Raw genomic sequence first — 112641 nt, forward strand, 5'->3', positions numbered from 1 at the left:
AGGCCAATACCATCAATTTGTGTCAGCACTACCCCAACTTCGACCCAGCAAGGTCGATTTTAGCGCTACTTCCCTCGTCAGGAGGAGTACAGAAGTCAATTTTAAGAGCCCTTTAGGTCAACGGAATGGGGTTGGTTGTGTGGACGCAGTCATTTTTAAGTTGACCTAACGCAGCTAAATTCGACCTAACCCCATAGTGTAGACTAGGCCTTAGACAGTTAGAGTACAGGGATGCTGCACAGCTTCTCAGCTATACATTAGTTTTTCTTCCCTGGTCAGTCTAGTCCCTGTATTCTGATTGGCCTTGCTGTCACATCTGCATAAGCACTGTGGAGTTATTTCTCAGTGACATAGTTTGTAACTACCTGTCCTCTGCAACAGGCTGACAGCCATTACTAGTCAAGAATTCGCATAAACTTCACAATTCTTTCCAGCACTATTATGAATATGCAAATCACTTAACTCATTGGTTACTATAATCCTTCTGCTCCAGAACTCAGCATTTCCAAACTGTTAAAATGAGATACTTAAACATCTTTTTTATGTAGCTAAAACTGGGGGGGGACCCCAACATTTACTTGAAAAGTGCAGGAGGGACACAGGGAAGGCCCAGAAATATGGGACTGCAAAATGTAGGAAAGGAAAAACTAGTCTCTCTTTCTCTTCTTCAGGTACAGTCCTGCTCACTTTAAGGTCAATGGGTATTTTTGCCAGTGACTTGAATGGAAGCTGGATTTAGCCTTCTGTAATCCCTTTCTCTCCCCCTCCCTTTGCAGGGCTCTGAGAAACTTGTTACTTGGTTTGTAGGGGGAAAGAGGCAGTTATTAGTTATCTAATAAAACTGGGAGTTAGCCCCTCTCAGTTTTGTTTGGAAACATAACCTAAACAAGAAGTAGGGTCAAATCTGGCTCTCTATTCATGGGAGTTGCCCCCTATTGATTATAACAAGACTATTTGCATAATAAGTCAACCATACAATCTGGCCTGTGAATTGCAGCTGTTATGGGAGAAAAAGCATTGCTGTCCTGGGGGGGGAAGAAATGAAAAGATAGAAATGAAGAGGAAGAGGAGGGAGAGAAAAGAGTAGGGAAAAACAGGGTCAATAGATTTTTAAATTCTTCAGCATGGAAATTTGAATAAATAAACATTGAAGCATAGCAGAGACTTGAAGCTGTTTACCTGGAACTATCATGTCCCGGGCTAATAAACTTGAGATCTTTGGCTTCAGAAAATTGCTACAAACACCTCCTCTTCCTCCTCAGAATTTATTCAACCACCCGGGTTATTTCTGGATTAAGCACCCTCAGATTATAATAATGTGCTCCATCATTTTTTAAAAAAGGTTCTGCTGACACCCCACTCGCACCCCCTCCAAAACCTGTTCCCCTTCCCACATCTAATGATTTTAGGATCTAATCTGTAACGTGTGCTAATTTAAGAGTAATTCCTTCCTGTGGTTTTATTTAAGTTTTTGTTTCACATTTTCTAAATGTATTACATAAAGTTCTAATACATTAATCACCATCTCATGTCATAGCAATTTTATTAAAAGCTTATACTTACAAATATGCATTCTGAAGGGATTTCAGGAATTTTTGCAATTTTCTCTGAACCAGGCTTGTTGAACCAATGGCAACAATGCTTGAGCTGTGTAGAGCAGCTTCCAGCAACAAAGTATATCTACACAATATATCTTGTCAACTCAGGCATGGATTCTTCTTGTGTTTAGTCCCAAAGAGTTATAAACAAGTTAGTTTTATCACAATATGTTGTGATAAAATACTTAACACAGCCCTGTAAGTTACTGTACCTGATACCATTCCAATTCCAGAAGAAATTCCAAGAGATAATTCCCCTTACATGAAGTACTGGAAAATCTGTTAGCTATTTTGCAGTTAGTGTTTGCTTATTAATATGGTATCATCTTGCTGAAATCCAAGACTTGGTACCATGAGGTATTTTTCCACATAAAATTGCTAATGCCAACAAGATTGTCCAAATGGGATCATCATTATTAAAAATATTAGGCAGTAAGGAATGTAATTACTACAGTGATTGAATATGACAACTGCTAATCACAAGTAGAATCCTGGTACAAATCTCATTTCCAGTATACAAGAAAGGACACAAAACCTTTTTAACATAATTTATATACATTTATGGCTTTATACAACAGTAAAGGATTGTTCTTGTGTCTGTAGGTACATCAGGCACTTCTCTGAAAATATCCAAATATGAACTTTAATTCTGCGATGTTACTGAATAAGAGCAGTGGAACACAGAAGTGTTGTTACACCACCCATGAGTAAAATTAGCCATATTTACAAGCCATTCTCTGGTGATATTGCTGGTTTGTGGAACAACCCTCAAAAAGGAGGCAAGTTTTAATGCCAAGGTTTTTTGTTTGTTTGCATAAACCACACTGCATTTTTACGTAATGATTACAAAAAACATGACAACATCTTATCTAAAATCAGTTATAAATTAAGAATCCTAGCAATTTCATAATGAAAATATGAACTTCAAATCAGTAAAAAAATAAAAAAGTACTAACATACATCCAGTGGTTTAACAAGTGCAAATTTTATACTATTTTATAATTGGTCCAATTTTAAGTTCTCTCCTCTTCTTAGGGATGCTCTGTTGACTTAAGCCAATAATAAGCAGTACAACTTTTGCTTATACATGTAGGCAATTTGTCAGTTTATCAAAGCAGAGCTTTCCAATTAATGCATCTACTATCTAAACATATATCATATAGCTATATTATGGAAACAATACATCTTTATATTTAAAATATCTGAACAGCTCTATAATACAATATACTTTTAATAACAGTACAAACCAGAGAAAAGTCAAAACCAAAGCTGCATAGGTAAGATCATCTGCACAATTCACAAAGCAATCATTTACAATAATTCTGACAAACTAATTTACTCCAACAGTTTGGTACTTTTACTGAAAAGAATTTATTACTAGAGGTCACATAATGTTTGCTTTCATGACAGACAACCTACCCTTCATTAGATTTCACAGTATCCCACAGTTACAAGCAAAAATATTAGAACTTTGACACACAAACGAAATAAAAAGAAAATGCAGAACCAAAATTCCCACCATCTATAAGTATCTATTCTGATAATGATCAAACAGGACTTCCTGCAGCCTATTTTAATTAATGAACTGTTGCATTCAAGCTCATCATAGCTATAAAAGAAAGAATATATTTGTAAGTTATACAGTAGCAATAAAATTATAAGAGGTAAACTGTTAAATGTAGAATTTTCAGCTCCTGCACCAGAGGGTCAAATTTCAAAGGTCTCTCTTTTGGCACATAGAGGTCAAATAATTGTATGACTCAGTACTTCACTTACTCTAGTCAATTGCCATTGGAGAGCAAAAATTTTGCACATGCACCAAAAAGGAGGCTCTTTGGAAACTGGTCCCAGAGTCTTCTGCTCGTGCCATGGCCAAGAGCTGTGATCACATTTCAGATATCATTAATTTAATAGGGAAGTTATTAGACAAATGCAGGCTGTTTTAGTGATATGCCAGCACTGAGCACACACTGTAATTAATATCAAGAACTTTTTTATGTTGTGTTTGTTAATCTTCACTCTCCTGGCACATCCCACAAATGATCTGGAGAATGACGATGGAGAAGATGGGAGCTAAATTGGGATTATAATCACTTTCCAGTTATGGATCACTTGAAAATAGTACAGCAGAAAAATTCATTTCCATCCCTGGGCCTATTGTAAAAATTGCAAATATTGTAAGTGCAGAATAAAAATCCTCAGTTTTTTGGTTGGTTTTTGTTTTTTTAATAAACAATGTGCAGTAATCAGTGGCAGGCAGGCAGGTTTACCTCCCCTTTCATCCCTCAAAACACAATTTAACTATGCAAATACAGCAAATATTTACCAAGTAAAGGCCCAATCCTGTAAACCCTGCAATGGGCCCAAATCGCCTAAAAGTAAAGGTTTGCAGGACCAAAGCCTTAGTAACTAAAGCTATCCCTTCTCCCTAAAACTCTTGTGTTTATGTAACTTTGCTATTTCACTAATCTTCCCCACCCCCAGAAATGGAGAACAAGTATGTCCTTGCCCTGAAATGTTATATAATGCAAGTTTTATCCCCCATGTAGTTTTATAGTAGCACTTTCAAACCCCCTAAAATAGGGTGCGATAATAAAAATGCTGACAGACCCTAAAACTAATGCTAAATACAAATGGAAATTCTGTCATTAACTTTATTAAAATATGAACATTCTTAAAACAAAGATCCTGGTTTTGAGTCCACAAACATTATGAGACCTCCATGAAATAAATACAACATGAAGCATTGTACAAGCATCTAACAATGAATACTTAACACTTCGTGGTAGTCAGAGTTAAAATGGTAATAGAAGCTGATGAAGTTTCTAAAAATGCATATATAAAACCGATTAAATATTTCCTAAACATGAAACGGAAAGTGTCTGTCTATACACATCACTCTTCTGCCAAAAAATATGGGACAGAAATGTTTTGAATGCAAGGTACTCAGTAAGCTTTTTTCTTTCTTTAGTAGCACTCTAAGGTGCTAAGCAAATATATAAAAATGTTCACTTCATCCAGTTAAAATACTGTATAAATGAAGGTTATGAATGCTGCCAGATTTTAGATTCTGTAAATTTTTTTTAGGTAGGCTATATAACAAAGTAAACTTTAATTATAAGAACAAAACAGCTTTATAACTATTCCAAATATTCTCTCAAGTCTAACAATACCATTCATTAATCTGGAAATCAGACCCACAAATATTTTTGCATAAATTTACATAATAAAAAGATCGGTAACATACCAATTGGTATATAATCTATTGTTTGTTTTGAACATTGACTATTCAATGACCTTATCTGGAACTTATTTACCAGGCCTCTGTTTTCTCATATGGAATGTGTATCAATTTTAACAAATACAAGGCAGTTCATACAGCTGCAAAACAATGTCCACAGTTGTCTCAATTCATCAGTTCAACAGAACACGGGTAACTTCAATAAAAGTTAAACTTACTCAGGGCATGAGACCACCACAGTATTACAAGAAGTTTATAGGTTTTTTTTGGACCAAACAGATATTTTTTTAAAAAATAATTCTCCATCTACAGCTCATACTGTACAAAAACTGAAAGCACAACATGATGCAAAAGTATTTTCTGTGATTATATGGTGTAGTGAATTTGGCACTTCAGAATAATGAAATTTCCAATGGCACAGTTCTTATCTACAGCAGCACATAACCTGCAAACACTGGGCAAACATCCTGTACAGGAAAAGTCTGTTTGCTGCCAATTTTGACAAAAGGAAAAAATGAGAACAGTTTTATCAAGAAAACTAAAAGAGGGGCGAAGGACATCTTTGGACTACTTTTCTCGGTTCCTGTTGTCAGACAAGTCTGAAGAGCTTTAAACTGTAGCCTAGGGGAAAAAAACAGAAAAAACACAATGAAACAAAATACAAAATTAATGTTCACAAAAAAGCAAAAGAGATAGAATACGTGCTCCAAATAGCTCTAAGTCAGACAAGAATGAAAACTTCCACTTTATTGTTATTTTTATTTATTTATTTATATTTATATTTATATTTATATTTATTTATTTTAATACTACTGGCTAGATGTCCAAAACTACTACTCTACCTGTCCAAATAAATGCTAGAAGTCTGTATTAGGTATCCTCATTGCATATACGTAAGTGTAAAGTAATTTACAACCCATTAAAAAAGCTAGCAAGTTAGACAACAGTTAGATGGTAGATGCAGGCACATGATACTGCAAACCATTAAAGCTTTAAGCAATTCCAAATCTGTTAAAGCCTGTACTTTTCCTTTAAACTCATTTTCAGATTTTTTTTTTTTTTTAAAATAGTATGAGAATTTACCTTGCACTAACTCCTAGCCCGACACCCAGCTATGTGTGGTGGTCTTCACGCTGTGTGGAAAACTTTGGTTAGGCAACACACTGTCAAAGTTAAAATCTAATGTTTCTCCATCCATAAGGTCATTACGAATAATTGACTCCATGTCACAGTCCAACCGTTCAATTAACATGTCATCTAAGTCACTGGGAAGCTTCTCCTGATGGAGAGAAACAATTCCCACTCTTCCATAGCCATTGCAACTGTTAACAGCAGCATAAGGGTTCATTGTATTCATATGCATTGGGTGACTCATAGGCACTTGTAATGAAGTTTTCACCGTGGACAAACGATTTAAACCTGAAGTATGTGACATGGCATTCACTGTGTGTGACAAGGCACGACCATTAACTGCAACTGTTGGCTGATTACGTCCTTGGTGTGGGTGGGCATTGGGAGTCATCATCTTGTTGTGGGATGGTTGATTACCATATGTTGACATCACTGAATCTGAGACCATCAGCACATTTTGGCCCAATACTCTACCACTAGGTTGAGAAACACCAGTATCTACTGATGCCAAGATATCATTGTGCGGAGGAGAATCAGAAGTTAGTAACTCTTTCAGGAGTCCTGCAGGACAGTTATATTGGCTGATCGTTCCATAGCTTGATTTACTGTCTTGAAGAGTTTGCATAGGCATCTGGGGCAAAGAGTTCATGCCAGCTTGAGCATATGTAAATTTTCGGTAGTCTGGATTTGGTGAACCTATACTTGTGGTTGGTGATGCAAATGAATAACCTGGTGTTTGCTGCATCATTGTCGCTGGAGAAGACTGGGTCGATACGGTCAGTGATGTACTAGGTGACAACAGGTTGAGATTATCCAAAAGATTCTCCATATTTTCAGAATTGCTCATCTCTGAAAGGCTGGGTAGAGTAGAAGCCATTTTGGTTGCTGATGAAGGATATACCATAGAGTGCACATCCCCATCTCCAAGGTCATCTTGTTCTGGCAAGATTGGAGAAAGTCTTCCACTAATTGTACTAGCATTAGAGCTAGTTCTAGGTCTAAAGGTACTCCAGTTATCAAAGTCATCATTACTGTGAGAGTTGGGGCTTGCAGGCCACTTTGAAAACTGTGATCCTGGGCTGTCTCCATTTCCTTCTTGGCCTGACTGAAGGGCTGCCTTTTTCTTGGCAGCTCTTCCTCTGCTTTTCGCAAACTTGCTGTTGTTGTCCATGGATGCTGCTCTTCTCCTAGGTGACTTTCCACTTTTTCCTCCTTCAGGGTTGAGCATCCACCAAGAACTTTTTCCTGTTCCCTCATTCTGCACCCTGATAAACTTGCTGTGCAGCGACAGGTTATGACGAATTGAATTCTGAAAGATAAAATATGGGATAAGAAAAGGGCCAGTTCTCTTTATCTCAACATGTAACATTTAAATGAGCAAGCCATTCTGATGCTACTTGTGTGAAAGATGCTATAAAAATAACTATGACTGAATTACTGTACAAAACACCAAAAACTTAACTGCTGTACCCAGTATCTTTTTTGGAAAAGGAATATTTTGCTTAATACCATTAATGTAACCTATCTTTCAAATTGTGCATCAAACCTCATCTGATAAACACAACCAGGGGGCACTACTAGCAGGTTCTGCTAGAAATCCTTATTTACATGATTTTAACTCCTTCACTGGAGAAACGAAAAATCCCTTCAATTTTTCATTTAGTTTGAAAACTTAAGTGTAACGGTAAAGCTTGGAAGGGTGCTAATTTAGAAAGATATGTATTGGTTCAAAACTGGCTTGAACAAGTTAGCCATGCTTTGTCATATAATTTATCATATGGTTTAATTGCATTTGACATGATAAAAAGAAGAAATTGGCATGTGCCAGAGGCATCAATTTGAAACATGGTAAGAGGACACCAAAACCAGAAAAATTTACTGAAGAACTGGTTCTCAACTTGATTGTATGAGTCCCTGCTAAAGTGTAGCCTGCATTTAAGCAATTTTATTAAACAAATGGATTTTTTAACCCAGTACATGAGGAACTGTTTCATTTCTATCTCTCTCTCATCACACATGCTACCCTGCAGTAATATCACAGCTTCAGGAGGGTTACTTCTAAACAAAGAAGATTTGAATAATTATACTTTTGTGACAAAATATTTATTAACACGACAAACGGTTTATTCACCAGTTCAAAAATTTACCCTTTATAAAAACTCCTAAATGCAGGCCTCATACGAGACTGGATTCATTACAATCAAGTTGTAAAAACCTATTTTTCTGTAATATTTCTGTTTTATTTTAAATAAAACTCAAAAATTATGCTAAAACATGGGATTGCTGTAAGACAGCAACTACAAGAAAATCCAGAGTTTATTAATATTAATGTTGTTGATAGCACTTTAAAGCTAAAGCATGACCCAGCCTCAAGAATACAATCACGTAAGCCCCAACCTGCAAACACACACAAGTAGTCCCCGTTGAACTCTCTGAGCCTATTCACATGCATAAGTAATTTCAGGATCAGGTCCCAAGTTAAACAGATAAAAATTGCAATTGCTAAACAATGAGGAAAGAGCGAAGACAAACAGCAGAGAGGACATGTGACTCATGGAGAGTTAAACTTCATCCTTAAAACCATCTTTTTCTCCTTGAACATTTTAGTATGTGAAATTAACCATTCTAATACCCAAAGGCACAAGAGTTAAAGGATGACTGTACCTCTGCAAAGAGAAGACACTGCTCATATCTTCACCAGAGCCACTGGAGCTTCTAGCCACCTTCTGAGACATGAATGGCTTCAGAAAAACCACTGACCCCAGGAGATCCACAGCCAGCCAGAGAACACTCTGAAATCTCATGCTATTGATAAGCAATTTTGCATAGCCTAGCCCAAGGCCCCCATTCCTGCTGAAGGCAAGAAAGGGGCAGCATGTCTGCCTAAATGTTCCTGGTATTATTCCTCAAGTACATGAGCCAAGATCAAAGGGGACCGAACCATCAGGCAGGAACCCAATAACTGAGGATCCCACATGAGTAATAGGGGACAGCATCCCCAAAAGACCGTCCTCATGCTAAGGCCATCTGACAACTGGACACTGGTCGGTGGAGGACAGACAAGTCTCCAGATGCACTTTCTCCAGTTCTGACCAACCCAGGGAGCTTTTTCCCCCTCCATATGCTGCTGCAGGGCCACAGCCCTGTTGTTACAATTGTGGTCTACCCCCAGTTGTGAGTTCAATGGTCAGAAACTGGGTGAAAGCTCAAAATGTTATACTACCTACAACAGTGAGTATTGACAGAAAGGGTATGAAGAGATGCAGGAAGACTGGATTAGTGCAAATTAGTGGGCCTATCAATCAGACCCAAGAACTGTCATGACTTTCAAACAGGAGAATGGAACTGGAAAATGATGGATCAAAATTGGTGTGCTGGAAATTAGGCCTAACTGGTGGGCAAAATAAGATCTGAGAAGATGGCTTATTCCACCCATCACCCCCTTTTGAGGTACTTAAAGAGAGACTTTAGGGATTAAAATGGCAAAATGGACTCCTTGTGGATTCCTCAGGAAAGGCTGGCAGGCCTCTGCTTCACTCAAGAGACTGTGCCCGTCTCTGGTGAGCCGCAAGGGTCATTTTGACACTCAGACCTCAGGACACGAGTTGGAACACCTGACCACCACTGCTGGACCAGCGAGAACTATGGATTGATATATATGAGATTCTGCTCTGTCCTTCCTTCCCTTGTGTGTTCCTTTCTGTCCTCCTATCCTCTCTCTCCCTCAGCTTTTCAACTGCACCAGCATAATGGAATAAGACGGCCCATCCAGTCCTTCCCAGTCTGAGGAGGACTGGTGAAAGAGGAACCTGACCGGGGCAGCCAGCAGGGAAGCAAGCAAGCAAGCAAGCCAGGGTCTAGAGCAAGAGCAGTCATGAGTGGCCTGACAGCTCAAAGCATCTACCCATGACTGACCAGCCACCTCAAGTCATAAGAACATCAACAAAAAGCCACAGTCCTCCACCATTACTATCTCTTCTTTCCCCCTTGTTTCTGGTTTGTCAAACGCAGGAAAAGTAACCACCAGCCACAGGGTCAACTCAGCATTTTACAGCAGAACTAACCCTTTCTTCCCCACAAAGGATTATTTCACAAAATAAGAGACTAACCAGTATCTTTTCTCTGAAAAAGGAACTTTTAATCACAATGAATCTCACTGAGTTATGCCAAACAACTTCATTTCCAAAATGCTTTATGTTTCATTTTTGATTCTCTCTGTCTCTCTCATGTATTCTAATCAATATAGTTCTAAATCCTGGTGTGACATTTCTAATGTGTTTGCCACAGGACTAACCAGGCTGAGGTCTCTGCACTCAAAACCCTGAGACATTTAAAAGTGCTTAGTGTTATACACTGACAGGGCCATGTTAACACCTTTGCCTCTTTGGGCCCACTTGTTCCTCTGAAATTAATACAACCACCCTTTCCTCAAAGCTACCATCACTCAACTAATGAGTACATCTCACTGCCTGTACCAACACCCAGATGGAAGAGGTTAGCTTGCTGACTTGGTTGAGACCAGAGAAGGCAACTAGAGTATTGTCTCTCAACCATCTGAAGTCTCTAGCTGCTATGGGACCTGTCAGAGGATTCTCTTCGTGAGGAGGGGCTCTGCCACATGTGGAGATGAGCAGATATTGATGTCCCAGCTCTGCGACACCAATCTCTTTTTAGTCCAGCTCCTGGGGCCACAGAAAACAGTTTAAGGAGGGTGGCCTGTTCTTCTGTTCTGTCTAAAGGAGAAAGGGTAGCAATACCTTCCTGACAATGGCTCTAGCAACTTGGGGCATCTCAAGGGGCACACTGTCCCTCTTTTTCCATGCAATGGTGGCAGAGGCAGATCTATACCCAGATGGAGGTACAAAATGCAGCCAGCAAGTCAGCAGTGGCAGGCTCCTCTCCCACGCTAGCTACTGAAGATGCTTTCAGGGTCAGGTACACTGAAGATCTTCAAGACTACAAAAACAAAGCTAAGAGTATCTGCCAAAGGCTCTGCTGCAAATGTGAGCTGCCTCACTGCTGCAGGGAATCTAGAAGAATTTTAGAAACAAAAAAAGTTTAAAATTGTCTTTTTAAAAGGTAAAAAGTAATACCATTAAAAAAATACATATCAATATTAAGGCCAGAATTTCCACCCTCCATTGTGAAGGGGATGTTTTTGTTTGAAACAGGCTCTCTAATATGAAATAGTTAGAATGGGGATATGCCCTTCTTTGGCATACTACATCTTTCATCTCTGATCCGAGGATACATACTCTAGTTAGAACAGTGGGGATCACCATTTTTTATTCTCATATAAGGGCCTGACTCTGTTAGGTGATAATACTGCCCGTTGATGCTGTGTACCTCTTAACCACCATCATATTTGCTGGGAGTTTAGGGCTCTCAGTACCTTGCTGTACCCAGATCAAATGCCCTTCTCTTCACCACACCTGGCATCTTAGCTATTGGCTACAAGCCAATGAGGGCCAAAACACAACTCCTGTGGAGGACCAAATGTCACTCTTTGGTCAACCATGAAGTTCACTGTTGCCCCTTCTACAGGCTGAACTCACTCCATCTGAAGCACTCTTGAGTGGCAACAACTCAATGTTAAAAGAAAATTATTCTGCAAGGCTGTTGATTAAAAGCCTCCTGCACTAGTTAATTTTTATTGTATTTTGTAAACATACTCCACCTTGGCACAGATTTAGTGTTTACTATTAAAAAAAAAGTAACACACACACAAAACATTAGGCCATACAAATGCAGCAACATTTAACTCCTCCTTCCCTTAAAAAAAAAAGTGTTAAATATTTAAGAAATTACTGCAATTCCTTAGTCATCAAAAGTGTTATAAACGGGTATTAGTGTACTGAGGACATTTGAGGTCACTCTTTGAGTAACAAAGCTGTCTCCTAACTTTGCCAACAATAAAAAAAAATTTTCCTAACAGGAAAAAGTTTGCAGCACAGAGCTTGTTACATAAATTCCTGTTTTTCACACAGCCAGCAGGACATTAAAGAAGCTATGATTTACTAACTTGGAAAAAGTGTTGAAGAGGTAAATCTTGTGAAAATATGCATGGCTGTTAAAGTGATGTTGTGTCTACAGACCTTTGCCAGACACAAACATGACTGATAAAAAGTGTAGTTTCAGCAATGGAACTTGGCAGCATGATGAGCAAGTGTGGTTGCAAGATTCAGAGGCATTCGTTTCCGAACCACCAGCCAAGCGCCAACGTGTAGCTTTTTTTGCTGCGGATCACTTAAAAACTGTTCTTTAAAATTTAATTTGAAGTCAACCCTTTAAACTGGATTTGAAAGCCATGAAATGCAAATTGTATTTAAACTGATTTTAATGTGCACAAGCAAAGCATGTCAGTTAAATTTCAAAGCATGCAAGCTGGAATTTTATCAAAAGCTAATTATGAATATGGTAGGACTGCTGCCACCTGTGGGGTGGTCCTTGGGATTGATTCTATATCTTTGATCCTAAAAGAAAGTTAATGAAGTCTCCAGTTCTATTTGACCTTTGAAAAAAAAACTGGCTCTGCTGTATTTCAGTATAGACTATGGTTTATGACTGCTTGCTATTATTTACTTATCTGAGAGTCAGAATGTACCACTGTAATTAACAAATACAGTACTGACTTTGTAATTAGCAAATAATAGATAATCAAATTTAGGAGGACCCGTGGAAGCTATTTGTTTCTGTCAATGCACAAATTTTTCAGCTATAAATTTACTTCAACTAACTTTAAAATGAGGTAAAAATCTCTCAATCCCCACCACCCCTTTTCCCTGTGACACAGTGACTTCAGCTGCTAATATACTGAATTTAAGGCAAGGATATAAATGTATTAAAAAAACAAGCAATCCAAAATTAATTGGCAGATGTCTGAAAACTATAGCTTTCTTCATTTTCCAGACTTCTCTAAAGGGAGAATACCTTTTTTTTTTTTTTTTTTGGGGGGGGGGGAGGGTAGATTTCACACTGTTTACAAAGTAAATTGTTCTCTGAAGTCATATTTTTGGTTAACTGTGTGGAGCAAGGGACATTTGAGGAAACATCTCCACTGCAGTATATCCAGATTAATAAATATGGACAAGAGAAATATGTACAATTAGGTTGGTTTTATTTTCTTCATACCGAAAGATGATGCAAACATGGGACTGAGAAGCAGGAAAGACAGGTAACTTACCCTACAATAACTATGGTTCTTCAAGATGTCGTCAATGTGCACCCCACTATAGCCACGCATGCACCTCGTGCATCAGACCGAGGTGTTTTGAATAGCACTGCCCGTTAGAGCTGTGCATGCACCCTCTGCCTCCTCGTGATATCTTACAAGTCCATAACTGGTAGGGCAGCCACAATCCTTCCTCAGTTCCCTCACAACTGTCAGTGGCCTGGCCTGGCCTGGCCAAGAATGTCGCTGGGGAGAGTGTTCTCTTCCTGTTCCTAGAGTGTCCTGGAGATCGGCTGCTAGAAGAATGTGAAGGGCAAACCCCAATACATCCTGTAGGGCCCCAGCAACATGCCATAAGGATGTGGCAGACTTGTTAGATATTAGATAGTCAACACCATTCCTGATGGGGCAGCAGCAGGCCCCTGAGGGAGAGCCCGCTGGCCTTTCAGTGGTGTCTCCTATGGATCTCAGATGAGAGGATTCTTTGCTCAGAAGGATGTGAGTACATATACCCTGGTGATGGAGGGAAAGAGTAGATTTCCTCTTGAGGTGGCACTAAGGTATATGGTGCTCTCAGTACCAGGATCTTCACTGGTACCAGTAAGTGCCTCTGTATCAAAACACAATCCTGGTTCTTGTAGGGGCACATCAAGTAGCTGTGGTTCAGGTGTAAGTGTGGATGCTGCATCCTTGGATCACTGGTACTGGGGTTGGTGTTGGAGGCATTTTTCCTGTCCTGCAGACCACTATGTATCAGCAGCTCTCCATGCCACCTGGGGCTTAGTGGTTCTCTCTCGTGAGGCCTTAAGAAGATTGACCATGCGTGAAGGCACTGAGCGACACCTGGATTCTTTGCCTCTGTGTTCACAGTCTTCTCTCTTGGTGCTGGACTTCAGTAGTGGAGCGGTCAGCATCTGCTTTGGTGCTGGTGTCAGTGCTAATGCTGGTCTTCGGTGTCATGTCTGCCAGGTTGGAAGCTGGACAAAGCTGGTTTGTCCAGTACCAGGCCTCTGGTGACTCTCTCTTCTCCATGTGAAGAAACCTCACAAATTGTTCCAGGAGATGAAGCTTTTGGTGGCATTGGAACAGTTTTTATAGTGATTGTGCTGAGAGCCATTGAACCAAATTGTAAACCCTGCATATGATGGAAACCACTTCAAGTCAGGGGGTGCTGCCGCCATCACCCCTAGTTCCAGCAACCTTGTATCAACCTCACATCTTGCGACTTACACGTTCTCACTGTGAACACCAGGCATACTGAGCATCTACTCATTATATGGGACTCTCCTAGACAAAAAAAGGCATCTGCTGAGCTCATTTTGCATTGGGATTAATCTGTCACAGGAAGGCAGGGCTTGGAGCCCACATGCTTACGATTTGCCAGGTTGAGGTGTCTTACACAGAAAGTCTTATGGAAGCGTGGGGGAGCCTGACAACCTAATTTTTAGTCCAGACAGATCAAATTCATTCGCAGCAGTTCTTCACAGATGAAACGAAAGAGTTTTGAAGGAGTTTGGGAAGATGTAGTTAGGCTACAGACTAGCAAGTTGCACACTTGCTGGCCTATGTGTCGCTGCCGTGGTTAGTACGAAGGAACTGAGGGTCACAGCTGCCCTGCCCATTAGGCCCTCCTACAGAAGCAAAAGGAGGCAGAGAGCGCATGAACCCCCAATAGGCATTGCTCTTCAAAAGACTGATCTCGCACGCACATACACCTACAGCGGGATCCACATCGACACTCTACAAAGAGCTTCAGATGTCTATTTCCACATCTGCCACTAACTCACTGGGGGGCATTGGGCAGGTAACATAGAAACCTCTTTATCTCCGTTTTCCAATTTGTAAAACTGGGTTGATAACATTTTCCTATTTGCCTCACAGGGGGTGAGGAAAGGATCAAAGCAAACACTCTAGAACTGTAAAACGTTATATAAGCGTTAAGTATAACAGTAATGATATAGAATGTACACACATGCAAATACAGAGAAAGGAATAGTAATGCACTCATTCCAAACTCATGCTGATATAACCCTGCTATCGCGTCACACTTACGTATTTCTATTTCTAATCGGGACAAAGCCACTCGCAATGTATGTAGATCATCTAAATAAGTGCAAATTAAACCTTTATAACTATTCTTTGTATAAAAAGGATTCACAGCTTCATGCTTGAGTGTAATAAGAATATATTGTGCACTATGTACATAATACTTGCTAATATATCATTTTACTTTTAATGGGAATAAGTTTGTGCTGGAGGAAATGTAACATAGGACAATCAGAATTATTTGCAGTGAAAAGCACAGTAACGATCACCAGAGACATTTGTGAGATATAGAAAGGCAGTCCCTCCATTAAAAAATTCAGCCTACATTAAGATTTAAAATTAAATTTTGTGCAGCTACCATAAACACAACTACGTGGGGAAAATACCAACAAATACTACAGTGTGGTAACTGTTGAAGATTCAGTTAAAGAAAATTAATCTGTGATTGGATGCAGTATCTGAACTGGATACTTTATATAAACAATAGACTTTGCTTAGAATTGAGAGTCAAAATACTGAACTAGGATATAAATAAAAACAGACTACAAAAGATTCTGAGATTTGCAGACTAGCTGTGAAGGATGACACTATATATTAATAAAGTAACAGAATAATGATCCAGTGCCAGAATCCCTAGAAATCATTTAAAAATATTATTCCACAACTATAATGGGTGTGGCTTTTTTGTTTTGTTTTTCCAGACAGCAGGAATGATTACAATCACTCAGACAAAAATGTTAATACTAATTTCCTGTTTAACAGACAGCCTATTTCACCTTTGCCACACTCTCCAGTTACACCCAAGTCATCACAAATAGACAGTGTGGCACGGTTTACAGAAAAATTTTTTTTAAAGGTAGCTTAACTGAAGTGTTTTAGCTCTAATTAACATGCAGAAGTTCTCATGTGAACTAAATATATCAATTCTATTTGACAACAGAGGACTCTTAAAATACTATAAACACCCTCCCACCCAGAAGATGCAAGAGAGTGGGAGTCTAGTCTTAATGTATGCCCATAAAATGAGAAATGTATTGACATCTGAAAATAAAATGTAATTACCTTGTCTTTATTATGTTAGGCTAAGTTAACACTGGGAGGGCTTTCAGGGAAGGAAAATCATAGAGATTAAAAAATATTCCATCACATTAGGGCTTTGGGAATAAACTGCTAGAAAAATACAAAGTCTTTGTTTGGGCACCCATATTAGGTGAAAGGTAACTACCCAAGATAAAGACTGATGTAGTAGCTTGTCATCTCTCTCTCTGTAGAGATAAAGCCTGTCCCCAGTTGGGGGTCTTCCTTAGGCTGCTTTGGCTGGAAGTCAAACATTTTGTTTTGAAGTCAATGAAGACTGACCTGAAAATTCTCCTTTATTGGAGAATCTGGCACTCCTGAGCCTTGTACCATCTGCCTCTGTGGAACTGGTTATCCCTTCTGCTGTACCTTGTGGAGAAAGAGCTATGAAAAGACTCTTCGATCTTATAAAGCAGCTGGTGCTCCCTCTTGTGCTGCCTAGAGGATTGGAGTGTCTTTTTATTCTTGTTGGAGGACTCGGTCATTATCTTGTCCATTGACTCACCAAGCAACTTTCTTGTTTTCCTGCATGTGTATTTTCCTGCATGTCATAGTTCCATTTATGGAGCCATATACACCTACAAGATACCATGTGGTACCCTACCACTCTAGACAAAAAGCAAGGAGTCTCTATGGATGCATCTGATGTATGAGACACCAAATAATTGCCTGAGTGGGTCTCAGTTGGTGGGTGGTCTTAGCTTATAGAAACAATCCATCCAGTAGCACCCATCTCTGCCAAGCATATGGATGCCGATGATGCTCTTGGGGACGCTAATGTGGACTCAGTTTCCTCTCAGGAATAAGTCCCCCCTATCCTACCTGTGGAGTCCTTCGGAAGGAAATCTCCTTCATTAGGAATTGTTGTTTCCTTTACTAAGGATAAGGTTCCTTAGGTAGGGTGACCACATGTGAATTACATTGGTGAACACTGCAGATCCTTTTGTAGCATATCTACTGCAGCATTCAGGTTACTGGTTCCCACTGTGATCAGATGACATCCTCCAGAGCCAAGTGGACAGGACAATAAAAGTCCTAGTTTGATAAAGCATTTCCTCATTTTGTGCCTGCCTTGTCTCCAGAGCCAGGTCTCCAAGTGACCTGGGGTAGAAGAGAACCAGAGGCACAAGAGAAGATGTGCAGGATAAACCGAGTCAGACAATTAGCCCTCTTCCCACACAGTCTTTCAGTTAAGAGGTTTTGGGGGGGAAGGTGTTATATGTGGGGACTTCAGTGCTTGGAATTGGTGGAATTTGCACATTAGGAAAATGGATTCATTGGGTTTTTTTCTATTAAGCCCAGATTGGGGTGGCCTACAAATCTTCTTTGGAGGCTTATGCGTTTTTCCCCATAGAACATGGCACTTTACTTTCATAGGATCATAGACTCTCTGGGCTGGAAGGGACCTCAGGAGGTCATCTAGTCCAAACCGCTGCTCAAAGCAGGACGAATCCCCAATTTTTGCCCCAGATCCCTAAATGGCCCCCTCAAGGATTGAACTCACAACCCTGGGTTTAGCAGGCCAATGCTCAAACCACTGAGCTATCCCTCCCCCACACTTTGGGCCCACTGTGGACCTGTTGAAGAGGAGAAGGGAACAGATCTAAGATGCACCCAATCATCTGTGAGGGGACCCCTCCATGTCTCAGACTTGGCCATTTCTTCCTTTCTGGGGCTTCTTTCAGCACAGTCTCTCTGGACAGTATCTGGTCCTGGGAGAGAATGGGCCGTCTCCCCTGTGGTCAGACATATGGAAGCAGCAGTCCCTGAAAGGATTAGACTCCATATTTAGAAAACTGCCTGATTGGTGGGAAAGCTGAAGTCCGAAAGATGAAACGTCCAGGGGAAAAAAAAACACAGATGGGCCAAACCAGGGTACGTGTGTTGGGTGCCTCCTGGTCTCATCACAGCTTTGTTAGGGTGGGACTGATGCTAGGATCTGGCAGACCTGCAGTCTACAGCAGTGGCTGGCTGACCACGCCATCTCTGTTGGCTTCACAAGGTCCTTCAATCCTTTGTCCATCTTCAGAGCACTGTCTTCCCTACACCAAGTCAGCCACGTTCCGCTGTTGTCTGTGAACTCCCTTGTTGAAAGGGACTATGTTCACTGTGCCTTGGCCAGAATCGCAGAAGCACAAATATCCACTGTATTACTGGCGAAGTGCAGTAAGAGCTAGATTTTTTTCCCTTGAGGAAGTTAGCTAAGCATACATACAGGTGAGAAGCCAGATTACACTACCAGTATTCTGGGCAACAATAAGGTATGCTGATGCAATTGTAGTTTGGATTGTCAGAGTCGTATACTTGTTTTAAGTGGACACAGAACTGATGGTTGATAGCTATGCATCTTAATATTACTGCCATCATCTTTGAAACTGCCTTTGAGATGTGTTTAGCTTGCAGTTCTTCTGTGTGAGAAACATTAATATCCGTCACTGGTTGTTTTTATGACATCTGTTTGTATAACATTGTGATGCTCTGTAAGGCTTGTGGAAAAAAGTGTTTATATCACTGACTCTAAACAATGTTACTCTAAAGCACGTTTATAAGGGTTCAATGGACATTATTCAGAGAAGGCAGAATATTATTGGTCAAAGCTAGCCTTGGCAAGCAAGCAGAGGGCAGAAAAACTAGAAAATAATGTTTCTTCTCCCTATTTTGGAGAAGGTGGAATCTCATGACTCCATTAATGTGGGTTATACAGCACACAGTAAACGGGAGACAAATTTACTGGTTTAATTCAAATTACACATTAACACAGAAGTGCCTCTGCAAGCAAAGATCACTTAACTTTAGTTTTTGCTTTTACTTTCCCTCCTTCCCCCACAACCCTTCACAAAAACAAAACAAAAACAAACAAAAACCCCACCTTTTAGTTTAAAAAATTACTACTATGAGAATTTAAACACAAAATGTCAGGACGCTCAAGGATCTCACAAAGTTAATTAAAATGCAACTTAACTGATAAAAGTATTAATAATTGCAAACGGTAACATAAAATACTATGTGCGCTCAAGCTGGACAAAGCTAATGTGGCCTGGGTTCCTTTCCTTGTGCACTTCTTGAATGTGTGCACACAAGTACAGGAGAACAGTGTACACATGCACATGCCACACACACAGATATCACTTCACCCACCTCCGGAATGAAATGCAACTACAGAAGCTGTTGAACAGCCGATAGCAACACTAGGCCTACCAAAAAAATCTTGACAATCGTGTGCTGTGACCACTGCTTTTCATGCTGACCAGTATTGTCTCGTTATTTCCTTGTGCTCCCCTTGTCCAGTTATTGTATCCATCTATTGTCTTTTATCTTGTACTTAGACTGTCATCTCCTCAGTGCAGACACTGTGTTTATGTTGCATTTGTACAGTGCCTAGCACAGTGGGGCCCTGGTCTAAGACTGGGTATCCTAGGCACTATTGACCACGACCACCACCACTACCACCTCCTCACTCTAAGTCAGGAAGAGAACACTGCTTTATGCAACTGAATCTGCAAGAGGAAATAGACTGAACAGAAACAGGTATATAACCAGGACACGGGCCAACACCCTATTCTTGCAAAAACCACCATAGCATGTTTAATATCCGGAGGTAGTCAGGATATCAGTCTTCAGCTTCATATAAAAGAAAGTACCTCCAACACTGCAGAATCCAACACCCAACTGGAGCAGCGATTCAAAGCAATAACGATATTTATTCAAATAACGAGACAATACTGGTCAGCATGAAAAGCAGTGGTCACAGCACACGATTGTCAAGATTTTTTTGGTAGGCCTAGTGTTGCTATCGGCTGTTCAACAGCTGCTGTAGTTGCATTTCATTCCGGAGGTGGGCGAAGTGATATCTGTGTGTGTGGCATGTGCATGTTTACACTGTTCTCCTGTACTTGTGTGCACACATTCAAGAAGTGCACAAGGAAAGGAACCCAGAACCTTACCCAAAACACCAACACTGCAACCTGCAGCTTTGTGTATTTCTCCTGAAGGTCTCCCATAAAGTTATTGACTGGGCCTAATCTCAAGGTGGTATGGATACAAACCATGGACATTCTTTAAGACCAAAGTACCCAGCTGTTAAATCTATGCCTTTTTCTGTTTACTTATTTAAAACTTATACATGACAACAGTCTAACTTTTAAAACAAATTGTGAGCTTTGCTGTAAGATTCATATTCCAACTGCCATGTTTGAGCCTTGAGCAAAATATTTTTCCCCTTACCATTTAAGCCAGCATATTATACATTTCTGAAACAGTTTTAATGAAAATACTAACAAACAGTTAAAAGGCATCTTAACAACCCAAAAAACTAGGTTTTTTTGTTTTGTTTTGTTTTTTAAATATAAAGGCACACGTGTCAAGGCCTTACAACTTCATCCCCTTCTGGTAGCTATTTCTTTTACGGATTCCAATTTTGTTTTTCTCTTTTGTATATTTAAACTAGATATTTAATACAGAGTTTTAAAGATAGCCAAATGGTGACACAAGATCTCTTCAAAGAGACAATTCATACATTGATTTGTTTGGAATGCAATACACTCGCTTTTAAAATTTAGAACCTTAGATTATCAGAATGTTATCTATAAGAACTGCCATTTGCAACAGCTTCCAAGATACTGGAGGATATTTAAGGCCTAGTTGAATCTCTTAAAAATAAACTTGAAAGAAAAAAAGGAATGCAAGTTTTCTGTAGCTTTAGTTTTTAATATTACTTATACAATCACATCTAAAGGTAAACTACTGTTTATAGAGTTACTGTAGCAATTTTCCACTACTGTATCATTAGTTTACCCGTGCACAATGTTTACGAACAAGTTCATAACCAAGCATTCATTGAACAGCTGGAAGAAAAAGGGCCATAGATTAAGGTCCATGATTTGCTTATTTTATTATTTTTAATTTAAAAGATTTGGGGAACGTTTCCAAATTTGTCTTGCTTTAAAAATAAAAAATAAGAAGTTCCCCCCAGGAATGCAGAGTGTTTTCAAACATTTTGTTGGTTGATCATTCATACATTCATAAATTATTTGCAGTATTTGGCAGGCCATACCTCTTCTGTTTTAAAATGTTTATTTTTGTTCCTTTAGGTTATTGTTTAGGCCTGGTCATACATCTCTCAGGTTGTTGTGAACAGCAAAAAAGGAAATAAACGGTATCTGAATGTTTTTACAGTGGGATATAACCTAGTGGCTAAGCAGCAATACAATGCCTATTCAATAGGAACAAGGGTGAAGATAGTAATATTAACTAGAAAGTGTCAGTTTGTAACACTAAGAAAGCAGAGTTCTAAGAAATATTTGAATACATAGTACACACAGAATATATGTATGCATGCACCTACACGTACTGCACATGTACCTTTAACAATGTTCAAGCTGGTAAAATCACTGTCTTAATGCAATGCTGCTTTGCAGACATGTCTCCACTACACTTCCCACTACCTTCTTTTGCAACAACTAAACACCGTTTAAAGCCATTTATTTTTCATTACTTGGCTCCCAAAGATGGTATTATAACAGGCACTTTTTATTAACACTGGAGAACAAAATAATTATGTACTCTAGATCTATTTTAAAAAAAAATCAAAGTACAAAAAAGCAACTGGATATAGCTGAGTAGAGTAAACTGTGCTTTGGTATCACTGGAAATAAAATGTCTTCTTATGGGTCAAGTTGGAACTGATAGGTATGCCTACCGGTATTCTACCCCTAAAGTTACAGTGTTCACACCCAGTGCTGCTAAATTCTTGTTCATACCACAGAAAATCTGTAGGTCAGTTTTAGGGAAAAAATATCAATTGCATATGGGTTTCATGTGGATTTGCAGAGTAAAGAGCTTTCCCAATTTAGTTACTATTTTCAAGGATAAACACTCAAATCGGGTTGTTTAAAGGAAGGAGACAGAGTTTTCCAGCTTTTTCTGTCGTTTGATTATGAAACAAGAGGAACATAAAGATTGGCAAATCACCTATAAAGAGAGGGATAACCTTCCAGTCATCAGAATACAAAATAATGGGGAAGACCCCTCCAACTTCATTAAATGCTTTGCTTTAGTCAGTTTTGAGGGAAGCAAGATTTCTCCAAAACTCTCAGGAATCAGTTCCAAAATAATAATAAAAAATACATATCACTTAAGAGGCCACACAGCAAGAAGGCAAGACACTAGTTTCATCTAAGGTACACAAACCTGCTTTTGTTGGTTAAGAGAACGGGAGGTGAAGATCCTGATTTAAAAACCAAACAAACAATCCTTATGTTTGGATCATCTCAATTTGAGCCTCAAAAAACACATTTGCTGGGAAGAAACAGGTTTTTCTGCTATTTCATTTGACAACCATTTGACTCCCCAAATTGAAGGACTCTATAGCCTGCCAAAATGAACTTTTTCTGGAAATCTACTGATTAAATCACAGCAGAGAATGGATATCCAAAAATACCCTTCTTTTGGAACTGGAACACATTCAACTAGCTTGCTCAATTCATCTGCCTAATACTTTTGGCACAGCAGACAGCATAAAAGCTTGTTATAAAGCATGCAAGAAGTTAGCTAGATAAAACAATGGAAAACCTTTGTGAGGGAGCAAGCCCTTGCATATAGGGCGATATAATAAATATATATAATATAATAAATCTTTTCCATCTCTAAATTTTATGATGTTATATAACCTCTAATAACTAGTGATCAGAGATTTGACTGGGTCAAATTATTAGCAACAGGGGAATAAGTTTTCCTATGGATATTGTCACCTGCATCTATTCATGAGGGTTTTTGGGGCTACATAGGGTAGTTCTAACATCCATCTTTGCCTCCGCTCCACCCCAATTTTCTAGGCATATTAAACTGGAGAGAGCAACATTAGAAGAATCTTTGGAACATAGCAATTAACACGCCAGATCATACCAATGTCCAACTAGATCAAGTATCCTGTGTCTGACACAGCCAGTACCAGATGCTTTAAAAGGGTACTAAAAACACCATGGTGGATACTCTATGGAGTAATCTTTTGTCCACAGAAAAAGTATTATTCCTAATTTTCATTAGTTAGTGGTTGTCTTATGCTCTGAAGCATGAAACTTTATATCCTGTTTAAAAAAAATACTTAAATCAAGGAAAAACTATGACAATAACAATCTTGTGAGATGGGTCCTGTAGAAGAGCTATTTTTAAAGATTCAGTCTTTTTCAAAAGGCTGTGAGAAGGCTGATTTAAATGAGAATGACGTGGAATCTGCTAGCCAAAGCCTTAGCCATTCTGTACTACGAGTTACCACAAAAGAAGCCATGCTGCCTTTTAAAGTGTAAAAATGCCAAATGATAATGTAACCCACACACCTCCTGGGTGTGGTGTTCTGTCCCATCTAGTGGCACAGAGACCACATAGAGAGATTAATGAGTTTGCTCTACAGCCTTAGCTATCAGCCAGCTGGCTTTTACCTCATGCGGTAGAGGCTCATGCACTAAGCTCCAGAGGTCCCAGGTTCGATCCTGCCCACCGATGAGTTGGATCTTTCAGCATTACATACAACACTTGAGTGTTGTGCCAAAGGATACAGCAGCATTCAAATCTAACTCTAAGTTTATTGTTGCACTTGGCTTACATTGTTTCTTGTGTTTGGCTTACATTTTTACACAGTAGATTCACTGTGCACAGATACCTTCAGGGTGGGGGAGACTAAATTTACACCTCTGTCTTGCCTTCTTCTTTGCCAGCCTCCCCATCCTCTGCCTCAAATGAGGCACTTAGAATGGAGGAGCTTAGCTCCCCGGCACGCTTCTCTCCAATTATTGCTCCTGTACCATCAAATCCAGAATCCCACGTATCCATATTGCCAATCCTAAGCATTCAAAAATCATATTTTAAAAAATAGAATGGGGGGTACTTGCATTCTGTTTTTTGAGCTTTTATGAATTGTTTACACTAACTTTTCTCTGCAACCACCAGGTCTAGAAATTTACTTTATTACAATGGAAGCAAGATTCTCATGTAGTCAAATGATTTCAGGAGCTGGGGCTTTAGGAAAAACACCTAACAAAACATTGTTAGGCTCACACTAACATCATGGAAGCTGGCAACATTGCTTAGGGCTTCCCCAGGAAGGCAGACGACAGTGAGAGGAGGGCATGAAAGGCCCCTGTATAGCTGGTTTGAGGGAGGGGAAAGGCAGCATTAAACTTAATGCCAGTACATCATATAAGGAGGTCTTGAGATATCAGGGTCAAAGTTTCTTAAAAACCTTGTTCCAGAAGGACATGTGAATGATTTTCTAAGAAGAATTTTAGCATCCCTACATTTACTCTGCTGACTAAGACTACAGAAGGCTGATCTATCAGTAGCAATCCCTAGGGCTTATTTTGAAAAGACATAAGGTAATATCTTTTATTGGACCAGCTTCCAATGGTGAGCTTCACTCAGGTCTCTTCTTCAGGTCTGAAACTCAAAAGCATGTCTCTTTCACGAGGAGCAGCTGGTCCAATAAGAGACATTACTTCACCCACCTTGTCTCTCTCAGATCCTGGGACACACATGGCTACAACAACACTGCAAACAGTGGAAGATATCTTATTTCAAAAACATATTTTAAACTAAAAGCTAGAAACATCAGCATCTCTCACCCATTTTAGTCACTTTTGCTAACTTCTTTGAATTGGAGAATCCTTCAAGGAGCATTTAAAAGAAAGCACATGATTAAAAAAAAACTTTTAAGGCTACACATTCAGCCTTTGGGAGAGTTTTGGAGAAACGTTTAATCTCAGTTTCAATATTGTTCCAGTTAAATCAATTTCTGTATGGTTTGGCTGACTAATGTGGACGATGCGAAGCCATGTTTAAACCATATTTAGATTCCTTTCACCTTATAAACAAACTTCTCAGAGACCCAGTTACAATATGCCCGTCTCCTAGCATAATTAAAGGTATAATTCAACCTTGTAATGCAGCTGAAACCTAATTTTTAAATGGCCCCTCAACCTGTGTTACTGCCTAGGTTTATCCAACTTTGAGACAATTTGGGGATATCATTAGGTACTACGAAAAAAGGATTTTAAACATGCACGTGAACTATCATGTTTTAATTAGGCCCCCGACAATGGTTTTTAAATCAGTACAGACATCCCTTTAGCATCTCTCTAGCTTACAGGCTACAGAATGGTTTTAACCATTTGACTTCATCCACATTTTTTCTTCTTTACACTAGAAGCCAGTACAGTAAGAACCATGTTTACACTATGTTTGAACACTGTTTCCAAACTTTGCTAAAGGGTCAGTGTGGGAAAATAAGCTTAAACCAGATTTATTTCAGTGAGCATTGCTGCGTTAAGATGTCAATGTAGTGGTGAGTTGCCTATCAACAGATACTTGAAAACTGTTACGGAGTATGTCAAAAAATAAAGCAAAGAAGTTAAGAGTCTAGCACTACAAAAGGTACACCAGAAGCGTGCAAATGTGCATTTGAGAACTGTGCTTTTGAGGACTTTTGACTTTCAGTAAAAGCTGTACGTTTGTCAGGAGTTTCACAAAAAAATGTGAAAGGGACCGTTTGCAATGAAAAACAGAATAGTTTTACTAAAAATTTGAACACAAACTTTCCAGCTTCTGAATTTTTGTCTGTTTACTGCACACACACAGAGGAAAGTGTGGGAGATGCAGTGACTGCGCTTGCTGAGGAATGGACAAGAGTTCTGGAGATAGGTGGGAAATGGAGCACTGGCTGCGACCCGCAGACTTGGCTTAAGAGAAAAGGAACCCAACTCTCCTCATATAAAAACATTATTTTCTTAGATCGGAAGAGAGCAAAAACCTGTTCCCTTTCTCCCAAATTCTTGTAGTTTCTTGTTCCTCTCTTCCTAGTGCTGTTCTCTGTGATCTAGTCTGCAGGACAGGGTCCTTGTTACAGTTGCCTCAAAAGGATGAAACCATTCAAAAATTGAGAATTTAAATTTAGAAAGGGACAGCTTAGAGAACATAGTAACAACTAGCAAACAATACTGCTTTTGCAGGGTCAAGGCACATAAAGGGCACAGACCCATTCTCCTAAATGCCTCTCCCTCTTCTCACTTCTGATAGGCTTCATTCCCACTCAGGGCAGGCAAATCTATGACTAGAGCTGTTTCTGTAGAGACGCTTGATAGACTTTAAAGTCTGAGACACTATAAAGCAGTGGTTTCAGAGTAGCAGCTGTGTTAGTCTGTATTCGCAAAAAGAAAAGGAGTACTTGTGGCACCTTAGAGACTAACAAATGCATCCGATGAAGTGAGCTGTAGCTCACGAAAGCTTATGCTCAAATAAATTTGTTAGTCTCTAAGGTGCCACAAGTACTCCTTTTCTTTTTGTAAAGCAGTGGTCACCTCCCAGTCAATCGCAATCTTCGGAGGCGTAGAGTGGCTGCCACTAAGAGGCTCCCTGCCTGCCCTAGCCCCATGCTGTTCCCAGAAGCAGCCAGCACAGCCCCAGGGTATGGGGGGCAGGGGTCTCCCTCCACACGCTGCTCCTACCTGCAAATACCACCACTGCAGCTCCCACTGGCCAGGAACGGGGAGCTGTGGCAAATGGGAGCTGCCGGGGCGGTGCTTACAGAGAGGGGCAGCACGCAGAGCCACATGCCACCTGCCCCCCAGGGGCCGCAGGGGTACATTGGCCCCTTCCAGGAGAGGCGTGGAGCCGGGGTAGGCAGGGAGCCTGCGTTAGCGGCAGCCATGCTGCACCACCAACCGGGAGCCGTCGGAGGTAAGTGCTGCCTCATGGGAGGCCACACCCCCAACACCCAGCCCTGAGCCCCCTCCTGGAGCCAACACCCCAAAACCCCTCCTGCATCCCAACCTCCAACCCCAGCCCTGACCCCCCTCCTGCACCCCAACACTCTGCCCCAGGCTCAGCCCAGAGCCCCCTCCCACACTGTGAACCCCTCAGCCCCAGCCCAGAGCCTGCACCCCCTCCCAAACCCCAACCCCCTGCCCCAGCCAGTGAAAGTGAGTGAGGGTCGGGGAGAATGAGCAATGGAGGGAGGGGGGAATGGAGGGAGTGGAGCAGGGCTTTTGGGAAGGGACGGGGTAGATCCTGGGTTGCCCTTAAATTGAAAAAGTGATCTTGGGCGTAGAAAAGGTTGGAGACCGCTGCTGTAAAGTGTCACAGCAGACAAAGGAAGATTCTAAATTAGGAAATATTCCTGACAAATTTTTATGTCTCACACTACCAAACATTCCAATTATTTATAAGGGAAAGATGCATGTGATAGCCATTCCGATGCCTCGCTCCCTCGTAGAGAGGAAAAGCTCATTTCCGCTACAACCTGCTCCATGGAAAAGACAGGCAACTGTGTAGGAGGTGCTTGATATAAAAGCAATGTAACAAAACAACAACAACAAGAAGGCCTTTTAATTTGTATTAACATCTGAGAACATGCCACTCAGTGCTACAGTGTGTATAACTGACTTCAGTATTCCTCCTTTGAAGCAATCTTAAAATTCACTTTTGCTACAGCCGTAGTTTTAAATAATTTTTGACTATTGATATATGTTGAATTTTTGACCAAGTAGTTATCTTTTGAGTCCAGGAATTTTTCAACATAAAGCCCAGCAACTTAACAAATGTGGGTAAATCTATTTTTCAGCTCCGTACTGAAATATTTCTAGCATCTTATAAATCATTGTTTGGTTCACATATGCATTAACATTAATATTTACGAAATTTAATGTTGCCCCATTAAATACGTCAATATGCCCTAAAAAAAGGCACCTTTTATCTAAGGGAAAAAATATATAGCTTTAATTACATGTCCAATTGTCAATACCTTTGACCTTGCTCCTGGACAAATATAGGTATTTTCATATACAAGGCCTTCACTGTCAAAGACTACATTGTCCAAAGGTAAATTTGACCTTTTAACATGCTGGCAAACTTAGTGTAAGTAATTCCAGCCAGAACAGTCTAAAGTATATAATCCTATAATATTTATATTTAACTAAAATTCAAAATGTATTCTAACAGCACTATACACTAAAGAACCTTTCATATGCTGACAGTTTAAAATTATTCAGATAATGCAGGTAGTAACGCAACTAGAGTATGCTGCACGATACTCTGTACAGTGTTACAGAAGTGGTATTATGGCTTCAGTCACACAATGCTTTCCTATTTGTGTGGTGTTTTTAATAAAAAAGGTATTACCAATAAAATATAGAAAAACAGTGATAAAATTTAAAAAGAAGTAAAAATGAGGAATGGAAAAACATGCTGAACAAATCCTTTCAACCACAGATATCATTAACTCAAAACTATTCAAAACATATATCAACAACTTACTGTATACTGTAGTTTGAAAGACGCTATTGAATAAAAGTACTTTCCAACCATTAAAAATGCATCATCACAAAATTTAGCTGCACAAAGCAGTGCTTAACAATTTAGGACAGGAAGCGACGATTAGCATATCCAATTAAATCTACAGAGAGTGTTCCAGGTAGGCTGAATTATAATAACCCACCTTCAGATTTGGCCAAGACCAGAGTTAACACTTCTATTCTTTCAAGTAGTCTCACAGAATTGGAACAGATGTGTTCTAGACCAGTGTTTCTCAACAACCAGTCCATGGACCGGCGCTGGTCCCTGATACCAAAAAGGTTGAGAAACACTGTTCTAGACTGTTAAATCGTATCAGAAGCACATTGCACACTTACGCCTTACTGTGGCATTAGTTCCATAATGATGGAAGGGAAAGAGTGCTGTCTTCTCAATCAAATACCACTTCCTAGGACATGTGGAGCTTTTCCTTGACTTACCATTCAGTTATTGACCGGGCAATAATGCTGCTTAACTTGTGAGGCAGTAAGAAGCCAGACCATTGTTCTTAAAACAAACAAACTTGTTCTACAAAAGAGCAGTAAACTAGGAATTTACACCCACTTTAGTGACTTTGACACTGAAGGGCAATTTCTTCTTGACAAAAAACGTTTGGGTTTCTCTCTATTAGGAACTTCACTGATTTGGAAATTAAGACTGGAATATTTTTAGTTATTATGTTTACTGCAGTAGAGTCTAAGGGCCACCAAAGAATTGGGCTAGGCACTGTACGAACACTGAGTAGCAGAGAGTCTCTGGCCAGAAGATCTTACAATCTAAACTGAAAAGACAGGCACGGGGTCGGGGAAGGGATATAACACAAGCAGAGTAAACAATGTTCTATGATTATTTTTTTTTGGAGGGGTGGATTTTGGTAGGAGGGGATAAGTTAAATGGAAAGAAAAGAGAAGGGAAAGAGGGTGAAGTGACAAGGCAGGGGAAAAGAGGGTAAAGGGAGCAGGTATGGAATTACAGGTGAAAAGACTGAAGGGAGAAAGTTGGAGCAAATAGTCAATCAGTACAGGGCACAGAAATTCAAGTTTTTGCCCATATTATCATCTCTCTGTAGGAAAACATACTTTCCCTACACCTGCAGTTGCAACTAACCAATTAAGTTTTCTAGCTCATTCCCCTTTTATAACGTCTCAAACCAATGTCTGATGAAATGTTATCCCAATTTACATATTTGCCAAGTTTACTTAAATGTTACTGTAATGACTGTCGATTCTACATCAACACTGAAAAGCAAATACTTTCCAGGGTAAGTAGCAGCGTAAATGAAAGCTCACACAGGCTGCTTGGTTAGTGTCAGCAGATGACAAAATAATGCTTATATAATTTTATACTAGATTCTGGGCAAAATATTGGTCACATTGAAGTCCATAGGAGTTTTATCATTTACTTGCTTATCTACGAGGTCTCAATGCACGTATGAGACAATGGTGTAGGGCGGAAGGATTTAGGTTTATTATGAATTGGGGAACCTTTTGGGAAAGGAGCAGCCAATAAAGGAAGGATTGGCTCCACCTAAACCAAAACAGAACCAGGTTGCTAGCACGTAAAATTAAAAAGGTTGTAGAGGAGTTTTTAAACTAGAGGCTGGGGGAAAGCTGACAGGTGCAGAGGAGCACATGGTACAGACAGACATATCCTATGGGGGGATTTATTAAAGGGGTTCCTCTTTCATAGGATATAGAGTAGAAGATAGACAATAAGTACAGGTAGGAACTGAAGAGGCTAACTAAAAAGAAGGAGGCTAACTAAATTGAAATTAAAAAACAGTCACAAGAATGAAACACCTGCTGCATGGAAACGTTTAAAAAATACCAAAATACTACCATTGTTCAAACTATATGTATACCTGAATTAAAAAGGAACAGTCAGAGGACTCCGCAAAAAATGCTACCATGTCTAAACAAAGAGTAAAAGAGGTGGTTAGAGACAAAGACATCCTTTAAAAATTGGAAGTCAAATCCTACTAAGGAGAATTGAAAAGGAACATAAAGACTCTGACAAGTCAAACGCACAAGTATAATTAGGAAGGCCAAAAAAATTTGAAGAGCAACTAGTAAAAGACACGAACTAACAGAAAAATGTTAAGTACATCAGAAGCAGGAAGCCCACGAAACAAACAGTCTGTGGGTCCACTAGACCAGTGGTTCTCAAAGCCGGTCTGCTGCTTGTTCAGGGAAAGCCCCTGGCGGGCCGGACCAGTTTGTTTACCTGTTGCGTCCGCAGGTTCGGCCGATAGCCACTCCCACTGGCCGCAGTTCGCCGCTCCAGGCCAATGGGGGCTGCGGGAAGTGGCGCGGGCCAAGGGACGTGCTGGCCACCTTTCCCGCAGCCCCCATTGGCCTGGAGCGGCGAACCGCGGCCAGTGGGAGCCACGATCAGCCGAACCTGCGGACGCGGCAGGTAAACAAACCGGTCCAGCCTGCCAGGGGCTTTCCTTGAATAAGAAGCGGACCGGCTTTGAGAACCACTGCACTAGACAATCAAGGTGCTAAAGCAGTGGTCACCAACTGGTCGATCACAATCGACTGGTCAATCCTAGAGGATCTTCCAGTCAATCGCTATCTCCACTGGCACAGCAGGGCTGCTGCTAAGACAGGCTCCCTGCCTGCTCCAGTCCCACACCGCTCCCAGAATCAGCCAGTGTGGTCCTGGGGGTTGGGGGAGAGGGGTCTCCCTCTGCATGCTGCTGCCTGCAAGCACCATCCTCGCAGCTCCCGTTGGCCAGGAGGGAGCTGTGACCAATGGGAGCTGCAGGGGCGGTGCTTGCAGAGAGGGGCAGCAAGTACAGCCACGTGCCGCCCACCACCCCCAGGGGCCGCAGTGGCACGTTGGCCCCTTCCAGGAGAAGTGTGTGGGCTGGGGTAGGCAGGAAGCCTGCCTTAGTGGCAGCCATGCTGCACAGCCAACCAGGAGCCACTGGAGGTAAGTGCTGCCCAGTGGGAGACTGCACCCCAACCGCCAGCCCTGAGCCCCCTCTCAGAGCCAGCACCCTGAACCCCCTCCTGCACTCCAAGCCCCAGCCCTGAGCCCCATCCCAACTCAGCTTTTGTAAGGGGCAGTCATGCCTGACCATTCTATTAGAATTCTTTGAGGGTGTCAACAAATATGTGAACAAGGTGATCCAATCAATAGAGTGTACTTGGACTTTCAGAAAGCCTCTGACAAGGTCCCTCACCAAAGCAAAATATGCAGTCATGGGGATAAGAGGGAAGGTCCTCTCATGGATTGGTAACTGGTTAAAAGATAGGCAACGAAAGTCAGGAATAAATGGTTGGTTTTCCACAATGGAGAGAGAGAGAGAGGTAAATAAAACCCAGGGTTGTGAGTTCAATCCTTGAGGGGGCCATTTAGGGATCTGGGGCAAAAACTGGGGATTGGTCCTGCTTTGAGCAGGGGGTTGGACTAGATGACCTCCTGAGGTCCCTTCCAACCCTGATATTCTATGATTCTATTATTCTAAATAGCAGGGTCCCCCAAGGATCTGTACTGAGAGCAGTGCTGTTCTACATATTCATAAATTATCAGGAAAAGAGGATAAACAGTGAGGTGACAGTTTACAGAAGATAATACATTACTCAATATAATTAAATCCAAACCTGACTGCAAAGAGGTTACAAAGAGATCTCACTAAACTGGCTGGCTGGGCAACACAATGGCAGACGATATTCAGGGTTGATAAATGCAATGTAATGCACATTGGAAAACAATCCCAACTATACATACAAAAATCAGGAGGTCTTAATTAGCAGTTACTACTCAAGAAAGATCTTGGCATCATCATGGATAGTTCTCTGAAAACATCTGTTCAAGGTGCAGCAGTAGTAAAAAAACCTAAAATGTTAGGATCCACTAGGATAGGGATAGATAAAAAACAGAAAAATCTCATAATGCCATTATATAAATTCAAACCTGGAACACTGCATGCAGTTTTGGTCAACCCATTTCAAAAAAGGTATATTCAAACTGGGAAAAGTTCCGGGAAGGGCAACAAAAATTATTAGAAGTATGGAATAGTTTCCATGTGAGTAGAGATTAAAAAGACTGGGACTGTTCAGTATAGAAAGACGACGAAGTGGAGATATGACAGAGGTCGATAAAAGCATGAATGGTTTGGAGAAAGTGAAGAAGGAAGTGTTACTTACCACTTCATATAACATAATAACCAGGGGTCACCCAATGAAATTAATAGACAGCAGGTTTAAAACAAACATAAGGAAGTGCTTCACACAACACACAGTCAACCTGTGGAACTGGTTGGCCAAGGGATGTTGTCAAGGCCAAAAGTATATATGGGTTAAAAAAAGAATTAGGCAAGTTGCTGGATGATCGATGGTTATCAGCCAAGATGGTCAGGAACAGAACCCCACGTTCTGGGTATCCCTAAAACTTCTGACTGCTAGCAGCTGGGATTGAACAACAGGGGATGGATCACTTGGTAAATGCTCAGTTCTGTTCATTCCATCTGAAGCATTTGGTGCCGGTTACTGTTGGCAGACAGCATACTGAGCTAGATGGACCACTGGTCTGATACAGTATCGCCATTCTTATGTTCTCTATGTTTAGGACACAGGATTAACACTACTAAACATATTATATGTACATGGTAAGGGCTAAGGCATTGAGTGACTATTTTTCTTTGCCAGTACCTCAATAAAACAAGCTAATAAGCTAGCATTTCTCATTTAAGAAGAATTCATCTTTATGTTAACTGTACTATGAGCATTCTGGGTGATCGAAAGGAGTACAAAACCATGCTTACATACACTCAGGTTAGAGAGCAAGAAAATACCTGGTGACCATGAAGTCTTTTATGATTAAGGCTGTGAGTCTGTCACGGAGGTCACGGATTCTGTGACTTACCGGGACCTCCATGACTTCTGCAGCAGCTGGTGCAGCTGACCCGGGGGCCGCCTGAGGAGCTCGGGCAGCCCCTGGGCCAGCCACACTGGCTGCTGCTGGAGAAGTCTCGAGCCACCACTCTCCTCAACCCCCTCAGCAGCAACAGGCATTTGGGTGCATGTGGGAGGGGAGCTTAGGGCTGTGATGCGGGAGGCGGTGAGGGCTGTGATGCGGGAGGCGGTGAGGGCTGTGGGCGGTGCGTACCTTGGGAGGCTCCCCGGAAGAGGCGACATGTCCCTCCCTCTCAGCTCCTACCTCCACACCCTGCCTCCGCCCACAGGCACCGCCCCCACAACTCCCACTGGATGCAGTGCCCGGCCAATGGGAGCTGCGGAACCAGCGCTTGGGGTGGGGGCAGTGCACAGAGCTAGGAGCTGAGAGAGTGGGACATGCCGCTGCTTCTGGGGAGCCGAGAGGAGCCAGGTAGGGAGTCTGCCAGCCCCACCCCCACCCCCTGAGCACCCACGGGCCGCCCGTCCCAAGATTTAGCCATACAGGTCATGGACAGGTCACAGGTCGTGAATTTTTGTTTACTGCCTGTGACCTGTCCATGACTTTTACTAAAAATACCTGTGAATAAAACTTAGCCTTAATTATGATGCATCATGCATAGAGGAGAGCGGACACTTAGCTGGCAAGTTTGGCAAATTCTGCATAGCGACGAAAGAATCAGAGAAAGGGAGCTTGCATCTAACTGCTAGAAGCATCTCTCCCATATCACTGCATTAAGAAATGTTGGAGGGTAGCATAGAGAAGCTTGATCTCATCTACCGCTCACTGCTAAGCACAGTGGTCTGAACTGTACCTGCTCTGTGACGTAGGGAGAAAGACGAATAGTCTGGCATCTTTGTCAAACACTAAAAATGCACCTTTTTCAGTTATGGGGGGATGGGAGGGTTGTTTCAGGATTTGCAAGCAACTTCCGCCAGCTTTAAGAAAACAATGAAATGTAGGGAGGTCTGCCCTTATAGAAAATGCACAAAAATAGGTTTAAATTAGGAAAGCAGCTGTTTCAAGCTCAGTCACCCTTTCATCAGCAACAGGACTTTAATTAGTACCCATCTGCTTCCTGTTTTATACTACAAATCTAACTTTCTCCTGTTCAGCAAAACATAAACAGCCTCCCTTACACTTTGTAAAAATAAGATTAAATTGATTAATTGTAAGAAGTTACGTTCTAGACACTGGACTTCCATGTTCTTAAGTATTAAACACTGTACAATTTTTTTAAACTAAAAGGGACAAAACCAAAATTATGGAGCTTTAATTTTTACTAACAGGCATTAATATATGTTTATAGTTATTATACCACATGATTAATAAGTATTAATGAAGCAGCACCTGAGGACCTCAAACAAGGATTAGCGCACTATTTTAGCGGGCACTACACTAAGACAGACAGACCCTGCCCAAGAATGCTCACAATCTAGGCATATAAAGCGTATTTGTTACTAACAGAAACGTATACCAAATGCAAGCAAAGGATATATGAATAAAACAATAGTAAGTCTAATAGCTATGGGGATCAAACTCACCCCACTGTTTGAAGAGAAGAAACAACACACAAAAATATTAGTTGAGGAGAAAGTAGCTTCATTTTTTAATCTCCTAGCATTTTTCCTCCCCTGCTTTTCCCCTTCAACATGTCAATTTTAAAAAAAATAAAGATAGATCAGTGAAAGTTAAGACTAGCAAAACTATGCATTGTAAATCCTTCAGAACTCTCCTGGCATTGGAGTTAAACAGGGCTTGACAATTTGCCAGACATGATATCCAGAGACTAAAACCAAGAGACTGACTGGAGGGGCACCGGTTAGGACCATGGGCAATACCTGGTGAGAAGCTCAGCTGCCGGAAAAGAGGAGGGGAAGGGGTTCCTATAGAGGTTCTCTCAGTGGAACTTACACAAGGGCTCCATATTTCATCTTAATTTCTGGATAATAAATGTGAATAGAACATCTGAAGTCCTCCCTGCCACACCTGAACACCCTCTGGCTTCTGGAAGGGGCTCTCTATACATCCCTTTGTTCTTAAGTGCTGATGATATTTTACTCAGGTTCCATGGGTTTTTTTCCAGTTCTCTCTTCTCCATTAATAATTTCAGTGGCTTTCTACTGCTGCTGTTCATAGCTTTTTCTGACATGTTAAACCGACCAAAGGCTTCTTAATTTCAGGCTGCTGCTGGAGAAAGCTGTAAGCAGTGACAGATATTGGAGCTGTCTGCAGATTCAGGGAGATGTCACTGCATAAGCTAACAGTTGGAACGTTACCTTGCAGGGTTATGAATGTTTCACTTATCTGAAAGCTTAAATTCTGCACATATTGACGGCTTCACCCTCCCTCTGCCCTCTAACTTGGGAGTGGATTTTTCAGACCCTGTCAGTTAAATAGAAGAACCAAAAGAACGGGTAAACTCCTATACTAACCAAGGAGTTTATGTTTATTTTCACCAATAGCAAACAGTTTTCCTGTCATCACTTCTGTTAGAGGGCTATCCTATTTCACGCTGTTCAGTTGGACACACACAAAAACTTAGTTTATTTTTATGCTTGCACTTTGGATTTTTATATTTTATATATCTAATTGTAAAAACATCTCAAATGATGGAGATGCACTTTCAATCCATCAAAATATGCATAAATATAAACTTTGTTTTTAAAATAAAGTATTTCTACTTCACCATAAACTAGGGTGGGATGCCTGGGTTACACTAAGAGGCTTTGGCAGAACCAAAAACTTTCAAGAAAGAAATGACTCCTCAAAACAGTTTGACCCCCAGTTTGAAAACCCCTGGAGCAGTTCACCCAATGTTCTCAAAGCAATTTACAGTTAAGCTGTAAAACCACCAACTGGACATATGTATTGTCTCTATTTTATATAGGGAAACTGAAGCAAAGACTTGTTCAATATCACACAAGTCAGTTCCAGAACTAGGTTTACAACCCATGAGTTAAGACTCAATATGCTTCTTTAAATGCAAAGGGTTATACACAAGGCAACTATATCAAGCTATATATTACAACATTATTGCCTGATAGATGCTAGACTTTTGTCACTTTTGTCCATTGTTTGAGAAGATGAAGGAGAATAAAGTCTGCCGATGGAAAAAGGCTTTCTGATCACAATGCTAACAAGAACAGAAAGCAACAAGAAAGGGTGGAGTAACTGAACACCAAATGTTTGAGTCCTGGATTACTCCCCAGAAAAAACAGATAGAACAGCCTATACCTAAGTATTCAAATTGGTGCAGCACAGTGGGTACTACAGAAATAAACTGCTTAGATTGTTTACCGCGAAGGTTAAAGACAGTGTACTTAGTTTTTTACTAGAAATACTACTTAGTGATTTTAACTAAAGATATTTCTATGACATCTCAAGCAGCATTTCAGAAAACTTCACCCAGGACTGAAATTCCAGATTGTCTCAAGAGCATATGACAAAATATTTGTATCAGAAATTCTGGCAACATATCATACAGATGGATTTCTGAAAAATAAGCATCCAAGAATAACCCACTCTCAGTTCCAAATATAAATATTTAATCCAAACTGAATGTTCATTTAACTTGGTGCTACAATCTCCCCTCGAATCCCCCCTGCACACACACAGTGCTCTTGCTAACCACAAGCCTCTGAGCTCTTAATTAAAGCTAAATTCAAGACACACAGGAAAGCAATCTAATCCAGCCACCCAACAGAAACAAAATCACAAAACAAAAGAACAAAAAGAAAGCCAACACTAAATATCAGGTAGCTATTTTATCCCCACTGTAATCTGTCAGACACCATGAGAGCCCCCCAAACTGGTCATTCCTGATCTTGACGTTTCATTCACAAGGACTATGCCACCAAATGAATTCTCAGAGTGATTTCACATTCAAACTGAAGAAAGGTGACAAAAATTGGCCACGACAGGCACCACACAGGATGTCTCCTGAGCATGTGGGTGGACAGGCTGAGCAACAGAAAGTGACAGTTTGTGCTTGTACCCATTGCACCTCTCACTTCAGGATGTCCATGCATGCGATGTTCTGTGCTAGCTCACAACCACTTTGCAGACAAGCAGCCAAAAGGTATGCATGTGCTAAGTCTAAATTTTCATAACCATAAAAGTCTTAATTTTCCCAGTTTCCTCAATCCTGCATGTTCATATGTATAATCTTTAAGTTCCATTAATGAACAGTTTTGCATCAACAGTACATTATATGAGCTGAGGCATGAAAACTGTCACAGTTCTAGGGCTGGTCACCAGAGCATGACTGAAGACTAAACACAGATGTTTAAGCAAGTTCTTGTATACTGTTTTCAGGGGACCAAGGCTAGCAGAATTATACAGAGAAGCTTTTAAAGTCTTATTTAGCAATTATAGTGGAAAGTCTTTGTATAATTCATCTAGAATTTTGCTACTTGGCTCATAGATTGGATCTGTTTTGTTTTGGTAGTTTGTTTTTTTTAAATGACTAAATTTTACATATGCAATAAGCCAACCATACCTAATCCCAATTTTTGTTTGCAAAGCTACTGAACCAACAGGATTCCAAGATATACTGAAACAATTAGCAAGAGAGCAGAAGATTGGTATGTATTTAATATGTTTTTGTTTTAAAATACAGACACTCGATATATATGAATTCTTACCTTAAGTACATCTTATGCCAGTAATAGCTGTGCTTGACAGCAGCCAACTTTTGTATACATTATTATTTGCAAAAAATAGAAACACAACACTAGAAAATATACTATAGGAAACAGACATGGATTGATCAAGGAATGGTCTACGTAACTTACAGGAGTTTTTCCATTCTAGGATTCTATGAAAAAGCTATAACCAAAAATTTCAAGCTTGGCACTTAAACCAAAATTTTCATATTCACGTCTAAATAACTTATGTTACATTTTGCATACAGACTTTTTAAAAAGAAATATGGATAAGATGGAAGGAGAAGTGAAACAAGAACTGCAGAATGAGATTTCTTGATAGGAAGAGCATTACAGTCTGAGGCACAGATGTTAACTATGTGCCATTTTTTCCTTGTAGGTTTTGTCTCGATATTGACCTGGTCAAACTTTATTTAGCCTATGAGATGACCACAGGCAGTATGCTTACAGGCTAAAGATTTGGTTGCATTCAACAGAGCCTAAGGGAAAGAAATAACAAGAACAAAAACCAAACCTGTAATACATCTACGGGTGTAACACTTTATATATTTTACCCTTACTTGGGGACTTAAAATTTGTCAAAATTAAGTCTTAGGTTTATATAAAAATTACTGATATCCATTCCTACCACAGATGCAACAACCCAAAACACCAAGGTTTCTCCAAATTTGAACCCTGCACCTGTGGAACTCGTTGCCAGGTGATGTTGTGAAGGCCAAAACTATAGCAGTGTTCAAAAAAGAACTAGTAAGTTCACGGAAGATAGATCCAACAAGGCTATTAGCCAAGATGGTCAAGGATACAACCCTATGCTTTGAGCGTCCCTAGCCTTTGACTGCCAGAAGCTGGGAGTGGACGAAAGGGGATGGTTCACTTGATTGCCTGTTCTGTTCATTCCCTCTGAAGCACCTGGAATGGGCCACTGTCAGAAGACCGGATAGCGGGTTAGATGGACCATTGGTCTGGCACAGTATGGCCATTCTTACGTTCTAAATGTATGTTGAGGACATATCATATGTTTAGTAGTGCTGTGTTAATCATATGTACGTGACAAGAGCTGCGGCATTGAGTCACTATTTTTCTTTGCCAGTACTTCAATAAAACAAGCTAATAAGCTAGCATTTCTCATTTAAGAAGAATTCATTTTTATGTTAACTGTACTATGAGCATTCTGGGTGGTTGAAAGGAGTACAAAAGCATGCTTACATACACTCTGGTTAGAGAGCAGGAAAATACCTGGTGACCATGAAGTCAATTATGATTAAGGCTGCGAGTTTGTCATGGAGGTCACGGAAGTCACTGATTCCATGACTTTCTGGGACCTCCTTGACTTCTGCAGTGACTAGTGTGGCTGGCCCAGGAGCACCGGCTGCTGCTGGGGCAATCTTGGGCCATTCTTAACTGTTTAAACTTTGTTCTGTAAAATAAACAGAGTACAAGGTCACTTCTATTTATTTAATCTCAATTTTGCCCTTGTAAAGTACACTTAGAAAAATATCACAACTAAATTTTTCTTTGTAATTCTCAACCTATTAAGAATACTTAAGAACATTAAAACAGGCATTTCTGAGCCTTCAGTGTATCAGCAGCCATGATGATGAAGAGCCATTAGTAATCTAGGAGGCCAATGACACAAATAAATCAGAACTGTATTATAACATAACATGGCGGAAAACGGTTAGTCAGAAATAACTCACGTTCAAAAGCAATATTTAAAATATTAAAGGAAAACGGTGTCTATCTGATCACTAAAGTAACATGGAATTTGGGTTATCACTAATGAAAGTCCTACGTGCGGTGGTAATGGTGACTCTTTTTGCTTTCAAATGCAAAACGTGCTTTCAAAAACAATTAAAAATATATATTTGTTTGCCAACACCATTAATCTTTTGGACACTTCAATCCTCACAAGAACATTAGAAATTTTGTGCATTTCTGCTTTAAGCTCGTGACAGGAAGCTAACAAGGTGATGGGTGCAGTGTAAGAACATCATCTGTTAGTATTTTCAGTTTGGCTTGTAATTATAGAGAGTAATCACTTTATCATATACACACGTTTGTAGATCCGGAGAGAGTGATGTTGCACATGCTGAAGTTAATACACAGGAAAAAAGCTACTATAACCTTTACTACTGCTAGATCTAGTGTTAGACTGGCAGCAGCTAGGAGCTTTGTTTTCATTTTATAAACATAATCAGATTAACAGAAGGCCTGAATACACAACAGAATTATTCCAATATATATCACAAATAATCATACTGTTTTCTCTCCTGTTGGCCTCAATATTGTTTGATGCCCCTATTGAATGCTGCACACAATTAATAAAAATAATAATTTGATCAGCCGTATTGAAATCAGGCCACCCTAGCCACTGTTCCCTTCTCAAATCAGACCCCAGTTGTAGCAATTTGCAGGGATTTTGACCACATCCTCTGGGTGAGAAAGATTGCTAAAGAGGGTTACTAGACCAAGTTCCTCCAGGCCCTTTAACACGAGCATTTGCACTCTGAAATTCAGGACCTCTGGACAAGGGAGCCATTTGCTCAGTTTCCCACCCCCCAGGTGAGAGGGCTCAAGGATTTACTATTAATTATTATTATCTGTACTACTATAGTGCCTACTAGCCCTAGCCATAGACCAGAGCCCTAGTACTTGGTGCTGTACAAACACAGAACCAACAAACCATCTTTGCCTCACCCACAGATTCTCAGATTGCAAACTAAGGCAAGAGATGGATACAAACTGTAACAAGATGGCTGATGTTAGTATGGTGGGTCCTATGCTTTTCTGGGCAGGGGGGCTAAGATGCCACTCCTTGCCCCTGCTCTTGGGGCCCCACCAGTGGCCCGGGAAGGTGGTAGAGGAGTGAAGTGGGGGAGGGGTTTGGGTTTGCTCCCCACTCTGAGCCCCAGCCCCTCTCAACCCCTGAGGGTTCTTACCCTCTTACCCCTTGGGTGGGGTACCTTCGGTCCTTAGACGCTGGGGAAGGGAGTCTCCCTCCCCTGCTGGGGCAGGGTCTCCCTGGTTTTTCTGGTTCTCTGGTTTTTCAAAACACACCTCCAAGCTCCAGTCCTCTCTCCTTTCTCCGCTTTGACTGCCTGAAGCAGGGGTTTTTATTAGGTTCCCGACAGGGCTTTAATTGACAACAGATGCTCCACTTAACCTGTAGCCACCCTCCCTAGTCTACAGGGAACCATGCCTTAATTAGCCTAGGGCTTATATATTTCCCCTCTACCACTCTCGCACTGCTCCCTGGCCCTCCTGTATCACAGAACAAATGAGGAATACAAGGAAACCATGAGACAAGACTGGTCAGCATGATAGACAGTGGTCTCAGCACACTAACAGCTTACCTGTTATCCATTTTTTTTGTAGGCATCATGGAAGAGGAGAGTTTTAAGGAAGGTTCTGCAGAAGTTTACAGAGAGCTCCACTCAAGCATGAGGAGCACCACGGGAGAAAGCACAAACGTACTTGGTTGAAAAATTAGTAAGTGGGTGATGGCGGCTGGCATCATGGGCTGATCTGAGGTGGGAGTCAGTATCTCAATAGTGAACGAGAGCTGTTAGGTAGAATGGGGACAGGAATTAAAGAGCTCTGGAAGTGAAGAGAAGTAGCTTATGTTTGAGGTGACAGAGAGGGAGAGCCAGTGGAGAAAGGCAAAGAGAGGGGTGATAGGGTCAAAGCGAAAGGCTAGCGAAATGATTTTGGCAACAACAACATTCTGCATCAATATGAGAGGGGCAAGGTTGCACTTATCAAGAGAAGGATGAAAACGCATGGGGTCTTGTGTCCTCTGATTTTTGCTAATGCAAATTTCAAATGGAAACACCTTTAAGTCTAGTCTCATGTCCTTTTCTCAGAGTGATTTTCATTTTTTAACTGAACTATGGGACATCTACCTTCATGTCCCCATCCACTGGCACTTTCCCTTCTTCCCCTTAGATGATCGGCATTACCAATTTGTCTTCTCTCCTTCAGTTTGTCGTCTGCCCCTTGGTCTCCATGAAGATCCTGATAATTCTGATAGCCAGAGTTCATCAGGAAAGAATACACTTATATCCCTATCTTAAATAACAACCTGATCTGAGCATCCTCTGTACCCCTGCTAGAATGGTCCTGGGACAGGATACTGTAGAAACTGGATTTCCTAATCACTTGGAACAAGGCTTCCAATTACTACAACAGAAATAGGACCAGGCTCCAAGATATGGCCTCTGAACAATTCCTCAAATATTGATTCACAATGGCCTTGAAAGGCTCAGGCAAAGTAATTTAGGTTCTTATGTATGCAAGGTTTGAAACTGAGCAAACAACAGATAGTTGTTGCTAGTACTGTTCTAGTACAGTTTCCAGTATTTCAACTATTGTGTGGATAAGACTTAAGTTACCTTAGAAGACCCAAACAGCTATGAACATGTATCTGAGATCCTCTCTCTCTCAGTGCCCACAGAAACTTCCACCATCTGAAAGTCGTTTGAAAGAGATTAGAGGTATGTTAATAATCAGAACATCTAGTACTTCAGTCTCCAACCTGAAAGGAATGTGCTAAGAAGAGACTGCCTGCTGAGTAATACTATTCCTATTAACCTGTGGCTGCAGGATAACTTTATGGTCCCAGGTTCTTACTCTTTGGCAAAAAAAAACTAAAACAAAACATACACAAAAAAACACAAGACTGCAACAGAAAAACATTTATATGACAGAAAAATATTGAAGTAATAGACAAATCTATTGGTTTTTCAGATATGAGAGAAGGTGCTATAAAACTGTACAGGAAGGATGCAAATATCAATATTGTTCACAAGACAGTTATTCTTGCAAACTAAAAAGCTATATGAAAACTGATAAAAATATTGCCAAAGTATTCTGACAGAAACTAAAAGCATAACAGAAATGACCACCACTGGCTAAAGACAGACATGACAATCTGATGCAAATTCTTAAAATAGCATAATCCATTCTAATGATGTCTCTGCCAAACAAAGAATAATTCAATATTTGATACTAAAAGGTAATAAGAAAGGTCTATTTTTCTCTCTTTTTTTTCCTTGATGTGTTCACATTTATTTGCTGATGCTGCTAGACAGAGGAAGTAGTACTTCCATCCCCTTCTTGAGTTCATCATTAAAAAATACTTTGGGACAAATTCTACCCTTAGAAAAATATGGAGCAATTCCCACTAGCTAGAATGGACTTTGAGGACAGAATACAGCCCACAATGAAGAAAAGGCAAGTAGCAATTATAAAAGCATCTTCCATGAACTCATTTTCTAGCAAGGAGACCTTTGAGGAAGAAAATCCATTCAACACTGAAAACAGCAACAACTCTCACTATATTTTCACTTGAGCACACAATAATCAACTGTACCCACTAAAGTTTAGAAACAAGTTGTACCATTTTGATTAGCTTCATTTCTTCATCTTTGAGGAATGTAAGTGTAGAAACTACTACTTTACATTTGAGAGAGAAAATTGTATCAGTTTTTAGAACTGCTGACACTTCGTAGCCTTTCCCCATACTTATTATGCTTTCACTTCAAATTATTATGCATAGACACTAGAATACAATCTGTGATTACAAAAAAAATAGAGAAAATAAATGTATTCAATAGACATTTTAGTTAATTATATGACTGATAATATTCCACTCAAACTGTGGATTATTCAAGTGTCATTAGTGGAAATAGGTAAGAGCAGCTCTGTGTAAACACAAAAGCTTTTCTCTCTCTCACCAACAGAAGGTGGTCCAATAATAAATATTACCTCACCTACCTTGTCTCTGATTTTATTTTATTTTTTATATGGAAGAGTGCAAGGAGTTAAGTAGTATCCTTTTGTATACCTCCTGTGTATAACTTTAGAGGTTGCTAGAAACTCAATCCACTGCCTTTCATTACAAGTTTTCATTGCTTGGTAATGGATGGTATTAGTGCTCATATAGACCAAGAATTAATATGGAACAATAAACAAACTGGGCTGGAAAAGGTGGAGTAAGGAGTAAAAAAGTTTGGCTGGAAGAACACCTGGATTTTCCTAGACATTTACCAAGAAGAAGTGGCAAACAATAAAAAGTAATCGAGATTAAAAAAAAGGTCAAGTATAGTGGAAGGCTTTTCTTCTAATTCCTCTGAAAGAAAATGTGTATTAAACCTCAATTAATTCCTTCATTGCCAAAAGTGATTTTTAAAATAATGTTTAACAATTGCTTTCCTGTAGACAACACAAATGCATAGTTAATTCTAAATCTCCTGCAAATCTATGTTTTACATCTTAGATATAAAATAATCAAATTCCTGCTGTCTCAAGTTTATCAAGTCCACAAATTTTCAAACTGCTGTTAAATAAAATCACTTCATGTACATTTTGTTCATAAGAAAAGCCAGGCAGTACCTACGTACTACTAGATGGTAAACATGACCGCCTGGTTCTTTCATAGAAGTCTTTACATTTTGTGTAACAACCAGTCTGAACATTTGTTAATCTAAAATACTTGGCATGTGGCTGAACTAACAATTAAACAACGTCCTGATAAGATGGTTATGATTTTTTTTACTATAAAATATTTATATTGCAGTAGCACCCATAGGCACTGATCAAAAGGGGGCCTTGTTATACCAGGTATTTAAGAGGCACTGAAATACACAGGGTCACTGGTGAAACAAAAAACCCACAACTCTAATGAGACAAGCAATGCATGAAGAATGGGCGGATTCTATGAAATATACAGTTTTCATATATGTATATGTTAACAAACGAAGTTTTCCCCCAACTGCTCCTTAGCCCAGCCATTAAACAGAGAGAGATTTCTTGCAAGAGATTACATCAGAAGTGAGTCTTGAGAAAGGATTTCCACACCACCTTTCTGTGCTGCCTAAGAGAACACAATTATGTTTATGGAAAGAGTTCACCAGTTTATCTTCTGTATGTCATAATTTCACGCATAAAGACACGCAGGTATAGAAAGTTATACTCTGATGGCAAGAATTTTGCCAGTGGAAATTGGCCTTTTGGGAATAAGCAGCTAAAGGAGATTATTAGCTACAGTACCCATATCAGTTCTGTTTCCTGCAAAAATTCTTCAAAAGCACAGCAAGCCATTTTCACATGCATGCCATGCAGTTGAATTTTAAACTACCATTCATAATATTTCAGACTGTTTTGCATGGAAGCTTACAGCTGAACATTATTTAGGGTGAAGCACCCAATGACATTTTTTTTTTGGCCTTATACAAACCATTTTGTTCCCAGAATACCCCGGGTACCCTTAAATGTGGAGTGAAAAGTGAATACAAGCACTAGAATTTAATGTAGCAGAAATGGCTATAGGACTGAGCACAAGATTAGGAGTGAAGTGCTCCATGACCTATTTCAACTTTTTTAAACCACATGGGTGCCATTTTACATCGTAGGACCATTGACAATTAAAGTACAATTAATAAAAGAGCAAGCAGCAACGCCACAAATTATAATACAAGAACATAAAACGTACACTGCAGATGATTAGATGAGAATGGGATGATCTTTTTTTTTTTTTATCATCCATCAAACAGCATTTCCCACCCTGAAAACTCTCCTACAATGGCTGGCCTTGACAAGGTTGGCCTACAGAGAGGCTGACCTGGGCTATTTCAGACAGGGAAGAGGAAACTAGCAGAGAAAACTAATCCAACAGTCTCTAGTCATACAGCATGAAAGAACCTCTGCAGATCTCAGGTGTAGTATAATGGAAAAGGAGGGGTGGTCTCTCAGATAGTGGCCCACCTGGCCTGGGACCTACCTGATTTACTATCTAGTCTAGGGAAAATTAGAGAACCCCTTTGCCTCAGAGTATCCATCTGTAAAATAGGACTAATTGCTTAGCTACCTCAAAGTGGTGTTTAATTTTAGCAGATGCTGCCTCACATCCTTCTTTATTCAGAGCCTTCTGTTCCTTTCACCTCATCATATGGGATGGATATATCCTCCTGCTTCATTCTAAATACAGAACAAATATCTATTGAACATTCCCACCTTTTCTGCATCACTATTTGATGTTACCATATGCATCAAACAATGGATCTCTGCCTGACTTAGGGTTCTTTTTGTTCTTAATGTTTTTAAAATGCCTTTTCATTATCTTTAACCTTATTTGCTACTGATATTTCATTGATTCCTTTAGCTTCCTCATCAGACACTTACTTTTTTTATAAATTGTAACACATTCATTGCCATTAACTTCTTTTTTCCATTCTTTATACAGTGATTTTTTTTTTTACGTTTTATTTCTGCTTTCACGTCATCTTTTAGCCAGGATGGTTTTTTGACCAGTGTAACTTTCTCCAAAAGCCACGATTCCACAAACATGAATGTCCTTAAACAAGCCCCAGATTTTTTTTAATATGTTTCACTTTAAGTTTGTTCCCAGTTAGTTATGCCAAAAATTGATTTAAGCTTGGGGAAATTGGCCCTTTTAAAGTTTTAAGTACACATGTTACTAGCAGGTGCCATATTCTGTTTGGACAAAGAAAGTGTAATAAGACCAGAACCACAGGTACTTAAGCAACTGCTAATTTTTAGTTCAGTGATTAACTCGTTGTCCATCAGAATTAGATCCAATATTGAGTTACCCTGTGTTGTGTATAAGACTTTGTGTTAAGAAAAATCAATTATTTTTAGAAATTCTAAGGAAGTTTTGCTATTGGCCACATGAGGTATCACATGGCCACGAGATATCACATGGCCACATGCTGATATCCAGCAAGTGTCCCCTAGGTTGAAATTCCTCAGGTCTGAACATTTTCAAATCAACAGGCCCAGATCAATTACACCTAAAAATCTTAAAGGAAGCAGCGGAGGAGCTCTCTGAACCACTAATGTTAATTTTTACCAAATCTTGGAAAACTGAGGTAACTCTAAAGGATATTACGACTGCCAACCTAATTTCAGTTGTTGAAAGGGGTAAAGGGATGACCCAGAACTATGTACTGGTTAGCCTGATGTCAATCCTGGGCAAAATAAGCCAACAGTTAATTTACTCTATCAACAAAAAATTAAGAAGCTAAAAATATAATTAATACCAGTCAGCATGGTTTCATGGAATGTAGGTACTGCCAAGCAAACTTGTTATCTTTTTTCAAAAAACAAGATTATGGGCAGTTGATAAAGAAACTGTACTGATATGCTAGACTTGGATTTCTCCAAGGTGTTTGACTTAGTATCATATGACATCTTGACTAAAAAACTTCCATTATATGGAATTAACTGGGAACATACTAGATGGGTTAAAAACTGCCTCACTGACATATCTCTAAATGTAGTTAAGCTATCAATGGGTGGAGCTGTTACAGGAGTCCCGCAGGGATCGATTCTTGGTACAATACTGTTCGATATTTTTTTATCAATGATCTAGATAAGTTTGCAGATGACAAAGGTTGGTGGGGTAGTAAATAATGAGGACTGAGTTACTATTAGAGTGATCTGAATTGCCTGTGTAAATGGTCATAGTCCAACAAAATGCACTTTGATACAGCCAAACGCAAGGTAATACATCTGGAAACAAAGAATGCAGACTATACCAACAAGATGTAAGACTGTCTTGGAAAGCAGTGACTAAGAAAAGGACCTAGAGGTCATTGTAGATAATTGCCTCCACATGAATTCTCAATGGAATGCTTGCACATTTACAGGGCTAATGCTATCCCTGGACATATACAAAAGTAAATAAGTAAACATAGGGAAGGGGCATTGTCTCTGTACACAGCACTGGTAAGACTACTAGAATACTGTGTCCAGTTCTGGTCTGCACACTTCAAGGAGGATGGGGGAATGTCGGAGAGAGTTCAAAGTAGGGCTACAAAAATTATCCAGGGCTAGAAAACAAGTCTGATGATGTGAGGCTTAAGGAGTTCAATCTATTCATCTTATCAAAATGAAGATTGAGATGTGACTCGATCACTGTGTATAATTACTTATACATAGAAAAAATATCTGATAGTGGGGGGGGGGGCTTTTCAACCTTGTTGACAAAAGGCATAACAAGATCCAATGGCTGGAAGTTGAAGTTAGACGAATTCAACCTTGAATTCAGTAACCTTACTGCAGTTGCCTAGCGGTAAAGGTAATTAAATATTGGAACAACTAACCAGGGGAGGTAGTCTTTAAATATGTATTTTTAAGAGAAGAAATTAGATACCTTTTTAAAAGACATGTTTTAAATCAACTTCTGCACACACAAAAATGGCCTGTGTATACAGGAGGTAAGACAAGATGATCAGAGTGGACCCTTCTGAGAGCCTCTGAATCTCTGAATGAATCTATGAAAAAGGAGTGTTACTAGGAGTTGCATAACACTCTGAAGATGTTAAATGCCTTAAAAGCACTACACATGGTTAACATTTCTTCCTTTGCAGTAACATCAAGATTCTATAGCAAACTAACTTCTCGGCATAATAATGAGTGGCTACTTTTATATTTCTCCAAGGACTTCATTTTAGCATGGTTTCAGATCACACTTTGCAAGGCCTTAAGAAACTTACTCATACAGCAGCTAGTAATCTCTAATTGGGGTTGGGATTTTTGTTTGTTTGTTTTTTAAAGAGGGTAAAGGAGGAGGTGAGGATGGTGAAATCCAGTCAAGTGACTTTCATCAATCTAAATTATTCAAACTAATTAATTCAAATTAAAACAAAATTAAAAATAGAGTCCTTAAATATATGTTTTAAGCTGCTTTTTGCATGTCACGCCTGCCATAACCTAAACATGAAGCTTTAAGTATACAGTAATCCTATGCATTTTACAATTTGTGCTCAAAAGCCAGTTTGATGATTACTTGTGAACTTTGTCCTGTTTGTGGGGGGGGGGGGGGTGTGTGCATATATTTGCACAAGCCAGCCAGTCTTCTTACACTTTTTTGATTTTAGGATTTGAGATAATGTAACAATGATCTTTTTGAATACATCACTTTAACTTGCTCAGAAATGCAAGTCATCTAAGATGCCACAAATCCTCATCACCAAATGTACTGTGCTTCAGTACACCCTGCAGAATGTGCACAAGAGCACCTCTTTCATCATTCTTCTGTTTTGAAGTTTCACAAACAGAGCATCAGTCCAGATCATCCCCTACATATTTTTTGCCCCTTTCTCCCACTCATGGAGTTCCTGTCAGTTCCCTCTAGGGGATAGGGGATTTCTCCCTCCCCTTCCACCCATGAAACTCAGGGATTTTTGACACATCCACTGGGGGGCCAGGGCTGTGTCTCAATACTGCATCCTGTCCCAACATCTATCCCAGTATCTCTATGGCAACAACTCCATAGCCAAGCTGTCACTGGCCTCTTCACTGTGACTGCTGTCACCAAATCTTCCCTTGAGATAATAGGTGCTGGAACTAGAGGTGCGGGGGATGCTACTGCACCTCCTGGCTTGAAGTGGTTTCCATTATATACAAGGTTTACAGTGTGGTTCAATGGATCTCAGCACCCCCCTACTATACAAATTGCTCCAGCGCCCCTTCTTGAGGTTGTTTTAGAGCACCCAGATGGTAGTGAGGAAAAGGAGTAAACTAATACTGACCCTAGCATCACAATCTTGTATTTCCTGCAGGTTTATCTGGGAGAGGTTGTGTCAGAGTAGCTCTGCCTCGTTAGATTCCTGGGAGGGACTGGCATGTGGAAAGGGAAGGATGATGCAGCAGAGGTTGCACCCCTGCATCAGTTTCACCAAATCTGAAACCTGCTGCTCATAGACGCAGAACAAATTTGGCCCATGGCTCTACGAGACATTAGCTATGACTTACAGCTACTCACAGTTATACAGCTGAAATTGTTCAGTAATGAGTGCAGTAAACACGATCTTTTGAAAAAGGGTTGGTTTAGATGAATCAGACCATTCAGTGGTATACTTTTAGAAAATCCTGGTTTAGAGTTCTTGCAGACTATACAGAGGCAACTTTTCCTTTCTCTCTCCTCATTTTTTTGGAGGAGTGAAAGGTAACATGGTATAGTACTGGTTGGGTGGGGAAGGAACTAGATATTCACAAATATACAGCATTCATCTGCCTACTCTGTTTTCTGTGTTTGTAACTTCACATTCTGTGTGTATTTATAACTTCTGAATATGCTAATGGAAAAAAAAATCAGTAAAAAAAACTCCACTAAAACTGATCCCTCTGATGGTGATGGAGTTTAAAATTCGTTTAAGTACCTACACAAACTAGAATAATCAAATACAAGTTGCACTCTCATAAGTTTTTCTACAGTATTTCAGTCACTGCACTCTTTCCCCCCACCCCCTTCTCTGAGTGTAATATCATGGCTCTAGAAGAGTATGTTCTCATACATTTTGATAGTTACTTTTCGATGTTTCATGGCTGACTCAGTGGGTTACTCCAACCAGTGACAGGGAGGGTGGTTTTCAATCCATCCTAGCAAAACAAATCCCTCTTTCAGAAGTTCTGGTTTGGTACCACCTTCCTGTTGACATATGTGATACAGGCCAAAGTCTCAAAGCCATAAAACCTAGCAAGATCAATTACCTGAAGTAACAGAACCCACATTTCTATACAATTTATGCAGAAGATTGCTCTTTTCACATTTGCAGTCCGATATCAACCACTGTTAAACCAATGTTGGCAGGCTGTAGGAATGCTGTAACAGCAGTGATCTCAACTCACCTAGGCAGGAGTAGAGAAAGAGAAGAAATAAGTTACACAGACTAATAGTGGACTCTATAGCTAATTAAAGAATAGTGTTACACAAGCGCACACACAAAAAAAAATCTGCTTAGTCCTCTAATGAAGTAGACAGTCGTCGTGCACTGGCCATGAAGAAGGTGGATGGCAAGGAAATAGCTATTATATGCACAGAAAGTTTTACTGAATTTAAATCTAATATTTTCCATTTAAGACCAGAATGACAACTGGCAAGGTCACCAGGAGATCTAGTTTATACTATTCAATATTCAGAGAAAGAACTGTATTTGGGTTTTTCCCTTGCACAAATCTGAGAACAAATTTAATTCTCATGAAAGTGAGAACCTGCCCCTGTGCAATCTTCCTCACACAGACACTCCTGGATCTTGCAAATACAAACTCTATCATGAAATTAAAGTGTCTATAGCAGGGGTGGCCGACCTGTGGCTCCGAAGCCACATGCAGCTCTTCAGAAGTTAATATGTGGCTCCTTGTATAGGCACCAACTCCGGGGCTAGAGCTACAGGTGCCAACTTTCCAATGTCCCCGGGGGTGCTCACTGCTCAACCCCTGGCTCTGACACAGGCCCTGCCCCCACTCCACCCCTTCCCGCCCCCTCCCTTGAGCCTGCCATGCCCTGGCTACTTCCCCTCTCCCACCCGAGAGCCTCTTGCATGACACGAAACAGCTGGTGGGGAGGGAAGGGGAGGTGCTCATTGGCGGGGCTGCTGGTGGGTGGGAGGCCGGGGGAGCTAATGGGGGCTCCTGACGTATTACTGTGGCTCTTTGGCAATGTACATTGGTAAATTCTGGCTCCTTCTCAGGGGTCAGGTTGGCCACCCCTGGTCTACAGTCTTCAGAAGTGTCAATCAATTCTTCCATCTTCAGTCTGTTTCCTGTAAGTAACTTTAACCTTTTGTTTTAAAAGTACACAGCTACATATGAATCAAACTCCATTTGTCATCCATTAACAAAATCACGTAAAGGAAAAAAAAAAAAATCTACTCAACCCAACAGCCCTTCAGCTGTGGAAGCCTGGGGACAAATCAGAGTGGGTGGCAAATTAAAAGAGATCACCTGGACCAAGCAATTTCTGGACTAGTTAGCCACATCCTCTCAGAAAAATGTGAGAATTGGAATTGCACTGTTGTTGCAGGAAGGAATAAGGAAATACTGGCAGATCTGCTCTACCTGAGAAAGCTGGTACCATATCTTTATGCACTGCATTTGGATGTAGTCAGTACGATCACGGCTTTTATTTAATTACACACGAAGGGCCCCCCAACAGAGAAAGCAACTACATTTCTTTCCGAGCGTGCCCAGAGCCACACTCAGTCGCCTTGAACGCTCTCTCATGCGGGATACTACCAAGTTCTGTCTAGCTACTTCTCCTGTTCAACGTGTTGGAGTCCATTAGGAGGCATAGACTCGAGCATGCTGGGGGCTCTGAGTAATATATCTCCATCTCTAGAAGATACCAAAATAGTAGATCAGCAGTGGTGTTTTAGCCAACAGCAACCTGGGAAGAGTGTTCTGTGACATCCTCCAATGTGGAACTCAGTCCCTTTCTCACTTCCCACACCCTGTTTCCAACAGAACCTACGTTTGCTGAACCTTGCAGATGGCCTGAAAGTCATCAGTAGCCTCAGATGGTTATTAAGAAGGTGGAAGAAGAATATATGGAGTAATTAGGCGAGAGATTGCACACTGATGCACCTTTTACATTTATCAGGCCATTGGGGGGAGGGAGGGCGAGGGAAGTGGTTTGGCCTGTCAAGTACTCATGTTCTAGGCATTTTTATCCTCAGTATGTATATTTTAAACATACTTGTATAAATACCTAAACCAACAGGACAGACACTTAAATCTGAAGAAATAAATAGAGCACCTATTATCCAGAAAGTTCCCAAAGTTCTTTACAGACTATATTTAAAAAGGGATCCAATTACTTGCCCACCACTGAAATACAGCTCTCTCCAAGATCTAAGGTAGTAGTCATTCTGCACTAATACTACATAAAGAAAAGGAGTACTTGTGGCACCTTAGAGACTAACCAATTTATTTGAGCATAAGCTTTCATGAGCTACAGCTCACTTCATCGGATGCAACTCACAATGCAGCTGTAGCTCATGAAAGCTTATGCTCAAATAAATTGGTTAGTCTCTAAGGTGCCACAAGTACTCCTTTTCTTTTTGCGAATACAGACTAACACAGCTGCTACTCTGAAACCTAATACTACATAACCGTTTATAAGAATGGAAATGAAGCTTAATTTCTCCTGTTGAAGCTACAGGGGGAATTCAAGGCAAGAAGAATGTAATTATGTAATTGGAATTAGGCCAGGATACCGGGGTTAACACTGCTGTTCTTACAAAATGTGCCAAGGGATCTTGCAGTGACTACTTGGTGCCATCTACTGAGTCATCAGTACCTCTTTCTGTAGAATCTGGGTTTTCCTTGGAGATCTCCCATTTACATACTGATCAGGCCCAACCCAGATTAGTTTAAGAACACAGCAAAAGACAGTATAGCTGGAAGTACACCTACTAGGGTCACTTTCAAGAACAGTAAAATATGTTTGGATTAAAAGGATGAAATCTTTCCATGTAATAAAAAAAGAACTGTAATGAAGGCAACTTTCTATCTACAGTAAAACCTGCAAGCAGTAATTGTACAACAAGAAGGTGGTGTTTAGGACATTCTGGCAGAAAATCTAAAGCATCCAGGTTGTAAAACGCCGTAATAAGTAGGTAATCCTAGCCTGGCGTCCAAGTTGCTGCCCTAACCTGTTCTTTATGATTATGATTTTAAAATGTCTCAGTGTCAGCAGGTTCACTGTGAGTCAGAGCTGAAATAATAAGTGGCTTATTTTCCATCCTGATGGAGGAAATACATCACGGCTCATTGTGGCTCACTTACAGAGCCTGTTTTTTTTACAGGAAAATGTAAAAATAACTAAGTCATTCTGTCTTACTGCTCTTATTTTTGATTAACAAAGCCCTTACTAAAATCAAATTAGAATAGAAAAAGCACGTTTTCAATATGGTGCACAAAAACAATACCCAAGAAAAACTGTAGAAGAGCAAATAGCATAAACAGTCAAGAATATTAAGTCTGTGATAAACACCCTCTTCTGCCAAAATGACTGAACTACTCAACCAATGTAAACAACTGACTACTTCATTTGAAGTGAAAACATAAGATCTGATCCTGCAACCCCTTACTCCAAGGAGTTGCTCTCTTTTTTTCTTTCCTAGGCCTTGATGGGATAAATACATGCTAAAAAGTTACTCAATTAAATGTTTGCAGAATCAGGATCCATGACTGCGAGTTCCTCAGGGCAAGGAATGCCTGTTGCTAGGTGTTCATGCAGTGTACAGCATAAAGTAACTCTACTCCTGACTGGAACCTTTGGGTGCTACCTGCAATGTAAATGTTCAGTAACAACTCCTTGTGCAGGAATTCCCAGAGAAATTTATAGAGTTTCTCACATATAGAAGGGAAACTGGACCAGGCACCAAAAGTTGGTCTCCAATTTACTACAGAAGCATATATAGCTAACATATATATTAGCGGTAGTAGTACAATTGTACCTATAGACTCCAATTAAAATAGAAAGGATTGTGCAAGGATCTGTATAGAGACCCGACAGTTCCTGCCCCAAAGAGTTTACAGTCTAAATAGACAAGACAGACAAAGGACAGGAGAAAGTAAGCATCATCATTTTACAGGCAAGGAACTAAGGCACAGAGATTAGTTCATTTGCTTAAGGTCACATAGGAAATCAGTGACTTAGCCGTGAGCTGAATTCAGATTTCTGAGGTTCTATCCTATGCTTTAATGACAAAAGCAAGAAGACGGTTGTTGGTTTTTTTTAGAACAAATTGATAAAATTTAAGAGTAATAAGTCACCAGGACCAGATGGGATTCACCCCAGAGTTCTGAAGGAACTCAAATATGAAACTGTAGAACTACTTAACTGTAGTATTTAACCTATCACTGCAACAAGCCTCTGTACCAGATGACAGGACTGTACATAATGTAATACCAATTTTTAAAAAGGGCTCCAGAGGCAATCCAGGCAATTACAGGCCAGTGAGCCTAACATCAGTACCAGGCAAACTGCTAGAAATTATAGTAAACAACAAAATTATCAGATACATACATAAACATGATTTGTTGGGGAAGAGCCAACATGGCTTTTGTAAAGGGAAGTCATGCCTCACCAATCTATTATAATTATTTGAGGGGGTAAACAAGCCTGTGAATAAGGGTGATCCAGCTGATACAGTGTACTTAGATTTTCAGAAAGCTTTTGACACCAAAAGGTCTTAAGCAAAGTAAGCAGTCATGGGATAAGATCAGTAATTCATTGATCAATAACTGGTTAAAAGATAGGAAACTGAAGAGTAGAAATAAATGGCCAGTTTTTACAATGGAGAGTGGTAAACAGTTGGGTCACCGAAAGATCTGTATGGAGACTTGTGCTGTTCAACATATTTGTCTGGAAAAGGAAGTAAGCAGTGAAGTGGCAAAGTTTACAGATGACAAAATTATTCAAGATACTGATGTCCAAAGCTGACCATGAAGAGCTACAGGGGGAATCTAACAAAACTGGGTGACTGGGAAACAAAATGGCAGATGAAATTCAATTTTGAAAAGTGCAAAGCAATATACATTGGAAAAAATAATCCCAACTACACATATATAACAATGGGTTCTAAATTAGCTACCACTCAATTAGTTACCACTCAAGATAGATCTTGGAGTCACTGTGGATATTTCTCTATAAACTTCAGTTCAATGCATAGCAGCAGTCAAAAAGGCTAACAGAATGTTAGGAAAGGGATAGAAAATAAGATGGAAAATATAATGTCACTATATAACTATTTTGTACCCAAACATTGAATACTGTGTCCAGTGCTGGTCATCCCATCTCAAAAACAATATAGGGGAACTGGACAAGATTCAGAGGAGGACAACAATGATGACCAAGGGTATGGAACAGCTTCCCATATGAGGAGAAACTAAAAAGATTAGAGCTGTTTAGCTTAGAAAAGAGACAACTAAGGGAGGATACGCAGAGTTCTATAAAATCATGAATAGTGCGGAAACAGTGAATAGAAGAGTTATTTACCCTTTCGCACAATACAACCACCAGATGTTACCTGACGAAATTGACAGACAGCATGTTTAATACAAACATGAGGAAGTACTTTTTCACTCAACACAAAGTTAACTTATGAAACTCATTGCCATGGGATGTTGTGATGCCCAAAAGCATAACTGAATTCTAAAAAGAAACAGATATGTTCATGGAGGACAGGTCCACCAATAGCTATTAGCCAAAGATGGGCAGGGATGCAACCCTATGTTCAGGGCAACCCTAAACCTCTGATTGCCAGAGGCTGGAAGGGGAAGAATGGGGTATATCGTTCCAACTGCCCTGTTTTGTACACTCCCTCTGAAGCTCTGGTACAAGTCACTGTGAGAGACAAGATACTGAGCTAAATGGACCATTGGTCTGATCCAGTATGGTTGTTCTTAGGTTCTTAACCACGCTCCCCTCCATATCACGAATTTTTTTAAATAGACAATCTATACTTTTTCTATGGTACAACTACCTGCAATCTAAAACTGTTTTTGTTTTGTTTTTTCACCTACAATAAACATACTAAAGTTGCTTTTATTCCATTGTGAAAATACAGCATTCATGAGAAGATACAACTATGTGTTGGCTTTATCTCAGACTGTATTTAAAATTTTTCTGGAGAATAATCTGTGTGTGGAGCTAAATAAAAAGGATCATGTAATATTTTATTTCAATAGCTAATAGAGTAGACAGTTGCTTCTCCTCAGCTTTCCCAACCCCAGTCATTGATCATAAATTGCACATTGCACATAAAAAGTATTAGCTTTAGAGAAATTAAATAATGATGAGTTTTTAAAATCTAGTCAATGAAGTCTGATGAGGGGATTTTTTTTTTTGAGGAAATAAGATTTTTTTTGTTTAAACTGGATTTTATTTTATTTTATTTTTTCTCTTTTTAAAAATAAACCTGCTTAAAATGAAATCTGAATTTAATACAAAATATTTTGTGGCCTAAACTATTATAATCTCTTAAAACATTTAAACAAGAAATAATTACGCTGAATCCATGAGCTATCAAAAACCAAGTTAAAGTCTGCTTTTCTGTATAATGAAAGAGGTTTTCCCCCACATACTAACTTTTCAGATCAAGCTTTATAAATGTGGCACAATAGGTCACATATGTATTAGGGGTTTGTTTTATTTAATAAACAAAACATGTATATGCTGTTTTGTATGTTTAATTAAATTAAATGCAGCTTGACAAATCCTGAGCAAAAAATTAAATATATTATATAAGCAATATATCATTCACCATTTTTAACATAGTAAAAATGTACACTTAAAAATCTGAAAATATTAAGCCACATACTTGCTTCAATGAAAGTATATAGTTGTAGTGTATCCTCCTAGCCAGCAAAAATACACCAAATCTAGTGTAAAGGCTCCATTTAGTTGTAAATCAATGTGTTTTAATGGTTATAACAGTTAATGAAAATGCAGCTTTCTGTAGAAAATTACCAAAGTGCAAATCGAAAAGGTGACTAAATCAATTATTTAAAATTTGAGACTTTCCACTTGATTATTTAAATCATTATTTAAATGTTTCCACCCTGGAGGATGGATTACAATTCACTAGTATGGAAGGCAATAGGAGAATCCTAAAAGAGGCTTGTCTCTATTGAGTGGACAGAATTTTGCAAGTTGGTTGGTAAACTGGAAGTTCTCAAAGGAGAGGCAGAGGCATTTAGTAGTGTACAGTAAGCATCTGTTAAATCCGGTTTCCATTAGTGACAGAATAAATAGCCCACTAATGAAACATACAGAGGATGCTTAACTGGGAGGAGTTCTGAGAATGTCAGATATACCACCACCACGAGACAGAGATTAGAAATGTGGGCAGAAAATGAAGAGACATTCATCTTTGGGGAAAAATGAGTGGGGGGAAAAAAAAATCTGTTTGAGGTGGGGAAGGTGGAGAGGGAAACAGAGAGCAACAATGACAAGTGCGATGTGATAAGCAAATATATCAGTTTGCAATAGGATGTGGCCCTATAAAAGAAGGGCCAATGGAATTTTAGGCTACGTATTTTGGGGCATCACATCCTAGAGGTATTCATCCCACTTCACGCTGCCCTAGTGTGACTGCAGCTGGAATACCAAATTTAGTCCTGGACACTTTCTCACCAAGACAAGTTTGAGGAAGTTCAGAGAAAAACAAGCAAGCAAGCAAGGGGCTGAAGGGACTGATATGAATAAAGATTAAATAGAGAGTAAGTAAAACACAACTCGCTGAAGTGACAGCTCAGGGTTGGGGCCAGTGTCTACAAAGAACAGTCCCGCAGTTTATATGAAAGCATCAATATTTTCAACAACCTCATCTTATTTCTACAGCCCTCAATTCCTCTACATGACTGTCCATACATCACTCATGTACCCTGTCTCAAAATCTGAATGTAAGTTCCTTGCTTGAGGTGGGGACATCTTTTATTTGTCAGACTTAATGCACTTCTACGGTGCATACCAAACATTTTAAGTTGAAATGTATATGAAGCGCGCATATACCAAGGAGGGAGTGTAAATATTTAGCATAGTGAAAAGAGGTACTGCATAAATACCAGCAATAATATGAAAGGTCAAAGGAAAGTAAACTCCAGGCTGAATGTAAACTCCATAACTCTGCATACTTTAAATACACTGTCCTAAACGTAAGTGTACAATATCCAACAATCCAGCACTGAATTGCCATCTCTAATATCTTTGACTTGTATAAATGTCACATCACATGACATTACATTTATAATCCTCACTGAGAAATCGCTTAGGGCTTGTCTACGCTACCGAGTCTTTGCTAATGTAACTATGTCAGCAAAGATGCAGCAAGTGTAACGTTACAAACTGCTACCATTACAATTTTCTACCAGTAGTAATTACTAACATCTGAAACCTAACATCTAGGTGTTTTTGCTGCTCTGTCATAATTAGCTGCCTCTGCCTTTCCCAATCCCCTCTGGTCCAGGAGTAGCAAATTGTGATTAACAGGGGTATGCCTGTCACAATTTGATAGCTCTCACCTTTCCCCACCTCGTGATGCAGGTGGTAATAAGTTCTGGTGGTTCGGGGGGTACTCCCATCACCATTTACTACCAGAATGTCCTGAACACCACCTATAGTAAAACCTGGTTCACTGACAAACTGGGAGGGTATTTCTAGTGGGGTCCTGCACAGCTCAGTCCTGGGTCCACTACTAGTCAATATTTTCATTAATGACTTGTATAACAGAGTAGAGAGTGTGCTTATAAAAATCTGCAGACCACACCAAGCTGGGAGGGATTACAAGCACTTTGGAGGGCACGACTAGAATTCAAATGACCTTGACAAATTGGAGGATTGGTCTGAATTCAACAAGATGAAATTCAATAGAGACAAGTGCAAAGGATTTCCTTTCCTCTGCATAACTACAAAATGGGAATAATTGTTTAGGCAGTAGTAATGAAGTAGATCTGGGGGTTATAGTGGATCACAGCTTGGAATAAGAATTAACAACATGATCCAACTGTGAAAAAAGCTAATACCACTCTGCGGTGCATTAACAGGAGTCCAGAGGATAGCAACAAAAATGATTAACAGTTTAGAAAACTTGACCTATGAGGAAAGGTTAAAAAAACTGGCTGTTTAGTCTTGAGAAAAGATGGTTAACAGGTCTCCCCTGAGCTATCTTCCAACATGTTAAGGGCTGTTATGAAGAGGACACTGATCAGTTGTTCTCCATTTTCACAGAAGGTAGGACAAGAAGTAATGGGCTTAATCTGCAGTAAGGAATATTTAGGTTAGAGATTAGGGGAAAAAAAACTAACTATAAGGGTAGTTAGTCTTTGGAATATGATTCCAACGGAGGTTGTGGAATCCCCATCATTGGAGGTTTTTAAGAACAGGTTAAATAAATACATGTCAGAGATAGTCTAGGGGGTTAGTTGGTCCTGCCTCAGCCCAGGGGACTGGACTTGATGACTTCTCAAAGTGCCTTCCAGCCATTGTGCATGTTCTTGTGATGATCAGCCCTGATGTCACAGGGCTGTCTACAGCAGATATATTTATACCATTTCCCCCTCTTGAGCTTTGATTAGGTGAGGAAACAGAGCGACCTGCCAAGTGCTGGCCTACAGTGGAAATATCCTATGCAGCTTCAGAAACAAAGACCGATCATGTCTACTAACTAACACACCATATTTATGGATGTTTCTGGGTCAGGTGAGGTGTCTGAGACACAACAACACAATGTTTCAAGTAAGTTGAAAATATTTTTTGTTGCAGCCTATCATACTGTGTCATCACACCTTTATGGATATTGCAATAATAGACTCATTAATATTACCCTCATAATGTAAGAAAGGAACACACACAACAAATGCTGTGTTTATAAGTTAAATTTTCCGGGGAGCACATACTTAGTACAAGATAAGGTTTATATCAAGTGTGGTTAGCAAACAGGTAGATGCTGTGATCAAAGAAGTATCTTTACAGTTTAAGCATCAAAAACATGGCTCAATTGATTAATTCTAATGGGACAAAAGTGCCATCACTTTATATGCATTAGCCCTGTAAAATCACAAAGGAGACAAGGCACTTTAGCGTCTCCAAAAGGCAACCAATGCAAAGGAGTAACAGGATAATTCTTCTTTAAAAAAAAAAAGAACCTTGATTTTGGTAGTACAGAACAGTAAGCTTGTCAGAATGAAGAACATGACTGAAAACTGTCATTAACAAAATACATAACATATATAAAAGGCTATTAAATTAAAATATTCAAATAGAAATATAAACAATTCCGTAGGAAAAAACATTTATGTATGCAACATCTGAAGCAACAGAAGAATAAACTCTGCACTTCAGTATTTGTAGGATGGAGAATTACTTGTAGAAATAAGGATGGTTAATATATTTTCAATTACAAAGGTATGGGGAAATAATGTTACTAGAAGTCCAGAATAGAACTGAATGGTAAAGGAATGTACAACCGTTTCAAGTATATGGATTCTTTGGGAGAGGTAACAAAAAGTATGAAGTTAGTGTGCCCTAAAGACTCAAAAACAAAATGGCAAATTAAAAGAACTGTATTTATTTATTTGTTTTAATTTCATTACTTTTAGGTTCATAGCTCACAATCTTTGAATATTTGTGGTTGTCAATCTTTACCTTTGAGAAAGATTTTATACAAGATACTATAGTACCCTAAGGGCCAGATTTTTAAAAGGAATGTAGGTGACTGGGGGGATTTTTCAAAATCATCTTGATGCTTTCAACCTTTAAAAATCTGGCCTGTAGTGACTATTTGGGAGCCAAGTTCTACACACAAGTGGTGACGTGAAAAAGGATGAGGGTGCCAGACAGAGAGGCAAAACAACAGTTGACAGAGGCAATCCCCGCTGGTGGATTATAGGAAACTGAGGTATTTTCGCCATCAACCCAGGAAAGTCAGTCAGTCTTGATGTCATATGATCCCAAAGAATAAACTTGTGCATTAAAAGAAAAATGAAAAAGCAAAAATTTAAAATTAAATACCAATGTCAGTACATTAGAAAGGCTGAAATGTGATTGCTGATGCTACCAGCGACCACGAATATTTTCAGTGATTATTGCTATAAAAAATATCAATAGCATAATGACAGCAACCTCCATATTGTTAACGAAGATAAATGAAGTGCTAAGAGTATTAAAAATAACATTTTAAAAAGTAAATAATTTAAAGGAGTGACACTCCATTTACAGTGGCTCGCAAGAAAAAGTACCCTTCAGGAAATCAGAACAGCAGATAAGACAAATCTGTGAAGTGCAATGAGGCTTTATACAGACACAAACTAATAATGGTTTGTTGACTTGTCCAAATATTGGGATGAATTGTGCCTTTAAGATCACAGCCCTGGGAAGCACATGATGAGATGAACCATCCCTCAAGGGGGGAAAGTCTCTCTGCCCCCCAACACCCCATTTTTGCAGGGACTAAAGATGGTGCATCCCATCTGGGGTAACTGTTACCCCCTCTGCTCCTCCCCATCCCAGGGATTTCCCCTCTGCTGCTATCTGGCAGAGCTTCAACCCCATTCTCAATCCCAGCTCCTACCCCACCCATCCTTGATTTGGCCCCTTCCTCCTCTTTCCCCTGTCTCCACTCTTTGAGCCTCCTGTGCATTCAGTTTGACCCCTGCAACTCCTGTGAGCAGCAGGGAGCATATTGCTATCCCCATGAAGAACCGAATCAGGGCAGCAGCTTCAACAGATGTTACTGAGCATGCTCAGTATCAGCAAAGTGAAAATTCTGACAGTCAGCAGTTTGTAACATTACACAACACTCACCTACATCAGTTAGGGATGTGACTTTTTTCACACCTCTAGCCAACAGAGCTACATCAGCAAAAGTTGGTAGTATAGAACAAGCCTTCCATTCAGACTATGATCAACTTTGCATGCAGGAGAGAGGCATGTACTCACTCCATAACCATTAAATAAGGTATTTAAGAACAATGTACAATACTGTATTCAAAATATAGATGCAAGTGTAAGATATATTCTCCTGCTTTTCTTTTGAAGTTCTGCAGCTCCTCTTGGCAAACAGCAGCTTGTAAACTGACATTTATAAAACTGCAAAAAGGCATTATTTTCAATTACTTGAATAAAGTTTCTTCAGTTCTTTAAGCATTGTTTAATAAGAGCTCAAATTTATCATGACTGTCGAAACCACAAGATCTTTTGGGTCACAGTGATCAAGACAGAGAGCCACAATTGCTGTAGGGCTGCTTTTTTCTCTCTCTCTCTCACATACAAAACCAATCCACCCACCCACCTACCTGTGCCACAGCTTGTTGACAAATCACTATGTTTTGGTTTCTATCCCCTGCTGTCTTTTAGCTGAAAAAAAATGAACAGTTCTTGTGTTCTCTATCTACCCCTGTTAAACCATGGCAACCTATTAACTCTAAAGCATCCATTCAGAAGGAAAAATGATCTTGTAGTAAAGACAGGATTTTTTTTGAGTTCTAGTCCTGGCTCTACCACAAACTCCTTATGACCTTGGGAGACTTACTTAACCTCCATGCCTCAGTTCCCCTATCTGTAAAATGGGGATAGGAGTACTTCTAATTCAGAGGGGTGTTCAGGATAAACTAATTTTTGTGAAGCACACAGAGGTCGTTTGAGACATCCAAAGTATCACCTATTCATACACTAAGTCACTATTCATACACTACATACAAGCCAAAATAAGTGACAATATTAAAGCATGACACGAATATAGAAAAGCTATCCAAATACAAAAAATTCTCATTCTGTTGAAATGAGAATCAATACACAAATTCTGTAGAACATTAGAGTGACTATGTAAAAATGGTACCTCACTCAGATCTGCTCCTTTTGTTTATTCTTCATCATAGAAATGTACTGCTCCAACAAAACAAATAAGTTCTCACTACTTCTTACTCCTGTAAGCTATAGCATTACTACATTGCTATAGGAAAGTGAGCTGCATTCATTTCTGGCTTCTGGTTCATGAAGAGATTATTTTATTTCTAAAATGAGTAAAATTTTATGTGGAAGGCGTAGACTGTAATCAAGGAATTCCAGTGCCACTTTAAAAACACCTGTCACATTAGAACCACACTTTAAAGGAGTCAAAATCAAAGAAAGATCAACAGAAAGTGAAGGAAAAATAGCCAGTGTCCATAATGGAGAGAAATTTTGAGTATGAGAATTTGCAAGCCCAGTACAGATACATGCCAATTCATTTTTTAGCCAAACATTTAGCATTTTCTGCTCCATCCTTCAAATCTCCCGTACTACACTGTATTTCAGAGTCAAGACGTGTATTTATGTTTTAGTCTGTCCCCCATTTTACAGATTTTTAATGCTGGCTGGCACAAATATAAGCAGACATATTGCAACACTACAGATGGCAAGTCTTATTTAACTTTTAAAACAAAAGCTTGCTGCTCTCCAGTTGGTTTTGAGTTCTAAATCTATTTCTGCCCCAGATGAGAGGCGAAAGTAAGGAAGTGGTTGCTGGTACACAGCTGACCGACCGATTGTGTGTGTGTGGGGGGGGGGTGCAAAAGGGGCAGCTGCCTTGGAGCCCAGCGATTTAAAAGGGCCCGGGGATCCTGGCAGCGGCTGGAGCCCTTGGCCCTTTAAATTGCCACTGGAGCCCCTGGCCGTTGCTGCTACCCCAGGGCTCCGGCAGCGATTTAAAGGGCCTGGCCTCCAGCTGCTGCCATGGTAGCTGCAGGGGTGGCTGGAGCCCCAAGCTCTTTAAATCACCAGCAGAGACCCGGGCAGGGTAGGCCAGACTGCGCTGAAGGGCTAGCTGGGGAAGTCTGGCCCCAGCCGCACCCCTTCCGCCCAAGGGCCTGCCCCTTCTAGGGGCCCAGAGCCGCCCCCTTCCCCACACCACACATACACCTTGCCCAGGACCCTGACTCCCCCGCGTACCGGTAAGTCTGTTAAATTACTTTCACCCCTGGCCCAGACGGAATACAAAATGGTAGTATGTATATTTATTTTAAAATAATTAGTACTGGAAAGGAACACTTACAGCACAGACATGTGCTTAACAAAAATTGTGTAATATAAGATTACTTTTTAATTTGGAAGTTTAATACTCACACTGTTTGACACTTGGTTCTTTCAATCTCAAAATGCATTTAAAACATACTATTGAAGCTTTTATGGTTGTAGGTAAAGGCTGTCTTCTTTAAAAAATAGTGGGAAATCCTATAGGCTGTACTCTAACAGTTTCTTTTCCAAAACTATCTTCCATTATGTAACAAATTAGATGTTTTCAAAATGTTCCTCCTGACACACACTGTTCTTCTTTACAAGAAAATTTTACTTTCTTGCTTACAATGACACAGCGTAGGGTTTTACTTAGCCAAAAGTGACCAAAAAGCCCCCAACATCATATACCTTATGTTCTGCTTGTCTATATATGCTACAACATGCCAGTCACTGTTTAGCTCAACAGATTTCAAAATCATTTCTCAGTTCCTCCACTTCATTTGCCAAGAAAAAAAAAAAATGTTAGCTTTCATTTTTAAAAGCCACACCTCCAAGTGAGGGGGGGAGGGATTTTCGCCAGTAAAATATTTTCAGATTACCAGAAGACTGCACTCTTAGTTCCTTTGTTCTAATACTTAAAATATTCAGCCTTTAGGCTTCCTAACTAGCACCAAATAATTTACAGTTAAGTACATTCCTCACATCTGTTCTGAGAGCAGGAAAAGTTGCAACTGACAGCTGTCATCACAATCTCTGGATTCAGACAAATGCCTGGTGGTTAATGTCCATACAAAGCATGCACATGTGACGACATAAGCATTTTGCAATTCTGTGACGGAGCATAAATTTTAGTGGTTTGGGTTTTTTGCTCCATTAGTCTGGTAATGGAGATACGAAATTAATCTGAGAATTGTATCAGTTTTGAGGTTATGATCATTTTAAAGTATGAATTGCTTAATCTAAAAGTTATCAGATTGTGCACACAGTCCTCCAGGAGTTGTATAGACATAACTGTTAGTCCTGCAAGCTCTGGACTACAGACCTGAAAGTGGCACTGTTATTTTGTACAGAAGTTTGATTGTTCTTCACTATTTCCTGAATCGCTGTAAGTTTAATTTATAAAACACCCAGGACTTCATGTCTATTTTCATTCCCATCCCCTCTTAACCAAGAGCCTCTCTCACCACAGCAAGAGGCATGCTGAACAGGTTGAATGATTTTCAAATACGAAAGTTAGTGAAGTAAAAGAAACTGCTTTGCTAGTTGAATCAGCAGAAGAAAAACATTATAGCAGGTCTTACACATTCTGTGTGGAAGAGGACTGGCTCACACACTAGCTCACTGTACAGTGACAAACAAGGCTGCCTGTTTTCCTCCTTTTGTGGCTTTCTAAGGTCAGAAAGAAGATTTTCAAAATCTAGCTGTACTCATGCACAAATGAATTCCATCAGCTTTACAGTGATGCTCTTTAACTGGGCTAATAATACAAGGGGGAATCCTAAGTGGCCAAGAAGTTGTCTACTTCCCTTAGCGCTACTATCCTAGTTGAACAACACTAATGCAAACTTTGTACGTGTTGGAAAAGGAGTTCCCAATCATTGAACATTAGAAAAATGTATTCCTGTTTATGTGAAAACTTCCGTTCTTTGAGTAATAAAGTTCCATTATTTGAGTAATAAAATTCACCATGGGTACTACAGCCTGTTTGCAGGATGAAAGCAGAATCAGATCGGTCAGGCACCAGCAGCAGTGGAATGCCCCACATCCTGAAGTTCCATCCAGCTGAGAACTTCCACAGCCAGGATAACTCAAATCTACTATGAGGGGGAAACTGCAACCTGCCAGCTGAGCCTCCCTACCCCCCACCCCAAAAAATGAGTCATGGGGTGGAGAGCAAAATACACAGACCCTTCTTTTTGCCTCTGGCCTCTCTCAGCCTAGCTTGCTCACTCCCAGAAGAATGCAGGGGCACCAGCCCCTAGAAATGCCTCAGAAGAAGAAGTGGAGCTGAGGAGATGATGTCCCTGGCTGGGAATCAATCATATTATTGAACGAAACTCTTAATCTAAAAATGTGAAGTGAAGTTTGGAATTTCCCTCAAAACTACTCTGAGCAAGGAGGTCTGGCTAAGTTGCCTACCACTGCGGGGATAAGGGGGGGGTGGGGAAAATATGGAGGGACCTTCAGCTGGTGGGACAAAACAGGTCTGCTTCTGCCCCCAGCTACAAACAGGCTGAAGTACCCATTGTAAAGATCTGTGGACACTATATGAAGAATGTAGTTCTCTGTCCATAATTTGGGATAAATTTAACATTAAACAAAAAATGCCAAGCCCCACAAATTATTTAAATATATTTTTCTAAAATTCCTTACCTATATTTCAGTTTAGATTACAAATGAAAATTTAAAGAACTTTCACTCTGTCTTTATTTTTAAAAAACATGCATTTCACTGAGAAGGTTTCAAAAGTCATTCACAGGTTGTTTCACTTACAGGTCGTTACACCACCACCACACTGCTGCTAAGACCGTGAAATTTTTTCAGTTTCAAGATTTATTCATAACAAATTTTGAAAAAAAAAAAAAAAAAAGGAACAGTTTCACAAAATATGCTTAATTTCACTTCCATGATAAATCCCGTATCCCTACAGTCATTTTCTTGAAGGAGCACAAATTAATTTTAATGGTCTAATTAAATTTGAGTTGTCTGACTCCTCTGTTCAAAGGGCTGAAACAGAAAAGCAAGTCATTTGCTCCCATTTACCTAAAACCAGCATGCAAGGCACTCAAAACTAAAATATCACGAATACAAAACAAAAAATGTAATGTTTTACAGAATATGAAATTAACCTGTGGAACCCAGGGCTGCAGGATAATTTGAGGCAAATTGTTTGTAATTAAAGAGCAATTTGATATTTTTATGAATAGCAGCATCTGCTGTTACACTAGTTAAAATAAAATTACAAGTGTTAATAATCCATTTGCTTCAGGGCATAAATTCATCATCAGCTACGGGAAGTAGAACTTTCCCCATGTGTCAGTTTTATCTGTAGCACAACTTTTACAAATGGACAAAATCTTAGCTTTTCATTCTTGGTAATTAAAATAGTCCTGTTTGATTGGGAGAAGAAAACACAGCTGGCAGAGTTTTATAAGCTTTGACAGAATTAATTTTTTGGGTTTTTCCAGCCCAAATATGCACTCTGTATATGGCTGTACACTCCACTAGTATGCGCTGGTGTTTAGAGTGAGGTATTAAACGATAGTTTTTAAATATGGTTTTGAGGTACAACAAACAGTGTGTAGCTAAATCTCTATTAAAAGTTCAAAATGTCAATAAAACACTAAGTGACCTTTATTAGTATTTTCACATATGTATAAAGAAAAACATTCAGTTAAGTCTATTTATAAGGCAATTAGAGCTTTGAGAAAATGAAAGTGAGGGGAAAAAGTTTAAAATATTACATAAAAATTCGCTTAGCCAGTAATTTTAAAAAGTATTTAAAGGACTGATATTATATGCAGTTTTCGCTGAGAAAACTGCTAGTGTTGTCACAAAGAACAATTACTAGAACATCCAGAGAGAAGGAAAATCCCTTCCGACTCCTCCAGGTTATGAATCCATACTTTCCAAGACATTCACTAACTTCAAGTTGCAATTTTGGTTCCACAGACTGTGTCAAACTTAGCTCTTCCAGCCATGAATAGCATCTGCAGCACTGCTAGACTGGCTGTTCATTAAAACATTCTGTGCCTGGATGTCTACCTCCTCCAAACAGCATAAAAGGTATGAGGTAACATGTCATGATACGATGTGTAGCTGTGAGAAAGAATGAACTGGCAATTAAAATTGAAAAGTCGTAAGTACTTTGCATAAGAGAGAGGCATTCTGAAGAAAATGTGCAATTTACTGGCTTTGGGGAAAGGTACGGCAGATAAAATGATAATCAATATTTAAACAACTGCATGTTTTAGCATATTAGAATAAATATACAGAACTCACTTCAGAGGTGGTTTTCCCAAACAGGTTAAAAAAAGTTCTAAGTTAGAACAAACCTACACAGACTTCCGTTTATCCTTTTGGCATACTAAACTGAACGCAACCACCAAAAGGGTTAAGGAAATGTAAAATCCCAGTCCAGAAGAATCAACACTGAAAAATACTTGTTTTAAAATATAAGCTATGTTTCATTTTAACGTGCTAGCAGAAGAGATAACGTAGGCCCAATTACATGTGAATCTCAATAGAACAATCTCAGTCTTAAATTTATCATCAAAAAAGCAATTAACCCTTAAAATTACCCCAATATCTAACATTCTGTTAAAACTCTAAATGGAGAATGTTTCTCCAAGACAGAAATATTTAAAAAACTGAGGTTTTTTTGAAGGGCTTTATTTGATTGATTGAAGTCTTAGCTTTACTTCACATAATTTTCAGTACAGCTCTGGGTATTCGTAGTATCCAGAAGAAAATTAAGCAAAAATTGGGATGGATGCACAAGAGTAACTATAGTCAAAAAATGTAATGTGTTACCCAGAACTTTCATAAACTACAATGCAGTCATTACTCATTGCCTATGAGAAATACTACCCAGATGGCATTACCTTCTTCTGTAACAGTCACTGATTAGTACTCTGTCACCAGGGCTGGCCCCCAGCTAAGTCTCTTCTAAGGAGAACCAGCCAATCCAGATCCACCTGTGCACAGTTAACTGGCTACATGGCTGAGCAGCAGTTAGTTAAGGAACACCCAGGGCCCTAAAGGGTTCTGAGGACTCAGGACCCCAGAACACAGAGGAAGCTCCCAGGGAGAGAGCTTCTCAGGCAAACTGGGTAGAAAACTACACCCAGGGACATCTACCTAGAGAGCAGAGGCTTCCAGAGAGAGGAATAGCCTCAGAACAGAGAGAGAAAGCTCAAGAGGAGACAGTCTACACAACTCCCCAGGAAGGGAGGCCTGGGAAACACCAGGAGTCAGCATGAGAGAGACAGCAAAGATCCAGGCTGCTGAGAAGCCTGGGGACTTACAGCAGAAGGAGAAGGCTTGTTTACATATGTTTGGCAGTTGATTAAATAAACTAGACCCCATGAAGGGGTATTGTTCACTGTATACAAGCCTCACTGAGCTTTCTGAAAGCCAACTAGGGGAAACTGAGGCACAGACCCAATTGTGTTTCTACACCAGGGAACTCCAGGGTGAATTCTCACCATAACATACCCATATAGCAAAGTGTTTAAAAGCAGTAGTCACCACCTGGCAGATCGCGATCGACTGGTTGATCCCGGAGCCTCTGCCTTTCGATCGTGATCTCCTGGTTGGTGACCACGGCTTTAAACACTCTACTATATGGGTATGTTATGATGGGCATTCACCCCTGCACTGCTAAAAGTCTGGCGGCGCAGTAAGGCTAAGGCAGACTCCCTGCCTGCCGTGGCCCCATGCCCCTCCTGGAAGTGGCCGGCATGCTCAAGGGAGGAGAGGCAGGGGTCTCTGTGCACTGCTCCTGCCCGCAAGCACCGCCCCCGCAGCTCCCATTGGCCAGGAACGGGGAACTGTGGCCAATGGGAACCGTGGGGGCGGTGCCCGCAGACAGGGGCAGTGCACAGAGCCACGTGTGTGTCCCCCCTGCCAGGGGCCATAGAGGTGTGATGGCCGCTTCTGAGAGTGGTGTGGGGACGGAGCAGGCAGGGAGCCTGCCTTAGCCCTGCTGCGCCGCCGACCGGGAGCCACCCAGTGGGAGCCCGCACCCTTCTTGCCTCCAGCGCCCAGACCTCCAGCGCCCTCCTGGAGCCAGCACTCGGTACTCCCTCCTGCACCTTAAACCCCCTGCCCTGAACCCCCTCCCAGAGCCAGTACCGCGAGGCTCCTCCTGCTCCCTGAACCCCCTGCCCCAGCCCTGAACCCCCTTGTGGAGCCAGCACCCCATACCCACTCCTGTATCCCAACACTCTGCCCCAGCACAGAGCCCCCTCCTGCACCCAAACTCTCTCCCAGAGCTTGCACCACCTCCTGCACCCAACCCCCTGCCCTAGGCTCAGCCAGGATCCCCCTTCCACACTCCAAACCCCTTGACCTCAGCCTAGAGCCCACACCCCCTCCCAAACCCCAACCCAGTGAAAGTGAGTGAGGAGTGAACGAAAGAGGGAGTGGGAATGGAGTGAGCAGGGCAGGGCCTCGGGGAAGAAGCAGGGCAGATCCTGGGTTGCACTTAAATTCAAAAAGTGATCTTGTGCATAAAAAGGTTGGAGACCACTGGTTTGAAGACTACTAGGCTAAATTCTGCACTCAGTTATACTTTTGTAACCCCACTAGTTTTAATGGGGTTGGATAGATGTAGCCAAGGACCAGACCAGACCCACAAAATGTAAGTTAATTTACTTCTTTAGGCACTTTAATATGAAGGGCCTTGAAGTTGGGAGCATGCCATTTTGGAGATCCTGTTAAAAAGATGATCACAGTGCAGTCTGCTGGTCACATTCAGCCATAATGTGGCCGGGAAACAATATTTTGCACTGTAGAAGACGTTTTCATATGTGCTGCCTTCTGAAAAACAGTTCAGTTGTTCTTTTAATCTCAAACACCCAGCAAATATGAAGACACCAGCTTTCATTTACTCCTATTGCCAGGATTAATATTGACAGGAGCAAAGAACAGGGACAACCAAAATATTGCACAGTGTTGCACCAAAAATTAGTAAATACTATAAGTTAGGCAAAAAGTCAAAGTGCAACACCAACTAAGACCCAGCCAATTTTGGATGGTTACAGCTAAGCCTCAGTTTCTAATGACTGTGTGGAGCACGGGCAAGAACAGCCTTCAGTCTTTTTACAGCCTCAGTTGCTAACTATAAACCTCCAAAAGTAAAAACATGAAAAAAAGCATTTGAGATACTGTACAGCTACATTATACAGGTCATCTCTAAACTGCAAGAGAAGATTAAGAAGTTGCCTTGCCGCTGTTTTACTAAGGGATACATGAGCCACCCCCACATACGCTTAGCTATTATTCCTATTCTATAATTCACCATGAGGCATGAAAGGGATGAAAGGCATGTCCCAGCTCACTATTAGTGGCACTGATGCTAGTATTTACAAGTCAGAATTCAGTTAGGGATTTTATTCTCTTAAATCCTCAGGATTGACCATTGACCAGTTACCCACAGAAAAAGATCTAGCTTGAACATCCTTAACAGATTTCTATTCAGATACCCAAGTAGTATTCTCCATTGCTTGACAATAAAATATCGATATTCTGACAAGATAATATGGAGATAACAATATTTCCAACCAGCAATATCTCCACTGCTGGTGTCATAAATATAAAGGGAAGGCTAACCACCTTTAAATCCCTCCTGGCCAGAGGAAAAACCCTTTCACCTGTAAAGGGTTAAGAAGCTAAAGATAACCTCGCTGGCACCAGACCAAAATGACCAATGAGGAGACAAGATACTTTCAAAGCTGGAGGGGACACACAAAGGGTTCTCTCTGTCTGTGTGTTGCTTTTGCCGGGACCAGAGCAGGAATGCAGGTCAGAACTCCTGTAAAAAGTCAGTAAGCAATCTAGTTAGATATGTGTTAGATTCTGTTTTGTTTGGCTGATAAAATAAGTTGTGCTGAATGGAATGTACATTCCTGTTTCTGTGTCTTTTTGCAACTTAAGGTTTTGCCTAGAGGGATTCTCTATGTTTTGAATCTGATTACCCTGTAAGGTATTTACCATCCTGATTTTACAGAGGTGATTCTTTTACTTTTTCTTCAATTAAAATTCTTCTTTTAAGAACCTGATTGCTTTTTCATTGTTCTTAAGATCCAAGGGTTTGGGTCTGTGTTCACCTATGCAAATTGGTGAGGATTTTTAATCAAGCCTTCCCCAGGAAAGGGGGTGTAGGGCTTGGGGGGATTTGGGGGGGGGGGGGGGAAGACGTTTCCAAGTGGGCTCTTTCCCTGTTATATTTGTTTGACGCTTGGTGGTGGCAGCAATAAAGTCCAGGGACAAAAAGTAAAATAGTTTGTACCTTGGGAAAGTTTTAACCTAAGCTGGTAAAAATAAGCTTGGGGGGTTTTCATGCAGGTCCCCTCATCTGTACCCTAGAGTTCAGAGTGGGGAAGGAACCTTGACAGCTGGTATGTTAAAGTGAAGTTTCAAAGTTAGAAGAAGTGAAAAAGTTGACTGTCTGCATTGTGTAACTTTAATAAACACCTTCCCCATCAAACCTACTTACTTGCCCGAATGAAAGCAGCAATAAAGTTGTGTTTTCCTGACCACAAAGGGGAAGAGTCAGTGGCTGTGGGATGTCTTCCAGAGAAATACAATACAATGTAGGAAGTTACAAATTAAGTTACAAGTTGAGCGGAATGTTGAACATTCACATACTGATCTGATGGGCTAACGCACAGTGCGTTCAACTGAAACGATATCTATATGCAATACTTTTTTCTTTGTTTTATTCTCATAGTAGTAATTGCCACACCTCAGGACATTTTCTTTAGACAAATGACTAAACCGCCAAGACACTTTGCCTCAGACTAAAAAACTCCTCCCAGAGGGTCAGTTTATGAATACCCTTAATTTTGGAAGAGAACTGTTCAGTTCTTGTAGCACAGATTCCCTGGTGGTAGAAATTTGAGGACAAGTCTATTGTAGTGTTAAATGTGGATATACGTGTTCAAGGAAAAAGGAGTGGTGGGGATGAGGGGGGGAGGTGGGTGAATGTTTAGGTTTTTAATTTCAAACTAGGGCTCAAAAGCTGTTCATTTTAGCATGCAAGTGATAAAGGAGGACACGCAGTTTTTGCAGAGTCAGATGATGTTTATTTGAAAAGTAGTAATTTATTATAACGCTGGCTTTGGCTACGCTACAACTTAAGTCAACATAAGTTATGTCCTCAGGGGTGTGAATTAGCCACCCCCTGAGTGACATAACTTTTGCCAACTTAAGTGTTGGTGTGGACAGTGCTTCTCCCAACGACATAGCTACTGCTGCTTGCAGGGGCTGGAGTATTTAAGCCGAGGGGACAGCTCGCTCCCATCTGTTTAGAGCAGCTACACTAGAGAGCTTACAGCGGTGCAGCCATAGCCATGTCCTCTGAAATAACATTTATACATCTATGACCTCGATTAGGATGGCTTCACAAAGCCATCCTAATGGATCAAAAGAAAGCAAAGTGGCCTCTAATTAGGCATCTAATTACATTTTGGGTCCCCCATCCCCCTTCAGAAAAAGGGGGGGGGGGTTTCCCCCTTCCCTGTGAACTCCTAAGATCTAGATTCAAATCAAGTTTGAATCAAAAGATCAAGTTCAATTTGATTAGGTTAAAACTAATTTGTGCTCTCACCCTAAACTTTCCTGGACATTGGTCTAGCCCAGAGGTGGGCAAACTATGGCCCACGGTACCATGCGGGGAGGCTGCCCCCCAGCCTCTCCCCACCGTCCCTCCTCCCCCGCAGCCTCAGCTCGCCATGCCGCCAGCGTTCTGGGCAGCAGGGCTGCGCGCTCCTGTCGGGCAGCCTGGTGGCGTGGCTGGCTCCAGCCGGGCAGCGCGACTGCCAGTCCTGCTGCTCTGAGCAGCATGGTAAGGAGGCGGGGAATGGGGAGGGTTGGATAAGGGGCAGGGGGTCCCAGGGGGCAGTCAGGGGACAGGGAGCAGTTGGATGGGGCAAAGGTTCTAGGGGGGTGGTCAGGGGATGGGGAACGGGGGGGTTGGATAGGCATGGGAGTCCCAGGGGGCCTGTCAGAGAGTTGGATGGGGGTGGAGTCCCGGGGGGGCGGTTAGGGGCAGGGGGTCCCGGGAGGTGGTGGTCAGGGGACAAGGAACGGGGGAGTTCTGAGGGGGGCAGTCAGATGACAGGACATAGAAGGGGGCAGATGGGGGGGAGGGGCCAGGCTCTTTGGGGAGGCACAACCTTCCCTACCTGGCCCTCCATACAGTTTCAGAACCCCAGTGTGGCCCTCAGGCCAAAAAGTTTGCCCACCCCTGGTCTAGCTAAAGCCTCCATTTTGGCACAAGGCAATCTTGGTTCAAAAGGCCCAGGTCTAGATTAACAGAGATGAGGCAAGTTGAAATAGTTGGAGACTGAGCTGTGCAGAGAACCCAGTACCTGCACCATACCTGTCTCTAGCAGATTAATCCTTCATGTTCATTAGCATAAAATGCATGCACCAACACCAAGCCAGATTTATTTATTTTTAAAAAAAGAATTCTGTTATCAGGACTGCCAACCAACTAGAGATTTCACCTTAAGGAACCTAACCAAGAATTCTCTTTCTGAATTGCTTCTTTATCATGACTCTTCCATTTTACTGCAACTATTTACTTTCCTTGCTGGTTCAATCAGAAAAAGCCAAAATGCTTTACTGGAAGAACAAACAGGGATCAACCAAAAGCACAATATTTTTAAGACTAGCCACCATAAATATTCTACTTTAATTACTCTTAACTGGTGTATATTTATCACTAGATGATTAACATACTCCCTGTAATACATAACAGGAAGTCTTATTCCTTCCTGTTACCTACGGTATATCAGTGCCAGATACACGAACTGCCAGAGTACGAAAAATTTGCAAGCTAGTCTAAGAACTAAAAGTAAGTCTTTAAGAAGACTCCAGCCAGCGTGAAATCCTGACGTAGAAGGGCTATTAGCTCATAGAATTCAAACTCTTTATGAAAAGGAATTGGTGAACTGGCCTGTTGCTATTCAATTAACTAATATTTTGATGGCCAATCTCAAGTCTCCTTAGAGTGAAAAGATTTAGGTTCACCCTGCCACAAGCATCTACCAGCTGTTTTTCCTTCTTCCAAGGTTTGAATTTGACAATGATTCAAGGGGGAATTATTGATGGTTGCTCCGGACTACACTCAACAAATCAGAGTGAGTAATGTTAGACCTGTAGCAGTCAAGCTCTGTTGATACTTCAGAGAAGAAAGAAAAAGTTCCTTCTTGCAGCTATTGATTTTAAAAAAAGAATTAAAAGTTCCTCTTAACCCAAAAATCAGATACCCTGACTGGAAATTAAAAGCACTAATTTAATAGAGACCTAGAACTACAGTAATTCCATAACACAATGATCCTAAAGCAACCCCTCTAAGAGTAGTGAAACTGGGTCCCAAGCACAAGAGAAATTTTAATATATTCATTAATTGAGTTTGCAAAGAACACACTTTATTTAAGGGATTGATTTAATCTGGCATATACAAATTGCACCCACTGTAGACAAACTAGGACTCTTCAGCCCTGGTTCATTACTGCTTTACTCCAGTTTTACTCTGAAGTAGCACCATTCAAATCAATGGAGTAACGCTGGTGCAAATCATAGCTGAATCAGGTCCCTTGATAGTATGTTTTCAGATTGTAAGTGTTCTCTTTCTCCCTTCAGCTGTTTAAAATAGGCCAAAATTTGCCTTCTGGACTAGCAGAGAAGTGATGTCTGATTCGAAAGATCCGGGCTTTGGAGCAGAGCCTGGAGGTGGAGCGCGGAGCTGCAGTTTTTTGCCTGGAGCTGGAGCAGAGCCGGAGCACAGCTCAAAAGCCATGCTAAACATACTCCAGGAGCAGCAACACTTTGCCAACTTGCAAATGAAATTTGGGGTGGCTTTAGCTCAATCACCACTTGCAGTTATCTTATTCACTTTATGAGCATAGAAAGACAGCCTTCTATAGCGTAGTGGGTAACAAATCCAATACCTTAATCTCATTACTGATAGGTATGCAACTCATAGTAATTAAAGTCACCTAATTTAATCCACTTCCCTTTAAGTAAACCTTAAACGATTCTGCTGATCTTGCAGGATGTAAGCTCATTTGCACAATAAATGCAGTCTAACAAGTCACCACATTTAGAACAAGTTGCTTCAGTCTTATCTAACTGCCTAGTTTAAATGGTGATAGGTAAGTGAAACTCCACCCACGTGATAATTTCTGGAGTCAAACCTGAAAGAATTAAAGAATTTCCTAACTTTTGTTGTAATACCGAATCACAAATTAGCACTGTCAGTGGTAATCCCCAAAATCTGATTGGACCTATGTAGTTCTATTACTTATTTGAAAAGTCGATGTAATCTGTATTTTAACTACTCCTTTAAATAACCAATGCTTGCACCTCAGCACTCCTAAGACACTCACAAAACCCAGCATGTACGACCACGGGAAAAGTTACTTTACAAGATGTTAAATAAGGACTGTCACAAGTGGTCTAGCAGTAAGGCAGGCTAAATAATAAAATCCTGCTGAATTAAATATAAAGTGAAAAGAAAAAAAAGACAAATTCTATGTAGTTTATAAAATCTATATGAATGTGATGTTAAAACAGAGACTAGGCCAGATCCAGCAGTCCAGCTGATCAGTAGAGTACAAGGTGGGAAGGATGAAAAGGTTGCTTAAAGATTATGTCGCTCTTCCCTGATCCAGCTGCCACTCTCTAAAAGAGCCTCTGTGCTGGGTTAGTGCAACATAAGGACTGAAGAACTGATCAAATTTAGACCAGCTGCATGGGGCAGAAAACACGGCTGGGAAAAAACAGGGTATAACTGCTTTTCAGGCATACCAGCTTCCCCCATACATGCTTCTATATTAGAGACAATGGGGCAACAGGGAGAGGGAGTGCCATCAGAGCCGAACATTGCCTATGTCAGCAGAGGATCAGCTTTACATTGGAGTGATCCTCCCCACACCAGTTACTTTAGGCTATGTGAAGCAAAGTAGCTGCACTGCGCCATCTGGCCCCCTTAAATAAAAGTTCTAACTTTGTGCAAAGTTATAGTTTCCATGGAGAATAAAATGGCTGCTTGCACATATAAATATTTCATTACTGTATATCTGATTTCCCCAATGCTTTCTTCATCCATTATGACAGAGCTCTGGTTGTTGTGGGAACAACAGCTTTCAATCCCCCCCCCCCTTTTTTTTTTTTTGGTGGGCAATTAAAATCTCAGTTTTTGCACTGCATTAACAGAGGTTTTTTTTTTACCTTTTAATACCTTTCAAAAGAGAAAAAAAAGGGAAGTGACAGTGGGATTTACACAGTCCTTTTACATTTCAGTGCCAGGATTGGGAAGGTCTAATACGGGAGGACTTCTGAATAATATACAGTCTTCATTTATTTCAATATCTAATCACTTAAGCAAATGCTTCTGTGTATTAAAGTGCACAGATATAACGTAGTTTCAATACTCTGCAGGAAAGGGGCCAACTTTAGCTCATAAGGCAGATTTTGGGGTGCTCAAAATATAAGTCTGGATAAGTACTCTTGTAAGGAGAATGTACTGCACGTGCACAATATACTATATTCAGTACATGCATGTGAAATTTGGAGCTTAAACTGTTTGAATTATGTGAGAACAAGACAGCCAGAATAAGCACTGAGAACATTACTCTGTGCTGTTGCAAACCAAACAGTTGAATGGATTTTCTGGCTTGCCCAAAAATTAATTTCTAGGCCAAGAACAACTATTTCAGAGACGTTTCAGCCCTAAATATGACCAGCCTTGGGCTTAGAATAAGGAGACCTTCTCAATAGGAAGCAGCAGCAGCACAGATAGGACACCCCAACCACCACTTAGCTATTCTCTTTGTAAACTGCAAGTCCAGAACCAGCACAAGTTTAAGGAGTATTGAAACATAGCCAGGTCTTCTCATTACCTCTGTTTAATCTCAGTTTTTCATCCTACATTATTCAGCAATAAGCCTTAATTGTTTTCCTCTGCACATCAAAATTCTAGGACTACTCCACTCCACCCAGCGATGCACACAGTTCCAGTAGATTTTCAGCAAACACTTTTCAAACTGAGCCTCGTCACCTGATGTATCTACAAATGGTAAAGTACCTCAAAATCTTTAGCAACTATTGCAACAGTGTTTCAAATGGAGCAAATAAACCCATCCCTTAAGCATCTCTCTGAACTTAAGCAACTTCATGACATGTAGTTTCTTCAATATTCATATACAGAACTAAAATAGGACACCAAGACTAGTGAAATCAAAAATCTGAGGCAGTCTCCAGTGCAATCATAACATTTGATTTCATTCACTATATCCTCATTTGTGACCTAATTGAAAGCTAGTGCTAGAGCAGTCATGTTACACTGCACTAGAGCTAACATATGATAGTTGCACATTACAAGTCTAAAAGACAGCTACACAGCAACTCTGCTGGATGAAAACACATGAATAAACTCAGCAAATATATTCTTTGCAGTAGGTAAAGTGCAGTAAACAATATTTAAATACAGTCCAAACTAGTGAAATTCTATATGCAGAAGCACAAATGCAGTTCTCCAATACATACATGATTGTTCCCTTGTGCATTTTAGATTTAATAAGTTGGAGCTAGTGTGGTAAAGGGCAGAATTCTTACAATACCACATCAAATTCAACTGCCTTGCATTTTAATTCACAAATAAAAATTCTACACAACTCATCAATACTCTATTGTAAACTAGCAAATGCTAAGAAAGTCACAGTTAACTGCTGCATGTATAACTTAACCTGAGGTTTCCTCCTGACTTCAAACAGATGCCTATCACCAGCTCAGAGTCTCTATTATATATAATTTCTTTTTAAAAAATTGAAAAGTGTATTTACCAGAAATATTTGGTATGTCTTTGCATGAGTTAGCTGGCAGGGTCAGTACCTGCTATATTCAGAGTTACAAAATCACTTCCATTAGAACTCCCTGTTTTCACATTTTTTCCAAAACAAAAAGGTGGCTGAAGACTGAAGCTCAGCATGGTCATAACCAGTGTTCTGTGTATTCTGCAATTCCATTGCCATGGAATTTGTCAGCAATTATGCTCTCAAAGCATTCATTTTAAAAAGGGTGTCTAGCATTCGTGGTGTCATCTTGAATCTGCAGCAGCCTGAAACAATAGTTCATAGAGGCGTGAACTGCCCAATTTATCTCAATAGTGTTGACTCAAATCTAGAAAACACTGCCAATTATTTTACTGTGGATTATTTTTTCAGAAACATCCAAATAGAAGCTTTATCCCAGTGTCTCAGATTGCCTCTTACACCATCCCGTGTGCCAAAAGCTACAGCTACCAAAATCTCCAGCTCCACTGACAACTTCTACAATGCAGTTAATACAAAAATCTGGAGCACATAAAAAAATATATCAGAAAACGACATAACCAAACTGAATGTACTATAACAGCAACCACCACAATAGCTAACACAAAGATTGCCTAATTTTATTTCACCATGAGAGGGTGACAGAAACCAGGGCTTTTACCACAAAACCTAGGTCCATCTTACCACAGAGTACTTGGGCTTGGGGATGGGGAGGAGACAACAAGTAAATTAGGAAATAAATAAAAATGTCAAAGCACTATTTTTTAAAAAAAAAATCACTTAAGAGCATGATCAATATGCATCTCTGAATTTTAATAGATTCTAATGAAATGTTCCTCTTTAGGATATGAAATGCATGTTCAAACTTCCCAGCCTTAGGAGGGGACTTGCACAGAGACATGGGCTGCTGCTGCATTAACAGTTTGTATAAGGAAGATTATAAGCATTAATGAAAAACACACTGGAAAATCCACACCAAAAACCACCTGCTTTATCAAGAAGAGAAATTGTAATCTTACTGTGGAATGCAACAAAATTGCATACAGTGTATTCTGCACATTTTAGGTTCTCATTCAAGATTTAATCGGAAACATTAACTCATGCTATCTTGGACATAAATACTATGTTCCAGTCTTGGTTTGTAATATTAAGGTATATGATTGATCAAAAAACATTCTTATTTATGGCGTAAGGGTATAATTTAAATATATAGAATTTGTAGTATGATCAAATTAACATTACTGTCTGAATTTTTAATTTTCACATTTCCTGACTTCCTGCTACTTTAATTGTGCAACCTACAGGGGCCCGATAATTTTTTTTTTTTTTAAATCATACAGAAGTGAGGGTTTTTTAAATCTACTACTGTTACAACAGGTGTAACTAAAAGATGGAAAAGATCTTTTATGTGCATTTGACAGCATTTTCTGTCCACTAATTTCACTGTTGCCCCAACATAGTTTCGTGCCCATTTGTGTGGGCCTTTAAAAATACCGTTGTCTTCTGTTGTCTGAAACAGAATAGGAGAATGAGTTTATAAAGCCACAGAAGTTGGCAAGGAGACCCCAGACGTGAAGTCAATTTTTTTTTAAACCAAACTAGCTAGCTTTCAAGTTGCCAGAATCATTTTAATATTACATTAAACTAACCTGTGCATCTGAGATACATACACAGCCCTTTAAAACAAGTATGCTATTTGCCACAAGTACTGATTCCCAAAACTGGCTTTATTTTCCTGATCATAGTATCTCAGAACGTAAATAAGAATGCAGGCACTCTTCTATACAGAGCCGCTCACTGGAGTCACTGGTTTGAATCTTGCCTATTAAAGACAGCAACTGAAAGTTACTACTGAGAGCTATTTAGTGGCTTGTATGAAATGAGGTGGCAGTGGACAGACATTTACGGCTCTGAAAGATTTATTCTGACATCAGAACAAATATGTTTTAAGTTGGCAGAGTCCCTCTAACTGAAAGTTAAAGATATAGCGCAATGTATGATGTTATCAGTCCATGAATCAGTTAGGAAAGTATCAACTTCTATTACAAAGGCACAAAGGTAGATACCTATACTTCTTGTATCATGACTGATTGAGCATATAGCAATTCTGCAGAGTAAATTCAGTGTCTATCAACTAGTATCCTATCACCTTCCATATTAAAAAAAAACCCTACCTGTTCGATAAAACTTATTTTAAATACTTCAGCATGGAATGTATTTTTGTTATTTCAGGTATTCAGATACCAAAGTAAGGTTTTTCAAATTTTTGTAAAGTGCTCTGTATTCTATTTGCAAAAGGCTTCTGAATTATTTAAGATCATGTTATGTGGCTTTTGAATCAATATCACACCCTAGAATCATCTTTGTACAGACCCTTATTCAATTATGAGTTAGTCATGACCACTACAACAATTCTTATGGACAAAGACATTCAACTCAGCATATGCTTTGGGCTCACCCTATCAGGCATACTTCCACTCATACTTCTGCAACTTGCTAACATCCAGTCTCATTCCTATAGCCAGGACAACAGGTAAATCTAGGTGATCAAGCCTTCACTAAGCCAGAAGTCAAGAAGGTGTAACCAGTGATGCAATCTTAATCTCCACAAGACTTAAAGAATATACCCAATTTACAGCGAAAGCCAACAAAAGTTAGTAGTATTTTCTGTTTCAACAGAGCATTCTGTCTAAAGAATTACTCTGAGGATATCAGAATGTTGGTAGGGTCAACTTTTGGCTTTATTCCATTTTCAAAGGCTGAATAAAAGACAAAGAGCAGCAAGTGCTGAAAGAGGGGATGTGATAGATGTTCTTTATAATTAATGTCACAACTTTTCTGAAGTAAAACAAAGGAAAAAAGAAAAAAGTTACCCATAGTTATTTCCCTCAGAGGTAAGTCTACTGCCACCACAACAGACTCCATTTTTTTAACCACATTCTATCCTTATCCGCATAACTTGAGTAAGAGATTGTTTTGACTGGAATAGTGAAGAAGCACGAAGATTTATGGTACAACACACTCAGTAACTTTCTTGTTATCACTACAACAGATCTTGGTCTTTCTGCAATTCTTTTTAAGCAAATATGGTTATCAACAGTGCTTGTTAGCATTCAATAGTACAAAAGGGTTTGGTAAAGAATGTTTAGGATCTCCCTTTGTTGCATGATTCATTCAGAAGAGTTGATGAGCATGTGGGCATTGGTTTTTTGAGGGGGGTTGGCAGAGTTTACATTTCAGACTAGAAATTCTCAGGAACTCTAGAGCAGACTACGCACATGTATAACGGAGATCAATTTTACCCACTGTAGTAAACATTACTTAAGAATGTACTTAAGGACAATTTCTGTGTAATGTAAAATTATATGGTCTTTGACTTTCACATTCCTTTTATTCACAGTATGGAGATGAAGTTTTAACAATCAAGAAATATACCTGAAAGTTGACGTAGATAAATTCTTTTAGTGAAAAATGCAGTTTAACAATTGAAATTACAATTTGGTAGTTATAGAAACACAGACACTTGAAGCTGAGGAGACATATTCAGTCACCTAAATAATCTGTTACCAATGCAGAATATCATAACTAAGGTTGAAGGCACTGGAAATTAGATCTTGTTTAAACATTTCATTCTGAATTTCTCCTCAAAACAAGGTGTGTAATTTGACAGCTCACTAAATTAGGTGCTTTTACAATTATAAACCTAAACTCTAATTACAACAATATGGAAAGTTTTTTCCCAGACATTTTATCCAAATAAGACATGCAATCCAAGTGAGAAAGAGACAGCTATACCACTGTGTATTGCAGGCCATAAAGAAATTGACCCAAGATCCATTACAAATTCTGTTAGTAAAAGTTTACCCTCTCTAATCTACATTCAACCTTCCAAGTAACACTCCTTTTTCAGGGCCCATAACTGACTGAAATTTAGAATGTTTTAATTACACCTAAAGAAGTCCACTGATTACAATACAGTACTAAAACAACAGATCCTGAGCCAAACAGACCCTTATTCAAGCTGAGCCATTGATTCACCATGTTAAATGAGGCAAGTGACTTGAACTCCTTGTGCCTCAGTAAATTCAGCCATAAAACTGGTTAAAAGCAGAATTTCTTAGAACATATTATGGTGGAGCAGTAGTAAGACAATGGTTAAGATTGCATCAGGGTTTTCATTTCAAGGGGAGGTAGATAACTAACCTTGAAGTGGAGTGGAGGATGTAAAAAAAAAAAAAAAAAAACTTCCACCTACTACCTAAGCAAGAAATTAGGAATCACTGGGTGTATAGGTGTTTAACAACTTTCCTACCACCCTGTCAAAAATATGCACAAGGAGGAGAAAAAAAGAATCATGGTGACTTATGCCCAAGGAGACAGTATAATAAACATTTAAAAAGCCATACTTAAAGAGTTAACTGTGTTAAACAATAAATTTGTATGAAAAATTGAAGTTGATAAATTAGGGTACTATGACAGCCCAAAAAACACCCAAACATTCCACATCCAACAAAAGTAACAGTAGCAATTTTTTGGTCTATAAACAAATGTTGGGAATAGGAAAGTCTTGAATCTGAGAGCTGAAACTATGTTTGGTTTGTTAAAACAATGCACCACCAAAAGATAAGTAATAGAATACAAAGTAATTAGTCAGTGACATTCTTCTTAGACTTCCTAGTTTTTGAAATACTCCTTTACTCAAACTGAGAATGCACTTGACAATCTCAATCTGTACCAACAGACAACACAGCCACCTGAAAGATCTCATTTTTAAATGCTAGTCTCTCTCATTTACAGCTTTGCCAGATCTAATATTGAAGTTTAACAGAAGTGAAATGGTTATCATTCAAATTTCTTCACATACATCATCCTTTAGGTTTCTTAGCTTCTACCAGTAAATTTAGCTAAGTGTTGTCCTTTTGTTTTTGTAACTTTATACTAGAAGAACACTGTAGGATGTTATCCACCTATAAAAACAAAACAAAAATGTACCTTTCGTAATACCATATCCCGAGGTAGAGGGGAAAAAAATTAAAAGACACTGTTTGGATGGACAACTACCCCAATATTTAAAAAGCCTTAATTATTATCTAATCTAGAAACCCAAGTAAAATGTATTTGGAAAAACTGATAAATCTACAACTTTGCAAAGTTTAACTAATATTGACTGAAACTATATTATGAACCAGTCAGTAGAAAACACTAAAACTTGTAAAATACTGTGGAGGTATCAAATTAATTACTATGATGTAATTGACTGTGTGGAGGATTTTTCTCCCTTTACAGATGTAAAAAAACAGAAGACCTCTTCTAAAAATAATCTGGTAGGTAGTGACAAAACCCTATATACCTCTGTTATGAAAATAAGTACACAAAGCATACTTTATACAGCATCAAACCAAAGGTTCATTTACCTCAAAGATGTTAACTGTTTAAATATTGTCCCCAATAAAGACTATAGGAAAAGGCAGTGCATTAATAATCAGTGTATTCAAACAATTGGCACTTTGTAATCCAATTCAAATAGCCAGTTTTAGAAAAGTAGTAACTGATTAAAAGTCAGCCATTAGCTCTAATGATGGCTAGACAACCTGCTATATTAGAGAGGTCAAGCCACTTGCTAAAGATAACACGTCCACTGTTGAACAGCCTTAGAAGTCTCAAAGACCAGAACTCTTGCCTATTTATTATTGTCACCCCCACCCTGAAGCTGGAATCAGGGCTTGATGCAGGGCTAGTGTGTGCTTGCTACCCCATTCCAGTCTGTACAAAAGCAGAGTAGCAAATCCTATGATCAACAGGTCACCTAGCTGTCTGCTACTTCTAGACAGGCAGACTTCATTCTGAGGGAAACAGAGTCCCGTTAAATTTAGTTTACAGGTTTTTTTAATTAACAAAGCCATTACAATGAACACACAGCTCACTGGGTAAACATGCAGTGTTACTATAACCCTTGTCATGCCTATGCTTCTTCCCCCATTTTAGTTTATGACCCCCTCCCCCATTCACTGGGTCATGTCTGAATTTAGATTGTAAATTCCTTGGGGCAAGGACTGGTCTATTTGCTTCTGTGAAGCATATATCTAATGCCTGAGCACATAATGAACAATGGGATGAAAAGGTGATTTTATATCTTAGACCTGAAATGGCACTCGCGCACTACTAGCTCTAGCTAAACTACCTTTAAAAAAAATGGCAAATTCCCTCAATAAGATTAACTGTAATTAAAGTCTGTGTTGGAAAGGACTCTGTACTGCCCTACTTACTGACAGGGGAAGGTCTCACACAGCGGGTTAAAGGCGCTGCCATGTGTCTTCGGATTAGATCTGAAGCAGGAGGCACCGGCCCTTTAAATGCATTGCACACATTGACAGGCTTGAACTTTAGCTCCACACCGGGCACACTACAAGCGAAATGAGCTAGCGTCTGCTGCCCTGTCGCCCCCAGCACGTTGCACCCTAACACTGCACTTCTCTAGCTCTCGGCTAGCCCTTGAATCTCTGTCACTTTAAGTTCGTCCCAACTCTGCAAAGGGAAATGACACAGCGAGTCTCCACAGCCGGCTGGCTGCTAAGTTACAAACCCGGCACAAGCAACTTCGGCTGCCCTTTTAGGCACCGGGGAAAGTGCTAGGAACCCCCTCGCCCCCGGGGACAGCCGCATGCACATGCAACCTGTTACAGTGTAAACCTTGCATCTCCCCCTTAAGCCACGTCCTCCGGCCTCTAACCTCAACTCTCTTGGGGGGAGAGAGGAGGACACACTTTTTAGAAGTACTCAGCCACACTGCAAACCAAGCCAACCTGCGTAAGCTCCGGCCACCCCAGCGTCAGCGAACAGCCAGCGAGGGCAGGGGGCAGCCTGCAAATCACTACGTCAGCCTCTAACTTCGTGCACTTCACTTACGGGGGCGAGGGAGCAGAATTTGCAGCGCTCTGCAACCGCCCTGCTTCCCCTCCAGCTCCCCGATCACTAGGGGGTTGCAATGCTGAGTCCGCAGTTCCCGGTGCATCCTAAGCCCGGGGCGCAGCCCGCTAGCGAGGGGCCGGGTGTGCGCCCTGGAAGGAGCTTCCTGCCTCCCCTGAAAGAAGCGAGGTGGGAAGAGGCAAGTCTCCCCGCTCCTGCCGGGGTCCCGGGCCGGCCAGCTCTCCCCACGCCCCACCGCCTCACCTTCCAGCCGGCCGAGCTGTTGCTGTCGCCCTTATCCTTGAAGTAGGGGACGCTCTTGACCATCCACTCGTAGATCTGGGACAAGGTGAGCCGCTTCTCCGGGGCGCTCTCGATGGCCTTGGTGATCAGGTCGGCGTAGGACAGGTTGCCCCAGGCGTTGCGGCGAGCCGAGCTGCTCTTGCGGGGCTGGCCGGGGATGGGACCCGCGGACAGGGCAGACACCGGCGGGTGCTGCTGCTGCTGCGGCTGGAGCGGCGGCCCGGGCTGTTGCTGCTGGTGGAGGCAGCCGGCCTCCTGGCACTGGAAGTCCCCGCAGAGGCAGCCGCCCCCGGGAGCGGCCCCTTCTGCTGCACCCGCGGCGGCCGGGGGCAGCGGCGGCGGCTCGAAGTCCTCGCTCTCCTCCAGCAGGCTCAGGTTGCCGATGAAATCGACGCTGACCGCAGAGGCAGAGGCGGCCCCGTCGGGCTGCCCCCCGCAGGACGGCGCTGGGCTGGAGGTGGCCGAGCTGGACGGGTTGAACTCCGGTCTGGGCAGGGGCCAGGTGCAGGAGCGGGGCCGGGGCAGCGGCTCGAAATCGGGGTCGATGTCCACGAGCTGGGGCGCTTCAGCCATGGTGGTGGCGGGGAGGGGACGGGCTCCGGGGAAGGGCCGGCTCGGGGGAAGTCAGGGGAGCCCGCTGGGCAGCCGGGGAGGCTGCCGGCAGAGAGCCCGCAGGAAGGAGCGGAGCGGGGCTGGAGGGAGCGCAGCGCTCCCGGGGAGAGCGGAGGGGGGGTGGGAGCCCCGGGGCAGGAGCCCGGAGACGGGGGAGGGAGAAGGACACTTAGCTCCGCCACTTCATCAAGGCTCCCAGGGAGGGACGGCGCTGCCCGGCCGGAGCACCCGCCAGCGCGCCCGTGGGGTCCGCAGGGCTCAGGGCGGCTGCAGCCTGGCTCGCTCCCCGTGGTCGCGCAGCTGCCTGTTGAGTGTTCGGGACGCGGCCGTGACAGCAGCGACTCAGCGGCGGCCCGGCGCTGACTTACTGGAACTCCCGCCCGCCCCGCAGCCGCGGCGGGGCCCGCCTCCTCCCCCGTCCTGCGCCTTGTGATTGACAGGCCCGCCCGAGCCAATGGGCGCCCCACGCCGCTCAGGAAACGATTTGCCTGTCGCATTATGCAGAGGCCAATTTTCCATGAGGGGTTTCGTGTGTGTGGCTGCTGGTAAGTCACTGAGGGGAGAGTGTTCGCGTGAGCCTGGCTCGGTGGTGCGGTGCCTCCAGCCGGAGCAGGCAGCAGGTTTTGTTTACTACAAAATGAGCAGAGAAGCAGCTTTGGAGTTTGCTCCAGGGTTTTGCGGCAACGGGACTCGCCTGGCTGCAGGAGTTTGTTTTCAGCTCTGTATGCATGCACATTGCACTGATTCCTAGGCGGGCTTCCCTTGGACTGCTGCCCTGTAGTCATTTGGCAATTATCACTGCAAGGCATTCAATTTATTGCGTGCAATCGGTTCTCTGGGTGTTACCCACTATCACTCAGGTAATAAAACTAAATGACAGGAAGGATGGTCTAGGTTAGGGACTCGCCAGACCTGGATTTGATACCCTGCCCTGTCACAAACCTAGAGCTGCTGCAAGTCACTTATCTGGCTGTGTCTGGGTTCCCCCCATATGTGCTGCACCCCCTGGCTTGAAGGAGTTTCCATCATATACAGGGTTTACAGTTTGGTTCAGTGGTTGTTACACCCCCACTATACAAATTGTTCAAGCACCCCTGCTTTCCTCTGTGTAAAATGGATATAGCAGTGCTTCCCTGCCTCAGAGGTGTGTTGTGAGGATTACAGTAATACATTAAGGACTGTGATATGCCGTGGTGGGGAGCTGTGTTAGTCCCAGGATATTAGAGAGACAAGGCGAGTGAAAAACTGAAGAACCATTTACTGCACCTTATGTACTCCAGAATGGGCCATCTCAGACAAGAAATCATCACATGCACCTGGCCACTGGAAGAAAAAAATCAGGAAACTTACCTAGAAATCATGTAGGAAACACAAAACAACTATCAACAGAAATTGGTCTGATAAAAAATACCCACCTTGTCTCTGTAAGCATTGTGAGGTATTCAAAGACTACGGTAATGGGAGCTATACAAGTACCTAAGGTAGATAGAGAAAGACATGCAAATACAAGCACGCACATCCTCTATCAGTGGCATTTATTTTCTATCAAAATCATCAGTCTGCTATGGTAGCTCCTGCTTTCTCTTAACATGTGAGGGACTCTGTTGTCTGACTTTATTTTGAAAGGGAAAGCTTTCCCCGAGAGCTCCTTAATGGACAATTGGTTTTAGGGTTGGTAAGAGGCAGCATCCAACCCCCTCAGAAAGAGAATTCCCACCAGCAGTGTTGGACTATGCAACATCTGATCTGATGCACACAGATAGCTTCTGTAGCTACCACTGTCTATCCTAGCTTTGGATTTCTCCCTGACCACATGGAGATCCAGACTACTTGCTGTTGCTGACTGTCAGCTGTAAGCAGCAACAAGGCCATTGAACTACTCCACCCACCCACCTGACATACACAGAACAGTCAACATCAGCATAACAGACTCTTTGCAGTCTTGTTAGTCTGCGCCAGCTCTTGATTTAGAACATACAAAAGCATTATTTAATGTCCTTTCCTCATGCACACAAAATCTATGGGATAAATTAAAAGACAGTTCTTCCAACACAGGCAGACGTTCTGTTGTTCCTGACAACCAGTTGTTGCTCAGTAGTAAAAGCAGCCTGGGAGGAGTGAGGACCAAAGTGATTGCTGCTGTAACTTCACCATCTTCCCTTTTGGCCAATATACATTGCCAGGAGATGTGAACATTGACTTAAGTTGCTTCTGTTTTTGCAGAATATATATTTTATATTGTGTGCCAGTACATGACCTTGAGATAATTACATTTTTAAATTAACAATTAACACATTTAATATTGCTTTTCTCAGCAAACCCCAAGGCCACATAACTTAATCGGGCTTTACTTTCCCCTCCCAATAAGACATCGGTTCCAGGATGTACATACAAAGGGCAGTATGTTCCAAGGAACATAGAAGTTTAAGTTCTATTTAAAATTAAAATAAAGATGTTTTCTTATAAAGAAAAGATCACAAAGGATGATGCATGACTGCATTTCAACACTGCCTACAAATTGGCAACTCCAAATTTTAGAAGATCCCGTTTGTCCTTACTAGCAGCAGTACATTTAATAATGTACTTTTGACATAGAATAATAAATCACAAAATTCACCAGTAGCAGCCGACAGTTCATCCTTAATTCTCATAATTTTATGTTTATATATTTAAAGAGTGTGACCTTAGTGGTCCTTACATTGTGATTTCTTGGCTTTGCTAACAAAAAATAGGTTTCAAATCCTACATTCTTGGATCCCAGCTACTAAAAAGTTACCTTGCCAGCATTGCTGCCCTTCACCCACCCCTCAGACAGTGAATACTATAGTAAGGGAGATATATAAGCACCTAAATAGGTAGTTGGGCATTGTGACTTCTTGTTTCTTTCCAACTGTTTCTTTTTTTTAATAAATGATTAGATGTAATACAGTACAAAGCTAGACACTTAAAACATTACTAACCCCACCACTGTGTTGAATCTCAAGGAGCCCACTGAGGCAGGGTTGCTTTCACCTTCCAGCCAGTAGATCTGTTGCTGTTGCCCTTATCTTTACATCAAGACGGGCAATGTTAATGTTTTTTAAATGTAGCTCATTGCTCCTATAAAAACAGATTTTGATCAGGAAAAAACAATAATGAAGTCAGTAGAGTTAAGCTGGGTGCAATGGGATGTGTCTACCTAGCACTGACCCAGCTGGGGTCAACCTCACGATGTGGGCTGAAGAGGCCTTGCCCCTGCTAGGCATGCTCGACCTGGAGACAGGCTATAAAAGGGTGTGGCCCAATTCAGTTTGTGCTGACTGAGGAGGAGAGTGGATATATGTTGCTAGCTCCTGCCAGGGTGTGGCTGGAGCTACAGACTATGGAGGCTGAGCCAGTAGGATCGACCGCAGAACCCCTGCTAACCCTGTAGGACAAGAGTGAGCCAGAAGGCTGACACCCCCGGGAGAACTGACAAAGCAGGAACCCTTGATAGGAAGCAACCCAGGGAAAGTAACTGTTAAAATAGGAAACTGAGCCAAATCATGGATCACTGGTTTCACAGGGCCCTGGGTCAGGAGCCATTGCAGATGGTTGGGCCCAGGTCCCCCCATCGTGCCCCACACATACTGCAGGGTATGGGTACTGTGCAAGGATTTTGGCTATTAGGCCACTCTCCTCTGAGAGCAAGGATAGCCCCAAGGACTCTGGCTACTAGGCAGCACTGACCCGCTTTATAGGCTAGGACAGCAATACCAACTCTCGCCATTTGAGCCAGAACCCCTTATTTGTCACACATGACTGAACACTCCATGATGTGGTGTACAACACACAACAGTGGGGTAAAACCAGTATGAGACTAAATTTAGGCCCAGCATGTATAATTTGTATGATATACCATACATTCACATATAAATGTTGTCTGTAGTTTAAAAACCCTTTTCAAAATGTATGGTGAGAAATGAGAAATCCAATCCAATGTGTAACAGTATGTGTCATGTTTATTTTCCAGGATGACAAAGGTGATTAAACCTTATTATAGGCTGGCTGCCTGTCAAATTTCAGGGTTTATTTGTTTTTAAGTTGTCATTTCTGAGTTATATTTACATAAAACCAGTATATTTTAAAATATTTTTTTTAATTCTGTAAAAATAAAAATATTCCCAACTCAGCCTAAGACCTTCCATGCCACGTTTCAGTTTGGAGAGGAGTTATTTAGCAGTGTTACACAACATTACAGTGGTTTCCTGTAGTGAGAGAGAGCACCCAGATTTAAAGAAGCAAAGATTACATAATGAAAAGCGAGGAAAACTACAGTGCTGTGTGAAAGAAACAGCAACTGAACTGGACATGTTTAGCGGGGAGTCAAAAAAGGTGTGGTTGAGAACATTTTCCCTTTCCTTCCACAGGTGTTTGGAAAGAGGTTTAAGAACTGAGATAGCACTCATCCTGTTAAAGCAAATGGTTTTATAAACCAGAGTTTCATTTAAGAATTCTAAAATCCTACACTAATTGTTATTAAAAATATATATATATATATTCCCTGACCCGTATAGAAAGTGATTACTAGAATTTTACACTAATAATTTATCAGTAGTCTTCGAAGGACTAGATTTTTATAAATAAATGTTGGTAAGTGTCAGTTGTACCATACACACACAAACCAATGAAAAAGTATTTCCATTGATGATAACTGAAATTTACAAATAGGCAAAGCAGGGGGGAAATGCTGCTTAAGAACTTATTAGAGTGTAATTTAAGAATATTTACTTGGTGTATTTTGAGATGTGATGTTGACAATTTGTGTTTTAACAGTTATAAATCTTTAACTTTTTAAATCTCAACATCTGTCTGTCTGACTCCCTCATCATTTTATGCAACTATGAAAATATAAATCAATAAAAATATTAAAAAGCTTTAAAATAAAAAATTATCCATCAAAATTATAAAAAAAAATTGAATTCTGCCAAGCTTACTTATGTGTTGATCTTTCTACCTTGACCATTTTACAGAATTAACATTGCATTTTCCTATCAGGAAAGCAGTTACATTGTTGATATTGTTTACCTCCTCTTCTGTCAGATTCTTTGTCATGTTTGTGCCACTTGTCATTGACACACTCACTTCTTAGTCAGATCCTATCAGTGAACATAAATATCAAATAGTTTGTGCTGCCTGTTAGTGGGATTGTTGAAGTATGGCCAAAGCATAGAAAGCAAGAAAACAAAGCAAGAAACAAAACTTCCAAATTTCCAAAATGCTGCATTTATTGACAATTCAAGGACTAGACACAAGGAACACATAGGATTGAATACTGCATCATTAAAACCAATGGGTGTTGGACATATTGCATACCGTAAATTCCGCTCCATCCCCACAGATCTTTATTAAGAGAATAAAGATGGGCCGATCCTGTACACTTTGCTAAAATGACTAATCCTTACTTATGCAAGTAGTCTTACTGGCTTCAACAGCATGAGCTGTCTAAATAAAAATTACTTATGAGAGGCCCCAGTTCAGAAAAGCATTTAAGCAGGTGCACAAGTGCTTTCCTGAATAGGAGTGCTTTCCAAGTCACAACCTAAAAAAATTGGAGGGTCTGGCCCCTTCGCATCCACCAATTTAAGAATCCAATTACCACTGTGACACAAAACAATAAATAATGTTAACTTCTAACCCCAGTTTTTCAACATTACTGAATACTTTCAGGGAAACTCTCTCACCATCTAAACAGCCTCTTTTGGTTCTACTAAAGGTGCAGCATTGTTCTTTGTCCCAATATAGTTTAACACAGAGACTGCACAGCACGAGACATTACAGACCAGGTTCATCCCATCTCCCACAATGCCCTAAATGGTGATGGGTGCACCACAATTCATTTTCTACTCCTACACATTCCATTCCCAACCATTCTCCTTTATCATCCACAGCATCGGCTCATATTTTTCCCAGAATAAATGGCTGAAGATTGCATTGTATTGTCCTTCTGGGGGCTCACACTGGCATAAAGCATAGTCTTCTATTCACATGCTGAACATTGAATTATGCAGTAACACCTGTTTGAGGCAACCAAAATTAAGGGTCGAAGCTGCATTCTTTTTAATACTTTACGTGTAATTTAGTTTCTGAAGTTTTTATCAGATAAGTAAGGATTATATGCAATGGAAAGCACTGTATTCAGTGCCTATCTCCTTTTTTGTATATGTATTTTTAAAAGCGTTATTTTAATAAAAGACAGAAAATAGAGACAATGCCAGGTACCATAAGTGCTGTGGTGCTACAGAAGGGATTCATTTTTGGAGGAGGGCCAGGTGTATTTTGCATTGCTCGCCCCCTTTCGCCCCCTCAAGTTTCTGTCAGAGGAGAGTAGCTTCAGTTTGTGATCAAGGATCTATGGGGGCCTGGGCAGCAGAGATGTGGATTCAATGCTTACCTGGCTGTTTAAATGCCCCAGCCAGTGCCATCCACTTTGGCTTCTCCCCTGGCTGACTGAAGACCTCTTAATCGTGCAAGGTTTGTGGATGTCCTCTGTCACTACAACTCCCATTCAGATTACCTTTTCACAGGTGGGGGCCCTGGGTTTTAGTTATACTAGCAGGAGCCAGTGTAATCCAGGGCTGAAAGCAGCCCTTTATGTACCACACATGAGCAGAACATCAAAACAAAGCATTTTGTATCACTTAGGAAATGTGTAATACATTATTCCCTTCTCCCATCCCCAAGATTGTGAGGTGGCTCGGAGTTAGCTATGTAATGGTGTCAGTCTGAGCCAGAGGTGCTGGAACAATTTTCATAGTGGGGTGTGCTGAGAGCCATTGAACCAAACTGTAACACTGTATATAATGGAAACTACTTCAAGCCAGGGGGTGGTGCAGCACCCCCCGCACCCTTAGTTCCAGCACCTATGGTCTCTGAGCCATCAGTGTTGAAGTGGTCTGAACACTGAAGTTTGACTTAAATGGGAGTATTGTGGAAGTAAAACAAGCAGAGTTTAGCCCATTAAGACTAATATTTGGCTTAATTTTTAAAAATTTATTTATTATTTACAGCAGCATCTAGAAGTCCCAGCTGAGATCAGGTCACTGCATTAGAGACTGTACAAATACATAGGAAACAACAGTCCCTGCACCAAAACATAGAACTTAAACAGACATGATGGACAAAAAATTCTGCACTCTGTTACACTGGTGTAAATCCAGAATGAATCTGTTAAAGACAGTGACACCACCTTGGATTTACATCAGTATAACTGCAATCCAAATTACCTGGTCCACTGACATGTCCTGAATACTGAATTAGTACTAGCTGCAGAGCATGCTTGAAATGTTTCGAGACAGGTGTCACTATAACCTAGAGCTAGGGAAATAATGCAAAAAGTTTGGCAAATATTTGTTAATGAATTCACCTTAGCAATGTTCATAACTCATTTGTATTCCATTTCTGCAAACAATTCAAACAAATAAGTTTTATGGGCAAAAAAATTTTGTGGGAAGAAAATTTCAAAGTTGCACCTTTGAATACTCACAAGAGCCAAATGTTAAGTTCATACATATAGGTATTCATACCAGTCAAGGATGAGAAAAAATAACATGACCGATTGTGACTAACACAACTCAAATTTCCACTATACATAAACAATTTTTGAGTAAAAAAACTAAAAGGATATTCATTGAATGAACTCATATGATGAATACATTTGGGGAAATCACAATCTGCTCATATGCATGTCATGAGCAGAAAAAGAAGCTAAATCAACCAAATAAATTGCCATAAATTATTCTCTCAGCTCTACTATAAACCATTGCAATCTGAACTCCATATCAAACATTTTTAAAGTATATGAAAAAATGCTAAAAATACATAGCAATTACATATGTTGTTTACTATGGACCAATAAAATAACAAAAGTAATGCCTGCATAGTTATATCCCTTTTTAATGTGTCATGCAATCACTGACTCAGTGTAAAAGCAGGAGGTAAGAGTTTATCAGGTTTCAGTTTTGACAGAATCATACGGTCCACCCATATGCAAAGGCCAATCTGCTTGGGAGTAAACATACTATGAATAGTGTGTGCATTTTCCAGGGTCTCATGTTTCTGTTTTGTCGTATATATGAGCCATTGTAATATTCTCTCACATATTACATTCAACATTTTAAGTGAATTCATCGTTTGTTTTTTCCCTGATATATTGCTGGAGGAAAAATTGACTTGCATCACATGATAGCATTTGTATATTAAATAATTGTATGTTTAAACAATAAACTAAAAACAGGACATTTGACAGTTACACTATAATTCAGTGGTTCTTGTTGGTTTTATCCTGAGGAGGCCTCAAGATTTAATCCAATGCAGTGCTTGATAATTAGTTTTTACTTTTTCTCTTTACTTCATTGAAAAAATGTTTTCTACATGTCTGTTTCAAGAAGAATAATTTTATACCCAAAGTCAGCATAGAGGCCTGTGATGTAATACAGGTTCTCTTTTCAAAAATTGACCAGCGTTAGGTTGCCTTAATTACGTCACTCAGAGATGTGGATATTTATAGCCCTGAGAGATGTAGCTGGGTCAACCTAACTTTTAGTGTGGACAAGTCTTAGTTTTAGCAGTACTCACTCTGCTAGTAGTCCCACTGAATTTAGCCCTTAGGCTTAATTGCTTTCTAGAGCAAGGTCTTAGTTTTCATTCATATGAATTATCTCTGGGGATTTTTCTTCATATAATATTGAAATAATGAAATTAATATTAAAAAGAACCCACTGACATGCACAGTAGTATCTGTTTATGATGCCCCTTTTGAAGGAGTCTGTGAGGCAGGGGCAACAGATTCTGCCTAAAAGTGGGGGGGGGCACAAAGCCCTGCACCCTTTGTGGCCCTACCCCTATCCCTCTCTCCTCTCTGAGGCCGCGCCCCCTGCCAAGCTGCAAGACGGATCCTGGCTGGGGAGCTCAGGTCCCTCCACCTCCCCAGTGTGGGGGGCCCAAGAGCAGCCCCCAACCCATGTCCCTGCCCCTGGGCTCCCCGCCCAGGATAGGTGGAGTATCTGCAGCCCCCCACCGCTACCCACATGGCTCTTACTTTGACCTGGCTCCAGCTTCCAGCGTGGCCTGGGGGTGGGCTCTCAGGGGCCAAAGAGCCACCTGGGTCCTCCACCTACCCTGGGTGAGGGGCCGGACATGGGCTGGGACTGCTCTCAGGGCCCCCCCTGCCCCGGGCAGGTGCGGGGTCCACTCCGCCCCACAGCTCCCTGGGCCACTCTTGCCGGTCCAGACTCCAGCTTCCGGCCTGGTCGGGAGGCAGGGCGTTGGGGAGGAAGAGAAGGGGCAGGGAGCCGGGCTCGGTCAAAGAGTGGACAGGACAGGCCCATCCACTTTCAAGAAGTGGGAGGGTCATTGTCTCTTGGTCCCCCCTTCCCCTCCCGCTGTTTCAGCGCCCCTGCTGTGAGGTGAGATTCACAAGGGAGATCTAGACATCACAACACTGAGCATTGCAGTGCCTAACTTTTATGTGTCCTGCTGCCAAGTGACATTCATAACCCCAAGTTAGGTATCAGGCTCCCTATACAATGCATGGAGAGAGTTAGGCACTTAAGATGGGGATTCACAAAAAGCATCATGCTGAGCTGCCTAAGCTAGCCAGTAGCAAATGCTGAGGAGACAGGTGTGACCTAAGCCTTGCCCTTCAAAGGGAATTAAGCACCTAACTCTGGACCAGAGGGAGGTGCCTCCCTCCACTTGGAATTCACAGCCATGAATCCTATCCTGAAGTTAGGCGCCTAACACAGTTCATCCCTTTCTTAAGGAAAACCAAGGAGGAGGCATGGACCACCCTCAACAGGAGACCTTAAGAGAAACCTGTCCCAGAATAGTCTATAGCCCAGTCTGAGGGAGGACTTCTGGGTTTAAGTCCTTGCTCCACATCAGGCAGAATGGGGATTTGACATCAGGTCTGCCACATCCTGGGTGAGTGCTCTTATCACTGGGCTATTGGGCATAAAGGGGGCATATAGACTACTCCCTTCCTCGGCTGTGTAGATTATATACATTTTATGTAAAATCTCCTTTTCATACCTCACAGGGTGTGGGAAGGGGGATAGTGTATGAAATGCAGTAACTGTTCAACAGTGCATAGCTATAATACTACCCAACGGTTAGTACAGGAAGTAAAGAAGAATACCACAGACATTTGAAAATGTAAGAGGTAAGTTAGATAGCCAGGATGTAGTTTTATCTGAGTTGGAATTTGACCCAGACACTAGGGTTAACATTCTCTTTTGAAAAGTGCCATAGGATCTACAGAGTAGTTTTTAAGTCTACTGCTATTGTGTTCTCACTTCATAGTTGAAAGTCCCATTGACATCTATGGCAGTTTCACCCAGGAAGTGAGAGCTAACTATCAGAGCAGAAACCCATTGTGCTGACATCAGAGAAGAAATCTGTACTTGGTTCACAGCTCCAAATTTCTACTTTTTTGGTGGAACTGAAATGAGAATAGTAACATCCTTTTAATGCAATTCCTTTAGGGAATGTTGTCAGCCCTTTAATGATTCAGATTTGTTTTGATTAGAATTAATAATTTACTATATTTTTTCATAGTCTGTCTTAGCTTAAGTATACATCTGCCTTGACTGTTTCTGGATAATTCCGGTATCAATGAGATTTTTTAAAAATCAAATTAAATAAAAAGCAAAATCTGTCTGCTTCAAAATATTGTAAAGATAATTTTTGTAGTATTTTTCTTTAAACCAAATCGATTTTTTAAACAGGTCATCAAATTTGAGTGGTAACTGTTATCACCCAATTGCTAAATAACTCTGACCCATTTTTAAGCGCCTGCTGCAACAATAAAATTGCTACATAAGCTTTAAAAGAATAAACCTCGACCAGCTTGTCATCACATAACTTTCATAACACCTTTAAGGAGCAAAAACAAACGGTTAAAAGGAAAGTTAGCTGACTCATTTCATGAGTAGCTGGTGTTAGTACTAGCAGCTTGGAAGTTAACAGATAAAAATGTTATCTAGTAAACTGTAAGCTACTTTTAACAATTAGTATACATAGTTATGTATAAATTAAGTTCAGTTAACTCTGTCCTAAATTTGTATGCAATTTGTATTAGATAATACTATTCTGATAGCCTAATTCAGGTAAATTAATAACTAGAAAAAAAGAGTAAGAGAGCCTTTTATTTTCATATCTTTTACAGAACAATTTTAGTGAATTCAGAACTCAGTTACTCTTGACTTCATCAGTGGAGTTACTCCATATTTACACTGCCATAACACAGAGCAGAATTTCTCCTAGAGAGTTTGAATTCATTTCTTTATTTCTATTCCTGTTAAAAGCAGGGGCCATGCCATTTTATTTTACACGTACAATTCAGTTTCACAGTTAAAAAGGATTCAGGTCTCTTCATCAAGATTTCGGTTTGCTCTAACCAGGCAATTCATGTGTCACCTGAAGTATCAGATACCAGAGTTTATCCCTCAATTTGTTATTCTTGATTCTAGTAATATCACGTCAGCATTTGTGGGGTTGAAGAATTCTGTCAAATGCCACAAAGGGGAGCCATGTCTTTCCACAGCCAAATTAAAATAAGCAATAAGTCTAGTCACTATGCTACAAAGTCTCTCTGAGGAGAGCCACAGAAACAATTTAAATTAGTCACTGCTCTATACTGCCTAATTAGGAGTATCAAAGCGAGAAGTGTGTTAAGACTTAGTGTGCTAGGTTTTTTTGTTGCCCCCCACAACTTCTGTAATCATGATCCCCAGTGCAGAATGGGTATCAGATGCTACAAAAACAGAAAGCTAGCATTTTACCCACATTATTCCTGTGTAAAGCACTACCAAGATGCGGGACAACAACAAATCAGGCTCTCTATGTTCAAAATGTGAATTAGAGACAAATGAAAGGTGTGTGGGGAATTGCACCTATACCCCTTTGGTCTTACTTTTGGTGTACCTGGAAATAAAAAAGTCCAGAGAAAAGCCATTGTGTGAATTTAATTTTTGTATATAGGCCTACCCTTTAAGTTTGATTCTGCCTGCAGTTGCCCCAGCGTACACCAGAAATAACTCCATCCAATTAAAGGCATTACACCAGTGTAAAACTGGTGTAAGGAAGGAAATAATCAGGCCCTATAATGTCAGTGAAGAATAACCCCAATCACTATTCTGACTTTTGCAAAAGCCAGATCTTCTTGTGACCTTATCTCCACATCTGGGCACTTGTCCCTCATTTTGCACTGTAAGAAACAATGCAATGCAGTCAAAGATTTGTTTTTCATAACTTAGCATATTGTTGTAGAAGCTAATGCAAAGGCGCTATCTAGGGTTGCCAAGTCTCTAAGTGCACAAATTGCTTTGCCCCTGCTCACTCCATCCTCCCTCCCTCTGTTGCTCACTCTCCCCCAACCCTCACTCACTTGCTCATTTTCACCAGGCTGCGGCTGGGCTGCAGGAGGGGGTGAGGGTGTCAGCTGGGGGTGCAGCCTCTGGGGTGGGGCCAGAGATGAGAGGTTTCGGGTGCAGGCAGGGGCTCAGGGGTGGGGCCGAGGGGTTTGGAGTGTGGGAGGGGGCTCCATGCTGAGGCAGGAGGTTGGGGTGTGGGAGGCAGTACGGGCTCTGGGATAGGGGTGCAGGCTCTGGGATGGGGCCAGAAATGAGGCGTTCAGGGTGTGGGAGGGGTATCCAGGCTGTGGTAGGGAGTTGGGGTGCAGGGGGGTCAGGGCTCCGGCTGGGGGTGCAGGCTCTGGGGTGGGGTTGGGGAAGAGGGGTTCAGAGTGCAGGAGGGGGTTCTGAACTGGGGCAGGGGATTGGGACACAGAACGGGGTTCAGGGTGCAGGGTCTAGAAGAGTGTTTGGGTCCGGGAGGGGGCTTGAGGGAGCGGATTGGGGCATGGGAGAGAGTTCGGGGTGCAGGCTCTGGGAGGGTGTTTGGATGTGGGAGGGGGCTCGGAGCTGGGACGGGGGTTGGGGCGCGGGAGGAGTTTAAGGGTGCGGGCTCCAGGCAGTGCTTACCTCGGACAGCTCCCCACAAGCAGCGACATGTCCCTCAGCTCCTAGGTGGAGGTGCGGCCAGGCAGCTCTGCATGCTGCCTCCCCCTGCAGGCGCTGCCCCCACAGCTCCCATTGGTCACGGTTCCTGGCCAATGGGAGCTGTGGAGCAGTCACTCAGGGCAGGGCTGGGGCAGCGCACGGAGCCCCCATGGCCATCCTTCCACCTAGGAGCCAATGGACATGTTGCCGCTTCTGGGGAGCCACGCAGAACCAGGTAGGGAGCCTGCCAGCCCCACGCCAACTTTTAATGGCCCAATCAGCTGTGCTGACCGGAGCTACCAAGGTCCATTTTCGACCGGCTGTTCCGGTCAAAAACTGGACACCTGGCAACCCTAGCGCTATCTGAATGTGCAAAACTGTCATTGTTGCTCGTAGTAGTCAACCAGTGCCTCCTCATGAGCAGACTATCATGAATCACATGATGGATGTCTGACAAAACAGAAGTGGGAGTTTGTACGTAGAACGTATATAATGCTTTTCATCTTCCAAGGCCTGTCTGATTACACCTGTGGGGTAGAAGTCACCATTCTTATTCTCATTTTAACAGGGGAAGTTGAGGCAGGGGAGTTGTGACCTTCCCAAAGCCATGGCAGGAGTCAGTGTTGGAACTCAGAAGTTTCCAGCTCCCACTCATGTGCTCAGAGCAGTAGACCACACCTTTCTCTCACTACAGACACAGACTGATGCTGAGTGGTAAATGAAAGAGCATTAGCAGTTAGTGATTCATTTGAAAGCATGCGGTTAATAGAATTTTACAATTAATAGAGATGTGATCAGTGTGGCCAGCCTAATGGCCTATTGTTAGTGCTCTGCTCATGCTCAGTTATTTATAAGCATAACTCCTTGCCCCTGGGTCAGTTGTCAGCAGCAGCTATTGAAGCTGAAATTTCTGAGTCTATGAGCCTCTCCCGCCTGAGCCAAAAGATCCCTCTCTGTTAGCTGAGGCTGTCACAGGCTCATCAGCCTCTCTAGGTGCTCCAGCCCCCACTAGAGGGGAACACCACATGGGTGCAGGTTACATACGTTAAAAAAATATAGGCCGTTTGACCCCACAAAGTGTTTGCTAGCTGCAGTGAATGTAGAGTTTTGGAACATTGGAACATGTCAAATGTAATGCTAACATCTGAGACAGAGCAGAAAGGATCAGTTCCAAGCAGTAAGCTCCATGCTTTTCAGTATTTAGAGCCTAGGGTTGTCAACCCTCCAGGATTAGCCTGGGGTCTCCAAAAATTAAAGATTAATCTTTAATTAAAGATTATGGCATGCAAAGAAACCTCCAGGAATACGTCCAACCAAAATTGGCAACCCTATCAGAGCCCCCTGGAGAGGCCAGGTACTTTGCCTACCCAAAGTACCTTGCACTAATGGCTATTGCCCTCTTATTTAGTAAAAAGAAAAGGAGGACTTGTGGCACCTTAGAGACTAACCAATTTATTTGAGCATAAGCTTTCGTGAGCTACAGCTCACTTCACCGATGAGGTGAGCTGTAGCTCGTGAAAGCTTATGCTCAAATAAATTGGTTAGTCTCTAAGGTGCCACAAGTACTCCTTTTCTTTTTGTGAATACAGACTAACACGGCCGCTACTCTGAAACCTCTTATTTAGTGTCATTCCTGAAAATGTTGCTGCCATAAGGGGCACATCTGGAATTAACATGACAGTGCTGGAGCCAATTAGCCATTGCAATTGTGAGGCTGTGCCCGAAGGAATGTCACTTTCCCATGGCAGCGCGTCTCTGACAGATATCCTAAAGTCCTCCTTCCTCACCCCAAAGATTCTGTGTTTAGAGAGTGTAACTGTAGAATGGATACATGCACATGAAACTGATGCAGACTAGTCAAATTAAAAAACCAAGTCCTTTGTCCCACTCACGCCCCAGCTCAGTCAAATTCATCAGTCTAGGGTTGGTTCTCTTGTCAGTATATTCTCCTTTTTTTGTACACTCAGTAAATATGACCCAGGTGTCATCAAGTATTATTAGTTTTAGACCTTCAGCTGGAAGTATTCTTCTCCATTACCCATGTGTCCCAGAATCTGACACCAGCTCTGGATAGAAGAGACTTTCTTTTCCCAGAAGACACTTACCACTAAAAATAAATAGCCATGAAAAATCAATGTGTGAACTCCCCTTGTTGGTGTGGTTTCCATTAGCTAGCTAGCTAATATTCACTGTTCCAAGATTTGCCCTCTGGCATCATAGTTCGTATTAGCTGCTATTGACATCGATTTGGGACTATAATTTTTTCCTCCTACCAGTTTTGACATTCTCCATTTGGCATACATTAACCCCTCCCCTATCCCGTGGTGTTTGTAATGGAGTGGAAACCAATATGGCTGTCTTTGGCTCCATTGAAAACAGGGTTGGGAGGGAATAGCAATGTTTGCTAAATGGAGAAGGCCAAAGTTGGTAAGGAAGAAAACCTCCAGTTTCCAAGATGGATTTAGCCTTCTTTACTTACTGGGAGCTTTGCCTGTGTAATGAGTGAGGATGGTATATTGAATATGGCTCTAGCAGGAACAATAGAAGTAATAATAAAATAATAATAATATAAATCACATTTGATAATGTCCTTTTATAACAACCAATGGGCCACATTTCTCAGTTGCACCTGGGTAAACTCATTTAATTCAGTTTAGCCCTGTATATTTGCTGTATAACCAAGTAAACACTATCCTTACTTACAAACATAAGTACCATCCTGCAAGCAGCCAATGGCTGGGCTGGTTTTATGGTTTCAGTAGACCCCAACATAATTATTCATGGAGACCCCATCTCCTCAACTTCTCCTTTCTTCTCTCCCCACTTCCTCTTTGCTCTTCTGATTTTGGTTGTGAAAAACTGGAAAGTAAATTGTGGTTCTTTCCACCATGGCTGGAAAAGGAGAGTAGCAGATTTTCCCTTCCCCTTTCTCTCAGGGTAGAGAAGGCTTGGTTAACAGGTCTCACTGTTTTCCCAGAGTAGGACAGTAAAGACAACACTGGTCTCCACTCTGCTAGCTCTGCCAACTGCACCTAAAATGAGGCACAGTGAGCTGGGTGTCAAGGCTCTCAAACCCGATTCAGCCAAGTACCTAAGTATGTACCTAAGTAAACCCATGAATAACCCCATTGACTACTTACCTGCTTAAAGTTAGGCGCATGCTTATGTGCCTTGCTGAATCAGGGCCTCAGCCAAAAGCAGATTCCAAAGTCCTATGGTACATTTGGGCTTGTCCTATAATCACTTCCATATGCTTCCTGGGTTTTGTGGATCACAAAAGCTGGCTTTGCAGCTATTTCATGGAAAACGTAGAATTGTTTCTAAATGGGCAGCTCTCAGTTGATATAAATCATTTTTATTCCTATAAACACTAAACTTTTGTTTCTTTAGAGTTTATCTGCTTCTGGTGTTTATTTATCACTTGGTATCATAAATCTCTGTCATCTAATCATTTCCACAGCAACCAACTGGGATGTCACACTGGGGTGGGACTCTCAGAGGAGGACTGAGGAGTAGGAACAAATACAGTTAAGAAAGAAAGAAAGAAAGAAGAGCACTGGAATGGAGAACACCAGATTGAAATAGGGCCCAATCCTGCTCCTATTAAAGTGGTGGGACTACTGTAATTAACTTTAATGGGAGCAGGAGAAGGCACACGGATTGCTGAAAAAATGTTTGGTGTTTTTTTTCTTAAGGAAATAATTTTAAAATACCGAAGAAGTGGTGGTAATGCAGGTCAAAGCTCTGTGCCCACTCCCTTTGAACTGAATAATTGAATAAACATATCTGTTTTGGGGACATATTCAGGGGGAGAGGAAGGAGAAAATGAATTGTTACTAAAATAAACTAATTGAGACATGAGAATGAACACATTTTAAACCCCAAAATAATGTTACGGTCTAAATTTAAACTTGAAAAAAAAATCTTTATTTTGTTAAAATTCAGGGTCAGGAATTTAGAAGCCGCAGCAGCTTGAGGAGACTGATGTAACAGTGGAGGCGGACTGAAGCTCTCTGTTTATTCACAGTGCTGGGAAGCAGGACAGAAAAGCTCAAGGCAAGCTTCCTTACGACATTCCAAAAGCAAACTGCATGCCTGACCTGAAGTGATCAGCCCCTGGGGAACAGGCGGGTAACTAAGACTTAGTGCTCAGTCATTCATGAGCTTCTTTCTGTAAAGCTGCCAGGGGAGCCAAAATTGTATATGTGTCAATATGTGCGTGTGTGGTTTAATGATGCAGGCTACTGTTAACTGTGGGCTAAGCTTCAACCATCAAACCCCATTTCGTTTGCTCCCGTGTGCCAAATTTAAACATGCCATTCCAGCAGTGAAAGGTCTGCTCACTACACCACAGCACTAGCTAGTCATCCTGCTGGAAAATATTTCGAAGTCTAGCAAGGAATTCAAATTTGTCTTGAACTACTTCTCTGTTCATTTAACAGACAAAAGTTTTTGTGGCTGTCAGTCCCACAGAACCTATGCTATAGATAAACACATTTGCTTTTGCAACAAAGCTAAACTCATTGGGTTTGGCATTTGAATTTCATTTGTCCTGAAGATTTCATTTGTGCTTTCCCTCCTGCCTTCTTACCTTTAATCTTTTGTGTAGGAAATGAAAAATCAGTCTAGGCATGTACTTAAAAATGCCCAAAACCTTAGAACTTCTCATTTCATGCTGCCAAAATGTTAATCTAGGTATTTGAGCTTCAGTTTTAATAAGTGCTATTATCAGTCACACTGCAGAAAAACTGGCTTAACTGACAGTTATGCTGAAACTGAACCTGCATATTATAATTGCAGAGAAAACTAGTTGCAGTTTGGAAACCAGTATTTCCCTCTTCAACATATTTTCTTGTCAGATCTACAGCTGCATGTTTGTCATAGACAAGCAGGCCAAAGCAGATACTATGGGGGTGAGCTCCTTAAAAGATGCCATTATTATTTTGCTTTGTTTATTGCCAAGGATGAGCTTCACGTTGTAGAAGACATGGAAGACGACACGGTCCCCTGCATCAAGAATTTTACAGCCTAAAGGCCCAATCCTACAGTCCTTTACCCATGTGATTAGTCCTTACTCAAAACGGGGTTTCATCCTGGGGCTAACTGACATCAGTGGACGGTCCCACTGATTTCAGTAATGCATAAGAACATAAGCCCTTCAGTAGGATCACTCACCTGAGTGAGAGATTGCAGTACGAGTTCCAAGATGCACAGGCCACACAAATCGGAGACCCCAGGAAACCAAGAGAGTGCTTTTGGTGTGAATTTCTTTTGGGAAAAAAAATGGAGTGGGTGAAAGCATTTTGATTGCTTCTCTTTTACATCTAATAAGATACGGCCCTAAAAATCTCAGTACACACAAGACACACGTTGTTCAGACAGGGTTTCTCCTAAGCAGGGACAAACACCAAAGGGTCTCCCAGTGTAACCCTCAAAGCAGAAGAACATATATGGAAACTGCTTTAAAACACAACCAAAGTTGCTTATTAAAAAGCAGGGCAGGGTTTCAGGGATGGAAGACATGGAAGTATAAAATTAAACTTGAGTAGGATCACTGCCTTTTATGGAGCTGCAGGAAACCCTTCTCATCTCTGTTACATCCTGGTAAAGTTAACAACTTTTATTGGATTCAGGATGGCCCAATTGCATCATACCATAGAACTCGCACCTCCAGTATTCCATCAACCAGCAAAACACATGCAATTAGTTTGTTTTGAATTTTGTTGATCATTCTTTATCTCCTAAAACTATTTGGGTAGTAAATCATGTGTACTGTAATGACAGAAGAATTGATTAAACTGGAGCCCCTGTGCTGCTTAATCCAAACCACCCATTCATGAGTCTGGCAGCTCTTTCTGCTTTTGGAGCAATAAGAAGTTCTAACCTAGTTTACACCGGTAGGAGCAGATAGTACCGCAATCAGGATCTGGATACTTACTGATCCCACACCTTTGCAAATCTGGTTTAATAATGCCAGACTTAGGTCTCTAAGTCTTGTGACTATCCCAAAGCAACCCTTCCCCCCATCTTTTTTTTTTTTTTTAAACTCATGATACCATTTAACAGTGTGGTATCTTCTAATACCCTATCTAGAGAGTGGTCAGATATTTAAATACCTCTTTTCACTCTTAATAAATGCCTAAAATGTTCATCTTCCTACTTGGAAGATAATAGGGAAATATCCACTTTAACAGGTGGTTACTTAGGGCTAGTTGTTACTTATGGTTGATGAGCAGTTACATGCATTGTCCCATTGACTTCACTGAGTAATTGAACATATTCCTTATGTGGTGAGCATTGCAATCTAGCCCTTAAACATAGGATTGTTTTCTTGTTTTTAAAAGAAAAACACCCACACCCTGTTTACTCAGTGGCTAAAGGAAAGCATTAACATAACATTTTACAGTACAGTACCCGTATAGGATGTCCCTCTGTCCAAGGGATCCCAAAGTACTTTACAAATGTTGAACTGAGTGAGAAACAAGCACATGGATCCAAGAGCAGAATTTGGCCCTTTTTATAAAAGAGTCGCTTTGCAAAATGATGATGATGAAGCATAACTACCAGTGGAGTGGAACAAGACAGCTCTATAACAATGCAAAGCAATACTGCATGACAGTTTCAGCAAGCAGCAAAGAATACCATCTCCTAGTATTTCAAGCTGTGGTCTGCCAAGCACTTGTCCCAGAGAGCTCTTCTTGGTTGCCCACAGAATGCATTGATATAAGGAGAAGGACTGGGAGGAGATATAGTCCACGTAAGAGGTTCCCTCTCTTACAAAGTGACCTGTAGGTTTAAAAAAAGGGGGGAGGGTTGGGGGGGGAAGAAGGTTAGAAAACTACATGGAGAATGTAAGTAAGCAGAATGGAATTATCCACGTTAGAACCATCAAGGAAAATGGGGCATCTTACTATGACTGTCCTAAAATAAGTGCAAGAGCGGTGGTGGCATCAGAAATGTATAAGAATATTAATCTTCCCCCCCCCCCCCCCCCGTCTAAAACACCACTATATCTGATACTACTGACAAAAAAATACATGATTTCCTCCCATCCCTCTTTTGGTGACACACTGGTCTAGAATGCTAACTACATTAAATGAATCATCTTTCTTCGGCTCTTGTTCCCACTGCTTTCGAACACCAAGGTCAGTTACGGACTGCAGCACTGAACATCTCAGTCCACCCACACACTGTAAGGCGCTCACATCTGTGGTTGACAGCTCTGTGTGGCAGGTGCTGGGGAAACAGCAGAAAAAAGGGGGTGGGGAAGTGTATGTACATTTTTTCCACTTTTATTTAAAATATGGCCGTAAAAGATGGGAGGTATGAAAGGCTGGAAAGGTAGAGAAATATTTTGCCTCTACCTTAAGACACAGCCAGATTGCACGGTTCAGATGCAGCCCTTCCTCTGCAGAGATGGATCTAAGAGGCATTGTGCCTTAACAAGCCTGCCAGAGCTCCTGTGTGTGCAAGGGGAAGTGTGCCTATTGCATCACAAAGGGTATAGCATGTGTTCCTACCCACCAGCGGGCGGTGATGTGTGAACTTGCCTCTTCCTTTCCCATTTGGTGGGGTGCAAGGAAAGAGTAGGATTCTTGCATCTTCCATCCCACTCCACCCAGTGACTGGAGACAGCATGGCCCAGAGTTGGAGATGAGGTGCAGGATTTCTATTGCTAGGGAAACTTACTAGGCCAAAGGCTTGGCTACAGCTAAAATGCAAAGAGTACAAATCAGCACAAAGCTCCTCTTTGCACTCCCCTGCTCCTGCTCTCTAGAGGCCTGACTTCCTGAGTCAAAAGTCACAGGAAATGGAAAATGCCAATAGTGTTCTGCATAGTAACGGATAGTCAGAACAAGCCCCTTTTCCTCCAGCCAGTTTTTATTTTCCTGTTGCTATGCTAGTAACAGAGAGGGAGAATGGTCTAGGAGCCCCTAGGCTGGCTCTACAACTTTAAGAATCACCCTTGCACTGGATGATTTTCCCTAGACCTGCTGTAAGGCCAGATTACCATACAATATAAAGCAGCTGCACCCTATGAGAAGATGAGACCCAATGTCTTTAAATGATAAAACTGTAGGTTTTAACAACAGCTGTACATACCCAGGCATCAGTCTTACAAACCCTAACTCATGCAGCAATCTGCAAGATCCACAGGAAGGGGGCCCCTGATTTGGAGGAGGAAGCTCAAACCATGGGAGGGAACTGAGATGTCAGCATAGGTGTTTAGCTTTTGTTTTGTTTTTTCCTGAACACCCATTCTACTGCAGAATAATCTGACAATAGCTCTGCATCCACACTGTAAAGATATCAGTAATTCTACTGTATCATGAATGAGTTATCAATGTAACTTTCCAACTAAAGGACCTTCTGTAGCCCTGACGCGTATGGGAGCTTTGCCTTTTGCTCACATGGCTCTGAATCAATCAATCAGGAAACAGTCTGTTCAGTTTATTTTTCTTCCTTTATTCCCCCCCCCCCCCCGTTTTATTTGGCAGAATAGAAATTCCCAAAATCTTGACTGTCATTCCAGCTTGTTCCTAGGGTTCCAAACCTCCAAGCTGTGAAAATGTGAACAGAAATCCCATGATGTGGTTGGGATCTCTAGGTTTACCACAATACAAGATGGGAGCCTCTGTTTTAGGCAGTGGGCAGACATATAGCAACAGATAAATTCTTCAGGGCAGGAATTACAATCTCAATAGAGAAGAGACCCAGGGTGGGAGAAAGGAAAGGTCATCATCCCTGTTTTACAGATAGGGAATTGTGCTTCAAAGGAATTAAGGAATTTGCTAAAGGGGACACAGGAAGTCAGAGGTAGAGCCAAGAACTGTATTAAGGTCTTGCAATTAAAAAAATATTTTGGACACATCTCCACTATGGATAAAGTTCAGCTTTTTTTTTTTCTTTCGAGTGCAATATTTTAACATTTTGTTTCAGAGAAGATGGGGATAAAATTCACCCCCAATTTCAGCATTAATTGAACTGTATGTGATGCATTTGTTCAGTGTTAAAATGTGCCACCAGTTACAAAAAGGATACTGCTCACATTTTAGTGCGTGATTGCACATCTCTTCCATTATTCCCTTTCTTGAGATGCCACTCCTCCACAGGGAATAAATCCCACAGCATAATCAAACCTATTGTTTCTCTAATAGTTTGTGTTTTAATCTGTAGGGTGAACAATACACCTACCTTACATCTGATAAAATAAATCTACACTGACATCTTGTGGTGAGAGGATTATGAGATTTAAGAGCCCTATAGCCACTTACAACAGCACATCACATGTCTTCTCTTGTTATGTACCTGCTCACAAAAATCTAACACTTATGGCGGGAGGGAAATACTCCAAGGGCCAGATTTTCAGGGATGCTAAGGACCCACAATTTCAGTTGAAGTCAATGGGAGCTGCAGCACCTATGAAAAATCATGTTACAGCTTGGACGGGGAACAGGAGGAGGGGGAGGCTGGGGTAAAGTGAGGGATGGAAATTGTAATTATTGGAAGCAACCAGGGCACTGGAGGAGGGAGTGTCCCCTGCTTCCCCGAGCGGCTCCTTAACAATCAGGCCTTTAAATCTCATATTGAACACCATTTTGTGCCTGAAATGTGTTAGGGAAGAAGTTTTAAAATTTATAATTATAATCAAACTATATAAATCTGGACTTTCTGCTTTGGAATCATCATTGGAAGTATGTCTCGATCCCACATTTGCAAATTTCATGACACTTTTGAAGCTTCTTCTTTGATGATTAGAAGCTTTAAAGAAGAGCTATTTTCATATTGGGACTCGATTATCTCTGCAATCAGTGAAGCAAGAGAGACTTTAATAGCACTCCAGAACACCACTAACATCATCCTCATCTGAAATGGCATGATTTAAAACAAAAGAAGTTGGCAGTTTGAGAAAGCATTCAACATTTTGTTCTCCTACTTTTCCCCAATTATTTCAGCTCCTTCTATTGTTCAGAAGGGAGTACAACAGGCCACCATCTTTTTCAGTGCTTATCTGGAAGCCTGTTGGGAATTCAGCATGAAGATACTGCCTACATCAGGACAACCACTCTTATAGTTGCATGGGTGCAAGCCCCTGTAGTAGACACAATCCACTCCAGTGCAGCAGGGTATTCTGTTCTATATAGGTTCTTATACCATGCTCATCATTGTAGTATCAGAGTATCTAAGCTACACTTTGTATAAAGTGTGCCTACATTAGGGGTTTGCACTGGTGCCTGAAAACCTAGTGAAGGACTTGTTCCTCAAGTTCTCTGCTAGTGGCGGCCTGGAGATCAGGTGTCTGAATTCTCACACGATAGAACAAATCGCTGTTTGTTCACGTTTGGTTTCAAGAAAACCATCAGTTTTGTAACCGGAGATCAAAGAGGCTTTCAAAATAGAGGGCATCTTCCTCCCACCAGCTCTTAGAAACTAAAATAAATGCACGACCCTGGCACGATTCACACACTTGGTATTTACATACTGCTCCTGTTCTACCACGTTGATACAGTAAATAGTTAATCCATTCATGGGATTTTAATCACATTTGCTGTAATCCTTCAATTAGAACTAGAGATCATTACTGAGAAATCTTTAACTTGATATGTCTGTAGTGCCAGAGCAGGCATGTGGTCAGATTCAGTTGATATTAATGGTTACACACCCTTGGAAGCAGGTGTAATTTACACACTAAGTGGGGTGGCATGGAGAAAGCAACAAATAGAAGGATGTGAGGAGTTGTAAAATGAAGTAGAGAGAGGTAGGTGAGCTCTCAAAGTTAGGATTCTCCTCTTGCTGATCCGAATGTTTGGGCTTTTCTGTTAATTTGTTTTTTTCTGATATCACATCTTGAAATGTGAAAGTTCATGCAGAAAGTCAAAACTATAAATAGAAGTGTAATCATTCAAAGGATTACAATTAATGTCTAATCAAACAGTCCACACCATGCTAAGATACTCCTGAAGACTGACATTAAGCATTTGGGTGTATTTGCTGGGGTAAAGAATACTTCTGAAGGCAAGCTATCCAAATCTGGTGTAGGCCTGGACACAATGAGAGGATTTTCACAAAATGCGATTGCTGAACAGAGCTTTTAACATTTTACTGGATTCCTCAATATCCCCCAAGTAGACCTTAATGGAGCCCATTAATGATTGACTTGGGCAATACAATTACAACCCTACTCTGTGGCTTATGCCATAATACCTACATGTATTGCTTTGCAGTGGTACAGCCATCCCCACTGCTTTTAAAATATGTCCCCCTCCATTACGTGCCCCATCTTCGGCAGCCCAGGAGGCGAGAATCTCAACCTGGAACTTTCAGATGACAAAAATCACTGCCATCATTGCTCAAGGTCAGGTTGCTGCACTACTAATGTTTTTGTAAGTGACAAGTGCAGTCTACACACAAAATAGAATAGGCAGATGCCCAAGTGGGACATGGTTCAGGACTCTTAAGGTAGCATGGGGGTTGGACTAGATGACCTCCTGAGGTCCCTTCCAAGCCAGATATTCTATGATTAGAGAGGACTAAAAGATAGGACATTAGTCATCCATTAACAAGACCTCAGCTTCATACATTAAAAAAGAAAACTTAAGACTATGGCAAATTAATGGTATTCTACTCTCAACATAGATCCTATAGACATGTGAAATCTAATCTATACACCACTTAATCACTGAAAAAATGCATAACTATGTCACGCCCACAAATTAATACATTGTTTAAAGATTATTGCCGTGATGGGACCAATAAACTCAATATAAAAAGGTGGTTTTATTCCAAGTATGAGGACTAGCATTTCAAACTCTGTATTTTAAGTTGCAAAAGACAGACAGTTTTTATGTCTGTAAGTTAAGAATTTGGGAGCATCAATGTTGAACACTCCATTGTGTATGAGGGGTAGCTCCACGTATAGACACTCAAAAGCATCACCACTGGCACTATGCTGATTTGTTTTGAACAGTCCCAATCAGGCTTCGATACATACATACCTAGACCAATATTTTCCAACCTAGTTTCCTACAGTTAGGAAGTTTAAATACAGATTTGGAGTCTAAACAGAAGCAGCTTGATTTTCAAAGGTGCTGAAAACCTGCAGCTCCCATTGAGAGGTCATCGAAGTGCTGAGCTCCTTTTATACCTTTTCTAAGGGATAACATCAGTCTAGTTCCCACAGACTAACACCTGTTGATTCAGTACTCTCACACACAGCTAAACCATCTAACCCCTCAGAATTAAAACTATGAAAATTTCCTGCCTTCCATAGTAAAATGCAGGCCAAGATACACTGAAGACAGAAGAAATTATTTCGAAGTGAAGTAAATGCTATTGTAGCTGCAGTCAATTCGCCAAGTTTTGGGGGAAAAAAATCCAGTAAGAATTATTTAAGCAGTAGTGTGTTTTCTTTTTGGCCTCTCTCATAGAACAGCTCCAAGCATCATTGGCTAGGTGAAAGTCTGCAAGGTACAGGTTGTAAACCTAAAACACACCTGGGCACTGAGCTGAAAATTAAAACAAACCTACCACCAAAGATACTTTTGTTACAGCTACCGCTTGGTCTTGCTGCTAGAGCGGGAAGTCTCTGAAGATTTCTGCAGAACTTGAACCGTGCTTCTCTCACTACTCCTATTTAAAAGCCACTTCCCTTCAAAAGAGCCAGTATGCAGAAAAACTAAGAAGAAATGAAACCAGGCTTACCTATACCCTACAAGATAACAGGGTGTCAAATAAAATTCTGATTTCAAAGGCAGAT

The 112641-nt window shown here is 40.9% G+C and overlaps 1 protein-coding gene across 1 annotated transcript; it reads right to left on the bottom strand.

The window, feature by feature from the left end:
* Window positions 1–1530: 1530 nt before the first annotated feature.
* FOXO1 (forkhead box O1) lies at window positions 1531–87207 on the bottom strand. Its single transcript, XM_077810709.1, has 3 exons — window positions 86215–87207; window positions 5923–7279; window positions 1531–5460 (listed from the first exon to the last, which is right to left on the bottom strand). The coding sequence occupies exons 1-2, from the start codon at window positions 86824–86826 to the stop codon at window positions 5936–5938; spliced, it is 1956 nt and encodes a 651-aa protein (XP_077666835.1). The 5' UTR covers window positions 86827–87207; the 3' UTR covers window positions 1531–5460; window positions 5923–5935.
* Between the last annotated feature and the right edge of the window lie 25434 nt (window positions 87208–112641).

Source organism: Eretmochelys imbricata, chromosome 1 (genome assembly GCF_965152235.1).
Source record: "Eretmochelys imbricata isolate rEreImb1 chromosome 1, rEreImb1.hap1, whole genome shotgun sequence".
In the NCBI taxonomy this organism is placed as follows: Eukaryota; Metazoa; Chordata; order Testudines; family Cheloniidae; genus Eretmochelys; species Eretmochelys imbricata.

Coding starts and splice junctions, on each gene's coding strand:
- FOXO1 (XM_077810709.1), bottom strand. CDS start 86,826: ATGGCTGAAGCGCCCCAGCTCGTGGACATCGACCCCGATTTCGAGCCG. Junction 7,280..86,214: donor ACAGCTCGGCCGGCTGGAAG/GTGAGGCGGTGG, acceptor TTTATCTTTCAG/AATTCAATTCGTCATAACCT.